Below are 144179 nucleotides of genomic sequence, written 5' to 3' on the forward strand. Positions count from 1 at the left end.
CTCAGTAGAATGATTAATTGGCATGCACAGATGACAGACGATGTTTTCCGAATCAGTAATGCTCAGGTGTGTAGAAACAATGCTGTCATGTAAAAACGGTCATGTAACTCCCTTGCTATACGTAACTGTCACCTTGTTATTAAAGATATAACGGAAAAATAAAGACACCAACCATAGTTACATAATATTTTTTTTTTTTGTACATCTGATGCAAAGAGAGAAAACACCACAACTCATAGCATAAATGTTGGCCAGCAACTTCCTGGCTTTTAGCTGAAGGGGTGCACTTCATGTGCTACATGATCATATCGTCACTACTTTCCCTTTTATTCATGCACTTGACTTATTAACAATCTCAGCACGCATTATTACATTATCTTCACTACAACGCTTTAGCCTATTTATAGACAATAATAATCTGCCAAGCTGCACGCATTTACTCAGTGAGTCAGGATGCCGAAATGATCATATCAGAATGATATATGGAAAGTTTGATAAAAAAAAAAAATGTGTGAGCTTGGGTGTTATATATTTCCCTACACTGGCAGAATTCCAAAGGGTCTACTCACATATGTTATTTACAATTTCGTTTTTATAACATGAATTTATTTATTTATTTATTTTTACTTTGATAAATATTTGAGCCTACAGTATAGGGTTATTCTTCCCCGTGTGATTTTGGTACTCGAGGCATTCATAATAACAAATCTGTTCTCAGATCATCACTTGCATTTCGATGAATTAGGCATGGAAATTAATGAACTTAGAAATGTCAAGCGCTACAGTGAACCATGGAGGCGAACGTTATTTAGAAACTTCCATTTCAAACCAATTTAAAACCACTTCATGGACACCGTATTTACTTGGATTTTAAATAAAACAAAAGTTTAATTTTGGGATGTTTGGCCTCTAAAGTACATGTCGAACAGCATTACTGTACAGTTAAGACATTATTATCGAAACGTTTACACATAGAAATGTAATAATTAGGATTTCTTGAAGACAATTTTTACTTGTATTAATCCCTATATTCACTAAAAAAAAAAAAAAAAAAAAAATTACATTGCGAAACTTTCTAAAGGTCACCTCCAAAATCATCTCATCACCCGTTTCACCTGCAGCATCAGCCACGTACTGCAATGCATTCTGCCTCATGTGCAAACCTGCCCTGACATTAGTTCCTTACCCAGGCTCCTCAATCAATAACTTTTAATAGACTTAGCCCTTGATTGAATACAGATGTCAGTTACACGGAAACTTGGAGGAATGTGTATTAATCACTGAAAAGCTGCCTTTTTCATTATTATTTTTTTTTTTTTTAAGTCTCTGAGCCCTTGGGCGATGGGAAGCTGATTGAGAGGCAGAGCTCAGTTCTAGCTGAGTGAATCCTGAGCTTGTGGACAAGAGCTTTTCATCAGCAATGCTTGAGATTAAAGCATACACTGAAGTATACACTCCTGCATTTAACACGCTAACCAGCATGCTGTAGAACTGACAGCTGTGTTGTGACCTACTGATTCGGTTACATTTGGAGGCAACTATGATATAATAAATTCATTTCGAATATCTCTTTCATCAGAAAGTGAATTGGTCCTAGGTTTGCCCATATATTTCATTGGAGTTTTTAAAATACCTTTGATGAATTCTCCTCTCCATTTCCTTTTAAGCAAAATCCTCCTCCATCTAAAGGGCCATTTAAATACAGAGCATAACACCATGGGGGGGGGGGGGGGGGGGGGGGGATCTAAAAAGATATCTTCCATTATTATCCCTAAGATTCTCCTAGACAGCAGTGAGATCAATTGGAAACATGGAGGATTTCTGCATCGCTGCACTTTTTTCTCATGAGACAAAAGACCCCTGAGATCTCATGTCTCCTATGTGTGTGTGTGTGTGTGTGGCCGTGCAAGTAATATAACTGTATATCATCAACACACTCCATTCTCTGTAATAAGCGCTTTATATTGGGTAATTTGGCTGGCTAGTTACATTGGCTATGTATGATAATGTTAACTATGTGGATATAGCTACATGTGCTAAGACAAACAAATTATCCAAGCATTTGTCAGTGACAGATGTGTAGAGGTTTTAGGTTTAAAGTATGTTGCATCAGGTGGATTTATTCTGCCTATACTTTCTTGCCAATGGTCATAAATTATGGTTACAAATATGGTGGCTATGAGAAAAAGTATACATGACTGAAACAGGTCAATTATTGTATGTCGCAAGTCCCATTTTTGACCACTAGGTGAAATAATAACTGTGTGGAGCTACGATTGCACAAAATCTAGAACAGTGGTCACCAACCATCTTCCTTGAGATTTTCAATGCCTGTGCTATATTCCATAGGAGCCATTATACATGGGGGACCCCCCCCCCCCCACACACACACACACACACATTTCAAAATCTATGTTTTGTCACCCCCACTTTAACCTAATCTCAAATTTTATTTCACACTGTCTGCCTGTCCCTGAGAATTTCTGAGTTGGACAGTCTCCAAATGATGAATCCATCCCGCAACTTTTAGAAACATAATTCAATAAGAAAAGCAAACTTTCACTATAATGAGCGCAGGGGTCAGATTCGAGTAGCTAGGGCTCGCTGAACCGTTTGAGAGCAGAGTACTTTTGAACAAAATATCAAAAGGTTAAACATTAAAAACAAATTTTCACAGCCTTCTTTGCTCATATGTACCAAGGGGGCCAATATTATTATCATTCACTGTAGATGGTCAGGTGGACACGATTATCATTGAAGCTAGTCTTCAGGAAGATATATCTCCAGGAACAGGGTTGTGATCACTGATCTAGAACCTCTAGAAAGGCGAACAAATCAATGGGACATCAGCTCATACTGTATCTGTCAAATAGCATTTAAAAAAAAATCAATCAATTTATAAATCTTTGCTCACTCAAAAGAAATATTTAGTATTTCATCTGAATTTAAAATTTATGGAGTTGTGAGTGAGGACTTTATGAAGATGTGTGAAAATCTGTTAAATGGCTGTTAAAAATTGTTAAAAATCTGTTAAAAATTACTTCCAACTTGACTGGGACTCGTGAACAACTGCCTCGAGACTCGATTTGGACTTGAAGACAGAAGTAATTAGCGTGTGGTAATCTTCGTGTCATTTAAATTGAAAAGCAATCAATTAATCCAAACGGAAGCTGCAGTATTACACAGCTATCAGGGGCTTGCTTGCTGTCCATTTTCAAGAAGTAGAAATGTTTCCATGTCCTTTTCATGTTCTTCCCCCAAGTATTAGCTACCATATGCATATAACATCCAAGTTTACTAAGTTAAATTGCATCTATACATGGGGGTTTTTCTCACCGCTGGCGTTCACTGGAAGGCTTACCTTACTTGAGAACTACAGAAAACTACGGCAACTCAAATATCTCAGAATACACAGCACACATGTGGTGACAGTCTTTGCACTCCAAATGGTATAAATCACCCTCCGAAGGCACTTTGAAGGGCACGTAATCAAGCTGGTCATGCTGTAAGATTGCTTCAAACTGAATTTCCAATAGAAATGCCTTAAAAATTGAGTTCCGAGTGACCATTATTAATAGTCTGAAAGTACTAGTTTTTTGATTGTGTATAAAAATAAAAATGAATGATTTTATGTAAATCCTTGTGTGCTTTTTTAGACAATTTTGAATAAATGAACAAGACATTCTGAAGACGTAATCAGTTTTAAGATTTAGCCTCATACATTGTTAGTTACAGCAATTACTTAACTTGGCTTAGTGGTTAGCACGTGCACCTCACACTTCCAGGGTCGGGGGTTCGATTCCCACCGTAGCCCTGTGTGTGCGGAGTTTGCATGTTCTCCCCGTGCTGCGGGGGTTTCCTCTGCTTACTCCGGTTTCCTCCCCCAGTCCAAAGACGTGCACGGTAGACTGATTGGCGTGTCCAAAGTGTCCGTAGTGTATGAATGGGTATGTGAATGTGTATGTGATTGTGCCCTGTGATGGATTGGCACCCTGTCCAGGGTGTACACCGCCTTGTACCCCTGGGATAGGCTCCAGGTTTCCCCGTGACCCCGAAGACGGATAAGCAGTATAGAATATGGATGGATGGGTGGACTCGAGACTTCACTTTACTTGGACCTCATGGACTTGTGAGCATGTCTGCCCAAGACACATTGTATTTGGGCTGTTACTAACTCACTGTGTATATGATACACCCTTGATATGAAGGGCTTGATAAAAATATTACAGGAGCGCAACCATAGTTGGATATCCTTCTAATTGCAATCAACTTTCATCTTCAGTGTAGCACGCCCATTAAATGTTGAGTTCTCTGACTTGCTCTTACAATCACCATTAATCTCAGTGTTATTTAGTGATTCATTCTTCTAATGAAGCTCACAATATTTAGCAAATCTACTGTGTTTGGGCTGAAGTATCTCTTTAACTAGATTTTGGCAGGCTTCTTAGTTAATCCCTAAGTCAATCCTTTCAGTTATCTGGCATACTATATTGTATGCAGGCTTTTATATCAGCAGTCACTCCTGAATAATGGAAGCTAATTGTTCTTTTCATGATTGTTTGGAGCTTTTGTGTTGCATTCGGGCAGTGATCAGCACTATGAGCTGTACCTCACATCCATTTGAAGTGCTCAGGGGTGTCAGAGAAATTTGGTTCAATTTCAGCCTGCAGTGCTTCTTGGCACTCCCTAAACAAAAATGCCAATATACATCACCCTCTAATACTTTATAAAGCAATGGATGTCATCCATTTCACAGTCAGTGTAGAGACTGGATCTGTGCCTTCCATAAAAATGAACTTCAGGTCGATTTCAATAGTTCAATCGATTCTAATTGCAGATGTCCTCTCTCTCTCTCTCTCTGTCTCTCTCTCTCAGACACAAACACCCACAGCCACACACCCCTACAAAAATACAGCTAGATCGTGCCAGACGTCATGCCAAATCATGAGTTTGAGTTGAAAATTCATAACAATTCAAGGTGCAACCTGTGCAAAATACCAGGAAGGCTAAAAGACAAATCTGTAAATACAGTACTGTGAAAAAGTATTTTCTGTTTTTGTGTATACAGTGAGGGAAATCAGTATTGGATGCATAAACATTTTTTAAAGTAAATAATATTTCCAATGAGGATATTCACATGAAATTTTCACCAGACTTTGGTATTAACTCAAGAAATCAGGAAATATAAAGAATTCAGAACATTAAAGTCCATAAATAAAGTGGAATGACACGGGAAAAAAGTATTGAACATGTTAACTGTAATGTATTTAATACTTAATGGAGAAGCCTTTGTTTGTAACGACGGCTTCAAGACGCTTCCTGTATGAAGAAATGAACGGGCCGCAGTATTCAGGTGTGATTTTTGGCCCGTTCTTCTAAACATATCGTCTTTAACTCTTGTTCAATTGGATTCGAGGCAGGTGATTGATTGAGCCATTCTAACGCCTTGGATATTTTTTTCTCTGAAAGAAATTGAGAGATTTCTTTGCTGTATGCTTTGGATCGTTGTCCTGCTGGAAGTCCACCCACGTCTCATCTTCATCATCCTGGTGGATGGCAGCAGATTCTTCTCAAGAATCCCGCGGTAAAGGGCTCCTTCATCATTCCTTCAATTATATGAAGTCTGCCAGTACCATGCGTTGAAAAACAGCCCCACACCATGATCCTTCCACCTCCACACTTCACTGTTTTTATAGTGTTTTAAGGGTGATGTGCAGTGCCATTTCTTCTCCAAACATGGTGTGTAATATGACAGCCAAAAAGTCCAATTTTGCTCTCGTCTGACCAGACTACACTCTCCCAGTATTTCATAGGCTTGTCCAAATGAGTTGTAGCAAACTTTAAACAAGCTTCGACATGCCTTTTCTTTAGTAATGGAGTCTTGCGGTTGAGCGTGAGCAGTGGAGTGCATTGCCTATTGTTTTCTCTGTGTCAAATGCACCTGCTGCCTCCAAGTGTTTCTGGAGCTCTTTCCGAGTGGTCCTTGGCTCTTAGGCTACTCTTCTGACTATTCTTCTGACTCCCTGGTCAGGAGTCTTGTGAGGAGCTCCTGTGCGTGATGACAGAGTGATGTTGCTTCCACTTGTGGATAATGGCCCCAATGGTGCTTACTGGAGGATTCAGAAGTTTTGAAATACGCCTGTATCCGATTCCATCAATATGTTTTGCAACTATAAGGTTCCGAAGATCTTGGGAGAGCTCTTTGCTTTTACCCATCATGAGATGTTTCTTGTGTGACACCTTGGTAACGAAAAGCCTTTTTAAAGACCATCAATTTACAAACCCAGCTGAGATTAATTTTCACAGAATGCCGGTATAATTACTTACGGATTTCAGCTGTTTCCTTGCCTTACCTTGCCTTGGAGGCAGCTGTTTGGAAGACAGGGGCCCCGTTACATCTGGCGTAAACCAAACACTGATTTCCACAAAAAGAACTCCATACCTACTGTGGTGGTGGAAGTGTGATGTTGTGGGGATGCTTTGCTGCTTCAAATACAGCACTGCACTAATGTGACCTGATGAGAATTTTGTACAAATTCGAACCAGTGAGCACAGTTGCAGTTCTTTTTGATTTGCAAAAACTTCCCTTAACACGATGCATAACCTTAACAGTTTGTATGGTAATCATACCAATTGAGTTTGTATGAAAACAGCAAATAATTACAAATTTTCCGCTGAGACCATGTTGTAAAACACAAACCATTTTTTGCATGCAAAACCCACGAGTCATTTAAAATGACTGGCTGAGTGAAATTGCACTCTTGACATTTTGCTGACTGATGTTCTGTGAAGGTTATAAAGGCCCTACAGCCATTTTGACTTCCCTTGTCCTACTTGGCCTATTTGCTTAGTCAGTCACTAATTCTCTCACAGACCCACACATACACACATTAGAATGCCAGATGTGAAGTCAGAAAGCACTCTCTAGCATCCACCAGCTCCCATTATTTTCATAGGCACACATACAGGGTCAGAGGTTAAGCAAACATTTCTTGCTTGTACGAATGCCATGCTGTAGAAACCGAAAGCTCCACAACCAGGATGTAAACAGAAAGCTACAGGTAGAAACAAATGAAGTAGTTCTTCTGCTTTGAATCCTTTTCATGGTTTATAGCCTGTGAAAATCTGCAACAGTTGTCTTAGCATGTTGGTCTTCATACAGCAGCTGGAATTCACAGCTCCTCACAATGCTGTTTAATTTCCCAGAAAAACAATCTGTTGTGCTAGGACTGGTTGACATTTTAGATGGACAGGCTGTATTATTATTATTATTATTATTATTATTATTATTATTATTATTATTATTACTATTGTCATGGGCTTGGCAGTAGCATGTTTTCTACTATGTGTGGCATGATTCTTTCTCTGCATATTACAGCCATAGGATGACCATTACTAGTTTGGTTACCTGGGGTGCAGGTAGCCTGTTCTGAAGTTCTGAGATTTTTTTGGTACACATCATCACCCCTTCATGTATTTGGAAAAGACACAGGTTAGACTTAGGCTAGTTATTGCGTAACAAGAAGGTCTCCTTGTTATTAATTTGTAAGAATTTACATGAGACAGCTTTCAAATAGTTAGGGTGAAGGAACGTGTTCATAACTTTTCTTCATTCCAATTTCATGCCAATGAAATTGCTCACTGGATATTGATATTTTGCCCAAGAATATGCACTGTCTTTGCCATGAAAATTTTTTTTATTGTTGCAACAAAAGGCATCCACAGGAAAACGACCAAAAATGCTTAAAAAAAAAAAAAATGTGTATACTGTGATTCATTTATGAATGCCCTTGCCTGAAGCTTACAAAGAGAGAACCCCTTTTGATTAAAAAAAAAAATGTGTTTAATCTCAGACCCCAGATGTGTCCTGTCAATGCTGAGATGTTCAATGTTCTCTGTAGCACTTTACAATGCTGCCCAACAACTCTCAGGTATCTATGCAGGAAGCAAGGAGAACCAAATGAGTTCTTCATTAACACCTATCTTATTTCTATGAAATTCTAACTACTACTATTAATTACACAGTAAGTACAATGGATATAACAATTCTACACATGTTTGTTAAAATTGCAGGTTTTTGTGAAATAAAAAAAAAAAAAATGGCTTTCATATCTTTTTCCACCGTTAATGTGCAATAGAAAAGTATACAAATAACATGAAAAATACACAGAACATTTTTTATGGGAAAAAAAAAAAAAAACTTACAATAAACTAGTTGCACAAGTGTACACACCCCTACACTAATACTTTGATGAAGCACCGTTTGATTTTATTACACCAGTCAGTCTTTTGGGGTATGAATTGATCAGTGTGGCACATCTTGAATTGGAAATATTTTCCCACTATATCTTGCAGAAACATTCTAGACCTGTAAAATTGTGAGGGCATCTCTTGTGTACAGCCCTCTTCAGGATTCAGGTCTGGGCTCTGGCTAGGCCAATCAAAAACATTTCTTTGCTTTGGATGTACAACGTGATCCTGCAGTACGCTGCGGTACGTCACTCAGTCAGCGCTGGCGAGACAAGACCGTTAGGTGGCAGTCATGTCACATTCCTTGAGCGAGCAAAGTGATTTCTAAAGCTGTCGTGAACATGACATTACATTACAACGAACTGTTAAACGAATGACCTCATCTTGATTGACAGTATGTTATTTAAAAGCTAAGGCTCTTATATTTGAGCACTGTTTTATTATAGTGTTAATGTTATGTTGACAGCAATTTTATAATTTCATTGAACAGTAACGGAGGCTAGCTGGTAGGTCGCTCAGCGTGATAATGCGGTTCATCATCCCCATCAAACATTATTTAAAATAATTAAGTTCAAATTTTCATCTTTTCATCTTCAGATCACTAGCAGAAACGTGCAGTTTTGCACTAAAATCAGGTGGTATTTGTAGCTATTCATGATTTCCTCCACCTTGATAAAAGCCCCAGTTCTGACTGAAGAAAAGCAGCCCTAAAGCATGACGCTGCCTCCACCATGCTTCACTGTGGGGATGGTGTTCTTTTGTTGATGTGCTTTTTTCGTACCAAACATATCTTTTTGGAATCATGGAATTATTATACATTTTGGAATTGTTCTCATCAGACCATAGCACATCTTGTCACATGGTTTGGGGTGATTTAGTTGGGCTTGGATGTTGTTGTTTTTTTTTGAGAAAGGGTTTTCGTCTAGTCACCCTACCACAGCCCAGATATGTGAAGAATATGAGAGATTGTTGTCACATGCAGAGAGTAATCAGATGTTCCTACAGCTTTTTTTAATGTTCCTGGAGGTGTCTTGGCAGCATCCCCGGTCTCCCATGTCTTTGGAGGGATCTCCTGTTCTTGGTGATCTCATCGTTGTGCGACATTTTCTCCACTTGTTGATGATTGCCTTCACAATGTTCCATCTAATGTTGTGGAAATTCTTTTATACTCTTCTCCTGATCGATTCCTTTCAACAGTGAGACCCTGTAAGCTCTTTGCACACTATGGCTTCAGCAGTCCGTCGAAACTAAAGAAGATGTCAATAAAATTGTACAGCAACAACTGGTCTTTATTTTTAGGTTAATCGGAATGATTTTATTGATAACAATAACAGCTGTGTAATAAGCGCGAAGCGACGGCTAATGCGCAGTCATGAAACTGCTTACCAGTCGGTTGTCCAGTTACCTCTGAGCCTGTGAAAATGGAGGGACAGTGTTAAAAATGGCTGTAATTCTGAAATGTAGATGTAGTATCCAGAGTATTGAAATGCACTTAGGTTTAACTAAGGGAGGTTTGATATAACAGAAATATAGGTTGCTAGAGATGCTCTTTTCCCACTTCTGACACCAGGAAACTGTTAAGTTCTTTGTCCGATACCAGTCCCAGAACCAGAATTCTGGCCCTGCACTGTCTCGTCCGAGCTCGGGAAGAATTCACACCGACACCATCGTTCAGTGAAAGCTTCTTAGTTTAATGATACGGAAAGCGTAGTATACATACACACAGAAATACTGATAAAGTATGAAATAAAGTATAAATGTCAATTAGAACAGGTCACAGATAAAATCAAAACATCTTTTATGTAGGTTGTACATCTTTTACGTCTATTCTACCAGATAATAAGAGAAGAAGAAGAACCAAGAGAGAGAGTGAGGGCGAAAAGCTGGGAGCTTTGAAGCTATGAACACAAAACGATTTAGTTCCGGTACATCATGACACAAACCAGAGACCTTGAGAATTAAGACACAGAGATCATGCCTGAAACTTATCAGTTACAGTATTAAGAGAACAACCATAAATGCTTGGCATGAGACAATTACAAACACTTATTTGGACTGTGCAAACCCATGATATCCTCAGCTAAGGAGGAGTGTAGCAGCTCTGGGATTTGCTGCCACAGGGCAAATAGGAGCTTGAGCAGACAGCAGAACCCCACGGTCTCATTGCAACAGGCTTCTAGTAGAAACTGTGTGTTTCTCTCGGACACAGTTATCAAAGTGGAAGAATGCAATTAAAGGCCAGGCTGAGAAACTCTGCTCCCAGGCGGATGGCAGCACCACTCTTGGTGGAATTCTAATCTATTTTCTGTGAATTTACAAGCAGAGAACAGTATTCCTGTTTACCAGTTTGAGGCTCTCTGCCGTCTTAATTATTCTGGACTTGTCTCTCTTTGTTTTCTGACTGGCTTCATGCATGAATTACCCTAACAAATTTATTTATTTATTTATTTTTACAAATGTAGAATATTAGAATAGAGCAGTTCCTTTTAGAATTACTTGTAAGACAACGGTTTGGGAGTGTACTGTTTTTCTCGGTCAAAAATCTGAATTTGTGTAACCCTCAATTCTGCCCTTTCATGTCTATATCTATCTATCTTAGGCTCTTTATAGGATCTTTAATGAGGTGAGCAGCTGTCGATGTTCATAAAATAGCTCAGACTCATTTACCCTCTACACTGGTTGTTTGAACATTTCACTTCTGATTGGAGATTTAGAGCAACTCCAATTAAGAAAACCTGGTAGAGAATTATTTGTACCATTAGCAATTTGCCCACACCATAACACTGCCTGAACTGGTTTTATCACACGTGCATAAAGTGTGACACCTTCCAGGCTTAAGCAAAAAGGATAACACCATTTATATCGTCCCTGTTAGCTCAGAACAGATTGTTATTGTTTGTTAAGCATGTAAACTGCAGCATAATTCATCTCAACAGATTGCTTATGATATATTGTTATTAATAGTATTATTCCTTATTATTATTATTTAATGCTTAAACATAGGTGTATAAGATAGGAATATTAATCCCGCCTCTAATAACGCTTAGGGAAGCTTTTCTTGATTTTGGAATGTCAGAATGTAATGTTTTTAGACCTTGTTGTAGTCTCATTTGCTTAATGTTTTGACCATTATTGCACGATTCGGTTAATGTAATAAATTAAAAGGGTTATACATTTAAACTGCCTTTGGGTAACAACTTGGAGGACAAATGTGGGTCCAGATTCAATAGTAGCTGAAAATCAATGCACTAGAAATCTCGAGAGCTTGCCTATGGCCAAAATAATTCCGAGCTGAAGACGTGCCCTATTCTGAACGAGTGTTGAAGACATATATAAATGAACTGAGGAGAAAAGAGCATGGCCAAGTAATATTATTTCCCCAAGTTCATTACAGCGCCATTCGTAAATGGCAAATTGGTGTTTATCTCCTCACAGCAGCTGTTTTGCAGTTGTTTCGAGTCATTCAGAAACAGCAGTATTATGTAGCATGCATCCAATCAATGTCATGTATATTTCAGTACGGCGGTATAAATTTTAATAGGAACACCTGTTCCCCTGCTCATTCGTGCAAGTATCTAATCAGCTAATGATGTAGCAGCAGCATAATGCATAGAATCATGCAGGTCAAGAGCTTCAGTAAATATTCACATGAAATAGTGCGATGAGGCCAAATGTGGCGTTAGTGATGTTGACCATGACATGGTTTTGGTGCCCGACAGGCTGGTCTGAGTATTTCAGAAACTGCTGGTCTGCTGTGATTTTCAGACTCAATAGTCTATATAGTTTCCACAGAATGGTGCAAAAAAAAAAATAATGTCCAGCGAACAGCAGTTCTGTCTTGTGTCAAGAGGTCATCCTGATGGTGGTGGCATACATTGGGCAAATTAATGGCAATCAAGCATTGTTTGAATGACACATCTGAGTATTGTTGCTGACCATGTGCATCTCTTAATGGCCACAGCTTCCCCTTCTTATAATGGCTACTTCCAGATTGATAATGTACCGTGTCAAAAAGCAGAGTTTATCACAGATTTTTTGCAGGAACATGACAATAAGTTCAGTCTCACCACGTTTGAATCCAACAGAGCATCATTGGCATGTGCTAGAATGGGAGATTTGCAGCATTGTTTTCTTCCTTTTAAAGTTCCTTCATCTGCTACTTCATTGTGTCCTCGTTAGCTGTCTCTGTGTTGACATTAATTTAGCATCTGGTTTTACTACCATAATGATAATGATTCTGTATTGGTCACATATACATTACAGCACAGTGAATTTCTTTTCTTCACATACCCCAGCATATCAGGAAGTTGGGGTCAGAGCACAGGGTCAGCCATGATACAGCTGCTCCAGCCATGATATTGGAGCAGAGAGGGTTAAGGACCATGCTCAAGAGCCCAACAGTAGCAGCTTGGCAGTGCTGGGGCTTGAACCCCTGACCTTCTGATCAGTAACCCCGAGCCTTAGACGTTAAGCCAAAACCGCCCCATGTCTGTTTTAACATGAATAAATCTAACCTCAACATACATATTTTGTCTCGGACTCTTCAAAAATACCAGCATTTCACCACTATTTCTGCAAGTCTGACTTAACGACATGATGTGTAATAAAAATTCTCATGAATTTGGAAAATTTTCAAAATATTCCAAATATTTCAAGCAGTTCCATCCCATTTGCTGGATGAAGAAGCTTGGTAGCTTTGTATCAGCCCTGGTCTCCAATGCCTTTTATAACTGTGAACTAACCCTGCACTTCTCGATGATGCTTCGATGATGTAAACACAATTTCATTTGAAATTGTGAATAAAAGTACACCGACAAATTGATATGTTCTATACTAAATTAAATGTTCTAACTGGACACAGTGGAGATGGTGGTAGAGAGGAGGATGCTAAAGGTGTCAGTGGTCATGAAGAACCTCTCCCACCCACTCCATAAAACACTACAGGGACAGAGGAGTACACTGACCAACAGATTGCTCCTGGTATGCTGCAGGAAGGAGCGCTTCTGCAGGTCAATTCTCCCAGAAGCCATCAGATTGTATGACTCAGCACTCTAATTTTGTCTTATTATCAATGCATAATTGGATGTCTATGCATTATCTGCACTGGACACAATCTGGCAACCGTAACTACCTCATCGGTGGATAACTCTCTCATTCATGGATAATATAGTATTATTCTCCTGTATAGAACTGCAACACAATATACTGTACTTTGTGCAACTTAGCATAGCTAAAGATACATACTATATAGTTTACTATTTATATCTTTACATTTTATTTTATTTTTCAATATTCTCAATATTTATTTTACTTGATCTTATTTTATCTTTCGTTTATTCTTACTTTATTTCTTATGTGCATTTGTGCATGTCTTTTATGTATGCTGCAGGAATGCTGTAATTTCCCCTCGGGTTCAATCGAGTCTTAGACTTCTGATTATTACCGTGATAAAGAAGTGAGACACTGCTGGAAGTGTTGCTTGGGTCAGTCACTGAGTTATGCAGATCAAGTTTGTCTGGCAAATCATCTGGGTAATAAATTCATGCCTGCTGTCACATCTTGAAATGAGCAAGATCCTCAGGAGGAAGAGATGTAACCAGAAGTAATGTAATTTCATGATTAAGTGCCAGATCAGTTGGTTTCTGGCTGTGCTTAGGATCTCTTCTGGTCTGCCACCTGCTACACCCAGCTTTGGTGGTTGTTTGATTCCAGAGCAGTTCACAATAAATATTGAAATACTTTCAAGCTAACATATTGCACTTTAACTCTTTTTGTTACATAGTCTTGGTTAGATTTGAAATCAAGTATTCTGGGATATAAGGCCAAAACGACGTTGGTCAATGTTCCGCTACGTACAAACTACATACAAAGTGTTTCCCTCACTTTACAGTCCCTTAGTATTGCAGGAATCCTTCATTTGCTTTCATTAAAACGCTATTCAATTAAATGCCATGTGTAATGTAAATGTAATTCAGTTTGCGCATAGCTTAGCTTCTTTCCTTGAGTTCTATGATATATGATATACATATGATATACATATATATCATATATATATATATGTGTGTGTGTGTGATTTATCCTTTTTTTTCCTTTGTAAACAACTTTTCTAATTAAATCTGGCTAATTAATTCACAAGCATTGATTCTTTAATTAATCTACATACCAAGAGAGGCCCATTAGCTTCATTGTATAGCTGTTTCTACCTTGCATGCACTGAACATTAATATTTTACAGCTATTTTTTTCCATTGACTGACATTCTGACATATATACGTGTTTTGTTGTTTTACCGCAACAGATCAGTTTTGTTCTGCTTGTGTTCTTGGGCAGTAGTGGCCCGAAAGTTAAGGCAGTGTGCTAATGAGAAAAAGGTCACGATTTCAAATTCCAGCTTTGACATGCTGTCACTAGCCATGTTTCCATCCAGCTATTTTTTATGCGCATTTTGGAGAAGAAAAAAAAAAAAAACGCAGGATGGAAACGCCAAGATGCGCATAAATTCTAAAAACGTGCATAAAAAACTTCTGCGCTCGATTGAGAAGACATGCGCATAAATTACCATGGAAACACATTTACCGTATAAATTTCCTCGATCTAGAAATACTCCTCAACGAGTGCCTGTAGTATGATTTAGAGCCAATCCTTTCTGTTCACATAATCCCTGTAACCCTCAGCAGGAGCCAAACAGGGATGTGGGTTCTATCCAGAGCTCCATATAATTGTGGTGCATGATGGGTAGTGTACTTGCGTTCAACTATCTCACGCGCCTCAGCCAGGTCAGGTCATTTTAGGTAGTTGCCCATCATGGACCAGGTGGTAGAGCGGGTTGTCCACTAATCGTAACTCCACACTTGCGCAAGATACCGAACCCGGAGTTTCTCCCGATGGCAAGTTAGCGCCTTGCATAGCAGCTCTGCTACCATTGGTGTGTGAGTGTGTGTGTGAATGAGACATAGTGTAAAACGGTTTGGAACTGCTAAGGTTAAGAAAATGCGCCATATAAGTGCAGACCATTTACCATCATGTGTGCACGAATGGCCCGACACACAGAATACACACAACGGTGAACTGTAGTTTTGCTGACCCCAAGAAGACACCATCACCTCCCAGTAATGTCTCGCACGACTGCATTCCCAAAGAGCAGGCTCCCGCCTCCGAACGCAAGATGACATGACCGCGTTTATTGCGTTTTGTCTGTACGCGCTGAGACGCAAGCAATTTATTACAAACCAAAAAGGCCCACAGTGGCTTCTCCTACTGCAGCAAATTCATTTTTCTTTTTGATATTTGGTGTCAGTTTATCAGGAAGTAACGCACTTGTTCCCTTCGACTCACTGGATGGAAACGGTGCTTTATTCGCAAACGTTTTACGCGATATTCCAGTTTTGCACATGAGTTGATTTCACAGCTTTGGATGGAAACATGGCTACTCTTGGTCCCTAGAGAAAGGCCTTTAAGTGTCACCTGCTTCAGAGATGCAGTATTACAGCTGACTCTGCCCTTTCACCCCAAGCTTCTAATCAAGCTCAGGTGTGTGGAGAGAAGCATTCCATAATGCTGCACTTGTTTATGAGAATATAAAGTCTTTCTCTCATTCTTTTTCATTATGCTTGTATGGTGTCCTATGTGTCTGTAACACTCTTTTGGATTTGACTGGATATGAGGAGGCGGAAGGCAGGTTTCAGGCAACTCAAAAGGGGGTTGTTTATTTTTTTCTTATTTTCCGTTGCTTTTCAGTGATTTGCTCTCTAGGAATGTGCGTGCACACAAACACACACACACACACACACACACACACACGTACCAGTTCTGTGATGCTCAGCTCTCTCTCTCTCATGGCTCTTGTCTCTCCTCCTTTTGTCCTTACCACCGCTCACTGAAACACAGAACACACGTTAGCAAAATACCCCACAGGTGTAGGTCCTTACCACTCGCTTACCACCACCCTCTATCCACAAACCGGTGCCCGACCACACCCTCGCCTCCACAATGTTTTTTTTTTTTCTTTACTTTGGGTAGTAAATTTAAGGAATCTAGGTGAGTAAAATACATCGCTTCTCTAAAATCTAGATCTTTACTGCAATCTTTCAATTGCATTTAACATTTGATTTAACAGTCAGGCATTACATATATTAAGTAGAAATAAACATATAAATAAACAAGAATAAACACTGTTAAATGTTGTTTTTGAATGACTACATTATAACAGGCATTACATGTGTGCTTGAGGCTGTTTTTTTAACCCCAAATCCCACCTGCTCATGCAGACACTCTTGACCAGTCCTGCCCATTCCCACATAAAATTTATCCAGTCCCACCTGCTCCTACAATGGACTTGACCAATCTCACCCAGTTCCACAGTAATTATTGTTTGCACCTGCCTGCATTATTTTATAACAAACTTAGTTTGTTCTGTTTGTTAAAATATACAGGGTTCATATCAAATCCAGCTTAACACAATAACACCTTATCCAACCCCATAGGTATCAATTCAACATGGTATTTGGTTTGTATGTCTACATGGTGGATGGATGATATTGATTTTAAAACAAGTAAACAAGAGCTACATCACTGAAACTGAAGTTAACTGCCCTCAGACCATACACAGGAAAAAAAAAATTGATTGAGTTGAAGGTATGGCAGGATAATAGAGAATACATTTTTGAATTACTTGGAACTGAAGGTGTAATTTGAGCTCTGTAGTTTTCTTGGGGTTCTGAGGTGTGATCCAGGTTAATTGAGGCACACAGAAGTGTTAATGGTATTTTCTAGCATCTGGCAGCTTGCAACTCTCATTCAGTCTTCCACTGTCTGTGCCTTCAGGACACATAGAGACAAAGAAACAGGTTCATAAGTCCTTCTTTTCCACATTCAGGATGAATAACAGACGTGAACGTTCCTGGAAAATCAGCTCGTGCAGGATCCCAGAGATAAATTATGTAAAGATAATTAGCATCAACCTATAATTAGCATCAAAATACTGTGTATTTACAAATAAATGACAGTGACTAAATGATGAATAATGAATAAGATCTATTGTGAGGGCCGGAATTGGCTAATTACAGAGGAGTTTGCTAGCATCTGTTGATCTTCTCTAGGAACAGTGGTGGAGCCAGGAATTTTTTGCAGGGGTGGGAAAGCAGTCACTCTAGGGTGGCACACAAATGCCATTATATAAACAAAAAGAAGGCTATTTTAGGTGTCCACACCATCAATAATTAATTGTACTTGTTTGTAAATCGCACAAAAATGAAAATCGTGTCATCATTTACTCACCCTAATATTGTTACAAGCCTGCATGACCTCCTTCCGTGAAACCCAGGTCACCATGGTGACTCTAGACTAACATTCTGCCTAACATCTCATTTCATGTTTTATGAAAGAAAACCATTATGTTCAAAATGTTCAGGTTAACTCATGGTGCTGTTAGAGCCAATAACTACACAGAATCCGAAAGTCAACATCATACTACATTTAATCAGTCAAACCTTTAATATGACTTCTGTTTTCTGAGTAAATGTAATCCGCTCTTTCTCTGCCTCACCCTGCCTGAATGTCACGTAATGCAGGGTGAAGCAGATGCAAGTGCAGATTGAAGTTTACAAAATATCCCGCATGCTAATACAAAGACATGAACTATGGTAACAAGACAAAAGGGTACATGGACTTAAGAACATAACAAGAGCGACCCAAGACAAATCCAAAACGTTCAAACGTTCCACGAGTTCAAAACGTAAACAGGCTAGGGTTCAGGCGATGTACAAACAGCAATAAGGAGGATAACGCAAAAGCATGAAGCAAGAAACAAAATGAGATCAAGAAACGAGCCAACAAACATGGAGGCAGCAAACACAGAAACAAAAAGGCTGTCTAATGCTCAGGTGGCAAAACACTGAAACAATAATGCGCGAAGCACGAAGACACACAGGGGAATTAAATACACCGTATAATCAAGCAGAAACTAGGAACAGGTGAGACAAACATGAACATGAACATGAAGTATACAACCAATGACATGACAGGGGAGGAGACAGGACATGAATGAAAACAAAACACTGATTAACATAAACAAATCATAATACTGTTGAAGCTGCTTACGTATGGCGTGCAGCACTCAGGGGTGCACACACACACCAGTTCTGTGATGCTCATACACCAAACCCTCACCCAAAAAAAAGGGTGCCTACCAAATCTCTCACTCCAGGTGGTGATGGCCTTCTGGGCAAATTGACCACAAAGCCCACAAGGTCCCAAGGCAGGATATAGTAGATAGTTAGAGGAGCAGACATGAGGCTGGGGCAGGCTCGCCAAGGTCTTGAGGGTCGAACAGCCTTAGGCGTGAGGCCTTGTTGTTGGCCTCAGGCATGAGCATGGCATGGGGGACCGTCTTGTCGGTCTCTGGCGTGAGCAGGACTTAGGATGTCACGGCAGCAGCCTTGGGCAGGAGCATGACTTGGGAGGCCACACCATCGGCCTCATGCTGGACTAGGATTTGGGATGCCGTGCCATCTAGTGTGAACAGTCAGCGTCTTGCTGGAGCTGGTCTGTGGAGGCTTACCTGTCGGCCTCTTGCTGGAACTGCACTCTGGAGGCCACCCACTCATGTTTTGATGCATATATAAATTTTAATGCTGCAACGGGTTTTAACTACAGCCAATTAATGGTGGTTAGGAGCTAGGTAGCAGGAAGCTAGGTAGAAATTATATCAATCAATTTTAAACATTGTATCAAATATTTCATGTTTAATATTTAATATATACATAAACACATTAAATTACATAATTTCATGTGTCAATAAACTGAAGCATCCTAGTCGACTAATGTACACCTATCTAGTTTTATAACGACTTGTTCGTACATGAAGCACGGACCCCTCTACTGATTCACAAAAAGTATAACAAAGCGACAAAAAAACGTTAATCTTATATTACCGGTGCTCAAATATTGCTAATAGCCAATCAAGTGCCTCTTTCACACAACGTAATAATTTCATATTCAAAGTTCACCTGAATTAGTTGTCAAGAAGTGAAGCCTACAGTCGTGTAGCATGCATCGCTGTGTCATGGTCAAAAAGAAATCAGTTATCATTAACGGTATTTCTTGAGAAAACAAACAACAATGAGAAAACTAACAATGAAACCGACAATGAAATAGGCAAGAGTCCGAGAGAGTGAGCGGCAGAAGTTCACTGATGAAACAGTTTGCCGACCGTTTCCATGACTAGCATGGATAATGCTAGCTTGATTGTAGGAGAATCTCGTCTCTGGTATTTTGAACATCATGGGTCCACCGCTTACAAAGTTCAATCCCGAGCCATTCGCGCCCTCATAGATACGTAAGGGCTTCCAATAATTAAGGTAATGATAATTCAAAATTGAATCAAGAAAGTTTAGAGGAGAATTTGAGGATAGTATAGTGCTCCATCACCTTAATGAATGTTGGTTGATGGAACAAGACACTGACCCATATCCTACAAGGAGATGATCAACAGAATGGTTTGAGAGAAGAATATTTATGTTTTATAATGACCAAGTCAGAGTCCAGCCTTAACCTATTTTAGATGCTGATCTGAAAAGGATTGTTCATGCAACTGAGCTTCACCCTAGCGCTGCAGGAACATCCTCTTGTCCGTGCAAGTCCTATCAGCCGCATCAGGACCAATGGTGGAGATTATAATACCTAAAAGTGGTTGTACTACTTCTACTAATAAAAAAAAATGTTACGTGTGACGTCAAGGGTTGTGAATTATTATTCAAAGACTTCAATCAAGAGCTCATTGTCTTGTCAGTTTAGACAGAGTGTATTATTATGACCTGATCTTGAATGAAGATCCGTGCACATTTTGTGAGTAATTAATGGTGAAAACCAGGTGATATTGATTGATTCCAAAGGTCAAAACATTTAGAAAAATGAATGCCCTTTTGGCTATTTGTGTTAATGGACAGTTACATCTTTTCTCTTAGAGTGGCCAGAGAGCTATGCTACATAGGGTACAATAAGTCAACATTTCTTTCCATTTATGGTACAGTGACATATTAATTAAGCATGTGCTTCTAACTTTATTGCAGTAGTTTGGGGAAGGCTGGTCTTGTTTCACATAGTGCCTCCATGCATTTAAAAAAAAAAAATTCTCATTTGCAGAGTTTGGTGTAGAAGAACTTGGTTGGACTGCACATAGCCAACTTTGTGACGTGTGACATCTAGCCCAGAATTTTCCACTCCAGACTGCCAGAGGGCGCCATCACCTGAAAATTAAGCTCACTTCTTACGTGGTATGTCCAATTTCCTGTTGGACTTCTACAGTATGTGAAGTATATGAACTTGAACTTCCTTACAATATACCTGTCAAGCTTGTGAGTTCTGTGCCATGTTTTTGCACACAGATTCTGTTAGACCTTGCCTTGCCGTAATTTGATTTTGCCTTTTGCCTTACTTTTCGCCTTAAGGGTGGCTGTGGCTCAGGTGGAAGTGTTCTTGGGCAAGACACTGAACCCCAAGTTGTTCCCGATGGCAAGTTAGCGCCTTTAATGGAAGCTCTCCTACCATTAGTGTGAATGAGACCCAGTGTAAAGTGCTATATACATATTGACCATTACTATTCTGTTTTGATACTTAATCTGCTATTTGGTATTTTGACCCTGCCTGGTAAACCAGCCCTGATTGTAAACTGTTTGGGTATTGTTCGTGTTGTTTGTGATTTTTCTGGTTACAACCCTGCCTGTTTTGACTGTGCTTTGTCCAAATAAAACTTGGATGGATCTCAGAGTCGTACATGAGAACACTGTTAGGTTATTTCTTACCTCCCAGACCATAGACCTTCTTTCCAGGATGCCCAATTTGGCTGGATTGCGAACTCTAGAATGGTTCAAGGTTGTGTCAAGCTTCTTCCCTTTCAAAATTATTGAGGCCACTGTAGTCCTGGGAACACAAAATTGTTTATATCCTTGCCCTGATCTATGCCTTGACACAATTTGATTGTAGAGATCCATAGGCAATTCCTCAGTTGTCCTGACAATGCAGTATAAATTGTGGGCCCTTATAGACCCTGGTGTGTGCCTTTCCATGCTATGTCCTATCAATTCAAACTGCAACACTTGAACTCCAGTTGAGTTACTTATCCAAACACAAAGACAAAATCTGTAAGGCTAACTGGGTACATACACCCGTATGGTAGACTACTACATTTAACCCCATGCTGCTGAAGTAAACCTATGGTAGATTCAAACAAGAATTCTGGTGCAGCTGGAAACATTCTGTACAAAACCATAGCTGAAATGCTGAATATCACTCTCATTCCCCGAACAGCCCACTGAGTGTAAAAGCTCTTGTCGGCACCCTACTAGGAGGAGAGAAAGTAACTAAACATACCACCGCTCTCCAGATGCACACAGTCCTATTCCATGAAGAGACCCTTTTATTCATGATCACCAAATCCTCACACAAGCCTGTTGTCCTTGGCTCCCCATAGTTATCCGCCCATGACCCCATCATCTTTTTGAAGAGAGGTGAGCTATTGTCCTGGAGTGCAACCTGTTTAAACATTGTTTAAAAGGTTGAAAAGTGGAAAGTGAGCTAAAAAAAAAAAAAAAAAAAGACTTCAGTCAGAAGTGACTTCACAGAACACAGTACAGAGATCTGTGGCTTACATGCATTTAATCAAGTATACACAATACACCTGAGCAAACTACACAAATGCTTGGAGTGCGTTCAGATGCATTTTTTTTTTTTTTTTTGGATATCTCTTATTCTAAATGATACCCATTTAATATAACCACACTATATAAAAAGCATAGTTCCATTTCCCATTCTGCACCTCAGCCTAGACATTTGAATGCTCCAGACTACAATTCCTTACCTTACTAAGGACAGTAAAATACCTTCAGAGATTCATGGGCTTTGTGGATTTCTACAGGCAATTCATTGCAGCACCACTCACTTCCTTGCTCAAAAAGGGGTCAAGGAAACTAAAGTGGACCCCAGCTGCAGATCAACCCTTCTCCTACCTCAAGGAGGCATTTACCACTGCCCCATCCTCAACCACCCAGAGCTCACTAAGTAATTCTTCATAGAAGTCAACACCTCAGAAGCAGGAGGTGGGGCTGTGCTGTCAGAGCGATTTGGAGAAAAACCCAAATTTCATCCAGTTGCCTTTTGTCGAGGTAATGATCACCTCAACCAAGAACTGCCTTACTGTTAAATTGGCTTTGGAGGAGTGGCTCCACTGCCTAGAGGGGCCTGAACATCCATTTATTGTCTATACTGACCTTAAGAAATTCCAGTACATCAAGACATCAAAACATTAAACTCTCACTAAGCAAAGTGGGCCCTGATCTTCTTTAGGTTTTCCCTCTCCTACAGGCCTCAGTCAGAGAATAACAAAGCTGATTCATTATCACAGCTCTATCCTGCCCAGACAAACCAATGAAGAATGCATTCTTGCTGTTTCATGGGACATTGACTGAGAAATAGCTCTGTCCCAAAGTCAACATTTCGCATAATCCTGCCCTACTGGGAAGCTGCATGTGCTGTCCCTGCTAAGAGACAAATTGATCACCTAGGCCCACATGTCCCTCTATGGGGGCTCCCAGGAGTTCATAAGATTTATCAGCTCATCAACAACAAGTACTGGTAGCCTAACGTGCTCACCAACATCAATAGGCTCATCTCCTTATTCTCAATGTGTACCCAAGCCAAAGTCCTCAGAACACTGCTTGCCTGTAAACTAATACCACTGCCCATTCCTCAATGACCATCGCTCCACCTAGGCCATTGACTTCGTGACAGATCTTCCCGTGTCACAAGGGATATCATCTATCATACATAATCATCATCTTTGACTGGGTCTCAAACTCTCCACACTTCATTTCCCTACCCAACCTACCATCTGCTTTTGAGACAGCTTAGAACCTCTTCCAGCATGTGTTCGGATATGTCGGTATCCCAGAGGACATTGTAAGTGATGGAAGCACACAGTTTACGTTTATGAACCTTGTCAAGTTTCATGGAGAAACTGGGGGTTTCACTTGAAGTTACCACCCACAGTCCAATGTCCAAGTTGAACAGGCTAACCAGGAAATCAGCAGATTTTTATGGATCTTTTGTGCCACCAACATAACATTCAACAAACATACAATTACAAATAAATACAAAAAAAGATTTTCCAGCCTGGTGAGCATCGATAACTTTTCCTAAGAGGTCCTCATGAATCTCCTTTGACCACGGCATGACATAAACCTGCGTGGTGAAGACCACACTATGATAGTGAAGACTGAAGTTTATTTTCTTGAAACATGCTCTTGGCTCTGCTACTGTATATAAGATATTTAGCGTTGGATCATTTTGCTCAATAAATAAATGCAAATGCTATAAGGTTTTTGACTCATCTGTTTATTTGGGTTCTCTTTAACTTGTTTTAAAGCTGTAGTACGAATGTTTGCCTCTCTATCACCACCTCTGTTTAAAACATGAAATTGCAAATTACTTGCAGAATTATTATTTTAAGGTGCGTTGTGCTTCGGCACTGCTCCTCTGCCAAGTCCGCTTATAACGCGTGACTTTGCACTTCTCTTTTCCTGAAGTCGCTTGAAAAAACAGGTTTTTAGGCTTGTTTTAAAAAAATATATGGTTACATATTATATAATATGTAAAGATAATCTAACAAGCGACTTTGTTTTTGTTTTTTTACATTTATGGTCATTGATTTATTGACACTGTCTGCTCACAGTCTCATAATAATATCAGTGCTGTAATGTATTTCACCCTCCCACAATTATTACAGGTTATGGCAAAAAAACAAGCATAAAATACTTATATGCACTAATAGCAATTTTGGTTTTATCTCCTTTTCCATCTATCCAATCATATTCTGCGTGCAGGTTATCAGAGATGAGTGGGTAGTGTCTGTCCTCCCTATAAGCTTTGTTGCCCTTTGATGATTTTTTATTAAATAAATTCTGTTTTTGTTTTTCAAACTGTGAGTGGTTTCAGTTTAATATGTTTCAGGCTCATTTACATTAAGGCCGTAACAGGCTGTAGGTCTTTTATGTAGGATTTGATGTTGTTATTATCCCTTAATTGCAAACGTGAGACATGCTACCTAAGCTTGGTCATGTGAGTTTGTTTTAGGATTGTTTTTGAAGCCGCAGTGGCTTATTTGTCTCGTGAGAGTTGGCAACACTGAGGTATTCGTATAGGTTGTATATTAGCTGCAATACTTGACAACGGAGGTGGCGGCGAATACGGTTTTCTTGGAGTAGAGGTGAGTTGCTCTCTTTCTCATAGCTAGCAAAAAAATCATAGCAAAACAAACAGACAAAAAAATATATAGGAAACTCGAAAAGTGCGTACTTGTCAACAATGAACCAAAGCTGAGCCAGGGTTGTTATAAAATGTGCACCCCTGCCAATGTTGCCCCATTGCTGCTAAACAACAACATTTTGTTGCCTGTGCAATGGCAATTAAAGAATCTTGTCATGTCTTGTCTTCGGCCAACAATATCTGGGTTGTTATGGAAAGTGTGCCCTTCTAAATGGTGGGCCAATCTTGCCAAAAGAGCCTGGCACTGGGGGTCAGGATTGAGGTGAAAACCCTTGTCGACAGTGGGCCAGGGTTATTAGGAAATTTGTGCCTCTGCCAATGTTGGGCCAATGTTAAGTCACCAGTGTCAGGGTTCTTATGAAAAGTCTGTTATATGTTTACCGGTGCTCAGAATTAAAAAAATTTAAAAAGCCGGTTTAACGTGCCTACTTCTAAGCTCAAATATGTGTACATATGTTTATCTACTCTAAGTTAAAATAACGTCTGTGTCTTCTCCTATGTGCATGCCTGTCACATTTGCCATTCAGTAAGCCGATAAAAGTTGTTTAGAAGGTAAACCATAATTCTGGATCGATAACATCTGTCTAAAGGTTGGCTACACATATACCGAATGCACGCAAATGTGAGCACTGTGTCAGGTTGAATTTGAAGTGAGACTTATTTATTTATTTTTAACCACACGATGTCTACAGGACCTTTGGAAATTTAGCTAGCTCTATTCCCCAAATTTAGTGCGTTATATGAATAAAGTAGTAGCCTAAATTAAACCACTGTGGCACTGATGAGTTCGCATGTAGTATGGAAATTCTATTGCACTGCACCACACTCCCTCGTTAGTCAATCTTTTCTTGTCCCATAAGATTCATACAGTATATGATATTTCACAGTGGCATAAACTGTTTATGTCCCAATTCTTATGTCTATATACTCTCAAACGGATGCCCTGTGAACTTATCTGCCAAGCTTAACAAAAAAAACAAACCTAATTTTTATGGCAGGATAGTGCTCGTGGTAGTTCTCATAAATGTGTGGAAAACTGAACAATATTTAACAACACTGCAATTGAGTAAAAAATTCACTATCACTGTTAATTAGCATAATAAGCACCACGATATGTGCTCTTTTTCTGTAACTGAGGTGCAATAGAGGAAATCTATTGCTATGCGTTGCTAGGGAAGTCTCTCGTCGACTGTAGCTCACCTTAGGCATCCAGGCATAGTTGGCTGTAGAATGTTTTGCCCACCTGCATTAAGTCTCACAGATTTCTATAAGGGATTTCTGGATAATTTATGAACAAGACAAAAAGTTGACTTTTCTGTGATAGGAAATGAGTAGTGAAGTGATGGCACAGATGTTTTGTCCATGGGGAGAGTGGTCTATCGACAATCAGAGCAAAACACAGCCTCCATTTTCATGTATTGATCCTGATGCTCTTGTTCATTTTGATGTTACGTTGTCACACAATTGATTTTGTGTAAGTTTGTGTGATAATACTTTCAGGGCCAACTTGTGTTCAAAAGTACAGTACAGAGCTGTGCAGGAAACACACTGGTTGTTTTTTGTTTGTTTGTTTTGTTTGTTTGTTTTTTTAATGTCTCACTATGAATGTATTGAATATATGAATATATTAAGACCACAAGTTAAGTTTTTCAACATTTATTTTACGACCACAAAATACTTACAATGGATATAACACACCACTGTTAAAATGAAAGGTTTTTGTGACGTTAAAAAAAAAATGTCGGATTTTTTTCCCACCTGTAATGTGAAATTACAAAGTATACAAATAAAGTGACTTTTTTTTTTTTTAGGGAATTTTTATTTATTTATTTTTTAAGCTTACAATAACCAAGTTGCATAATTGTGGACACCCCTAACCTAATACCTTGTTGAAGCACCTTTTGATTTTATTACACCACTCAGTCATTTTGAATAAGAGTCCACCCTTTCTGTCAAATTGTGAGGGCATCTCCTGTACGCTGCCCACTTCTGGTCACCTCACAGATTTTTGGTCTTCAGATTACTAGCTGATGCCTGAATGTTTTGCACTAAAATCGACTCGTAATTTTAGCTATTCATGATTCCCTCCAGATTCAGTTCTGGCTGAAGAAAAGCAGCAATAAAACATGATGCTACCCCCACCATGCTTCACCTTGGGTATGGTGTTCTTCATGGTGATGTGCTTTTTTTTTCTGCTTTTTTTTTTTTGCACAAACATATCTTTTAGAATTATGGAATTATTATACCTTTTGAAATTGTTCTCCTCGGACACATTTTGCCACATGGTTTAGGGTGATTTGGTTAGGCTTGGATGTTTTTGTGAGAACGGGCTTCCGTCTAGGTATCCTACCCCATATCCCAGATATGTGAAGAATATGAGAGATTGTTGTCACATGCAGAGAGTAATCAGTACTTGTAAGATATTCCTGCGGCTCCTTAAATGCTGCCATAGATCTCTTTCTGTCTTGTCTTTTTGTAAATTTTGGAGGCATCTCCTGTTCTTGGTAATGCCACTGTGGTGCTACATTTTCTCCACTTGTTGATTATGGCCTTCACGATGTGCCATCTAATGGTTTGGAAATTCTTTTATACCCCTGTCCTGGTTGATATCTTTCAACAATTGAGACACCATACAGGTTTTGTAAGCTCTTTACAGACAATGCCTTCAGCCGTCAGATGAAACCGAAAAGATCCTATAGAAAATCCTATAGAAACAGCTGATCTTTTTTTTTTTTTTTTGGTGTTAATTAGAATAATTTAATTGATGATAGCTGTATGATAATTACTTTTGAACATGAGATTGAATGTGATTGTTTTATTCTGAACACAACTACATCCCCAATTGTAAAAGGGCGTGTATACTTTCTCCAGCTAAAATGTAATAATTTAGGAGTAGGAGTAAAGCCCTATGAAAATACAGTGCTTCAGTGGTGCTAACAGAATGTAAAGTATGCTGTCAGGTGGTCATTTTTACTGCCTGATTAGCACACTAAATGCTTAAAAGTGAGCCTCTTTACACAGGGTGAAGGGTTACTCAGCTTCTTCCTTTCACTCTGTGAGCACACGCCACATCCTGTCAGCTCTCATACGGCAAACCATTCATAACATGGGCACAAAGAGGGTTGGTCTGTCTTCCCTTAGGCACCAAGGCTTTTTTTTTGCAAGTTGCTGAGATGGCAGTCCAGCTATGTTCCCACTGGACATTCTATCCTCTACATTAATCAGTTGGCAGTGCTTCTAGTATAGGTATGGATATGGGCCTCTAGCCAACTGTGCTACTTATAGAAGCAGCGAATACTCCAGTTTGTTTGTTTTTTTCTTTTTCAATCTAAACTGCATCTACCAACACCGGGGACAGCAATTTTGACACAGTAATGTTAACGTTAATATTTGTTGGGGTGAAATTGGTTGGAAATTTGCACACATATATCATATACCATCTCATTTATGTCCTATTTCTGATTAGTGACCAAGCTGTGCTGTTCCATGCTATACTTAGGAAAAGCAATTTGTCTTGTTCTGCTGAATCCAAACTGTTTTTCCCCCACTTTACTGCTTTATTAAAGAATAATATAATACATTTATAATAGAATTTTGCACAAGGATACTGTACAGATACGAATGCAGTAAAACATGTAAATAATAGTAATAAAATTGAATTCTTATTAAAATAAATCATAGGAACAAGAATAATATGGTCTTCTTCTTGTTTCCGTGTCAGTGGAACCATCGTGGTGGAACGATTAGCCGCTCAGCAATATGATACTGAAGATTGCCCAGGGTGCGCCAGGGGAGGCTCCTTCCGTGCACACACATTCATACACTTTGGAAACGCCAATCTGCCTACCATGTATGTCTTTGGACTGGGGGAGGAAACCGGAGAACCCAGAGGAAACCATCACAGCATGGGGAGAACATGCAAACTCCACACACACAGGGCCACGGTGGGAATCGAACCTTCAACCCTGGAAGTGTGAGTCAAACATGCTAAACAATAAGCCACCGTGCCCCCCTATATTTATATATATATATATATATATGAAGATTTAGTGAGCACAGTAAGTCACATACTAAACGCAGAAGATTTCCATGCCAGAACTCCAAGATGTACACCACTACTGACCCAAAAGCCCAAGAAAAGTCGCTCAAAATCATATAAATAAGCCAAAGAAGATTTGGGATTCTGTTCTGTGGAGCGATAAAACAAAACTTTTGGCACGATGGATCAGCGGTACGTCTGGAGGGAGAAGAATGAAGAAAGAACACTCTGTCCACAGTCAAGCATGGTGGAGGCTCGGTGATGCTCCGGGGCTGCTTTGCATCCTCTGGCACTGGAAACCTGCAGCGTCTGAAACGTGAGATGGATTCATTGAAGTATCGGGAAACCCTAGGAGAAAACGTCATGCCGTCTGTGAGGAAGCTGCAGCTTGGGGTCATTGGACCTTCCAACAGGACAATGATCCCAAGCATACCTCAAATTCCACCAAAGCTTGGTTGTAGAAGAAGTTCTGAAAGATTCTACAGGGCCATCACAGTCACCTGACTTGAACCCCATAGAAAATCTCTGGTGGGATTTGAAGGCGGCGGTTGCAGCACGCAAATCCAAGAATATTAATGAACTGGAGGCCATTGCTTGTGATGAATGGGCTAAGATTCCTCAGGAACGCTGCCAGAATGCTATGCATCTCGTTTGCAGCAGGTCATAACAGCAAAAGGGTGTCTACTAAGTACTAAAGATACTCGCCATGACGGGTTTGAATAGTTTTGAGACTGGAGAAATCATTATAAGTTACATTTTCAGTTGAATTTGGTGAAACCACTTGAAGCATTCAATGTGTTGAACTATTAACAATTGATTTTGCTTGATTTGTTCACTGCAAACAGCTGAAAGTCTGAACATTTTGACAATAAACCTGATTTGCAATGGGGGTTGAATCATTTTGATTGCAACTGTGTGTAATATATATATATATATATATATATATATATATATATATATATATATATATATATATATATATATATATATATATATATACGCACACACACACACACACACACACACACACACACACACACACACATCCGACTCAACTCAGCAGCTAATTGTCAAGAGGATAATCATGGCTGATGCATACATATTTCTGAGGTCTGAGACTAAGAACACTTGATCTATGATCTCTTCAAACTGATTTATTTATCTCATATAGCTATTATTACCATCATCATTAGTTGCAACCTCATTCCTATGTTGAACTGAAGCATCAACATGAAAGAGGTTTCATTTTAATAGTGCCTACAAATATGTGTCAAAACTTCATACTACTCTATTTTTTTCTTACAGCCATTGTTGGTGCTGTTGCACTTGGTTCCACAAAAATCCCAGAACCCTCGACTGTATTCACGTGACTTTAATCCCTATTCCTTATATGCTTACTACATATGATATAATGTCATTTATATCAGAAGGTAAAATGTCACTATGCATCCAATAGAACACTGTGGAAAAGGAGTCCAATGAGTGCGTGTTGGAAATCGTTACACACGTTTTCACTGTTTAGGGTACATCCATTTTTCATCTTTATTTGTAATCAAAAATGTATACATACTCTTAAAGCACACGTGAAAATACTGTATGCCATAAATAATATGTTTGGGGTTTTTTTTTCAGAGACCGTTTTGTACATCAATTTGTGAGTCATTTGGCCAAAAAGTGTAATAACTAATTGTTTCAACAGACTTACATCAGCCAACTAAAAGAAGATTTTTCCTTTAAGTACATAAATGCTAACAAATTATCAAAAAGGGAAATTCAAAGCAGTGATTCCAGATTCGAAATAATTATAAGATGAGTTATAATCATTTGTATGGCTTTCAGAGTTGTTCTATTTGAAGGGTTTCTGTGGGGGGAAATATGAATAAAAACTTGTTAGCCTTTCTGAAGCATCTGCTGCTCCTGATGAGCTTTAGACTTGATGCACTGTGTTGTTGAGGAACGAGGACATGGTTAACTGTAATAAAACCGAAGGTGTACTTGATGTACCCTGAGTATCAGAAAATTAAATGGACGCGCTGATAAATAAGTAGAAACATTAAGAGACTTTTCTATAGCTTAAGAAACAACATTCTATGTATTCATTCAAATATACACATGGCCTCTCTCTCTCACACTTTCTCTCTCTCTCTCTCTCTCTCTCTCGCTCTTTAGCTCTCTCGTAAGCTGAAAACAGAATGAAATCCTTGAGACAGATGCTCCTGTAGGAACAATGAGGCAGCTCTTGTCCTCCAAGAAAGAGTTGTTGCCTAGCAGCCATGTGTGTGTGTGTGTGGGTGTGTGTGCACACGCATGTATTGAGGTGTTTGTGAATATATGGCAAGTAATTGACAAGGGTCTAGGGCAGTGATGTCAGACTCCATTCATGGAAAACCACAAAACTGCTTAATTGCTTAACTGTGTTTAAAGGTGTTGGAATTTGGAGGAATATCAAAAATCTATGTAGAGCTGTGACACATTCTGGACCACAGTTCGACATTGCTTGTCTAAGGAAGCGGGAGCGTGTGTGTGTGAGAGAGAGTCTTTTAATTAAAACTTCTAGGAAACTTGAGACATAAAATTACATTTACATTTATGGCACATTTGGCACATGCTCTTATCCAGAGTGATGTACAGAAGTGCTTTGAAGTTTGTATCAGTTAATACATCTTGCTACTGGTTCACTCACCAACCAATTTATTAAGAACGCACGTACAACTGCACATTCATGCAATTATCCAATCAGCCCATCATGTGACAGCACATTTCAAGCCATAAAATCATGCAGATACAGGTACAAGAGCTTCAGTTAATGTTCACATCAAACATCGTAATGGGGGAACATTCTTAGTCACACAGTGACTATGGCATTGTTGTTGGTGCTAGAACGGCTGGTTTGAGTATTTCAGATGCTGCTGATCTCCTGGGATTTTCACAAACAGGCTATGGAGTTTACACAGAATGGTGCAACAGATGAAAAGCATCCAGTGAGTTCGGCAGGTCAGAAATGCCTTGTTGAGAAAAATCAGAGGAGAATGTCCAGACTGGTTTGATCTGACAGGAAGACTACCGTATCTCAAATAACCACTTTTTGCAACAATGCTGAGCAGATAAGCATCTCACCTGGTCTTCCCATGCTTCAACTGTCCAGTTTCAGTGAGCTTGACAGGAGTAGAACCCGGTAGTCTTCTGCTGTTGTATCCTATTCACTGCATCGTTAGGTAGGAGACTACATGGCTGAAGTGTTCCTGTGTCTTTCTTCTGGAACAGTATTGCAACGTGAAATACATGGTCATTTATTATACTTGCAAAATTATTAACAGTGTATCATTGTAGGGTATTGTTAACCATGTTTTTTTTTGTTTGTTTGTTTGTTTTTTTTACTTTAGACCTAAATAAACACAATCACATAAGACCATATGCCTTCAAGGAGGGGACCCAGACCCACACCCTCCAATCTTTAGATAAAAAAATATAGAATTGTTTCATTTTTGGCATCCACATCATCTTATTTGCAGTTAACAAATGTTTCAAAGAGGGTTCTTTTGAGATTCGTGTGAAACTGAGTGCCACCGCCAGCCGTCGTAAAAATAAATAAATAAATAACATTAAAAAAAACCTCTGAATGGTGTGAAGTGATTCTGTGGGCTAACTGTAACAAGCCCAGTGCTGTACATTCATGTGGCAGTAAATGAAACACCCATTAGATTTGATATTGGGCTAATATATTTCAGCCTGCTTTGGTGACACATCCGTTATACAGTCCCCTCTGAAAGTATTGGAACAGCAAGGCCAATTCTATTCTTTTCGCTATACCTGTACATCGAAGACATTTGGGCTTGAGGTCAAAAGATGAATATGTAAAAGTAGTAATCAAGAAAATTACTCAAGTAAGAGTAAATAGGTAAGTAAGAGTATAAAATGACATTTTATATGTCTACAATCCAACTTAGCCAAAAGCTGTTGGTGGTTTCAGTACCTTGCAAGGTTTTTTACCTATCTAGCTCATGTTAATCCATACATGTTTATAGCTATTTAGCCAAGATGCCCCTTGCACATTATCCTTAGCATGACCTATAGGGTATATTTAACACAACATGCAATTGCTACTAAACATTGACCTGCCATTTTAAGTTTAATACAGAGCTTTCATACTGGTAAAACATCCAAAGATCTGGCTAGCTAATCTCAGTCAGCTAGCTAATGGTTTACCCATGCATGTTTCCGTCATACATGTTGGATATTGAGCTGTGAAATACTGATATCTCCACTGGAGAAGCATGTAAAACTGTTGGATGTAAAGCAGGGAAGCATGTCAAACTGAATATACAAGATAAACTTGGTCAAGGATGCTCATCTGTTTTCTCACTTAACTCAGTTTCTGACTGCCGACTTAGACCCCAATCCCAGGTCTCAAAATTTAATTACTTAAAATTTGCACTTTCTTCCTTTTAATTGGCTCATAGTTTTTCAATAGTATCTAGACCACCAGAGAAAACATGCCCTGCAGAAACAGAACATGATGCCCAGTGTATATTGTATTGAAATATTGCTGCATGAATATACAAATAGTAATTATCACATTAATCACTGCTAATTTATTTTAAATTCAGCAATATTCCACCTAATAGCCTAATGTTATCAATATAAAGTTCGGGCTACGAGATAAGCAATGTCTCCAACTTGGATGCTGTCTCTTCCAACGTTCTGAAAAAGGAAATATACAAGTAATTAGTTAATAGGGTCATATTTATATATTTAATGTTGCCGTTAAACGGCACTTAATAGGCAGTCTCAGTGTATTTACAGCCCAAAACACTTTCGGCTGGTTACATAAAACTATCAGAAGTGGTGCTGGATACTGCTCGTACGCTCAAGCTGATATCATGTGAAAAAGAAACCTCCAACAAACACAACATTAAAGTCAAGGTCTGTATCGTGTGTAACTTAGAAACACCACGGTTTTTGGCAAACTCCACCCTATGTGCACATCCCAGAACTGAGGAGTGCTGAGGTGTGGACAGAGACTTAAGCGCTGTAGTGTAGTTGATCATAGGCATGGTAACGTGTGTCTCAAAACATAATTTAGCCTTATCTAAAGGTTAAAGTTATGTATTTGTCATGTTGAACAACACAGTGGTAAAAACTGAGAATATCAAATGGAACCAGTAGCTCTAGAGTTTGGCCCCATCATCATTGCTGTTAATGAACACTTCAGTTCCCCTACTGCATTCCAGTTCTATAAATGTGTATTGATTCAGAGAAATGGGAATCAAGAGTGCTGGTGATTCATATGCCCCCTCCGCACTTCTCCAGATACTCACCACACACACACACACACCCACACACACACACACACACACACACACACACACTCCTGTCCTGTATTCCCTTTATTCATCTGCAGAAACTGACTTACTTAGTAACCTGGCCGTTGTTTTTAACCATTAGTTGCCTATTGAGTTTTTCACTGTGCAGTAATCACTTTTTCACAAGCTCTTTCTTTTCGCGCTGAGGGTTTAATAAATGTAATAAATCTCAAAATAACCAGCTACCTTTTTAATTATCTGATAAATCTTTACACCTTAGAATGAATTATCTATATGTGTAAAACTTTACAATACTGTTCAATAACTCCTAGGTTAGTAAGCAGGAGCAGGAGCGAATAAGTAGTTCTTCATTAACATCTACCTTATTCCTATTTTAAATTTAAAAAATAATAAAAAAAATGTATACAAACAAATTTGAAAGTACGCTATTGGAGAAATTGTTACTCATTGCTACATTACAGCTTTGTACTTTTGTAGATTGCTGTTGTTGTTTATTTCTCTCTTTAGACCTTGACTGGCAAGTAAAAATACTCCAACCCTGTGCTCCTCTGAGGTGACCTAACTAGCATATAAATACTTACGTTTTAGATACTGAGGTATTGGAATAGGTTGAGGTATATTAGGTGGTAGATCTCCAGGAGGACGGTAAGGTTAGCTATTGTCAGTATGATCAGTACTTAATCAGTAGTTATTTTAAAAGAGAAATTGTTAGCTAGTAGTTGTGCAAGAGAAATATAAGAGTAATTACTGCTTGAATCAGTTCATTACTGCACAGTTAATAATAAACTCCTACCAACATACGTAGTATTTTATAGAAATCAGATAGGTGTTAACAAAGAACTACTTATTCATTCCTGCATAGTTATCTATGAGTTTTTAAACAGTAAACTAAAGTGCTACCACTATCTGATTTAATATGAACTGAAATTCATGGACTGCTGATCGGAGGGTTGATCCCAATCCTAATTCCCATCATATAATTTTTTTTTTTCCTTTTGCCTGAGTAGTTGAATGTTTGACTCTTTTAGCACAGGATTTCATCATTGGCGTAAAGCTATTATACACCCACTGGCAAAAATGATGGAATCACCACACTTAGAGGATGTTCACCTGGGTTTTTTACACATATAACACCAAAAAAAATTGTTTAATAGCTAAACATTGTGGTTTCGTGAAACATACCTCAATCAATTTAAATTAAATTCGTTTCATTAATGGCATATTTTTCTGACGGAAGTGTATGGAGAGGACCAGCCTGCCGCAACTACAAATATCCTCCAAAGACACCCTGAGACGAAGCAGAACCTCTCGCAGAGTGAGTTCAAATGCTAGGACGCAAAGAAAATCCACCTAGCTCATAAGAAAAAGAAATCGCATCCCTTACCCAATGCGACATTCTCTGTTTGGTGGCAGAAATACCTCCAAAACAAACAAACAAACAAGCGATCAGATTTATGCCACTGGTTTGTGTTGTCAAGGTAAATCTGCAATGTTCTCACAGGACAAAGTCTATGCAATCTCCAACTCTCCTACGAATCAAAGGGCGGAGGAGAGAATGACTGCAACACAACAACCTGAGAGTGAAACAAAGCAGAAGCAACATTGGGTAGATAGACTAGCCTTGGTTGCAACAACTCTTTCAACAGACCATGAGCAAAATCTGTACAGGATGGGCTCAGCAACAAAGCCTGTAAATCTCCAATTCTCTCAGGAGACGTCAAGGCCATCTTAAGAGTCTCGGAAGCTGATTCTAGTGGCTCAAATGAGGGCTTGTCAAACCTTCTAAGACATCATCCTGGAATGTGCTCTGCTCAGATGGACAGACACTTGTTCTTTTCCCAGAGAAGAATGTGTCGTGCTAACCTCATCATGGGGCACGAACACGTTCACCTTGCCGATCGATGTATGAGACCACAGACATGTTGTCAGCCCCGATGACAACTTGGCAATCTCGAAGGTCTGGAAAGAAATGGTTCAATCCCAGAAAAGAGTCCAACATCTCGAGTCAATTTATATGTCAAGTGAAATGAGGGCCATTCCAAACTCCATAGGCTGGGCAACTTTCTTAGACCACTTCATGGAGAACGTGGTCTGATGTTGTCCGAAGCACGAGATGTGGCAGAACTGGCAGTGTAAAGTCCTGAGGGCAGTAATAAGAAAGGTAGATATGCTTCAGCAGTCTAACACAATACTCTGTGGTGGAACCTGCCCTCGACTTTAAGACCACTTGGTCAGGTCAAGGCCACGGGGCCTTAGTTTTTTAAATCTAAGCACTTATGGGGGCGCTGGCATGTCATTATGCAAGGTCGAGGTCCCCAGTATTTCTGACCGGGCGCCTGAGCTGCATCATTACCCCTCGCCCCCTCTCGAGGGCGCTAGAGGGAACTGGAGTTGGAATGGCTAGAAGCCGTCGATGACTCTCAAGTTCACCAAGGAATCATCTGCTGAAACTCTGCTGACTGCTGCTTCACAGTATGGTACCTTTTCAACGACAGAATTAACCGCTTCCCCGAACAGGTCTGTCTGGGAAACAGGCGCATCCGGGAGAAAAGTTTTCGACTTTTCTCTGATGTCACTGAGATGCAACCACAGATGCGATCAGACCTACCATAGAGCGACCGCTTGCACAAGCCATATGGTTAGTAGCTCTAAGCACTAAGTCAGTGGCCCGTCGAAGTTCCTTAACCGCCTCAGCGGTTAAACCAGAGCCCTCATCCATCTCCTTTAACACAAATGACTGCTTCCAAGATCTCACTATCTCAAGATGGAGATCTTGGAAAAAGGGGAGCAGAACGATCATCCAATTTAGACTGCTTTTCTGGCTGAGCTGCATTCTTCCATTCCAAATTTAGCTTATTTACAGTACAAGCTTTCAAGCTTGGGCATAGATCTGCATGTGCGAAATCAATGCAGTATGGGGAGAAATCCAGAGTAAAAACTGGCTGCTCCCTTTCAATAGCCTCAAGCTCAACATCGGATCCCCAGGACCCAGGCTCATGCAGTGGCTCAGCAGCTGCAGAACCCAAGTGACGGGGGAAAGCCAAACTGCTTTCCTTCCTCGAAAAGAAAGTAGGCTGTGAGTGAAGCACTTTCATTTTAAAGTTATCACAGTGTATGCAATCAGATAAGCCATTGAGTCAGGTTTCCACATGGCAAAAGCCCACACATTTAACTCACTTATCATGCATGTCCTCACTCGGAATGAAGCGAGAACATGGAGACGCGCAACTGAAAAATGGCATCGTGTTGCACTCCAAGGGAAGAGAATCTGCACTTGATTTGACTCGCTGAAACACGATAAACTGTTCAGAGGGGGGCGCTAGTGCCATCAGCCCATGAATTCACGTGATTCTATACGGGCCTCAGACAATTGTCATATCTGGAGTCTAGTCTAGTGAACCTAAGAAAGGAAGCTGCCCATGATTATATGTTAGTCACTGCCAGTATCCAATTGCATCCTGTACATATATCTGTACAACAACGGGTATCTGTCATCATGTGTTAAGATTTTTAAAAAGCGGCTTACTTAACTTTAGCTATAGACATCAGGCATGACAGGTGTATGAGATGGTTGCTATGTTATGATGATGTAGGGTCCCAGTTCCAAAAAAGTTGGGACGCTGTGTAAAATGTAAATAAAAACAGAATGCAATGGTTTGCAAATCTCATAAACCCATGTTATTCAGAATAGAACATAGAAAACATATCAAATGTTTGAGCTGAGGAAATGTACCGTTTTAAGAAAAAAAAAAAAAGGTCATTTTGAATTTGATGGCAGCAACACGTGTCAAAAAAGTTGGGACGGGGCAACAAAAGGCTGGAAGAGTAAGTGTTACTAAAAAGAAACAGCTGGAGGAACATTTTGCAACTAATTGGGTTCGTTGGTAACAGTTCGGTAACATGATTGGGTATAAAAAAAAGAGTATCTTAGAGTCTCTCAGAAGTAAAAATGGGCAGTGGTTCACCAATTTGTGAAAGAACTGCATCTACAAATTGTGGAACAATTTCAGCATAATGTTCCTCAATGTAAATCTCATCATCTGCAGTACATAATATCATCAAAAGATTCCAAGAATCAGGAGAAATCTCTGTGCACAAGGGACAAGAGTGAAAATCAATATTGCATGCCCTTGAATTTCGGGCCCTCAGGCGGCACTGCATTAAAAACAGGCATGATTGTGTATTGGAATCACTTCATGGGCTCAGAAACACCTCCAGAGCTCATTGTCTGTGAACACAGCTCGCCGTGCCATTCACAAATGCTGGTTAAATCTCTATCATGCAAAGAAGAAGCCATATGTGAACATAATCCAGAAACCCCACCATCTTCTTTGGGCCAAAGCTCATTTAAAATAGACTGAGGCAAAGTGGAAAACTGTTCTGTGGTCAGACGAATCCAAATTTGAAATTATTTTTGGAAACCATGGACACCGCGTCCTCTAAATTAAATAAGACTAAAGAGGAGAGGGACCATCCGGCTTTTCTTTTTTTTTTTTTTTTTTATCAGCGTTCAGTTCAAAAGCCTGCATCTCTGATAGTGCATTAGTGCCTATGGAATGGGCTTCCATCCAGATTCCATCCCATCTTTACTTCTGAGAGACTCTGCCTCTCTAAGATATTCTTTTTATACCCAATTATGTTACTGACCTGTTGCCAATGAATCTAATTAGTTGCAAAATGTTCCTCCAGATGTTTATTTTTAACACTTACTTTTACAGCCTTTTGTTGCTCCGTCCCAACTTTTTTGACACGTGTTGCTGCCATTAAATTTAAGATGTACCTAATTTTTTTTTCTTAAAAAAAGAATTACATTTCCTCAGTTTAAACATTTCATATGTTTTCTATGTTCTGTTGTGAATAACATATGAGTTTATTAGATTTGAAAATCGTTACATTTTTACACAGCATCTCAACTTTTTTTGGAATTGGGGTTGTAAAGTGTTTTTTTTTTTCTTTTTTCTTTTTTCTTTAAGGTGTTTACAAACTAAAATACCCTGAATACAGTATGGTGTAGTCTGGTACAGAAGGACAATATGAACTTATTCTCTAATAATATTCATTAAAATACAAACCTTGTCATTAATACACATATATTTACTAAGCTGTCATTTTGGCAAAAGTATATTTGATGTAGTTGACAAAAATATATTTGATGGAGTATTTAGGTGAATTTCATGTATGAAATCAGAAACACTTTCTTCTTTTTTTTTTCATGACATAATGCATTGGGATTTTGTTTGAGTTTCATACCAGCAGCCAATCAATCACTGTTGATATCCGTTCATGAAACGTTCCTTCATCCATAGCAATGAGGTCAACCTGACCCTTTCCTTAGTTTACTAAAAGGTCCTCACAGCAGGTTTGGGAATAGCTTTTAAGGAAAAACTCTTTTCGGTCTGAACTTGTAGTAGCATTTAAGGGAAGTCTTATAAAAAGAACCTTATCTTAAATTTTATCTTATCTGTGGCCCCTGAATTTGATTGCTGTAGTATCTCTGATTTTATATTTTTCATGTTAGGAAGAAAACCGGAGGACTCGTGTCGGGGAAAGCTTTATCCCACTTTTAACAAAGACTTTTAATTGAGAATTTTGACACGAACTGAACGTGATAGCTTAATTACACAACTCCAACCTCTACCCTTTATAATAGACTGCTAATGGTCCTGGCTTCTTAATGTAATTTGAGTTTTTCACGTTTTTTCTATTTCCTTTGTTGAGTCCTCAATGTCCTCTCTATTTATGTAATCTACTGCTACTACAGTGGTTGAAGTGACGATCTAAAAAAAAATCCCAAACAAACCACCCTTCTCTTACAACCAAAGTGAAAAGTACTCATTGTTGCCTGCTAATGACAATAGAGTCTGTAAAATGCTCCGCCACACACCACCCCCAGACTGTCCTCTTTCCATTCATGCTAGATTACATGGCAGGCAGAACCTATTAGCTTGTTTTATGCAGGTTTGCAGTCGGGTGACACCCCATACTGCACTAGCAACTCTATCTCTGAGCATTTAGCAGCATTCACATCAGACACATACATGAGCGCCATGCTCTATTTCACCATTGGTGCCACATATGGTGTAGTGAGGGAGAAACACAGATGGACAGAAAAGCACATTGGACACTGTGGATGATGGAGAATTTTTCCCTAATTAAGGCACTTTGTTGCACAGCCATCCATGTTCCACAAGCTGCCACCAAAAGGAGAACCAAACAACTGCTTTCCCCTTATTTCTCCCTGAAGCTTCTAGCTGTTTGGCGTACATAGCATAACAATACAGCTCTCATTGAGCAGACAGGGAAAAAAGAGTGAGAAACACAAGTGACAAAAAAGAGTCGTTTGGCTTTTTCTTTCTCTTACTGGAACTTTTTGTCTTGGTAATTTTGTTGGTTAGTCCAGGGTACTCTCCGAGTTGTTTTCATATTGTGGACAACTTTTGGTTATTGTGGGAAACATTGCTGTCTCATTTTTTTTTTATGGAAATTGTTTGTGTGTGTGTGTGTGTGTGTGTGTGTGTGTGTGTGTGTGTGTGTGTGTGTGTGTGTGTTTGGGGGATTGTGAGAGTAAACAAAACATGCCAATGCTTCGAAGGATGTGAACTGGAACGGAGTAATGTTAGTCAATTGCGAATCTGTTTTTAGAGGAGTTAAACCTAACATGGTGAACAAATTATATTATAGAATTCAGGCAGTTTTACTGGGGTTGTCTCATACAGTGTGGCAAGTAATAATCTGGAAAGACCTTTGTAATATCACAGACTAAACCGGGATTGAAAGAGAAGCAAATCAGTAAATGAATCACATGAACATGAATCACATGTAAATGAATCATGTGAATATGAATCACATGTAAATGAATCACATGAATATGAGTCACATGAACATGAATCGCGTGAAAATGAATCACATGTAAATGTATCATATGAAAATGAATAAATGCATTCAAATGTAAATGTGAAAAGAAAAAAAAAAGAGTCGTTTGAGCTTTGTGTGAGGTCATACTCATCTGTTTGTCATCTACAGTATTTGGCTCTGGTGTTTATGCAGCAGAGTAACTTTTTTCAGAGTCAGCCCATAGAACACACAGCTGCATATAGCGATGATATCCATGGTTTAACAGAATTTTTTATTGATTTTTTTGTGTGTGGAGTGAGGCAGGACACTAATGCCTAAAAGTGGTATGAGATGTAATTGACAACTAATTGACTTAATACAGGGCAAGCTATAATTAAAAAACATGAGGAACACTCTGAAAACATTGGGTTGTTCTTTTAAACAAAGCATTGACTTAAACATATTGGGTAGTTCACTTGGGTTATTTGTCTCATTATTGGTTAATTTGTTAATAACCCGACATGTTGGCTTAAATATTCTGCTTTCATGATGGCATTGAAATTTTGATCGTCCATCTTGTTACGAACAGAACTTGCTGATCTGATATCCAGCCTGGTGCTTTCTTTAAAAACAAATTTAGAGATATATCTCCCATGGGTTTGACAGATTTCAGGTATGTAATGTTTGCCTATTTAATAAGATAAGATCAAATAAGATAAGATCATATTAATATTCATAAAATAAATAAACTCATCCAAGTCAGTTACATAAAGCTTTAATGCACATTTATTATGTATTATTATTTTAGTAGCTTATTAGCCCTCTTACTGTTGTGTATACACTGAAATAACCTTGCAGGTGTTATTCAACTAACTAATAATTATAATACTAATAATGTTATAATAAAAATGTTAATGAATGTATTATGAATAACATCTTTTCTCTTAGTAGTAACAGTAAATATACATGAATTATACAATGAACGAGTAATATGTCATTATGTGTCATTAAAATGCTCATAAAGGTGTAGTATTTTAAGTTACAGGTTACTGATAACATGAGACAGGCAAACATCGTAGACAAACAATAAAATGAATACGTTAGTCTTTCTCAAAGCACCAAACAAAAGAGTTGTGCTATTAGTCACCGGTTGAATCAAAGTGAATAATTTGTCATTTGTATTGAGTGTAGCGATAGTATAAATCAGTGGTTTTCAAAGTGGGGGCCGCCAGGGGGCGCCCGGGGGGGCCTCAACAATTAGGTGTGAAAAATAAATTCTCACTCTCAGACAACCACACACACACACACACACACACACACACACACACACACACACACACACACACACACACACACACACACGCAATCAATTCCTAATGTAATGTAATGTAATGTAAAGATGTAAGATGTAATTATTAATTTAAAAAAAAAAGGTGGAGTGGGGATATATGCAGAAGTCTGTATTTTTAATGTGTTTTAAAGACATCTTGCAAAAGTGGGGCATCGATCAAATGTTAATGCCATTTGGGGGGCCTTGCCCTGGAAAAGTTTGGGAACCCCTGGTATAAATGAAACTTTGCGTAGTCTCTGTTAAAATGTATGTATGATTATATTCAGGGTCCACTTCAAGAGAGGTGTAAGGGGACCTTAACACCCAGTTAAAATCCTTTCTGTAAAACTGCCCTCATCTTAGAGAGGTTTAATATTTAAATACCTTCTTAACTAGCTGGAAACATTTTCAGTGTAACAAGATTTTTGGCACCTGCTAAGTTAAGAGGAATAATAATGAATCAATCTTCTCCTTGTGAAATCAGTTTCTCAAACCCTCTGAACACTTTTTCACCGATTGATTGATTGATTGGTTGATTTCTTTATTCTTTCTTTCTTTCGTTCCAGAGATTATGTTCAAGCCACTTACACTGACCTTAGACTGACACGATGAAAGAAAATGACCTGACAACTAATATTTATATTGCAAAAAACTGAATGACGAGTCAATGAGATGATGACTATGTTTACATTCACATCAAATTCCATTCCAGGTCTCCATTCAGGATGCAGCCATATTCCAAATACAATGTTTACATGTAAACAGGCATCAAGATATTCCTGTATGCTTGATTGTTGTAAGTATGTTTAACTTGCCATTCCTAAATACCTAGCCTACAGCTAAGCATCTGGTAGCACCCACAATTCCTTGCAGTTTGAGTAAGCGCGTGTATCTCCTTTCAGTGGGTTTTCTGAATAAGGTGTTTACATGCAACAAATTACCAGTTAAAACATGAAGGGGTGGGAGTCAGAATTTGGTGAGTCACAATATTGTCTTAACGTGAATAGGGCAATCGGATTGTGGCATTTACATGACACAATGCTAATTAGAATATTGCCAAATTCTGATTAATATCTGAATATTGATTAATATTGAATGTTGAATAGGTGTTGTCTGTTCTCGTTGCACTGTTGTCCTCCTGTTATCCTTCTGTAATTCTTATTCTGATATTCTTGATCTCACTGTGGTCTTAGTAGTCCATTGTCTGTGTCTCTGACTTAAATTATTATTCCAACAAAAATGACTCAAGTGGATATAAAAGCCTACAATGACTAGTCAGCATGATCGAATTTGCATTATGCAAATTGGCCTCTGCTGGCTTTAATTAACTATGTAACAAGACCAACTGGGTTATATATTTCCTTAAATGCTAAAGAGTCCCCAAAGTTCTCCACACACACACACGTTGGTTGAAATTATCCTGAGAGCAAGTTAAAAATTCATCAAACTGTCATTAAGACTGAAGGCATGTGGATATTATTACTGTTTGATTAGTTGATTACTCCTGTGCTTCTTTTTCATTGTACTGTATTAGGCTGCTTGTTTTTTTTTTATTTATTTTTTTTATTTTTTTATTTTTTGTAGTGATGGCTCACACAATGTACAAACTGTAACCATAAACAATGCTGTTAACACTCCTGTTTCCGACTTTACCAGATAATTAATTACCTTATTATTACCAATATTTATTAACAACAAACTTTATCCTAACTTTTACAACAGTATGCATAAAAAAAAATACATCTGATATTATTTTAAATGTCGTAAACCTCTTAATATTTGTTCATTAAAAAAGTCCATTCTTGCTTGGAACCTGGGCTGAGACCTGACTGGTGGAGTGATAATGTAGGTACTGGCATCACTTTGCCCTTTTGTTTTTTTTTTGTTTTTTTTTAAGTTGAACTTTTTTAAACTTTTGGAAGCCGTCCACTGTGATGAAAAATGCTGCCATCAGAATGATTTTGTAAGTGTCTTCATTCAACCCTTCTTGCACCTACTTTTCATAAGATTACATGCAAAATGCACTGGTGGTCGAGGATAAAATGCTTCATATGAAAGCACCCTTACTGCTTTTTTTTTTTTTTTTTCCTTTTTCATATTTGTTCAAAAATACTGGGTTGTATTTAACACTTTCTCACAGTACACCGGCATTCAAATTGACTTATTGGGCATTTTTGGTATAAACAAATGAATTACTTTATCACCGCAAGTCTGTTATAAGATGAGTCAGGACACTGTTGGGTTTCTGTGTGTAGAGTTTCATGACTCTTGGGAATGAATCATGGGTATTAGTTCCCTGCTGGGCAAACAATTCACACCTCTCCACATTAACATTGGAACAGAGATCAAACAGAGAGCAAAACTATGCTTTTTTTGTTTTGTTTTGTTTTGTCTTGTTGTTTTTTTTTAGAGTAAAACACAGTAAATAAATGCCACAATCAATTTATAATATTTAAACCTAGTACGCTAGGTTTTAAAAAAAAAAAAAAGAAAGAAATACTTATGAAAAGCTGCAAATTCTTAAAGCCTTGTATGTCTACTTTCACCTGCGCCATTAAGACACAGATGACATTGTGTCATCACAAATAAACTCAATACTGAACGCAGGCATCACCAAAACAGGCTGAAATTCCTTTTTTTGGCCACTGGTATAAAGAGTTTTAAACTCAGTACACTGGGATAGCATGTAAGATCTTGTTTGAAATACATTTTGCTGAGCTGGGAATTCAGGCACGGTATCCTTTGCTGTCGGGCACACTTAAGCACTCTGTGGAATTCTCTCTCTTTAGGGTGCTTAGCCCTGGGTTCATTAACTTACCAAAGACACAGAACATGGTCGCTCTCAGTTACAAATTTCCCATTCAGCCTGAATGAAAACTCCGTCTCCCTGGTCTGCTGTTCATTAGTTCTGTCTCTCTCTCTGTCGCTCTAATCCAACTCTAATCCAAACAGCTCAAAGTCCCTGCTATGCACTTTGTGAGTCTCATCCAATTTGTCGTGGTTTTAGTTTCAAAGACAATTATTTGACGCAAACTTAAAACTACAAATGGTTTTAAAAAAATAAATAAATAAATAAAAAAGGTTGCAAGATAGAAGACCACAAATTACAGCACCCGGATTTCACCAAGCATTGGAACTACAGTTAAAATCACGTGTTGTGGTCAGTTTACAGTCAACTCAAAACTTTTTGGCCATGGACACCATCATGTTTGGTGAAAAACGTGATTCTAGAAAAAGAAAAAGTCGCCACAGGCAATGCAAAAGTTGGTGGTGGATCGCTGTGCGTTGGCACTGTTATGAAAAGTACCATGATATTTTATTTTAAAACCTAGTTGCCTTTGCCAGGAATTTAAGACGTAGCCATAGATGGATAATTCAACAAGATAATGACCCTAAATATACATCTTAATAAACACAGAAATGGCTGTAGGAACAAAATTTGCAAAATATATATTATAGTAAGTAATAAGATAAAAGTGTACAGAATTCACATATATGTTACCTTATAAGTAACTGGATATTTGTTTTATATATTTATTTTTAAGCTGCCGATCATTTTAGAGGAGACTCAGTTGTATTGATTAGGGAAATCCCAAGTGATACATCGCCCACCCTTGTGTTTTTTTGACACTCCTTCGACTGGCTTAAGCTATATTATTCTATTTTTGAAACTCTTAGTATCATGACATTATTCTAGACACTTTGTGCAAAAGTCTTAGAGACGTGTAAGGAAATGCGTACCTAGCAAAGATGCGTTCAAGATAATAAAATGAAATGTTTCTACATATACAAAAATATATATATATATCATATAAATAGGAACACAGTAATAAACTTAAGCAAATCGAAATGAAACCACGTCCGTTCTCTTAGGTACACTGTCATGCGGTGTTGTAAAATGAAGTTTTTCCATGCATCTTTGAGAACCTGCCACAGTTCTTCTAGACACTGACTATCAGAATCATTTTTTATCTGAAAAGTAGTGTATCATAATGACACACAAATATTTCTCTGTATAATATAATTACTTTCTTTTTTTTCTGTCTTTCTTTTTCTTTTTTGTAAAATTGAACATTTGGGAATTTAACATTGAACTTTTTTTCTACGGTCACACTATATATTAAACATATTGTTGTTAATTGTCATTAATAGCACTCGTCATAGTAATTTCCTACGTATGCATTTATCCATTCATCTTCGGTAACGACTTTCTGTGAGGCAGGAATACACTCTGGATGGACGTCGGTCGCGTGATCACGTAAACCTGGGGGCGATTTATCAAAGCCAGTCCACGTAAAGTTCATCTGTGTGCGTTAGTGGGTTTTGGCTGAGAGGGCAGGTGAACAGTAGAGTGACATCGGACAAAGCTACAGATGGTGCACAGTTAGATGTGACTGGAATCTAGTGTACCAAGAGTGTTATAGACTGGAGAAAGGGAAAGCGAGTTCATATTTTAAGGCTGTTCTGTTTATCCACTAGAAGAAAGAGAGACTGAGGGATGATTCTGCGTGTGCTGGAGTGTGACAGAGCCAAGATGGAGAGAGATGAGGACTGTAAGAAGCCAGTGAGTTAGAAGAGAAGTGCAGTCAGTTGTAAAGCAAAATCACCCACAGCCTTTACTGAAGTATGCTGACACAGCACGCACTTTTTTCTGGTCGCTGTGTGTGTGTGTGTGGGTTTGTGTGTGTGTTCCTGTTACTAGAACTTGGATGCATGTACAAATGGGTGACAAATTAAAGGAAAAAATGTTCTCGGTTATGCCCCCCACAGCATAACCGGGAACATACAGGGAAATACCATACAGGGAAGTGCCACTACAATAAATACAAAGTTTATTTCACTAAGCAACTTTTTTTTGTCCTGGTGGGAGTGGTATTGTCCAGTATGATCACACCCCCACCAAACAGACAGGGCACGAGGGCTCACTGAATGGTATAATGAGTGTGAAAATGATGTAAATCATATGCTATGGTCTTCACAGTCACCAACTGAGGGATTATATATAGGAAGAATTGCATTCATGCCTCCAGTACAGCTGCTATAGAGAATTGTAGAATCTATGCCAAGGCACTATACGGTTGTTCTGGTGGCTTGTGGTGGCACAACAGCTTACTACAACACTCAGTGAGCTGATTATGTGAATTTTATGGAAGTTTCTCATTTGGCCTTGAGATAAGACCAAAAACAATGCAACTCCAATGCTGATGATAAATATCAAACCTTTCATTGCTACACAGCAAAAGAAGACTAGCTGAATCTTTTCAGTCATGGAGAACAATTCCTTTAAAAAATAATAATAAATAAATCTGTTTATTCTAACCATTCACGATTTTATCATTATTTTATATCAAGCACTGTTGTTGAAACTTTATCAAGGAAGGCATCATTAAAAACTGCATAATCAACATAATTAGAAATGTAGCAATCAGCCACAGAGCTAATAAGCATAATTGTAATCGTTTATCATCTAAGTGTTTTTCATGCTTACCCCTTCATTTCTATGCATAATTACTTTTCTAATATAAAATCATATCTCTGCATGACAGTGAAAATGACTGACTGTTTTTTGTTTTTTTTTTTGTTGTTTGTTTGGTTTTTTTATCTAAAAGAAGGCCATCAGTCATAATCAGATCTATGCAATGATCACAGGCATGTAATAAAACTCAGACAATGTTTGGAAGCGTTTCTGAATAAATGACTTCTAGCCTAGCTGCCTTCAATTAAATGCAAGATAAACATAAAATGACCTTGTGAACATCAGAGAAGTGTGTAGCTTGCCGCAGCCCACAGTGCCTGTTACAAAGGTGCACTACTGACCCGCAGTATTTAGAGTGAAGTACTGAAGTTCCTGCTGGTTCACTTGGCTGCGATAAAAGATTAATCACACATTATGCCTCTGCATGCAAGCCAGACAGAAGAAGACAGCACAGCATGGGCTTGCTCTTGGTTACGTCTTTGCAGCGATGCAGGAGCACGAATCGCTAGAAATGAGGAAAGGAACAGTAAGAGATGCAGAGACGTAGAGATGAATAATCCAAACTTGGTGGAATGGTCACTGAAACCCCCTTTGGCTTTAGTCAGAAAAGTAATTTCCTCTCTTATTGCACTATTTGTCAGGAAACTGTAGGAGTTGTTATTAAGATACAGCCCAATTAGGCCAACAGCACCGTTTACTATATTGACATTCAAGTGTAGGAACCCACTTATTTAATGACTCGTCTCTGTCTCCAGATGGTTCCTCAATTTTCTGAAGAGATACAGGTAAATGAATGAAGCATGAGCTTTCTAAAACCACATTCACACTTTCTTCCGTTAGAGTTATGCTCCTGTGCACTGTAAAACCAGATAAGTTCATTGAACTCAAAAAATTTGAGGAAAGTAATTACCTCAAAATTTTTTACGTCGATAAATCCATTTCTCTAAGCCAAATACACTTAAATATAACAAGTTTGAGATCGATTTTTGTTATATTTAAGTGTATTTGGCTTAAATAAATTGATTTATCAATGTAAAAATTCTGAGGTAATTAGATTCCTCCAATTTTTTGAGGTAAATGAACCTATCGGCGTGTCCAAAGTGTCCGTAGTGTATGAATGGGTGTGTGAGTGTGTATGTGATTGTGCCCTGAGATGGATTGGCACCCTGTCCAGGGTGTACCCCGCCTTGTGCCCGATGCTCACTGGGATAGGCTCCAGGTTCCCCCGTGACCCTGAAAAGGATAAGCGGTAGAAGATTGATGGATGGATGGATGAACTTATCCAGTTTTACAGTGTATATTGCTTCCTCTGGAAATATGTATAACGGCGCTATCCAAAAGTTAAATTACACCATTAACCATTCTAGCTTGTTCCTTCCTCCTTTCAGAACAGAGGAAATGCCAAATAAACTAAATAAATTAAAAGCTGAAAAAACCGACTTCATGGATACAGTTTTTTTTATTTCTATCGTACCCAATGCAACTTTACCTTCAACTTCTTACCAATGAATATTTCATTATTACTGACTTCTACTCATTAAACATTGCACTATTTTGTCTTAATGTTGTGGAATTTAAAAGGTACTCCATGGTTTTCATGATTTTGAGATTTGGGCGGTTTAGGAAACATACTGTGCGTTATATCCAATAGGAAACTGTATGTCTAATTCCATCAGGTCATTTAGAAGTCAGAGTAATTACTTCGCTTTAATGACAAGTAATTACAAGCAATTCATATCTAATACCAGGCAACTTTGCAAAAATCATTTTGATTATAACGATAAAAATGGAGTCCAAAAGTAAAGAGAGGGGAAGGAGAAAGAATTGGACAGGACAATGCTGACATAATTGCATGCATTTTCTGCTTCTGATTCTTCTAATAGCCTGTGTCTGTTCTTGACAACAAACTCTAATATGGCTAATCTGAAAAGGTTTGTCTACTGATAAAGGGAATGTTATCAGCCAGCAAAATCAGTTCTAGTTTAGAACCAAATTGCTTTATTCTTCTGATGGGAAAAATTGCATCCTAGAAGCTCAGGGTGGCATCATTTCAGCACCATAACTCACACAGTTCAAACTATTTTCATCACTGCTATTTAAAAAAAAAGCGTGAAAAAGTGGTGATTAAGATGTTAACTATTCTTAAGAGTGAAGAATAAATATTTATTGTTGTGAATTTTTGGGCTGACGAAGAAACAAACAATTTCACTGCCATTTGCTACAAAGAACGGACCCAAAGAGGCTCCACTGGAGATCGTAATTGCCAAAACTTCAATTAATACATAGCAGAAGATCAATGTATATATTTTTTTTAAAAATCCATTCATAAATCTTAAATCCATTCGCATTTCCAAATGTGTTATTTATTTAAAGCATTCCTGACTTTATTAGCAAGAATGCCTGTTTGTGTACAAGAATTAGGCTTTGTCAAGGAAGGTATCACTGCAGTAGGGCAATTCCCGTATTACGGATGTGATTTTTGCACTCACGTCGGCTAACAAAATGTCTCACAGTAGAGCCAAGCTTAGGATCAACAAATGAATCTGCATATGATGTTATTTAACCTCTAGAGGACCATGCTGACAAATCTTAAAAGTACATGATATTGATTTAGCAATTATGAATGTTATGAATTTATGGAAGTGACATTTAAAAAAATAAATAAATAAATAAATAAATAAATAAATAAAACCTGTACATGGTTGCTTGGTTTCCTGAATGAGCTCTGGACTTCTACTAGCTCCTCATAAGTGGATAAGAACATCGAATCATGACTGTAATGAGTAAAAACATCTGTTTCTCTTTTTACCACATCGCAACTGACACGGCGGAGTTCCGACTCAAGGGCATCAATGGTAATACTTCATGTTTATGAGATTCTGAAGAACGCTGATGTGCATATTATATTAAATCTCACCATGTGGTTGGAATTAATGCCTGATTCCGAAGGGTCATATTGGAAGAGGTTGTTTTCTGTGGAATTACTGTAGGAACTCTGTTTTCTCTGAGGCTAAACGGTATGAGTGGTGGGTCACTGTAATGTCCCACTGTACCTGTGCTGGCCTTTCTTTGACTCTAGGGCAGTCAGAATACGAGCAGTCAAATCCAAAGCAAATAGTCTCCAAAACAAATAAGTTAACAAAGTGAAATTCCAGTGAAGGCAATGTTCAGAAGATAATCACTTCCTTTCCCCGTGACCGATGGTCGTGATATTAGATAGGAGGATAAAATCTAATATCTATCTTTGGCTCAACAATGATAGCATTCATCAGAGCTCTACTGGGTTCATCCTGTGTTATCTCCAAATTTATGGTTGTGTCATCTGGCCTACTTTGAGGGTGAGTATGTGTGCTTTAGTTTACCTGCTCTTAGTTTCTTTCCAAGGGTATTTTGAGGGGGAATAAGGATGATAGAGTAAGTAATTTACCTTGCTCATTTTCATTACACCCGGGATAGTTAAGTATATGTCATGAGTGCAGAGTGGTATCTTCTTCACAGAGGTCAAATCCATTGGTGTCTGTCATGGTGTTTATTACATCATGTTGAACTAACATGAATAGACAGTTTGTCTATTTATACAGGAAGCGCAAGAAATGTAAGGCACCGAACAGCAATGAATGTGCTGCACTGTAAATATACCGTATTTATATATATATATATATATATATATATATATATATATATATATATATATATATATATATATATACGTTTCATTAGGTATTCAGTCTCATAACTTATACACCTTATATAATTTATTTAGGTTTTTGAAGATTACTCTTAAGGAGTGTATTAAATCAGTCAGAATGATTAAAAGCCTCAAATTTTAACTGAGAAATAATGATTCAACTTCTGAAGTTCTAACATTGGACTTTGGATCTTTGTAATATCAAATGAATAAACAAAACAAGGCAAGGTGTGCATGTGTACGTGTGAACACTGTGACCTGTTCTCAGCCAAGTCAAAAGTTAAACAGGACATTTACATTAATTAATTTAATATACGCGGTTTATCCAAAGCGACTTGCAAATGAGGAAATACAACAAAGCGATGTATCAAGCAGAGAACAATGCAAGTAGTGCTACCGTACAAGATTTTTAACATATAAACAGTAACGTTAGTAGTTAATGAGTGCTGAGATGTATAATCAAAATGAGCTCTGTCTGATGAGATTACAAGTATAAAATGGCTTCAACTCAGCATATATATTTTGTTATAATTTATCAAAGTGCCATGTAGACAACTTTACAAAACTGCTCAAACGCCTCTAGACTCATCGTCACCAAAGTTGACATAAATATTTCCCAGAATCATGTGCTCACATCTTACACCGTTATCTCTCTTTTTCAGCTTCATGAACCCAGGGTACATCTCTGCCTGGAAACTTTACCATAAATATTTATGTGTCATGTTCACATGTGATGAAAAGGTGTAGTTTAAAAACCAAAATTATCTAGATCACCATATAATTCCACACAACATTGGTAGAGTCATTGAGCACATGAGATTTGACTCATTGTGGACAAACCCTCCAGTATACCTTCGCCTTAGTACTGAGTCCGTCGTCTCGGTTCACTGCATTTTAACCAAATAAAAGCTGAAGTGGAACTAGCATCACTGATTTCAGTTCCCTGTTTTTCTGTTACGCTGTTTTACAACAGCTGTACGTTTGATTGTTTCAAGACAATGGAATCTCAGATCAATCTATAATCTATAAACACCAGAGAATGTGGTTAATCCAAATAAACAGGCATGTCATATTTAGACAAGGTCGTGAGCATTTGAAGGAAAGTTCCCCGCAGAATTTCAGATGTGGAAACAGAGGAACATGATGCATTCTCATGGGAGTGTCTTACATAGAAGGCAGTCACCTATATAGAGGAAGCCATGGCTGTGGACATGATGTTCAAGCCATGGTTCCTCTAAACTACTGAAGGTGGAGGGGGGCTGAATTTCTCAGTTCATGAAGTAACTGGGTTATAGATAGGTTCATTACAGGGTTTCGTTCTTTCTTATCAGTCTCCCTGAGTCATTGATTCCATTGGCTGTCTAAGCCCAAGCTGGACTAAAAGGGTCAGCTCATTACTTACCTCAGAGCTGCCTTTACATTTAATTATTTCTCTCTAGAGGCATGACTACTTCACCTACCATTACATCCTTACAGTATACCACATCCAGTGATGGGGTATAAAATATACTATCTGTCGATAGTTCAACAATGAAACTATTAGTGTTGGGCAATGCACTATACATTGTGTGTGTGTATATATATATATATATATATATATATATATATATATATATATATATATATATATATATATATATATATACTATACACGATGCATAATAAGAAAAGGTACAGATGTGTCTACTTTTATTTTCTCCTCCAAAGGCCTATTGAGAAAAAAAAAAGGAAGATAGAGCAAATAACAATGCAATTGTATATCATGGATGTGTCAGTAATATAGGTTGAATAATATCAGTGCAACAATGAAGATTAGGCCTTATCAGGTGTTTCATTGTGTGTAATTACCTGAAACAATTGTCACTGATAGGCAGCATGAATCTATAGTCTTGAGTAGAAACAAATCAGCCCCAGCCTTGCTTCTTCATACCGTTCTATTTATTTTTCTTATGAACCATTTGTGGTTCTGCTACGTTCCAGAAAAGTGCAGAATAATCCACTTTAAGGTATTTGTCAACAGCACATAATCTGATGTTGATGCCAATAAAACCTTATATTGATAGAATTTTATTTTTGAAAGACAGGGTAAACTTAGCCCTGCTACCCCCATTTATTTATACCTGCCGCCTCTGATCACGTCCCATGCAGTTAAAATGCAGTTAAAATACTTCAGGTAAACATCCATCAGGAGAAGAAGAAACATATATAGAGTGAAGGATGAATGAGAGGCAACATCTGAATGATCACCTGGCACTGGCATCTGGGTAGGAAAAGATTATTTCCATTGTAATTGACACGGAGTTGGCCTCGGGTACTCATATATTCAGGTCGGAGACTCACAGATCTCCATTTAGAAGGAATTTATCACTCCCCAAAGCTGAATTACATTTTGTTCAATTTCCCCCTATATTTTTCTCTTTTTTTTAAGCACCATGGGGCATCATCCAGTCCAAATGTGCAGCTGGTTAAAAGATTGATTTCTTAGCTATAGGGGAAATAGGATGCTTGGATGCTTTTAGCATTTTAGAAACTGTGAAAAAGTATTATTTTTTTCTGTTTTTGTGCATATCTCATACTAAATTGTTTCAGAAATCATAAGATGAAACAAAGGCAACCAATACCAGCTGGGCCTGTGTGAAAATGTATTTGCCCCCACAGTTACTAATTCCCAAAGTCTATGAACGTGCATTCATAATGGAGTTCAGCTGGACGAGAGGAGACCAGGCCTGATTACTGCAAACCCTGTTCAATCACATCAACACTTAAATACAACAACATGAAGTTGGTTAAAAGGTCTTACCCAGTAACACACTATGCCAAAGTTGGAAGAAATTCCAGAAACGATGAAGTAGAAAGTGATTTGAAACTCAAGCGATATTGGATAAGGATTATGCAGCAAGACAATGATCCATAGGAGTAAATCCTAGTCCTAGAAGCAAGTGCAAGACTGATCTCCAGTTATTAGGAACGTTTGGTTGCACTTATTGCTCCTAAAGGAGGGACAACCAGATTTTAAGGGGGAAAATCAGTTTTTCACATTGGTGATAGGTGTTGGATAACTTTTTTTTTAGCTTCAATAAAAAAATCAAAGCTAGATTGTGTGTTTACTCAGGTTGCCTTTGTTTCACGTTGTATTTCGTTTGAAGATCTGAAACTATTAGTATGAGATATACACAAAACAGAAGAAATCAGGCAAATACTTTTTCACAGCACTGTGCAGATAGATAGATAGATAGATAGATAGATAGATAGATAGATAGATAGATAGAGAGTAAAACCGGATAGTTCATTTAACTCAAAAAATTTGAAGAAACTAATTACCTCAAAATGTTTAAGTTGATAAATCAATTTCTTTAAGCTAAATACACTTAAATATAACAAACATTTAACTCAAACTTTGTCATTTTAATTTTTTTTTGTTGTTGTTGTTATATTTAAGTGTATTTAGCTTAAAGAAATTGATTTATCAACTTAAACATTTTGAGGTAATTAGTCTCTTCAGTTTTTTTGAGTTAAACGAACTTATCCGGTTTTACAGTGTAGATAGATAGTGAAGCTATCACATGAGGGTGTATCCTACATGCTGCTAGCCTGATGAGCAATGCTTAGGAAAACACATTTACTGAAGCCCCTTATGCATGCTCTACTTTGGGATTACAAATGTTCAGTGGAAAAGAAGCTGCTCACTCAAAATGTGTAAAGTGTAAAAATAAAGAGAGAGGCGAATGATGACAGAACCTCCGTACAGTTGGATTTCCCCACCCTGAAGGAGTTGGACTGCTTTTCCATATAAATCCTGCAAATGAAATCTGTGGAGCGTCTTGTCTGAGAGGCTTGATAAATAATCTGTCTGTAGCCTGGAGCAGCTGCTGTAATTGCAATTCACATTTGCTTCTATTCCTCTGCTCTATGAAATGGGCCAGGCTTGAAATCAAACCTTTCCTCCTCCGTCTTTTTAATTTTTTCTTTCAGCATTCATTACATTTTTATGAAACTAATAAATAATAAACCAAGACAGAAGCCTGTGGGCACCAGCAGAAAACGTTCAACCACTTTAAACTGAAGTAAATGTCACATACAATGACATTCAAAGTTCTATTACAGTCATGTAGAAAAGTTTGTGTACCCCTTGGAATTATCTAGATTTCTGCACAAATAGCTCAGTATGAATGTATACTTAATATTAAACTTATTCAATAAATGGCACGACATTTTGCCGTATCATAACTTGTGTCAGAGTAAATCAAAGTTATGGAAGTGAGCCTTACATTTATTAACTAGTGGTACCTGTTTTACTGGGAATATCCAATTCAGTAGTTACTATGGTTATTTTTTTGTCGATCTCATTTGGAATTTTTTGGAATTTTTTTTTATTATTTTTTTTAGGTTTAAATCATATACAGCCACATCACAGCTATATTCCTTGGTCTAACCCATTGTTATGAATGACTAAGGGAATTTGGCCTATGTGTCACCTCATATTTATACCCCTGTGAAACAGGAAGACATTGTTGAACAATTTCCTGTTCCTAGTCACCCAAGTACTAAAAAAAAAAAAAAAAAAAATATTTAAATTTCAATGTCAAATTGTTTGATATCCGTGAGAGCAGAGAATTTTTCTAACGAAATATCAAAAAAGGTTAAACAAAAAAAGAATCAAAATGATTCAATCCGCATTGCAAATCAGGTTTATTGTCAACATTTACAGACTTTCAGCTGCTTGCGATGAACAAATCAAACAAAAGCAAATGAAATAGTTCAACACAATGAATGCTGCAGGGGTTGAATCATTTTGAAACTGGAGAAATCATTATGTGTTGCATTTTCAGTTGAATTTGGGGAAACCGCTTGAAGCATTCGTTGTGTTGAACTAGTGCAATCGCTCTTGTTTGATTTGTTCATCGCAAGCAGCTGAAAGTCTGTACATTTTGACAATAAACCTCATTTGTAATGGGGGTTGAATAATTTCGATTGCAACTGTATATATAAAACTTAAGTACGATATTTATGTAATTAATTCTGACCTCAAATCCCATTTCGATATATTTACAGCCCAAAACATGAATTTCGGCATGACACATTGTGCTTACATCAAACTGTCAGAAAGTACCACTGGACTTGCTTCAAAACTTCAGAATTGCATGTAACTGAGACATGCCTCTGTTTTCATCATACTCCACCGTGCGTCTAAATCAGCCCCAGTATCTCTTAAGTCCAAAGTTATGACTGAGGTCTCAGTAGCAACGTGTTCAATTTCGATATTAAATCCTCACTAGACACGCATAAATCAACTCTGAATGTGACCCATAAATTAAAGTACACTACAGAGAAATTGTATGCAAATTGCTAAGACAAGTGACAAAAAACCCCCCCAAAAAAACGTACTCTTATTTCGAGAACCATACATCAGGGAGGATTAACAAAATGTCCGCAATTGTGTGTGTGTGTGTGTGTGTGTGTGGGAGGGGGGGATAAATCTAAAGGGATCTAAAGTTTTCTCCTCAGAACTGCAAAATATAATATATTCAGTACTCATAGGGCAATAATGAACTACTAATTATTCCACAGCAATTTTCCTAACCCGCTTTTATTCATCTTTCGTAACACTCTTTATTCTTCTTGATGTAAGGAGAAATGAATGTTCAGTTGTGAGCATTTTACAGTATGTTTCCAGAATGAGCAGAGAAACACTGTTGCATTATAACTAACCCGATTAAGATGCTGCACACAGATGACCTCTAGTCTGGGACCTTGCAGATTTACAGAGAAGGAATAGAGCTCTAATGAATGATTACTGTCCACCTGGTTTGGCTAGCTGTGTTTTATGGGTAGCTGCAAGTGTGTGCATATGTGCAATGGGTATGTGCATATATATTAGTTTCATTTCGATTCATTTAGGAATGTTTGATTGAGATTGTTTGAAAAGGGCATGGCTGTCTATATCTGCCGCACGCAAATTTGCCATTTGCAGTTAAATCCAGGGCACAGTTTGGCCAGTATGGAAAATTTACCTCCATCCTGGGTAAATCACAGGCATTAAACGAGTATTTTATGATTCAGATTACAGCTCTGTTCCTGAATGAGTCATTTCATCATCTCACAGTCAACCTGGTTTTACACCCTCATCTAACTATCTGATTAGTTTTCCTAATTCCAGCTATGAAGGACTCCGTTGCTCATATCTCTCGTCTAAATTAATGGATGAATTAATGGGTGCCTTCAGCTGCTGAGTGTTTATATGTTAAGCACTAATGGTAAGACCTCCATAATCGCCTCTTCTTTGTCTCTCACATTGTATTCTTTTTTCTTTTCTTTTTTTTAAGTGTGTTGGAACACTTTTTATTTCTTTATGTGAACCGAATGCCCTCAGTGGATAAGACCCTCAGTGAACCTACTGATCAGAAGGTTGTGAGTTCAAATCCCAGCACTGCCAAGCTGACACTGCTTAACCCTTGGCGCTTATCCCTCAACTGCTCAGTTGTATTAAAAAAAAAAAATAGATAAATGTAAGTTGCTCTACCAAATAAATGTAAACATTAATTAGCAGCATTAATAATTGTGCCAACGGAACGTCCTCAGAATGATAATAAGGGGTGTGTGTGTGTGTGTGTGTTCTTGAATATCACACACATGCATTTCCGGGTGTGAAGACAGCAGGAGTATGTACTGTATGTAGCTAAGTTTATGAGTGTGATGCCTTTTGAGATGTAAAGGGTTGACAAATTAAATGACGAATTTGCCACTTACTGTGAGTCAGCCTGAATGCCAAGGCCTAAGAGTTATGGGGCATGATCAAAATGTGTGTTCAAGAACTTCTCCAGGATTAGAAATGGATTTTCCTACATTCAATGTCATGAGGACAAATTAGTTTCTCGCATGATATTGAAATATCTGAAAATTTTCCGCTGCCAAACATAAAAGTAATGTGGCTTTGTCCAGAGTTCTCATATCGATAAATAACCACAACACGGCAACATGGCTATTTCTCCTTTTTTTTTTAATCTTCCTCACTAGTAATGAGTGGGATGGTGTACATAAGTCACAAGCCTGTCACAATCCTGGCCCTATATGCCTCCCTCACCTAGATGGGTTTTTGGACACACATCAAGCTCTTAATTAAAAAGCCATTTTAGTTCTGACATTGTGTGTATTTAAAAAGGCCGTCAGTGGAGCGTTTTGCATGATAATTCATTCATCATCTAGTGCAGGCACAGCAATTTATCCACCAGCTTCCAGCGTACTTCCTGCAAATGCATGCAAATGAATAAGCAAGACCTTCCACACCGGCATGCTGAAAATACCACACGATACCAATTGAGGTTAAATGCTCTTGATGTCACGGTTTGACTTCAGAACTAAAATCACCTGACAGTCAACTGAAGGTTTTTTTCCTTAGTCACTTGTAAAACTCAGCCGGCAGCTAGATTGGGCTCATGGACTGTAGATTGTAGCGTAGATTGAAGCAAATAAATAATTCTGACCTTTACTAAACCCCCATGTGGTTCTGATTCAAGGTGAAAAAGAAGACATTTGCAGCTACTTGGAGCAATGGGGTTTGTTTTTTTGTTTTGTTTTTTGTAGCTGTGGATTAAAGGTTAGGACTGGCATGTGTTACTTACCTTGGAAGGCCTTGCTTGGTCTGATTTTTTTTTTTTTTTTTATTATTGTTCTACTGTTAAAATTGGCCCACATAAAAAGGTGGTTCAATACATTAAAAGTTCAGCTAGTCTAGAAATGAATAAATATAGACCGTAAATTGTAAAGTGCCTTTTTTTTGTTGAGGTTTATAGCTCCGTTGTTTCTAACTGCAATGCATAGCTGCAGGACCTGAAGTCTACATGGGATAATATAGTTAAAAAATATATATATATACAGTATGATAAAACCTCATTTCTACCCATGATTTGTGTAGTGTATGGGTGGGTGATATCAATAAGGATTTAACACGTTTCCCTGGACTGAGAAAAGAATCTATTTACTAAAAAAAATAATCACTTACTTACAATGGAAATTCTCTTATAATGGAAATCTAAAGGCCGTTCTTTTTCATGATATTACATCAAAAACATTAGTAGTTAAAGCACTGGTGTGCATAATTCCTCCTTTCAGAGATTTTTTTTTTTTTTTTTTTTTTTCAGAGGGAACAATTTAAAACATAAGTGACCAGAATTATTTTAACTGTATTTTAATTGAGTGTATGAATGCTCAATAAAAATAAATAAATACATAAATAGATAGAGAAATAAATACATACATAAATAAAAAAAAAAGAACCTCTTTGGTAAGACTCGTGTCTGTCTCATCTTTATTGTTAGAGCTTTATTGTTAAAGTGTAACAGTTGTAGTAGTTTTTATGTTATATAGTATTTTATCGATGTTTTTTTTTTTATTGATGATGAATTTGCATTACATGAATGCATGTACTAATTGCATCATGGTGCAGCTATCACTCGCCTCGAGTCTGTGAAAATGACTTGCTTATAGTAAATTCTACTGACGGTACACTTACTGAAAGGACCGATGAAGGTATAATACCAACTAAATGCTCTTTAAGCCTTGTGTGACCCTCACTTTTTGTTCCCAGTGGAGGTCACTGCAGGGTCAAATTGACCTGGGACATAACTGGGGGTTTAAAACCCAACAGACATAAAAGAAATTATATAATTCCAGGTTATACATGGTTTCTTTCTAACTAATAAACAATATTGATTACAAATCATTTTAATATTTCAAATTTAGCTCTCCTGGATCACTTTTAAGAATGAACGTGTCGTTCATTTTGTGTGATCTACAGCAATGAATCGACATCGTAAACACATCTGCAGAATAAATCATTCTTGTAAATCTTGAAGTGAAGTATGGTTTTAATGACTACCGCAAACTATTTTAATTAATACCACGAACTAATGTGTGTCATTCTTACTCTTGTTATATTCATAGTATTTGCTTTAACAAAACAAATGGCAGCTATAAAGAGCAAATAGAAAACACACAAAATAAAATTTGCATCTCTGAATCACATCACTCGGAAATAACATCGGATAAGACAGAACAGTGTGTGTGCGTACTGCGCACCACATAACGATAAAAAAGTCACATTTGTTTAGGCACTGGAAGTGGTGCTTGTCTGGGACATACAGGATCCACCTCTCGCCATGACGGGAGATGCTCAGAACCCTGGGACTTGTTCTCTATTCTGGATATGAGGGTTCACAAGTGCCTTTCCTTGAGTCTTTGACGTGAACTCGTGTTTTAGTTTCATATTTACCACACTGTAAAACCGGATAAGTTCATTTAACTCAAAAAATTTGAGGAAAGTAATTACCTCAGAATTTTTAAGTTGATAAATCAATTTCTTTAAGCCAAATACACACAAATATAACAAGTTTGAGTTCAATTTTTGTTGTTATATTTAAGTGTATTTGGCTTAAAGAAATCGATTTATCAGCTTAAAAATTTTGAGGTAATTACTTTCCTCAAATTTGTTGAGTTAAATGAACTTATCCGGTTTTACAGTGCATGACTTATCTGTTTTCAAGTACTATTTTCAATCATTTTTCTTTTAACTTTTGGGTTAAATTGGTCCAAGGAACTTATAAGGGTGTAGAGGGCCACAGATGTTCAGTTGGAAAAAAAAAATATTTGCTTTATTTTTTTTTTTTCTTTTATTAAAAATGATAAATAAAAGGGGTGACACAAGGGTTCAAATGTCTAGGTTGACTCCTTAATTTCTAGACTCCTCACTGTAATAACTAAATCAATTTTCAGGAGGTGAAATAACAAACTGGAAATGTGCAGGGTTCATGTAATCAGCTTTTGTTCGGGGCGAAATATTGTGTGTCTGAGTTTATCCGCTAGAACCATACCAAACATTTGACTCTCGTTCATTGATTGTTCTATATGGTTTAATCATCGGATTTAGCCATAATACACCGCGGTCCAGTTCTAAACCACAAGCCAAGGGGAACTGAGTTCATCAAAGTCTCAATTAACCTGCAAAAACCTTCTATTTGTGAACGTGTCGATTCATTAAACCAACTTCAAAACGATAAGACACAGATTTTTTGTGGCAGGATGTTAAGCCCTTTGTCTTATTCAAACAATAAGAACCTGAATGCTATCAGAGCTTGTAAGAATGCCCCTGCGATGAGTGCTTTCACAGATACAAACTCAGGATTCTATATGTAACTTTACCCAAGTCTATATTATTGACTCAGGTGGTCATACATTAAAAGACAGTTCTCACTGGACCATGGCTAACCAGTAAACATCACTTCCTTTTCATCCATCTAGACTTTTCACACTCTAGCTATTTGGTGTTCGAGGCATAGAGAAATCAATCCACAGAGTAATGGTGTGTAATTTGTCCCTGGCTTTGACAGGCTTGGGTCAATAACGTCATTGAACCTCCATGCCTCTCTCAGCCTTAGTTTGCTAATGCTAGACACCGCAAAACACTGACTGGTGATCTGGCGTAATGGATGGCGGAATCATGGCTACTGACTCAAAATGAGGCAGGACAGTGTTTATCTAGCTAAACGCCACTGGACTGACTATGACTATTTTAATGTGAGTTACTAGAAGAAGAAAAAATCGCCCTGTAATGTCAGACACTGTGAAAAGGCTGATCAGGTTGTAATATAGAAGAAAACATCACTGTAGCAAGAACCATCAGCAAACACTGCAGTCTTACATTCAGTGTTCTTATAGCTAGCACAGCCTAGAGGTACAATAAGTACAACAATGTACAGTACACAAGCTGGAAATGGCAAAATGGAGAACAGAATGGTGAATAGAATGGGGTGATGGTACTGTTGCTGTCGGTGTGGAGCTTTGAAGGTTCTCCTTGTGTTTGTGCAGGTGTCCTCTGAGTTCTCCAGCCTAGTATTGCCAGCTCTGGCTCTGGACCCACTGTGACCCTGACCAAAATGAAGCAGTTATTTAAAATGAATGTATGAATGTGAAAAGCAACTTTTATTACCAAAACTGACAAAATATCATTTTCATTTTAACGCAGCTTTGCCCGAAACCATCATTCCTACTGTCTCTGTAGGTTTGCTGGTCATATACATGACAAATGCTGTGTAATTTGCTAATGGATTAATCAGAAGTAAAATATCCTTTAAATAACTATTAGCTAGAATTTGACTTGCTGCCTATCCAATTACATTAGTTACTCGAACTGATGCTAATCTAACCTACCATTAGCAAATAAAACAGGATAATTAGATTAGTTAAGTACTGTCAGTTAAAATTGATGTTCTGTCTATAAACCTCAGCAAAATGGGTCTCCAAACATTCTTCGACATGCTTTTTTCAAATTAGATGGAGTTCATGTCTTCTAGGGAAGAAAAGGAGACGCCTCATTTTATATAAGCTTTTGTTTACTCCAGCATGTTGAAATCTTTTACTGAGGTAGGGTCAGCCTCAAGTTCAACACTGCAGTCCATTGGTGTTTTCTTTGAATAGTTAACATGGTAAATAGAAAAGCTGAAACCATTTTGTTCCAAAAAAAAAAAAAAAAAAAAAAAAACACGATATTTATAGTTCTGTCTTCTGTCATTTTACGTCATTTGTACTTTGATTATACAGTGTGTCTTTCAGCTTCAAGTTTCTGCTCCAAATGCATTTTAGGGGGGAAAGTATGTTCATTATACCCATGACTGAGTCTGTAATGTGACTGCTAATGGTGTATTACAGAAACGTCACTGAAGCTGGCTAAAAATTGCAGCCCATTTTAAGCCCATATGTAAGGGGGGTCGGGGGTTGATGGGGGGGTCGCAAGACTGTGAGAGATTAGCTGCATCAGTCTAAAGTGTTTGGCTTGAGAGATTAAACCCCTCATATAAGTGTGCGTTTTTCTTATGAACACGTGTGGTGCTATTGCACTCTTTTTTTAAAAATAATAATAATAATCATTCAAAATAATCCTCTTTAAAACATTTGTTTACCGCAATTTAGACAATATGGATGCCTAAAAATTCAACCTTGAGTAAAATATGGAAATCATTTCAAACTTTGAAAGATAGTGGTAACTTAGCCTTTATAGTCCATTAATAAGAGACCCCTGGCTATTAGCGCTAACTACATTGTGTAGTATGAGATGATCACGATAGATGACAAATTGATGGGATTACTTTTATATTTCTTGGAAATGTAATTAGGTAAGAGTTCAAGTATTGGGTTACTTGGACTTGTAAGTATTCTACTAACACTTAAGCATAAATAGCACCTAAATAATAGAATTATAGAAGAATAGTAACAAAGTACAAGTTGCTTCCCTTACATACCTTTACATACTATTACTATGTTAATTACTATGTTCATTGTATTAGCATAGTCATTAACCTTGCCACTAACCTTATACCATAGCAAACTCTTGAATAATGTCATAGTTATAGAATCAAGAATATAACAGCCATTGATATAATTAGGTACTATAATAAAATGTGTCAATATCATAGTTCCATCAGTAATAAACATGCTTACAATAACATACCATGATAACAATCATAGCAGCATTAAAGTTTAACATACATTCATCACAGTTATATAAAATATCACAGAAAAAATCACAATAGTATCCGAGTAGTTTGATACCCATAAAACCATACTATGTCCTTCTAAAATCATAGAACACTATAGTGCATTTTAATGGATGTGGGTATGGCTGAACATGTAATTAAACACATTAAACCTTTAATCTTTATTTTAGGAATGATATATAATGGCTACACGTTAAGAACAGCAAGTTGCTAACAGTTATTAAGCAAGAAATGATTTTTATTTTGATATTGTATGATGTAGCTCATATTTAATTATAATATGTATGATTAGGGAAAAAGCGTAGTGCCTTGCTACTATTAACCTTAGTCTCAGTGGGACAGTAACGTGTAATGTTACTGGCAGGCCTTGCCCATTTTTATACCACCATAGTGCTGACTGCACGGCAAATCACACGGTTATATTAATACACTCATTTTAATATTTTAATTTTATATATATATAGTAACTTACACAAGCAATTGTATGGTGGATGCTCCACATAAAGTAATTTCTTTAAAAAAAAATGTAATTGTTGATATGGAGAAATTTACTGTCTCTGGGACTTTATAACAATTTAACTTTCCAGACAGGAAAGTCATTGCTCCGATGAGTTCATGATGGAGGGCTGGAACAGGTTCATTAATTAGCTACATTTTCTGATGATGAACATGAGTTCAAGTGATGTTAGGAACTCAAATTTCTTGCGGATATTCAACAACATTAAACAACACAATAAACATATATGCATGACACCACTGGGTGTCTGATCAGAAGGTCAGGGGTTCAAGCCCCAGCACTGCCAAGCTGCCACTGTTGGGCCCTTGAGCAAGGCCCTTAACCCTCTCTGCTCCAGGGGCGCTGTATCATGGCTGACCCTGTACTCTGACCCCAGCTTCCTAACATACTGGGGTATGTGAAGAAAAGAATTTCCCTGTGCATATGTATATGTGATCAATAAAGACTCATTATCATGTCATATAAATAAAATAAAATAAAATAATCATCATCATTGGAAAATTGCTGTTGTATAAGAGAAATTAAACACTTCAGACGATGCTATTATTAGAAAAGAATCCACTCTGGAGCATCACTCATTTCATTCCTTACATCAGTTTATTCAGAAAAAAATCTTACTAAAATGTAAGCTACAGAGGGCGTGTTGATCAAAAAAAAAAAAAAAAAAAGCAAAGCAATGTAGGGCATTAATGCAAAGAATGACTTAAACATGTATTGATACAACTGGTGTAATCTTGGATTTTTTTTTAAAAATTCCACCATCCATTTAATCATTGCACCTCAGCCAATGTAAATAAGATTCATGTATTGATTCAACGCTATCGATATCAAGGAGGTTAATGAATATAGAATTGGATCACGGGTCTTGTTAGAGTTACAAGCTGGTTCACAGCTACAGTATGTGTCACATGTCACAAAACCAGACCGAAAACCAATGCACCAGATTTGATCCTCCTAGCTACTCTATTCGCTAACTTCTGCTCTGCATGTTTCAAAGGTTATATGTAAAAGCCATGTATTTCAGGGTTACACGGTGACACATACCAAGTACTGTAGTAAGAGTGAGAAGTCTGTGGTTTTATTATAAGGTTGGCGTTTGCAGACAGAAAGTCCTGTGAAAGCACATGCTAGCGAGGAAATTCCCCCGGTGCGTTGCGTCACACTTCCTTATTCTCGTCTCACTTTAATAACCATATCAACAAAACAGGTTCATATCATTTCAGGGTGTTAAACCATCACTGCATATTAGTGGTAGATTTTTTAGAAATCGAATCATAGCAGGGATCTTTTCTTTTCTAATCAAACATTTTATCTTCAAGGTCTGGAACACTGGTAAACACGACACTTAGTAGTTGTACTTCCTATTTTTTTTGTAATGTTTTGCATTTAAGTGTAGGGGCTTTATATTTAGACTTCCTGCTGAAGACATATTCAGAAATACACCTTTCTGTTTGATTGTTTCTGCGTGGAGATCAGTTTTAATTATCAGAATAAATCAGAATAAGACTTTGTACCATGGATGGAAACTCATTATCATCACTGTCAGAGGAGGAATCTTCGAAACAGCTTTCTCTCCCTAAAGAGACCAACGAAGAAAGAACATCACTCCGCTCAGGGTAGGTCAAAACTTTGCTTTGCAGTATGTCTTTTTATTTTAATTTGAATTCTAATTCCATAATCATATTTTATACACAAAGTAATTCATTTCCAGTCTTTAAATGATTATTTAGAATCATTTGACGTTAAGAATATTCACGGTAGTGTATTTTACCATCTATTTTTATTATTATTATTATTATTATTATTATTATTTCACTTTATTTCCATAACGTTTTGCTGAAATATAGTTATGATTCAAGTTGACAGGTCAAAGTTATATCTAAAAATGCAATTTTAGCCGAAATTTGATCTTATTTCGTCAGCCACAAAAACTTTTGACGGGTTTTCCCAGATGGTGATATACAGTATAAATAATTTCTGCCAAAACGTATTTATTTCGGGCGCACAGTGGCTTAGTAGTTAGCACGTTTGCCTCACACCTCCAGGGTCTGGGGTTCGAGTCCCTCCATGTGCAATTCATTCTAATCCCCGGTGATCATGGACTGTAAGCTCTAGCACCCACTTAAATCTGAAATCCCCTCTTCTGCTAACTGATAAATTAGTGTATTGTGGGAGTTAGGCGCCTCGGTACAGGAAAACCATTACTGTGCATTACTGTAACTTGTATGCCTCCACATTAGAGCACAGTAATGAAATTGTTCAGTATGAATCTTAACTCACATTGCCTGGTATGACTATTGTGGTATGACTATGTACTGCATGGGATTTTGCTGAAAAGCGCACAATTTTCACACCATCATCAGTTGTAGAATGGGAGAAATTCTTTTTACAGTGCTTATTACAGTGAACATTTTAAAGGCCAGAATTTATGGCACGTATCTCTTCTGTGAGAAGCAAAATCTTCTGCGACAATGTGACATGTGCAGTGCTCGGGCTGAATTACTCAGTAGAGGGTAGGTTTTCTTATATGTTGGGGTTCCCTGTGTACCATGGCACCTTTGTATGTTCTTTGACTTTCTGTAAGTCATATTTCTGCACAACCTGGTATGACACAGTTCAGTTAGCTCTGTAATTGTCCTCTGTTTAATGATAATGAATCAAATCAAATCAAATCAATGTTGGTGTTCAAAGGAAGGTGTCATTTATCTCAGAGGGCACGAATTTGAAATACTGCTGGTGACTTCACATTAAATTGCATAAATGGACGTAAATATGGAATTTAGTTATAAGTCATGAAGCTCATCACTACCTCATTACTGTACTGAAATATTTTCTCCAAGGATCAGGACACTTCAGTTTTCAATTTTGATCATCGTATTTGTCATCATAATATCCCACCATGACACGTTCTTACTCCCACTTGGGTTTATCTTTATGATCAGTTGAGTAATGCAATATTATTCTTAGTAAGATATTCAAGCATTTACATTGAAGGATTATACCAGGATATTCTTAACATACAACTTGCAAACCATTATTTAAATGGTCAAATGATATAATATTACTATTCAGTATCTTAACCATCTCATCATTATGTATTATTACAATTAAATGCCATATTTAGACCTAAATCGGCTTACAAAATACATGACCCTACATTTGTTTAACATCAATGGCATAAGTAAAGCCGAAGTGTTATGGCGACCGAGGCATCTAATATCCATTGAAGCACAAGATTTATAACATATATTGCAATACATAACTGAAAATTGCACTTAGACAATGCACATTGCTGATTATTCTGCAAAGCCCTCGGACATGACGAATTTCCTATGTCAAAAAGCTATTTGCACCTTTACTGCTGATTGTTACAATGCACCGAAACTGGAGACTCCAAACATCTCCTCACAATATCAACAATATAAAAACATGTATATGCGGAAGTGTCTGCTGTACACGTTGCTATGTACGGTGTTACTATAGAAACGATAACGTGTTAGATGGACCATGCTGAGCACTTTCTGACCACTCAGAATCATGAATTCAACATTGCTGTGATGTAAGAGTTGATGATGCTTAGGGTTGATGTTCTTGTTTGTAGACAAGTGGAAGATTTGGTCCAAACAGAGAGACTCATCTCCGGAGAGGAGCAGTTAACATTAATCACAGAAAGCATGACCATCACGTCTGCAGACCAGGAGAAACTTCAGCTCCTTAACAAGAACACAGAGCTTCGCAGACTCAACAAAGAGGTAGACCAATTCAACACCACAACAAACACATACATTGCATTCCATTTTTGCTTACCACTACTGGCCAGCCTTAATTTGCGCACGTCTCTTAATTCACACGTGTACAACAGATTAACATTGATCATTCCAATACGCAAAATCCTGTTTTGAGACCTGACTCGGCGTAAACAGGGAGTCCCGAAAGAAAGGGAACTTTAAGCTTCAGTGTAAAAAAAAAAAAGGACAATAGTGCAAAAATGATAGTGTTTCTTCATTCCAGTTTGAAAAGGAATTCTTTGATTGACTGAGGTATCCTGCAAAGCCATCTGAAATGCTCCTCCCATGCATATATACGGCTGTGAGTGTGAATGTATGCTGCAGCAGGGTTTCAGTGTGCTAAAATTATTCTTTTTTTTATTATTGTGTTGTCTGCCTCCAATCCTTCTTCCATTTTATGGCACCACAAAAGAATAAAATAGGCCTGAGGAGATACAGAGAACAGTTTAGTAGGAGGTCTGAATGAGATTGTGATGCTCACCATTCTGGATTACACTGATTCTTGTGTGTGTGTGTGTGTCACAGCTTATGAAGCTAAATGAGGACTGGGATCATATCTACCGCAGCACAACTGCAGGCCTGCAGCAGCGTGTGACGGCTCTGGAACACGAAAATTCGACCCTCAAGCAACTCAACGGCAGACTCCTGATCAAAGTGGAACATGAACAGGTACAAACTCACAGAGTCCAGTGTCAGCTGTATCCTGATTATGAGCCCCTTGAAATTATACGATTACCTTCACTGTATTAGTGTGTCAAAAAGTTGACTTAACACTATACCTTTCATTAGAGTTATGTGTTACAGTTCACCTGGTTTATAGTGAATTAAAGTCATATTGCTGAGATGTAAAGGGGGTAGCGTAAAATTACCGGCTAATCGTCTTAATCGTCTTCAGTGTCACATTCTGAATAACACAGGTCTACTTATGATAAGTATTTTTACATAACTTATGAACGGCAAACTGCATTCATGTATTTTAGGATTTGAGGAATTTAAGGAATATTACGGATCTTTATACTTGGTTAAATCAGCAATATCAGCAGTCGATTTTTTAAATGAAGTTTTCCAGTTGCTTGACACTGTATGTGAGAAATGTTCCTTAATCCAACTATTCAAATATTAGGCTTATTATGTTTTAACGTATTCAATAATATTTTGCCTATTTTTTTTTTTTTTTTTTTTTTTTGCAGCCATGGAGTTTTTTTTAATTCCTTGAACTTTCCATTAGATAACATTAGATCTGAGTTATAAGATTGTTTATCTTGCCTACTTGTTATCAACTTTGATACTGCAGGTTTTGATTTCCACCACTGTAACTAATGGGGGGAAATCACGGGCACCTGGCCCAGGTTTCCCAGAGCTCACTTTGAGACCCACTTCCCTGAAGTGACATTACAGGTTGATTGCATTAACAAACAAAGAATTAGATCAGTCTATGATTACTGTCTGAGCTGTTCGTTCTTGGCTCAAGACACTATTGGGCTCTACGAGGCTCTGGTCAGAGGTGATTGATGTCACTGCTATGTACAGATTGGGAAACTCTTGAGCATAGTTATATGCTACTGTACAAACATATAAAAACATATATGATTTACTAATACAGTAAGCTCTGAGGCCCGCTCCCTAAAAAAAAATGATGTGCAAATAGGACAGTTTGAATTTCATTAGGTTTTGCCTAGTCCGTAATGTCTTCCTAATTCGGAACAAGTATTTGAGCTTGCACTGCATTTCATAATGCATTACGATGCTAAATTGACAAATGCTGGACAGTTTTGTTTCTGTGAGAAACGTGAATTGTTATAAATATAACTGCGAAGTGTTATGGAGTTTTTTGTTTGTTTTTTATGGCGGAGTGTCAAGGCAGGTGAAGTGCAGACTGCTGATCAGGGTTATTACACTCAGTCCTTCAGTGACTGGAGTGTGTACAGGTTTCCATTCCAGTCAGGCACAGCAACACTTGGTTTCACTAATTAGGTTTCATCTTTGCATTATGAAGTGGATGCATTAGTGAAATCATGTGCTGTAAAGGGTTTGAAACAAATACTTGTAGATATTGCTTGCAAGACTGAGCACCTGCGGTAAACATTACGAGATGTAGGTGCTACAGCTTCTGACTTGTTTATATAATGAAATGGAAATCACCAGCTGCTCAGGAAATATAAATGCCTCTGCTTTTGCATGTCATCAAATTCCATATCCTCTTGCAGTACGTAAATACTGGCACTATGAGACAGTCTACTGTTGCATATGTTCACTGTGATTTAAACCTGTGCTTGTGTGCAGAATAAAAGTGAGTACTATGAACACACGCTGATGCAAGAGCTAAAGAAAAATCAGCATCTTCAAGAGTACATCCGCCTCCTGGAGAGCCGTCTTCACCACAGTGATACCCTGAAAGACTGGGCTTTGGGGACCCAGGTAACCTCTTGTTTGGTAGTTGTGTAATCACATAGGCTTACATTTGTTTTCTGGTTACACGTAGCATGACTCATCACTTTCACATCTTTGCTATTTTCTTCCTTTCTAGAACAAGTCAGCTGTTTTCAGTCCACCAGATACACATGTCCTGGAGCGCAGCCCCAAGACTTCCTCTTCCACTGCCCCTTCTCTGGAGCTCCCTCACAGGACTAGGTCTAGCCGAGCACATTCTGAGATCCACGAGAAGCAGAATGAAGCCATTAAGGAAGTTCAGGACCTTAAGGAGCAGTTGGAAGCCTTGAGGTGCCAGGTGAGCTTTCGCCAGATTGTAATTTGGATATAAAAATTTGTGGACAGATGGGGTTGTGTGAAGGATACGTGTCTGAAAGATCAGATGGAAGTGTGTATATGCTCCCAAATTAAACTGCACCCCAGCCTGCAATGCCCAGCTCAAATATGAGTGGATAGACAGCACCACCCAGTGGATTTGATCATCAGGATCTGTATTCACAGAATCTGGGACCTGCTTTTAGTGCTCCCTTGAATATAATTCAAAAAAAGGAGTCTTAATTTTAAGATTAACATGGCCGTTTTCTTCCAAATTGGTTTCTTCTTAAAATTCTCCTTTTCTCCTATTCTATTCTCCTAGGAGTCTAGTTTTTTCTAGTTTGTTGTTGTTGTTGTTGTTTCTGAGAGCAGCTCAAAGCAGTTTAGCATTAAATGTAGGTCCTAAAGCTACTAAAACTTAGCGGTCGCTTAATTCCGACAATTAAGGGTGCAATCAAGTTCATGTGCTTGATATATTTAATGACGACAAGCTTTAAAAAGGTATTGTGTCCACCAAGGGTGTATTTTAATGGAGCTCTAAGGGCCACCTCTATTAAGTTTGCACAGCTCTTACTCTACTTAGCCACATAAAAAATAAGTAGATAAACCGATAAACTGAAGATTTTAACATCTTTATAGGGTTTACATCAATAGATGCCCTCTAGTCTCCATCTGGTATTAACAATTAAGCATTGCTACTGATGACAACTGAACATCAATACTGGTCTTCACAGTAAAGCCGTACATGTAAACCTATTGCACGTCATATTACAATAAAACATAATAAAATGAAAATGAAAGTATCACTGATTTCATAGTACATGAAAACATCCATGACGTCAAATATATTTTAGATGTTTTCAAACAACAGAGTTATGGTTATACTACGGTGTAGGCTGCTTCATAAGGACTGTGTAAGTCAGTACTAATTAAAAGTACCAATTTTGTCATTATACACATATAGGCTATGCTGGCAATTTGCCCCAAATAGCTTATTTTCAATGTGTGCCTATAGAAAAACTTTCACTGTTAAAATTCTGTGTCGTTTTAAAAAAATATATATATTTTTTTTATTGTAGCTTCAAAATATACACGCTAGCGTTCTATGATAACACTGAAGACTTATCGTGAAACTGCAGCAGGATAGCAATGTATGACAAAAACCGTGCCTGTTTAATAAGGGTTTAACATTTTAACATGATCAGTAAGTTTATTTATCAAACATTGTTGGTATTGTTAGCTATCAAACTTGATTGCTAGCAAGCACACTACTACTATGTGTGCAAGTTACCATGTGCTTGTATTTATTTTTTAAGTGTTTGTCAGTACACAGGACATAAATATAATATCAAGTTAAGGTTTGAGGTATGGTCAAAATAAATAAATAAATAAATAAATAAATAAATAAATAAATAAATTTGAGCCATCGAGATAGCATAATTTCTGTGTAAATGACTTCATGAAGGACACCTACTGTTAACATTCCCTATTATGCACCAGAACTCCAGCACCACCATTATCACCAAATTATCAACAACAACAAAACCCACAAGTGTTGTGTTTTACATGGACAACTTTATTTTACTCAGCTGTTGTATTTTTTAGCTTATATGTATCTGTACATGGATAGCTACATTCCTGATTTACCCGAAGCGTACTTGGTTGCAGACCTCACTAAATGTTTTTTATTTCTTCTTCTTCTTTTTTTTCCAGACTAAAATCTATGAAGCAGATTATAAAATAGAGCACAAGGACCATGAGCGCATGCTCCAAGAGAACAAGAGACTCCGGCGTCGTGAGGGAGAGATGAGGCAGCAGATGGCGCTGTTGCAAGAACAGGTGAGTTGGGGGGCGCAGCTACTTAATTGTGTTGGGGTTTTTTTGTTTGTTTGTTTTTTTTTGGTTTTTTTTAGTTTGGGCTTGTAATGCATTTTCTCAAAGTAATCAGATGAACTGCAGCCATTGTTTACTAAGGTTCCATGACTATTCATTTTTACTAGTCTATTCAACTGGACTGTTCATTTTTACTAGTCAAGCAAAATCACTAGTTAACTCGTTAATACAAAATCTGATTCAAGACTTGGCTGTTTTATGCTATTTTATTAATGTAGACAAATGGTGAAAGAAAAGAAAAAAATGCAAAAAAAAACAAACCAAAAAGGATCATACCTCACTTCAATTAACAGTCATGTACAGGCTACAATTAGGTTTCCAGCTTCAATGCTTTTTTTTTTTTTTTTATCTACTCAATAACGACAGAAATAAGTAAATCAGTGTTCAAAATAATAAATCTGTGTATCATGTTAGACTATTTTAAAGATGAGCCCTTTTTTTACATGCACCATGTGTATGAACTAGTGGCAGACATAGCTTAGCTAAAATCATTGATTGTGAGTCAGTGGCTAAGCAGTATGTGCGATAGCTGGACACATATACATATCACATAGAAACTCAGACTGTTTACATAAGAGAGAAATTGATGGCAACTCCTCAGGAAGAAAGTGACTTAGCTATATAACATTAGCTCACTAGGTTCTCAATGTAGATTTCTGGCAAGCTAGGTAGGTTTGTTAAAGGTTAGCAATATAAATGAGGCGTGTTAGCTAACTAGCAAGCTAAAGCTAAAGTTTCTAATTCTTAATCTTAGCAAGCCAACTTCACTGATATGATAGCTAGCTAATTAGCTAAAGTGAAAGACAGCTCATCAGACTAATAATTCCTATTAATTGCCTGTAAGACTACACAAACAGAAGTGCACATTTTAAAAAGTTTATTATATTACACAAACCATAGCACAGTTATTCCTTGTGAGTGGGGTCTTTTTCTTTCTTTCTTTCTTTCTTTCTTTTAAAAAAATTGCTGCAAATTACAGCCTGCTAATATTCTACTGAACATTCAGAATGCAAAATACAAAAACTATTATTTATAACTATATATTTTTTTAGCTGTTCCAGTAACAAGCTTCTAGCAGTAGGGGGTAGTGCAGCACTTTCTTCCATCCAAATCTGCATAGGTGTTATCAGGTGAACGTACCATGTAGACGCATTTACTGACTGTAAACCATTTACGTTAACCCACTGACTGTAACGGACACCCATATTACCACCACTGAACAAATGTTATTAAGGTATGAGTAGTGGAATATTCTGAGCACAGCAGTGTTACTAACATGATAGTGCTATGTTAGCGGGCTACACTGGTATGAGTGAGCAACAGCATTGATGGGGTTCCTACTGACACCCCAATCATTGTTTGTGTCAAAATCATCATAAATGATGATCTAAACAGGATCCTTGTGTTATGCTTCCATCCAGCTGAAGGTGTATGAGGATGACTTCCATAAGGAGCGTTCGGATAAGCAGCTCCTGCAGCGGCTTCTGATGAAGAAAGCTCCAGCGGGGCAGGAGCCAGCACTAATCCACCGCTGTAATAATGACCAGGAGAGACCAAGAGGCGAGAGGAGAAAGATAAGAGAGGAACACAGACCACCTTTCACGTGTCCAAAACACTGTGAGAACCGTGACCGCCTGGAGTACCCCTGAGATACACACAGGTCCAGCTCTAAATGTATCTAAGGCTACATGCTAAAATTGTTTCTATTTTTTTATATAACTGTTATTATGTATTTATCAGAGTCTATATCAGTTTGTTTGTTTTTTTTTCATAGGCCTAAACTCATACACATACACACGCATATATGTTCACAGGTTCAGCAAAGAAGTATTGTGATTGTATCTACAGCTAGAGTACACACTTATAATATAATTTTAAGAAATAATATTAAGATTTAGAAATGTATTTATCTGAAGCTTTATATTTAGTTTTTTTATGACTTTTCTCACGCGTAAATGTTCCATTTCGCTCTTTTCTTTCTCATAAGAAGAATGGAATAAATCCAATTTTTGATTTAAAAAAAAATGTCAGTTTAATTGTATTCTTTTTTTTACTTGCCATAAAGTACAATCCTGGTTATAACAATATACTAAGATGGGTGTTATGACATACAAACGCTGCAGTATGTACCATTATGAGAAAATCTGAAATGACTACATCATATTTTATACTTCTTTAAATGTGTTTGCATGTGTTGTGATACATGCAGTGTGTTGTATTATGTATGTATATTAATGTATATTACCATCATTTCTTTTATCGAGTTGTTTAAGTCTATAAATAACCTTGCACTTTCCTAAAATACTCATTTGGTATATAATAAATACCACTGGCTCATTTCATTAAAAAATAATAATAATAATTTTAAAAAATACCATGATATACTGTAAGATTACACTGAGTTGAGCAGATTATTACTCGATACTGTAATTTTGGTTGTGAGTTGTAGCATTCTGGGTTTTTTTTGTTTGTTTGTTTTGGTTTGGGTTTTTTTTTATAGTTACTGGGCGCGCGGTGGCTTAGTGGCTAGCACATTTGCCTCGTCAATCCAGTGGCTTAGTGGTTAGCACATTCTCACCTCCACCCTGTGTGCTCAGAGTTTGCATGCTTTTGGCATGCTTTGGGAATTTTCTCTGGCTAGTCCAGTTTCCTCTCCCAGTCCTACAAATATGTGTTGTGAATGAGTGTGTGAGTGTGTGTAATTGTGCCCTGTGATGGGTCGGCACCATCCAGGGTGTCCTGAGTCCCCTGGGATAGGTTCCAGGCTCACCCATGACTCTGTGTAGGATAAGCGGTCCAGAAAATGGATGGATGGGTAACAGTTACTTTGTGCATAAAATACAAAAGTACATATGAACGTATGTTAAATAATTATGGACTGAAATAGATTGCCATTATCAATATATTTTTGCAAGGGCACAAATACATTATTGATATAATTCATTTGTTATATACGAATAATCTCATCTAGTGAAGCCAAACACATAATATAATCTTTCACTGACTTGGAAAACACTTGGCATGAGGTCATACACTGCATGAAACAACGCAATGATCACCTGTGAAATAATCTGTGAATGCTTACTCAAGCAGCCTACTAAAAAATGTAAAAGTGTCACGTATATTTTAACACAAGAGGAAGCAAGTTAACTTTTTTCAACATAACTCACACGAAAGGTCACTGAGCTATTACTGAAAAAGAAGAACAAATAGAATAAAGTTCCTTGTTTTCCAGCTTTGCTTCTGACTAACACCACTAACGATTCTCTTTTCTAAAACTTGCGTCCTTGTGCAAATAATTAAAAAAATTCGACACATTACATCGTTCTTTCTCAGAAGGGTGTTGAGATCATACGTATAATGTGTATACACTTTAGGTTGGTCAAAAATGCAGACTGTAAAATGGAAATCCAAGCAAGGAACTGTCAATTCATCAATAAAATTACTTCAACTCCAGGGATTGTTCTTTATATCATTATTCCTTTATTTATCGATCAACTGAGCACTGATACACTGAAAACTATCATTACAATATTAATACCATTTTTGCCTTTGTAATACAGTATCAGTAATGACTTGGGTACATTTTATTAATTTTTTTAAAAAGCACTGTTTTTAATGGTTTAATGTGATATTTTGAAGAATAGCCTTTATAAGATACAGTACATGGAGGTATGGTAACTTACATTATGGCTAAATGACGTTTTAAGCCATCGTCATATAAAACATGTTATCATAGAAAAAGCAGAATTACGAACACTTTTAGATATTTAATTTTTTTTTTTTTAATTCCATTAGACGTGCTATTTTCCAAAAATTCTCAAAAATAAAATGCTATGTCTTTCACAAAAGACACCATTTAATTTACTACAATTATTTATTTTTTTTCACAATTAAAAGTCCATTAGAACTTTATTTTCATAATACGCGGCATTGTGAGACCGTAAAGATGTTGGTGTGCTTCCGATGCACATACCGTAATCATAAGTCAATCAGCAAGAGAACATTCGTCACTTCTTTGTTGTTGCTGTAATTTCACATCAACTATTATGGCCAACATGAGCTTGGCATCTTGATTCACAAGCCCTTATGTCCATTGTGTGATGTGTCATAAGAACAGTGGCATTATGCTGTATGAGTAAAGTGTTCGCAAGAAATTCAACACCCTTGACTAACTCCAGTTTAACAGGTATACAGCCACACGGAATATGCCGGGGAACTGAGAAATTCCAAAACGTGGCAGGATTAATCGCATTAGTATGTTTCCTGAACAGCCAAGAACCTCAGTGGAATAAGGTGCTTCAAATAAAATATAAATAAATAAAATAACAAAAAAAATGATTTATTTTATGTGTCTTGGACAATCAAAAATAATTGCTGTTAATATTATTATTATTAGCATTATTAGTAGTAGTAATAGTAGCAGTAGCACAGTATGTTTAATAAACAGCTAAGTACCTCAATGGTAATAACATAAATATATATATAAGATAATGAATGCCTATGAATGAATGCCTTAAATAAATAAATAAATAAAAGAAATGAATGATAATCTATTTTACATGTCTTGGGCAATCACATTATTCTTATTAATATTATTATCATTATTAGTCGTAGTAATAGTGGCAGTAGTAGAAGTAGTAGTAGTGTTATTGTTGTTGTTGTTGTTATTGTTGTTCACCCACAGGTTTACATTATTATCAATTACGTTGCAAATCGTACTGAAGTCTGCGTTTTCATCTGTAATCTTTTTTAGATTTGAATATAGATTTGGATAACATTTACCTGCCTGTAGATGGCATCACAGAACACCTGTCTGTTCTACCTCTCAAGGCTTGTTTGTTTTGTTTTTGTATAGATGCTATGTGCATACCTTTGTGCACTGTGAACGCTGAACTGTTCTTTCTATACAAAAGTATCCCGTAACAGGAAATGCCCTTGAAAGTCCTTTAACGTTCTCACTTCCCTGAGATTTCCCACCATGTGACTCCACCTCAAACGTCAATTGAAAACCTAATTCATATACGACAAGCCCTCCATTACCAAGCAAGGTTAAAAATAGACTGCAATTTATGGCATGTAGTCAAAACTGCTATAATTTCGTAGTTCAGGAAATTCCTGATGCAGTCACGGTGTATATAAGAATGATCATTACTGCAGTTGGCAGCAAGTTTCAGCTGAGACATCAACCAGTCTTACACCGAGCAGGTAGTAAGAGCTTTGCTTTCTAAATCTTACATCTATGGTGATGGGATTGAATATGTAATACTGTTTATTCTGTTTTATCTCCACTGCATTGTTGTGGAGATAAATAGAATAAATTACTTTCATTTATTTTCTCTTTTTTTTTTCTTTTTTTTTTTTTTTTTGTCTTTCTTTTTATGACCAAAATTAATCTTTGTCACCTAACTTTGGTTATAAAATAATGAACATCCAGACACAGTCATTTAGTGTTATGTATTCATTCACGAGCATGAGATAGCTCCAATTATAAATTGGTATAGCGGTATTTGGGGGAACTATTTTATCTCTCGGGTAACACAGTGCTATGGATTGTCCCAGTGTTTAAGAGATCAGTGTTTTAAGGTAGTTTTCCCATTAAGCTGCTCAGAAGGCACAGGCTTTGGCTACCATGGACCTCTGTACTGCTCCATAAACAGCCAAGAATAAATTTGCTCTTAAAGAGGGGTGGGTTCAGTGAAGCAAATGGGACTATTAAGAGCTGCGACTCTTTCTCTCTCTCTCTCTCTCTCTCTCTCTCTCTCTCTCTCTCTCTCTCTCTCTCTCTCTCTCTCTCTCTCTCACACACACACACACACACACATACAAACACAGCCTCATGTATGCTTTCTCTCGCTCCTTTATCTCTCTCCAGAGGCCTACACAGAATAAAAGCAGACTTTTTTTTGTCATTGACGCAGACATATCTACTGCAATCTTCAGGCCACTGAGGAACAGAAAGAAAGCAAGACAACCATAGAGACACGTGGAAACCCCCGAACGACAGAAGAACTTCTCCATCATCTACATTACAGTCATGGGAATCGACAGAGCAGAAGTTAAGACTCTGTATGAGAAGCAGGGCTATGTGACCAGCATTCCTATCCTCAGCCCTGAGGAGCTGCAGCAGGCCAGAGATGCCTTCGCTGAGCTGGAGAGAAAGTTTGGTGAGACCATAATTGTACTTCAGTGGATAAACAATAATGATAATAATAATGATTACATGTAAGGCAAATGAGTGATCCTGTTGTCTGCCTGTTATTTGTATCTAATAGCACGCAGTAACTATGCAAACTAAGCAGGAACTAATTTGTTGAAGAAACTCATGTCCATATATTCAAATCCCAATGAGAATACAGGGTCTCACAAAGACATTGAATGTCTTGGTCTCTACAGTACATTGTTTCCATTGTTACATACTTTTTTTTTTCTTTTTTTTTTTTTTTTTTAATATATCTGGTCAACTTATCATTCCAGGTGAGGATTACACCTCCTACAGCCTGCACAATGTGCATATGAAGTATGACTGGGTAATGGCACTAATTAAACACCCTAGAGTTCTTGATGTGATCACTGCAGTCCTGGGTAATGATGTTCTCCTGCTGGACTCACGCTTTATCTGCAAATACCCAGTCTCAAAAGAAATCAAAACTCAAGCAGGCAATGACATCATTGCACACAACCCAGAGAAGAAGGAGTCTGATCAAGAAAATGAGCCAGGTCTTCCATACGTGGCCTGGCATCAGGATATGAAGTAGGTGATTTCACATGCTAGAGTAGAATTACATGCTGGAAAATAAAGTTTGGAGCCATATTCTATTTCCATGTCTAATATAAATGATCATAGGTACTGGGGACTTGATGGAGGGCCAGTTGTCTCGGTCTGGCTTGCTTTGGATGACTCTCAGGAAGAAAACGGTGCCCTACAGGTCATTCCAGGTACAGTAATACCCCCCAAGACATTAATACACATATCTGTTCCTTTTTTAAATCTCGCTACACATTCTGAATGTACTGGGAGCAACAACCTTGAGCTCTATCTAGGCCAATGCAGAAATGTCCTTTTAATGATGTTTTTGTACCTTCTGTACGCCTTAAAAAATAAAAGCTCCTTTTAGTCTGGCCAAAACAAAAAAGTTGCCAGATAAATCCCACCATAGAATATGTATGAATTCCAAGCTTTGTTCATTTTCTAACAGGAACTCACTGCTCTGGCCTTTTGCCCCATCGCCAAGCGAAGCGCCAAGGCAACATGCTGACTGTTAATCAAGAAATCCCAGAAGAGCTGGTTGAGAAAGACAAGGCCTTGCTCTGCCCACTTCTCGCAGGGCAAATGTCTGTAAGTATACACTTGTATGGATTCTGCTGTATTCCTTTTATAGTACAGAGATCATATACAGCAATATAAAAGATATATTGTTAACTATAGGCACAGTCTTAACAAGGATACGTTGAAGGATAATACCTTATATAGATTCAATTCGGTACGTACTTGTATATCAAGGTTGAATTTCAAGATATCAAGATGTTTCTCCGATATTGTCATCTATAGATCCATGATGGACTCTTGGTGCATGCTAGTGACCCCAACACATCAGGAAAGAGGCGTTGTGGCTTTGTGATCCGCTATGTTCCTACTGCAGCTTATCCAATTCAGGTGAGAATTCCAGCAAACTAATGTTCAATACATATTCTTCAATCGAATTAATTAATGGAGTTTGGTGACATCCTCTTTGCACTCTTGACAGGATCCTGAACGGCCAAGGAGTTTCCATGCCACATCAGTGGTTAGTGGGCATGACAAGTATAACCACTTCTCAAGCCAGAAACCAGAACTGTGATTTAACTGTGATTGAAATGCTTTGATTGGGTGTAGCATGCAACTGTCTGTACTGCATATCTGAAAGATCTGAAAATACCTGTCAATGTAAAACTCTCTACCTTCTCCTAATTTTATTGATCATATCAATTAATTATTCATTACAAAAGAGTTGGTCATTCATGTACTGTTTGGTTTGATTCCTTTGTCTTACTTGAAATTCACTTCACTGCTTAAAGAACTGTGCATTTTGTTTTCTATGAATGAAAAATAAATAAATGTTGTACCACATCGCAAATTGCTACCGGATTTCTTCATTTTTAATCATATGTGTAAATAATAAATGGTTTAAAAAATAATCATTTCTACTGAAATATTGAGACTTTTTGTGCGCGGGTTTTGCATGTTCTCTTATACAGTAAATGGATGGATGGAAGGATAGATGTTGAGGCTCACTAATACAAATGTTTTCACTAACATATATAGTTATATAATAATAATAATGTATTAAATTTACTGTTGTGTACTGTCTAAGTGCACTACATGTATCACTTTTAATTAAAACCACATGGCGATGCAATTGGAGTTTAACTTTAAAACACAGTGAATATCAAATGAACTGCTATGCTGTCAATGACCATTCCAAGCCAGAATATGTTTAACATAACTGATGTACTTCATGATACTTTAATTCTTTCCTCAATATTCTTCCAGTCACTTGTGTGCATACTGATTCATTGTGTATCGAGTGGTTATTTATACGTAGGACTTATACTTAGGACATACACTACATGGCCAAAAATACACCATGTGTGGATTTTCCCCAAACTGTTGGAAGCAAAGTTGAAAAGTTAGAAGCACACAACGGTATAGAATGTTGTGTGCTGTAGCTTTTCAACTTACCTTCACTGGGACTAAGGGCCCAGACTTGTTCCAGCATGAAAATATCCCTGTGCATTAAGTATGGTCCATGTAGACATGGTTTGTCTAGGTTGGAATGGAAGAATTAGAGTGTCCTGCACCTATACCCCGCTGAACACCTTTGTGATTAATTGGAGTTTATAACACAGCATTGTTATTGAAATGATTGAATCTCACTGGTCAGAAGGTGTTGATAACTTAAGTACCTTTATTATCCCATGAAGATAGCTCTGACAGTACTGCCAGCTGTACTTCAAATTAAATGTCTATATTAATGGATTTGGTGCCCTGCGATGGATTGGCACCCTGTCCAGGATGTACCCCGCCTCGTGCCCGATGCTTCCTGGGATAGGCTCCAGGTTTCCTGTGACCCTGAAAAGGATCAGCGGTATAGAAGATGGATGGACAGATGGATGGAATAATGGATTTGTTCTAATGCTAATAATTTCTATAGTAACAGCTTATTCACAGAGATTTAGAACGGACAATTTTTTTGAACCAAGAAAAATGTATTATCATTGATATGGTGATGCTTTCTGTAAGTAAAGGTTTACGTAACATTTATTGAAAGAGTCTCGAGTGTACGTGAGAGCGTCTTCAGGGCAGAGAACATTATGCTTTGTTTCTCAGGTACATGACCTATTTCTCTTTTTTTTCCCTCTCCTTACTAATTGTACCTTATTTAGGTAGAGCCAAAAAAAAGAGGCTAGTGAGAGAACAAGTGCTTATTGCTAACTATATAATTAACTTTTCTAACGGACCTTCCAGCACATTAAACGTAACTATAAATGGCTAAAGGAAAACATTCATTAATATATTTTAAAACAAATGAAGTAATTATCATCAAGTCTCTGAGGAATAAGAGTAATAAAACACTTTGGAATGTAGAGTAATGGATCGCAGCATCCGGTGATTGATTATTTAGAACAGCACGCCCCATCGTGTTTTCATTTTTCATAACAAAGTACTTATGGTTGGAATAGAATTCTATTCCTACATTTCTATGTCCTACATTTTTATCTTACATTGACTTAGTAAATGATTGATTTGTGGTCGAATACAAATATTATGCAATAAGAAGTGGAAAAGTACAATGATATCACACAAAACAGACTTTATTGATATGAATTATCACAAAATCTTTTACATGCAGATATCCAAAATGTAAGCACTGCACTCAGTGATTATTGCTCGAAATCATTTTCCAGTGAATAAAAAAAACACAAAAATTAATACCATCTTCAATGTTGAATTAGAGATTTTTGAATAACCAGATCAGGCAAGTTTAAGAACCTCTGTTACCATGACCCCCAATCCGTCGAAAACCTCATGTAATGGGGCGCTGCACATAAAGGCGCAAGTGGTCACTAGTTTATTTTTCTTATCCACATGCACTTCTCCTACACTCTTATTAACATGCTTAGAGCCCATCTCCACCATGGTCTTAGCTGTACCAGCGTACGGCCATCTGCAAAGGTAATGGAAAGAGAGAACATCAGTATCGCAGATAGATTTATGTCGGTCTAAATGTCAATTATGAAATGTAGATCATGCTTACTTCTCGCACTCTGTGTCATGGCCGACAGTAAGTTCACAGCCGGGAATAGCCTTTGCTGCAAGTACTGGAGAAATGCAGCACATACCCAGAGGCTTTCCTGCCTGGTGGAAGCTCTTAATGACCTTCTCGACCAGAGGCTTCACTGAGAACTCCTTGCCCTTGGTGGCCCAGTCACTGAGATTCTTAGCTGCTCCAAAGCCTCCTAAACAGAACAGTTAAAGGCAACCATGAACTAATTTTCAGTTAGAGCCTTTATAAATTGTCTTTCCTGACACTAATTAAGTATATTTAGGACTGGTATGGCTTGGTGAAAGACGATTCTTCCCATTCACATAAAAAGAGGCTAGTGTAATACTACTAAAATGCTTAATGTTTTTTTTAGTTCTTTAGGCTAATGAACTGACCTGGAATGATGACAGCATCGTGATTAGCTACGTCTAACTTGTCCAGGTCAGTGATGTCTCCTCGAGCAATGCGTGCACTTTCCTGCATCACATTGCGCTTGTCAGACACAGGTTTTCCTTCGCAGTGGTTCACGACGTGCATCATCTCTGCATTAGGGGCAAACATCTGGACCTAGAAAGAAGACTTATTCAACACCCTTACAAAATGGCTCAAATTTTAAAACTCGGCTAAGTTTGGGCTTGATGTACATATTATGGCTAATATAAAACTCACAGTACCTAGTCGAGTAACTCGCCAAGGATTGGAAGTCATACTCTGCACTTGGAAATCAATACATAATATGCTTTGTGTGTGGGTGTCAATCCTGCATTACCTTGGCACCAGCCCGACTAAGGTGTACCAGTATGGCAGAAGCCTCGTGGATCTCAGTTCCATCATAGACTCCACAGCCAGCAAGGATCACTGCTACACGCTTTGCCATCGCACCTAAGAAACACATCGAAGCTGGAAATTGAGGTCATCTGTTGCGCGTATTATCCAAAAAATGAAGGAAATCATTTGCTGCTGCAGTTTCTCATAGTAACATAGTGCAAATGTCCTACTTATGTGCTAAAACAAAGCCATCTGCATGAAGCACAGAATAAACAAAGTGATGAGATGAGCCATAAAGGTAAACAACAGGTATCTATGACACTGTATTAAATATTCAGGTAGACCTGGAAGCCCTTGGGAGCTTTTTCCAGGTAGACAATAATCACCTCCAGTCTCCAGGAAGGTAATACACACGAGAAGAGGCACGCTATAGAGAAGTACAGAAAAGCTGGGCAGGATTACAAACCTTCATCAGGTTATCCAGGAATAAAAGTGTCCTCTCTGACATATTAAACCCTTCTTGAGAGCATGCTGGAGTCTCTCTAAAGTCTCTCTATTTCTGTCATTGTTATATTTACTTGAAATATGACTCACCTTGTGAAAAAGAAATGAAGTTGAAGGTCGCACCCACGCTTCCAGTGTCTCAGTAACCACGATTACGCGTAGACGCGCTCGAACCTTTATATAGGTTCAGGGTTGAAAGCCCCGCCCACAGCGCGATTTGGACACGCCTCTTTCTGGGTTTCCAGGAAGTAAAAAAAATAAACGTTTACTCAGTGACATAATGCTGAGTCAAGCCCTTCGGTACTTGCACAGTTGATGTAGTGTTCTATGTTCTGAAGCAGACCGTAAACTAAAGTAAACTAAAATCCTTTGCTTAAAGCCTGCTCTTCCTTGTTCCTGGGTTTCACATGCTAAAAATTAATGGAACACATAAAACAAGTCAAAAGTCAGATAATAGCATATAATTACAGTGTAATATCTCGCCCTACTGCTTTTTTTTTTAACTGATTAATCTTTTTATGTTTTGAATAAACATTTAAAGAGCAAAGGGGTTTATTAAAATAATCATTCATTCATTCATTCTCAGTCAGAAAGTCCCAAGGGAAGCGTCCAGGATACGATTTATTCACATTTTAAATAATAATAATAATAATAATAATAATAATAATAATAATAATAAATTTTTAAATAATAAATTAAAAAGCAGGGGTTTCTATCTAACTTTAAGAACACGCAGTTATGGTACTTCAGGAAATTCCCCTATTGTCTAAGCCAAGAAGGCAGGTTAGAGGTGTGACGTCACTCCGCAGGACGTTTATAAGGTGCAGCGCGCGCGGAGATGAGCAGCTCCTGTAGCCATGGCAGAACCTCCATCTGAGTCCGCATCACTGCACTACTCCATCGGTATTTTGGGCATATCTGGTGGTATGTTGAACTTTTTTTTTTCATACCTCAATCATTCAAAAGCAGTGTTTTGTACTGGCTAAATATGGAGGCAATTGTTTTTTATATTGGTTTTTATGTGCGTCAGAAGTTTTCGTTTATTCAGTGTATTTTCCTCCAAACGACTAATAGGCCTACAAATATCATTTAATCCGAATTTACTTGTTTAACCTTGTTTATAAAGACTGATGCATTCATATGTTTGTGACTGTAAATGTTTTGTCAGTCATTAAATCGTTTCATTAAACTATATAATTATTGCCAGTAGAGGGCACAATTCATTAAAAAAATATCTATATAATAGTTATGTATGAGTTTTTAAATCCAAATAGATGTTGGCTTGTTTATCTCTCTCTCTCTCTCTCTCTCTCTCTCTCTCTCTCTCTCTCTCTCTCTCTCTCTCTCTTAGAAGCTTTCATTGATTAATGATTTACACAGTGATCTCCATCAACTTCCCAATTCTAACATAATTACTGAACGTATAAAGTAATACAAAAAAAAAGCAAAAGGAGACATCTGATCAATCACCAATTATATTATTATTATTTTTAATCAAGGTTCTTTGCTGCTTCTGGTGAACTACTATGCCAGCACTCCGGAAAAGGCCTTAATTCCTGCTACAGCGCTGGGGGTTGAGCTGATCATTATCGCCGCCCTGGTGGTCTATGCAGGTGGGTGTATGACGCTACATATTACAATCCCTTATGTTTTATTGATGTACAATTAAGATATATTAAGATCAAACCTTCAGAATAATCAGGATAACGGTACATGATATTATGAAAAAGAATTGATATATTTTTGTATCTAATATTGTTGTTTTTAAAAGGACCATAAAAGAGCTTTATCTCATATTGTAACATATTTTTACATAATGCACAGATTATACGTTGAATAAATTGCACTAGAGGTGAACAGGGTAATTAAGAAAATACAGATCAGTCTTTGCCAGTTGATTGCTGATATTATTACAAGGCGTTTGTTTGTGTTTTTTTTTTTTTTTTTTGGGGGGGGGGGTTGCATTGGAAACAAATAAGGTTTTGTCTTATTAAATATGCAAAAATTTGCATACTTAAGAAAGCCAAAAATGAAGTATTTTGATATTGTTATAAAATATTTATTTCACTTTGAAAACGCTCTCAAGAGAAAGACTTTTGCAGAGACATTTTGTTATTTCTTTATTGTTTAGTTAACAATTTTAATCAATATAAAATTTAACACAAAATCCATCAATAATAAACATTTTGGGAAATTCCTCTGTAATATCTTTTATACCACATCTGCCTTTCTGAGTTCTAAACAGCACTTTTCCTGTCTTGTGTTTTAGGATTGTGTCGGAGTTTGTCCCACAGCTTTCTCTATACCACACTGTGTCTGACCGTGTCAGCTCTGTGGTGTGGCTCGGGGCTTGTCCATATACTCACAGGGGAGGGTATAATCAGTGAAGGAAATGAGCTTAGAAATGCCATGGTACCAGGGCTTGCTGCTTTTACTTTGGCATTGCTTATCATTAGTTTAGTGGCTGTTCTGCATAAGAATGTCCTCCTCTGCTTTATTTCCCTCACCATATGTTTGGCATGTGCACATGAAATTGCTGGTCTGGTGAATGTAAACTTTGGCCAGTCAGCCACCGCTGCCTGTTACCTCTTGGTCTGTTTTGTCTGTACCTACTTTGGCAGCGGGCGTCTGCTTTTCTACATCTCACATGGTAAGATTAACCTACCAGGGACAGGTCTGCTGAATAAAAACAGTCAGCACTCAGCACAGGGTCAAGAATATAACAACATCATCGCTGTGGGTTTGGTAATGAACTTGTTGTCAGCTAGTGTGCTAGCTTGTCCACTGCTTGGTGTGGTCCCTAGGCTTTTCTCTGGCCATGTCCCATGGCTTTGGACAGCTGGTGTCTTCCAGCTAGGTGTGTCTGTCCTCTCCTACAGAGCCATGGACACATTGGCAGCAACTTTCTATGGCTTCACAGCTATATTAAAGTTTTCTGAAGGGTATAGTGCGCTAGTGAGGGACGTAACAAACCAAGTGCCCTATTCCCCAGTACCTTTCCCCACTGTTTTTGCAGTGCTCTTTTTTGTCCTGGCTTTGTTTAGCTGCACCAGAAGTTTAGTTGATGGCCTGTACCTGCTCTTCTTTGTGGCTTACGCTATATCAATTGCTGCACAACCCAGAGGCTTTTTTCAGGGAGGCACACAAGGTGTGCAAGCAGCTATATTTGTGGCATCTGCCCTCATGCTTCTGGTAATTCTCTATAACCAGGTTTCTCCAAAGAAGATACCCACAGGTGAAAGTGTCCTCAAGAATCTTCTGGCTCGTAGCAACAAATTTACACTACGGACTCAGGACAAAGACCTGCATGCTCCCTATTTAGGTTACTCCAAATTTGCAGATGCTGAGGTGTTGGGCCATGGTTGTAGTGTGCTGGCAGCTTTTGCCATCACTGCTAGTGTGACTAATCAGGACCCCTTGGGAATTCTGATTTTGCCATGGGCTGTGGTTTCAGGTGGTGTCCTGCAGGTACTTTGTGGCTCAGTTGCCTTTGCTCGAGGTAAGACCCTCGAAAGCACTGCCTTCATATTCTATGGCATCATGTGGACAGTGTGGGGCCTGACACGTTTTGGTGGTCTCTCTGGTGATGTCCGTGGGTTCCACTTGGCAGTAGGAATCATCAGTTTCATGGTTTTTAATGTACTTGTGGCTGTTGGAGCCTTATTCCTGAATATAGCATGGTTTGTCTATGCAGTTACCTTTGAGCTCATTCTCATTAGTTTCCTGTTGGATGCTTTAGGAGCGCTACCCTATGGCTATGACATTGGTGTGACCATCATCTTTGGTCTGGTTAGCTTCTACTTTTTCTTGGCCAATATACTGAACTGCACCTTTGAGAGTCTGCAACTTCCCTTTGGTGGTCCTCTGATCAAGCTGAAAGGATTTGGTGGAGGAAGGGACAGCTGTCCACACCTTTCATCCAGGAAGGTCTCATCGGTGAAACAGATTGCAGGTGAGACGCTCATCTTTAAACCAGGAATTCAGATGAAATCAGGGTGCATGGTTCATTGTAAAGACATTTTATATGTATTTATAGACATCATGAAGAATGGAGGAATATGCGGAGTGCCCACCGACACCGTGTATGTGCTTGTGGCAGCTTGCAATCGACCGGAGGCGGTTGAGAAAGCTTATAAGTAAGGTCCAAATACATTATTGCAATGCGTATACCAGAAAATTATTGAATTCTCTCATTTGTTTCGTTAGAAGTTATTGATTAATTTTCTGTAGCAGTATGGATCACATGTAGGTCATGTCATCCTCCAGCTTCAATTTAGATGATAGGTTCATATTGAAGAGTTGATCCATGGCAGGACCTTGATTTTGTGGTCAGTATACCATCTTTGTGTTGATTTTGGTGTATGTTTTTTTATCATTGTCCTGCTGGAAGATCCAACCACGAATCTTTAATCTTTCTGGCAGAGGTAGTCAGGTTTTCATTTAATATCTGTTGATATTTGTCCATGATGCCATGTATCCTAACAAAATGTCCAGGTCCTCTGGCAGAAAAACAGACCCAAAACATTAAACATCCACCTCCATATTTAACCGTGGGCATGAGATACTTTTCCATATGGCTACCTCTCTGTGTACCAAAACCACCTCTGGTGTTTATTACCAAAAAGCTCAATTTTGGTTTCATCTGACCATCGAACCCGATCCCATTTGAAGTTCCAGTAGAGTCTGCAAACTGAAGACGCTCGAGTTTGTTTTTAGATGAGAGTAGAGGATTTTTTCTTGAAATCTTTCCAAACAGCTTGTGGTGATGTCGGTGACTTCACATTGCAGCTTTGGAGACTTTCTGACCCCAAGACACGACTAACTTCTGCAGTTCTCCAGCTGTGATCCTTGGAGATTTTTTGGCCACTCGAACCGTTCTCACAGTGCGGTGAGACGATATAGACACACGTCCAATTCCAGCTCGATTCATAACATTTCCAGTTGACTGGAACTTCTTAATCATTGCCCAGATGGTGGAAATGGGCATTTTCAATGCTTTTTTTTTTCAAAGCACAACAACCTTTTGCCACACAGTTGTGACATTTCTGCCAACCTTTCGCCAATAATTGTACCACACCTATATTTTAACAAATATTGTTTATTATTATTATTATTATTATTATTATTATTATTGTAAATAACCTGTGTTGTTTGCAATTGTTGGATATCCATGATATCCAATTTTCTGAACAGAAGATCAAAACAATGAAGACAATTTTTCACAGCCTTTTTTGCTCATATTTACCAAGGGTGCCAATATTATTGGAGGGCGCTGTAACTATACATGGTTAAAAAGCACAAAGTGACTTTCATGAATAAATTTAAATCGCAATCATTCACAAAATTGCTGTGACAGAACAGGAATAAAACATATCAGGATTTGCTGTTTTCTGAAAATAATCATTTCAGTGTGGTAACATTAACGCTGCTTCATGTCAGTCCACATCACACCACACTATAACACAACAAAACGCCACAGAGGGTTTCATTCCTTATTTACATTATATAAATAATCTTAATGTGAATTGGAGTAATCTGTAACAGTGATGAAAGAGACAACTTTATGCAAATTTCAGATATTCTCGAACTTTTAATCATATTTATTTATTTACGTAGGGTGAAGAAACAGGCACAAGAGCGTCCGATGTCATTATGGCTCTCATCTATTAAACAATTGGAACCAGTCAAACAACAGATCAATCCACTTCTCTGGGACTTTATGGAGGTGGCTTGGCCATCATCAATCAGCTTGGTCATTCCTAGAGGTTGGTTACTTTACATTCATACGTACTAAACAGTTGTCAATACACTTTATCACAAAATAAGACTCTTTGTCCATATTCACACATGGGCCAACATGCAATGTTTCCCTTTTCCTTAGCCCCATGGATGGAATTCTTTGGTTTACATGATTCATCAAAATATATTGGCACACCACAAAGCATAGCCATCAGAAACCCAGATTGCACTGTTGTTAATCACCTAATTAGCCTGGTAGGTCATTCTATTATTTCAATATTTGATGTTCCTTTAGCTGTTTTGTTCTAATTATATGTTCTTATTATAATTCTACGTTCCTCCGTACCGTATATATAACATCTCTTATACGGTGGAAGTTCAGTGCCTGAACAATGCAGTCACTTGTGCTGGATCATTTTAAATGATTCAATAATGAGATTAGTTTCAAATTGAGACTATTTTGCTTGATGTCTTAAATAAATATAATAATCTTTTGCCGTTTCTTCATAGGTGGGCCCTATTGCTGTTACATCAGCAAATCCGACAGGTGAAGCAGACACGACCCATCATAACCAGGTGTACGCGAAGTTAGGTGACAAGGTACGTCTAAGTCGTATAGAGACGAGTGCGTGCTCATAAATTTAATTACATTGAACGTCATATATACTGGATATAAATGAGGAATGCTATTTCTGTGCATAGGTTGATGGCGTGTTATGTGATGGGCCTTCACCAGAGAATATTGCCTCCACTGTCGTGGACTGCACGAAAATCGAGAGTGGCCAAATTGGCTTTTTCCGAGTCGGCCTTATTCCTAAGTCTAAGGTAAGATTGATTAACTTCTAGATATTGTAATATGTACTACTTTCCGTGGTAAGACACATTATTATTCTGTGATCTTTTCTAGGTCCTGCAGCTATTCGAGGAAATTCAGAAAAGACATCAGCATGGCTTCTTGAACGAAGGCTTTACAGCAGACATTACTGATGCTCAATGAGATAGCACAGAATATCAAACAGGTTCTGAAACAGATTTGGGTTTTCGTCAGCCGACCCCCGTAGCCCCGTTGAGTACACTAGACCTCAGCCAACATTGCAACAAGGATGATGAAGATGAATCATAGAGCTCTGTGTATTGACAGCTTTAAACATGTAAATAATAAGACTGTATATTTATATAGGTAATGAAATGACAATAAAAGAATCCAGCCAGCAATACATATTCATAATATGAAACAGAATGAACAAAATTCACTCAACATTGTATTACAGTGCTGTATATTGTATATTTATAGAGATGTATAACTAGAAATGCAAATGAGTCATGCAACAGTACAAAATATTTTCCTGTATATAGACAGTGCACTTAAGGGAATTACATTAGTCACCAAACACAAGTCCCAGTGGATGATTCATGAAGGACTGTATTTTCAGTATTTAATTTATTCCTATTGCACCTTGTACCTAATATTTATATTTATGTATGCTACTAATAAATTGCAAATGCATTTTGTAGTAGATGTAAAGTAGGTATAAATTAAATGTATTCTAACAGACACTGTTATGGTCACTGTGTAATGATGAGTCTTTGTTGGTCACATATACATATGCACAGTGAAAGACTTTTCTTTGCATACCCCAGCATGTCAAGAATCTGGGGTCAGAGCGTAGGGTCAGCCATGATGCAGCAAAGTAAGTTAAGAGTTGCTCAAGGGCCCAACAGTGGCAGCTTGGCAGTGCTTGAGCTTGAACCCTCAACCTTCCGATCAGTCACCCAGAGCCTTAACCACTTAGTACTTTACAAAGTAGTACTTTTAAAGTATTCCAATATATTACAGTATTATAAAGTTTTATCTGGGTGAAGATTCTGGGTGAAGTGCTGTTTTGAGGTATGGGACATCAAAGTTTTGACATTCCAGCTAGCAAAACTACAACAATAAACTATACAGATCTTGACATTTACATTTACAGGTCAATAAAGTCTACTTTATGATTACTTAACTTACATTATGCAAATATTAACACTTTAAGTGGATTTGCACACTGGCCAAAGAAGATAATAATAAATAATAATAATTGTATGCTGTTATTATTATTCTGTACGATGCTGAAGTTCTTCCTAAAAGATATTCTACACTTTAAACAGTGGAAATGATTAAACGAAACGATTTTATGACCGATTTTTTTTTTATTTGCTGGCGAGGTGGTGCAGTGGGTAGTGTTGTCGCTTAACAGCTCCAGGATAACTGGTTTGGTACTGGTGCCTGTGTGGATTTTCTCATATTCTTCCTGTGTCCGTGTGGGTTTCCGCTGGGTTCTCCAGTTTCTTCCCACTGCTGAAAAACATGCCAATAGGTGGACTGGCTCAAATAAATTGCCCTTCGGTGTTACTGATTGTGTAAATGAGTGTGTACATGGTGCCCTGTGATGGACTCCGGACTCACCACATACCTGATAAAGATAACACAGTTACTGGAAGTGAGTGAGTGAATCTTTATAAATAAAAGAGCATTTAAAAAAAAATTGACTTAATTAAACTTTAAACTTTACAGTGTTCAGTTGGGTGTATTACAAATGAACAGTGTCATAAACAGAGCTGTGGTGTTGTTTGTCCTGTGGAAAAAGAGCAGTAAGTGACTTCTGAGTTGTAGTCCATTTCTGCCTTTATCACATGAGAAACAAGACCACAGCTCTGTTTATGCCGCTGTTCATTTTTAAAACACCGAACTGAACACTGTACTTCCATGTTTGGATAAAATCTAATCCCACATACCAACTGTATACCTCTACCAACATGATAGATCAGACTGGCTCTCCAAATCTGGCCCTCGAGGTCCACTGTCCTGCAGAGTTTACCTCCAATCTCAAACTCATCATTTTTTTTTTTTACAGCAGAATGCTACAATAGAGGACTTATTTCTGTCAAAATTTCAGGTTCATACCTGGTCTTCCACCAGAGACCAGAGACTTAAAAGAATTAAGACTGAGACTCGAATCCTTCCCATTATAATTTAAACCTAAATGTAAAACTGTGAGCGGTCTTGAGCACTACTTCTAAGCCTAATGAACAAGAATTTGCTAAATATTTATGTATGTACATGTATCTTGTGATGTACTCTAGAGATCAGTTTTTGTTCCAAAGAGGTAAGCCCATCCGTGGTTTCCGTAAACTACTGTATAAACAAAATTTGTTGTGGGCCATGACACAAAGATGGCAATAGTAGTAAAATCATTTTTGAAAAAACTGATGATTTTGAACTGCCAATGCATAGATGTAATCACGCAAAAAAATAAATATATAAATAGGAAACTAAAAACTGTTGAGCAAACTGCATTGGGCCAGTTGATTTAGAATGACCATAAGTTAAGTACACTATATGGCCAAAGTACGCATGTGGACCATCACACCCATATTCACCCATTTCAAAACCATGGGCATTAATAAAGAGTTGGTGCCCCTTTACTTTTATAAGAACATTATTGAAGCCAAGCACTGATATTGGGTGCAAAGGCATGGTCCATATTTTGCATTCCAATTCATCCCAAAAGTATTCAGTCGAGTTGAGTCAGGGCTTGGCGCATTTGAATTCTGCCACATCGAGCTTGGCAAACTACGTGTTTATGGAAGCGTTGTGTGTAGACCCATTGTTCCGATGAAACAGGTTTTGGTAGTAATACCGCATTCAAAGATATTCTCGATACAGTTTAGGGAAAGCCCACATATGGGTGTGATGGTGGAGTGTCCACATACTTTTGACCATATTGTTTAAATAATTTAAGTAAATTGAACTATGTTAACTCAAATGTTTTCAACTTAAACGGTTTAAGCTGTATAGTGTACTTAGAAATTTAAAACATTTAACAATATTAAAATACTTTAGAACGTATAGTACAAGTTTCTGTGGAAGCAGACGAACAAGTTTTACGAGCCTGCTAGCTGATCTTCAGTCCCAGTCACATGTGAAACTTCAGTTTATTAAGCACATTACATGTAATATCATGCCAGAACCATATACTGTAATACTGAGGGCACAATATGATTTCTACAGTCTGTGTAGGTTTGTAATGTTTTGCATGGACACATCCATAACAAAGATCTTTAAAACTGGATTTGGTAAAAGTAAAATATGGGGTCTCCCAAAACAATATCATGATGCTGTGCTTCTTTTAAGCTTTCTGTACTTGTGACTCACTTTCTGCTGCTGTGGATGGTCCTACATGGATACGCTAATGATTTGCGATTCCCAAAAGCTGCTTATACATAAGTATGACCCTACTTCGTGGATAACCTCACCTGGATAATATACTACCTAAGAGCTGCTGTTGTAATCATAAAGACTGCCTTGTGCTTATCCCAGCATGCTTATTCATGATAAGCTTATACTGGGCATCATTTGAACATGGACCTTTTGCCTTTACTTGTCTACTTCTGTATTCTGGAATGATTTATAATCTCATTATCCAGGGTCGACCAGTATTCCCTTTTAAATCTGGTTTCTTTTTGCTTATGGTTCCTTTTGTTCCTCGTGTCATCTCAGGGAGTTTTTTCTTACCCCTGTAACCTATGGGGTGGTCATTAGGGACCTAAATCTACATCTGGATTTTGTAAAGTGGATTTGTGATAATAGCTATTGTTAAAAGCAGTATATAATAAAATTGAAATGAATTAACATCACCGGACCTGCCTGATCCGTTTCGGGTGTCCTACCTCTGGATGGAGCTCTCATCTACTCCAATCCCAGATTGCTGGGACTACGGCTGCTTCTAAGGCCAAACAGACTTCATATAAAACAATAATTAACTTTTTCACACTATCTGTTGTTACCCAGATGAGGACGGGTTCCCTTCTGAGTCTGGTTCCTCTCAGGGTTTCTTCCTCTTAAAACATCTTAGGGAGTTTTTCCTCACCACCGTCGCCACCGACTCGCTCAATTGGGATAAATTCACACAATATCTGTATACCGTGTTTATATATTTCTGTAAAGCTGCTTTGAGACAATGTCTGTTGTAAAAAAGCGCTATACAAATAAAATGGAATTGAATTGAATACCCAGATAACACTGATAAAAATATACTTCTCCGTGAAAGAACACGCCTCTCACTGTTGCTGGAAATAAATGAATGGAAAAAATGAATCGAACGTGAGTCGCATTCATAAAGCTTGACTTTCCTTCTGCGTAAAAACCTCTCCTTGCTGTTTTCAGGAAACATTTACGAAAATAGTGATATCACTTGAATTCTATGAACGCTCAACTCTGCACAGCAAATTCCCCAGTGCTGAATTGCCACCTAGAGTGCTGAATTAACTCTTTCAGTGTTCATTTATGTCCAACTGGACGTGAATAAACACCGTAGGTGTTAATTCAACACTGTGCATTTTAAAGGGTGATTATGGCATAAAATTCCCCCAAAATTCTGATTTCTGACCAAATGTTAGATATGTTTAAAGCAGCCATCAAATAATTTTATATCACATCTAAGCACTTTATACCACATCTTAATAAAGCCTTATATTCATCCAAGCTACTCAGTTAAAACAGGGTGTGAATCAGCAACAAGTAAGAATAAAAGTTGTAGAAGCATTGGTAGTATAATAATAATGACGACAAAAAAAAAAAAAATCAATTACCTCTATAAATAATAATACAAATATGTGATTAAGGGAATTATAATGTATTTATTATTAAACATTATAATTCTTTACAATTATTATGTTTAATGATTCTTAAATGTGAAATGTTATCATTATTTTAATGATGTTAAATTAATAAAATCAGGTTGTCAGGTTTTACCTGCACCATCAGAAGTATATCATTAACCCAACTTCACCCAGCACTCAGAGGGAGTTTATTATTACAGCGATTTATATTCTCTGACAACATAAAGGCTACTTAAATTGAATGAAATGATTGGTGCATTATGTGTGTAATACGTCTGGAAAATATTAAGATGCTTAGTGAACAAAGATTGCTGTTTATTCTAGGCTTCCGGCACACATTTCCAAAGATTGGATAACTGTAAATAACGAGAGCAGGTCTTGACTTGAATTTTAGCATTACTTCCTTCATTGTCATTGTTTTTGTGCTTGTTTATTCAGTTCTCCGTCGCACGTCATCACGGTTTGTTCTGAAATGTAAGTTCTACTAGAGTAGTACTTTCGAGATGATAAGAGATAAAAAGGTTTTAATACAGGCGACAAGCGAGTGCTGCCTCGGTGAAATGAAATACAGTCACGTGTTTTAGTTCAACAGATCAAATTTTCTATGTGATTTCCCCATTTGTGGCACACAAATTCAATGGCTATGAAATTTGAGGTGTAAAAAGCAATTTAAAAAAAACAACGCAAAAAGTAAGGAAGGATTATCGTACGCAGATGAAATCGCACACATACTACATAAATCCAAATGTCTGACACAAATAGGTTTGGCGTGTTACAAATGATTGCCTTAAAGTAACTTTTGCCATTTGATTTCCTTTTTTTTTCATGCCATTTTCAAGACCTGTGACCAATGTCAACAGACTCAATGAGTATATTAATAATTAATTGTTTTCAAGTAAAGTTTTTTTTGAAAGCCCTTGACTTTCAGGAAAGTCCCCTGTGAGCCCACAGTGAGAAAATTCTACTACTGGCATTTTTTTAATTTCATGGATGATTTAACAACATCCTCTATTTGCAGTTATTAACTAGCTAACAATGTTTCCTTAGTTACTGCAATAGACACTTAAGGGATATCATGGTTTGTTTAGTAAGATAAAGGAAGAAATGTTTAACAGTGGTCTTATTTTTTGCTTTGTTCACTCGGGTCACATCCAGGACAGTGACACTAATCCATGGGTAAAAAGGAAGTGCAAGCATTGTTAGCTTACTTTACAACACTGAGTCACAGAACCCATAGTGCTTTTTATAGTAAATAGATCGCCATTCAAGTTTAAAGGAATAGGAAATGCAGCTTCTCGGAATTGCATGTCTGCACTGCCTAGCCCCAGTGAAGTTGCTGGAATACTGTAAAAAAAAAAAAAAAAAATTGTGCTGCATTTCCTCAAACATTTGTGGAAACTATTTGCGTGATCTTTTTAAATCATTTGAACTACACCCAATGTTGTTTGACTCACTTGACTTTCCATGTTTCCAACTCAGATGTTTTAAGTAATGCCAACTCAATGTATTCAATTTTCAGACCATAGTTTTAAGTTAAGTATGCATTATTTATCTTGTTTTAAGTGATATTCACTTTTTTTTTTCTAGTAATTCACTATATATTTTTTTAAGTCGGTAATACCTATTTTCCAGTTGCATTCAATCTACAGTATGTTTGACAGGCTCTTTTTTCGATTTATTTATTTATTTATTTATTTATTTTTTTTAAAAAATAACATTTTCTCATGAAGTAGGGTCGCAAAACAAATGTAAAACATGCATCCATTTTACCGTGTTTCGAATGTAACTGTATCATTTAAAACAGAATCCAATTCGGATGTATTTTGCCACCATTATCATGAACAGGTCAAATTGTTATCAAAATTACTCAACCCCCATTGAAAATCAGGTTTATTGTCAAAATGTACAGACTTGGAAACTCAGCATTGTGAAAATCAGTGTTCCGAAGTGTGAAATTTACGATTAGCTGCTGCTTTTGAAATAATTGCAAAGACTTGCCTGCAGGGAGAGTCAAATGCCCTTTTTTAGGTAACAGAATCTACAGTGTTTTGTTTTCGGTCATATTTTTTATGGAATTCAGGTCTTTGTTTCCAGGAGACTTTGTTGTCGTTGCTGGGTGTCTCTATGCAATGAGTTTCACATCACTGGAAACTCCAAGGTGTTCTACAATAATAGATACAGACTGCATACTTCTAGGGGTGATGCTGGATGTTTTCAACAGCTTAAGCATATTTTCTCCTGTTACCTTTCAGTTACTAACATGGTCAGACTTATCTTGTATATTTGTAGATGCTACTCTCGTGATAATTAAGGTATTGAAAATATTATTTCCAGTGTGACCCCTGAAAACATGCAGATTGTATCTACAGTGCTGCTTGAAACTTTGTGAACCCTTTAGAATTTCCTATATTTCTGCATAAATATGACCTAAACCATCATCAGGTTTTCAAGTCCTAAAAGTAGACAACAAGATTAGCAGTTCATTTGAAGGTGAAATTAGAGTCAGGTGTTTTCAATCAACAGGATGACAATCAGGTGTGAGTGAGCACATTGTTTTATTTAAAGAACAGGGATCTATCCAAGTCTGATCTTCACAACACATCTTTGTGGAAGTGTATCATGGATTTCTGAGGACCTCAGAAAAAGAGTTGTTGAGGCTCATCAGGCTGGAAAAGGTTACAAAACCATATCTAAAGAGTCTGGAATCCAGCAATCCACAGTCACACACATTGTGTACAAAGGGAGGAAATTCAGGACTGGTCAACCAACAAAGATCACTCCAAGAGCAAGCATTCTCCAAGCCAGAATGCAATTGGAAAAATGTTTTGTGGACAGATGAGGCCAAAATAGAACTTTTTGGTTTAATTGAGAAGTGTTATGTTTGGAGAAAGGAAAACGCTGAATTCCAGCATAAGAACCTTATACCATGGTGGTGGTAGTATCATGGTTTGGGGCTGTTTTGCTGCATTTGGGCCAGGACTACTTACCAACATTGACGGAAGAATTAATTCTAAAGTACACCATCGAATTCTAAAGGAAAATGTCAGAATATATGTTCATGAACTGAATCTCAAGAGAAAGTGGGTCATGCAGCCAGACAACAGCCCTAAGCACACAAGTCGTTCTACAAAAGAATGGTTAAAGAAGAATAAAGTTAATGTCAAATGTCAAAATCCAATAGAAATGTTGTGGAAGAACCTGAAGCAAGCAGTTCATGTGAGGAAACCCACCATCATCCCAGAGCTGAAGCTGTTCTGTACTGCGGAACGGGCTAAAATTCCTCCAAGCCGATGTACAGGACTAATCAATACATACTGGAAATGTTTAGTTGCAGTTATTGAAAAAGTTCACATACATTTGCCATTTCCCTCAATAAGTAAACGACCAAGAATAACATGTTTGTTTCATTTGTTGAATTTGTTTCTCGTTGTCTACTTTTAGGGCTTGCGTGAAAATCCTATTATGTTTTAGGTCATATTCATATAGAAATGTAGAAAATTCTAAAGGTTTCACAAACTTTTAAGCAGCGCTGTATTATTGTAGAACAGCTTGGAGTTTCCAGTTGTGAAGCTCATCACATAAACACACCCTGGAACTGCACCCTGGAACAACATAAGACAAAGAATGACCTTGTCAGTAACCGAAAGGTAACACCCTAATGGGACTGTAGAGAAGATTTAGATTTCTAGTGAACAAATAGTTTTTACTTAATTATTTCAATTAGATTCGGTATCTTAACTACCTGTGTGTGGGTGTATGGGTGTGGATGAGAATTGGCCAAACTGTGTCTGTGTGTGGCTGTGTAATAGTCATTACACACCCATATCATTCTTATCATGCTATTGAGACTAATGGGCAACCGATATACTGTATCGCCAAGACCGATATATCAGCCGATAATTGGCATTTTTTAATTATCAGCATTGGCCGATAATTCTGGCTGAAAAACACCCAACTCAGATGTGAAGCAAGTGTCTGGCAGACAGTAAAATGTCCAGTCATTGTTCACTTTTTAACATGATATTATGTAATGTTACACATAACACCAGTCCGGCATGCTATAAAGTCTTATTCAAACAGTACAGTGGAAGCGAACAAGCTCACGGTGTGCTCCTGCAGTAAACAAATTCAAACAAACAAAATATTTTACCTCACAAACTCCGCGACTGGTTCTTCGTCAGACATGTGCGTTGTCCTTGGTAACTTTTAAACAAGGTGCAATTTTCCCGCAGACTCGAAATCATGTGCTCCCCGAATGAAAGCTGGGTCATGTGACCTGGATGAGAACTGAACATCGTATGAGACATAATGCGAGACAGTATGTTTGAATTTGCTGCATTTAATTGTCCACGATTAATGTAATGTCATGTTTGTGTACCTTTTCATGAGATCTGGTCTTTGTTATGCTAAGCTAAATGTTCCAAATTAAGCATGTAACGGTAAACAATATACGCCTTTTGTGATTTGGGCTTGTATTAATTTTTACACAGAGACAGACAAGAAAAACACAATAGACATAATTCTTTATTATTCAAATAATATCCTATACTTCGACTTAAGAAAGTAAAACAACCTGTTACTGGCTCAAGTAAATACTGTATATGAGATTTATGAGTAACATTGTATTGTAGATAAAATACACGGCATTACACATACTATTTTTGGTTTCTATTAATGACTATTGGTCGGATTTGTTCATTCAATTAATTAGAAATGCAATCTATAATCTGCTACTGGATTAAAGCAGCACCAGTTACAGTATATATGTGATTGGAAAATGAAATTATACATAAGTTTTTAATTAAAATGTATTTTCTTTTTTTTTTATTCTGTTTGATGGCTGGCACAGACAGCAAGACACAAGGAAAAGCTGCACTAAAACCTGTTTATTTTTATTTGTACAAATTTCTGAAGTGAATGTTTTTAAGGTCTTCAGAGAATATTACATAAATATCATGCACAATAGATGTTAATTTAGTTTCACCAATTTTTTGTATCTCTCATTTACTGTAATTAAATTCGTGTTATATTAGCCTCATATCGGTCACAATACGTTCTAGCATTGGCCATTAAAAACCCATTATGGTCGACTACTAATTGAGACCAAATTTTTTATTTTAGACTCCTATCTAATACCACAACCAGCTGTCATGGCACATGATTATTGATTCTGTCAGTACTTTCACCTAGAGGTTTACTCTAAAAACACCATAAAAACACCAACTTGTTTATGAATTAAATCACACGTCCTATTCACATTTACTCATTTTTACGATACCAAATTTGGAGAATGCTTGTGGACACCTGACTATCACACTCTTGTGTGTTTCATCCCTAAGCTGTTACCACAAAGCTAGAAGCCCACAACTGTCTAAAATGTCTTTGTATGCCCCAACATTAGAATTTCCCTTCAGTGGAGTTGAAAAGCCCAAACCAATATCAGTGCCTGACCTCACTAATGCTCTTGTGGTGAATGGGCACAGTAATTCCCCACAGTAGCACTCCAAAATCTAGTGGAAAGCCCTCCCAGAAGAGTGGAGAAGAGTGGAGGTCATTATACAACATTATAACATTATAAAAACCCTTTTTTTTTTTTAATGGTTCAGCAAGGACATATGGGTGTGATGGTCAGGTGTCTGCATTTAGTGGCCATATAGTGTACTTGGGCTGGTGGCAAAGTGTCTTGCAATCAGTATGTATGTATGCAATGTATGCAAACTTTTTATTATTATTTATTTATTTATTTATTTATTTTATTCTTGTTTATTTTTATTTTATTTTTATTTATTTTTTTTGCCAGTTTTCTTGAAGCAGCAGGTCATAATGATGTTTCATTGTTAGATGTTTTAACTCACAAAAAAAGTAGTTGATTTCAAAATATTTTATAGTTAAAATATGATGTTCTTTTTTAGTGCTTTGTGTATGAATATCTTAATTGCCTTTTTGTATTATCATATCCCATGGTTAAAAGAAATTGGTCAAATAACAAATGACTACTACTACTACTACTACTACTACTAATAATAATAATAATAATAATAATAATAATAATAATAATAATAATAATAATAAAGAAGCTTTATTTATGCTTTATTTCTCACACTCCAGGGCACCAATCAGAAAAAAATAATAATGTTGTATATAATTTATTGTCTATGTCATTCTATACAATGATGCTAGAAAAAAAACAATACTGTTATAGCATATTTATATTTTAATATTTACAAGACAACAATAAGAAAGCAGTAATTATATATGTGTATATGTATATATATATATATATATATATATATATATATATATATATATATATATATATATATATATGAGAGAGAGAGAGAGAGAGAGAGAGAGAGAGAGAGAGAGAGAGAGAGAGAGAGAGAGAGAGAGAGAGAGAGAGAGAAAGCTAGAATTCAGCCAGCACTGCTGAGCATGTTTATCCCACAATGTCAAAAAATAAATAAATAATAATAATAAAAAAAATCATCATAGTTTCTCTTATAAGAATAATTTGCCAATAATATACTGGAAACTGCAGCTGTCGAACTTTTTGCCGTTTTTTACAGGATTTTTACAGTGTAGTTTAATTAACTTTTTTTTTTTTTTTTTTTTTACATGTTTTAATGTGTAGCTTCATTTCTTATAACATGCTGTTCTTCACCCGCTCAAAAATCTGCTGCACCTTTGCCGCAGGGACACAACCTTCACGCAGAATATTTATGGTACCTGGAAACCAAATTGTACTAGTTAGCACACTGAAAAGGAAAACTTACAAACATCATTTGCATTTGGTGAATTCAGTTTGAGATTACCTTCGTCAATTTTCAGGCAACTGATCACTGTTGACCCTACCAGCTCATTGGAATGCCCATCACACAGTACTCCTTGGATCTTGTGTCCAAGGCGGCTGTCAGACAATCAAAAGTGGTTCTGTTATGCCTTGATATCAGTGCCATCAATCACTGCAAAAACATTTGCTTGCTTGCTTTTTACAGGAGACAAGGAAGTAAGGTTCACTTCAGTGTCACTGTGTTTTACAAAATTCCTAAATAGTAACAAAGTTAGCAAGGAAACCATCTATTAGAGTCGCCACACTATGTATAAAATGGATGAATCAATAAGTAAAAGGTATCAAATTTGGCTACAAACAGGTTAAATGTGATTTTTTTTTTTGGACATTTTTTGCGTATATTGCCATTTTATCGTGTACAAAAGACAGTAATGAAAATGCAGCTTACTTAATAATCATGTCATGATGTGTGCTGTCAGGTTCACCACTAGGGTTTGCAGATGTGATAGCCAAAGGCCCCGTAATGTCACACAGGTGGGCAGTGACAGTGTGGTCAGGGACACGGATCATTATGCTGTCCTTGGTCCCCACATGATCATACGCAGCCCCCACACCTTGAGAAACAATAATTTCACACTCAATAAACCTGCGATAAAAACAAGAAAGTTTGATAACATATTCCAATGCTGTTCTCTTACCAAGTTTTAGGAGCCAGTCTCCTTTTGGTACAATACAGCTTATGCCTCCGGGATAGACATTACTCATGAACTCCCAAAGCAAAGGACTAAATGGTGGTTTGGTTGCAGCAAGCTGCTCCAGGCTAGAGATGCAGACACAGATGGGCTTCTCTGCAGGACGGTCCTGTGGAGCATAGTTTAATGCAGTGATGTCCAGTATTCAATTTTCTCAAATATTTCAGTACATTGTGTGTATATAAATTAAGAATCCCTCAGTACTCACTTTAATATTGTAGATTTTTTCTATAGCACTTGGATTCTTGCAAGAAGCAGCCAGAGCATAGACGGTATCTGTTGGAATACCACATACTCCATTGTTTTCCAGCAATTTGGCAATCTGCAGGAGCCCACTGGTCCCACGAGAGGATGGAGTTGGACATGGAGCTGTAGCAGCAGCTTTTTTCTTCTTATAATTATTCTAAGAAGAAAGAAGGAGAGGAAATAACCCATTCATTTTTAATCACTCGTAACAACTTGCTATGTTCTATACTGATGGAAGTTAAAAATACCTTTATGAGTGCAGGTCCAACTGGTATTATGGTCTTGGAGAATATTCCATTAACAAGTGATGCCAGAGTCCCATATAAGCAAATTATGGCAAATATTGAGAGCATAGCAACTGGAAAAAAATATTGAAACAATAATAGTCATATTTAGTCATATTTAAAAGTCGATGAGATGCATTGTCTGCTTTGAAACAAACTTTACCTTCCAATTGGTATGGTAGTCTATCAAGAGTAGAAAGAAGAAGGCACACTACTATGACCTCCATGATGATGGTTAATGCCAGTAAAACAAGATTGCCATAAGCAGCTGCAAATGAGCAAAAAATTTGATAAAACTGTAACGTAGCATACTCTTGTAAATACCCACTCGTGTAAATTACCCAGTACTAATACTCACCAACTAGTATAAGGAAAGCATTAATCACCAAGAATGCTATTGCTCCTGCCGCAAATCCATTTGCTGTTGAAAACTGCAGCTGATTTCCTGTAAATAAACCATCCAATATTATACTATTAATATTAGCCTATTCCATTTTATTTAAGATTGTATGTAAATCATATCAAATGTTATGAATTCAACAATTACAATATAACATTAACATACCTGTGAGTCTGAACCAGGTCCAGGTGGCCCAAAAGGCCAAATAGAAGGATGGGATAACCGATCCAAACCTCTGCCCTCCTTGAACCTGTAATCGGCTTACGTAACCCTGGATGATGGCCCCTGGGATGAGCACCCATGGTACTGTCAGGTCCAGAAAACTCTTTTGGGGCTGGCTGTTCTGAATGGCTGAGAGAGCTGCCACTCCATTGGCGAGGTAAAACAGAGCATCAGGCAGTTGGGTACCCATTCCTTGGTGTTGCTCCTTTTGAGACTTCCTTAGACAACCAAGGCCATTCTGCAGTCTGTCAGTTGAGATAGGCTGGGGTCCAACTGGAATTAGTGACTTCTCAGCAATGGTGTTAATTAGACGTGCGAAGGTGCCGTATAACGAGACAGCAGTGAAGATAGAGCAAGCCACTCCATAAAAGATGTAGTAACCATCAAGAGGAATCTGGGAGATTGTTGAGATAGTCAGCAGGAAGAAGACACCATTGTGGACCAACTCCAGCATGTCCATGTTCAGACTGGCGACACAGATGACTAGAGCCGCTGCTAGGAAAAACCAGTTACCCACCATTGCTTGCCTTGCTGTAGCTGCTTCACTCCTTGTAGTCAATACAGATATCACATACTCTTCCCAGGTCTTGACAAGCCAGAAGGTGCAGTGCAGACCAAATTTGGTGGCATGGTAGCAATCTTGGCGCAAATAAGCATAATAACTAGAGAGGAGCTGGGCAGCAGAGTTGATGGATATCCAGATTGCAGATACTGTGATTGATGGGAAGTACCCAAAGGCATAGAAGGCAAATATGAATGGTGATACTGTATCACAGAAGAAGCCTAAGGCCATGGGTTCAGCATATTTGGTGTTCTTCTTTTTCTCCTGACCTAAACTCTTGGAGCTACTGGCATTGGTTGTCCCAAGAAGCAGCACATTAAAGAGAGGGTTACCAAAACCCTTGAGTACGTAGCGTTGGGCCACTCCTTTGATGAGAAGTGCTGCTGATCCATATATGGCAAAGAGCAAGATGAGAAGCTCTAGCACTCCTGATACCACAAGAGCCCAGCCAGCCACTAGCCCCACAGCTTCAAAAACCAGTGTCAGGGTGATGGACCCAAACACAAAGGGCATAATATAATTAACTGTGGCTGAGCAGAATGCCAACAGTAAGGAGAGCAAGATATAGGGCACCAGCCCAGCTATGGCTGACTCCTTGATGTATGTCTCATTGACTGAAGCATTTAAGTAAAGGTCCCCCAGTGTACTATTATTCATGGTGCTGTTTATGTTGTGCTGATTTGCTCCTAGAAATATTCTCGTTGCACCATAACTTCCCCACAGTGCTGCATAGCCAATGAAAGAAGTGCCACTAAGATGATCATATTTACGGAAGGACAGCAAACCAGCAATCATTTGGCACACTCCACCAATTAAAATCAGATGAACCCCTAAACAGGTGCACAAAATGAAAACAAAAGGATATCAGCTACTTTATGTCTATGGAAAGGTTTTCGTGATCAGTTTTTATTATGAACTTGTTGTAGACATGTGACTCCTACTATTTATGTTTCATAGCACAGCAGATAAACACGTATGATACCATCATTATTGTTTATTTTATTCACATTACGTTGTACGGTATCACACAATTGATAATAATGCAGACAATTTCATTCAACAATCATTTACATTTTAAATCATTAAACTATTAAATTAGGATGACAGTGTTTCAGTCCTAAAACTACTGAATGTCTGGGCTACAACTGGAATTGTTGTAAAGTTTAGGAGTGGATATATAAATAAAACCCAGAAAATAACAAGACCTGCAAGGATGTTCTCTACTCCAAACGCTGGAATACCAGTTCTGGCACCGTGGAAGTTCTGCAGAAGTACTAAGAATGCGCTTATGCCATTGGCCAAAAAGCCAAGCACACCAGGCTCACTGTAGAAGCTGGCAGGAAACCCGCTCGCTGATGCCATTAGATCTGTTAACTTTAAATGATAAGGAAATGGTCAGATTTCAAGTATTTCAGCATGACACTGAATATCCATGTCAATACTCATTTAATCTGATTCAGGTAATATTCAGGTAGTCTCACATTTTCATCAGCTGGTTGTTTATTTAACAAAATTATTTACGTTAAAGTATTCTATGCATTAATGTATAGTAAGCAAATGTAATATACAGGTTCTGCACATAATCGAATGGTTAAATAACATATTAACATATACATGACATGTCTTGAATTTCCATTTTTGGTACAACTTAGATTTATAAATGAAATTGAGCTCATTAATCATTTGGCCAGGATAGGATGGCCTCTAATATACATGTATCATAAAAAATGATGCATTCCTTTTCTGTCTCTAACTCTCCGCAACCCTGCTCCACCCAAAGCGTGTCAAACGTGTCAGTCATAGGCTATCCACAGAACTATTTACTTTCCTCTGCTCTGAGCTTACACTAGTGCTCTATTCAGCAGCCAGTTGAGAGGAACCAATAGCAGCTCTCAAGCAGAGCAGAGATAGTGATACTGACCCTGTAGCTCCACACAGAGGCAGAGTATAATGTTGCTTCTCTTTTAAAACTCTGATTTCTTCTCTATGGACCGACAATGTTACAGGTCTGATGAAGAGCTCAAGCTCCACAGATTCACCTGATGGAGATCACCGTGGACCCAAATGGGCCTCTTGGTAAGACCGATTTAATTTTCTTAGAGGTTAAGAGACAATATTGATGATAATCGATTTATACATGCCGTACTACACTGATGTCTAATGAGATATAGGACATTATGAAATCATACAAAGCATATTAAAACTTCACTCACCTGCTGATGCCCTGTAGTATCGGCACTATTGGATAACTGTGGAAGGATGTGTTTTGTTTATAAGAAACATGCTTAAGTGTAGTAGGAGGAGCTTCAAGTCTCCCAACCAATCTCTTGTCTCTTCTTGAAGGATGACATCATTGATCAAATACTACGACAATAAACTTCCTGCTCAGATAATGGGAAATCCCACCCATGTTGCTAAAAAAAGGTTTTGGAAGTTCCGGTATTGTATACTTTGAGTGTCATGCTATATAAAGACTCACCTCAGCAGCAAGAACATCAGCTGTGAAGACCACATTGTTACATCCTGTGCAGAGACAGAACTAGTGTGCTTCTATTTGACTTACACAGAAATACCAAGATACAATATGCTTCCCACAATACAGGTAATTTAACTTTGTGTTTTTTCAGAATGTCAGTGTTAATTAATGGACGACGAAGTTGCTGTGCAAAAGTGTCAAATGGTCTTGTTACCAAAACATATTCTGTAGTAGCCTCATTTCTTCTTTTGTTGCTTCTTTAATCTATTTTTAAGTGGAAAACTAATGTAGTGGTTTAACTTTACTCATGATGCTATGAGCCCTAACTGTCTATATAATAGCACTTTTATCATCTCTTGCAAAACAAATGTACATATTCTCATGGAGAATACATGGCATGCATTATTAGCTGTTATATGTGATTACTTGACTGTCTAGTAATTTAAATAGATTAAATCTTTAGAATTGGGATTTTCTTTGAGGTGAATCAGCTTTACTAAACCAGTAACACTTGGTGGAAAAAAAAAAAAAGAAAAAAAAAAAATGGCACATGTCTTGTGTTAATGTTAATACACTTATATTCTATGGACCTGATTTCTTACATTATCTAGAGAGCAATCAGACCAGTGTCCACCCTGTCTGCAGTCAGAAGACTCCATAACTCTGCACTAGATGGTGAGCCAGCTCTAATACACATTGCATACATTTTTATATCGGTCACGTTGGACAACAGCAGAAAAACAGCAATGAGAGCAGAAATGTCTCATCCATTCCACCTGTGTTTTCAGTCATGGAACAGCCTGCCCCTGAGGAGACTGTAACCAGTAACTTTAGCCGATTCATCCAGAGCGTGCAGCCAAGTCATCTGTCACCAGTCGTACTCCAGAGAAGCAAACGCATGGTGCTGGACAGCATTGGTGTAGGGCTGCTGGGTAGCACCACTGAAGTGTTTGACCTGGCACTCCAGCACTGCCAGGTAATGGCCCAAAAAAACAGCAATATGTTGAGTATAAATGTGTAAAGGAGTACAAATGAGTATAAATATATGTATTATGTCTGCCATAACATATGCTAGCTTCCAAAAGTAGGTTTAATTAAATGGTCAGGTACACTTATATATTTTCTATATTATATAGTGCATGATAATCCTTTTAACCATCACCAATCAGCACAGAGTTAACACCAAATGCTGACCCTTGAGCAATGTCCTGAGTATACATCATCCCTTCCACCCCATTTGACTTTAATATGTATGTGCTTCGTCTAGACTCTCAAGCTTTTGTAACCTTCCAAACCCAAACCCACATTTGTACAGGAACAGTGCTATATTCAGTGTTTACATAAAGTCTGTCCACAGACTATTTTGTCTCAGTCCAGTGTGTGTAGCAGCAAGCAGTCAAGTGACCCTTCTTTTCCCTTTCCCCTAAAGCATGTGTACGCTCCCGATGACATCAGCTTTGTCTACGGGCGCAGTGGGACCAAACTTTCTCCAACCCTGGCTGCGTTAGTCAACGGAGTAGCAGTAAGTATTTTTATTTATACTGTGTGGCATACATATAAACAAGGACTGTCTTTTCCAGTGAAATAGTTTCATTTTCGTATGAATGCATGATTTGTGATGCTGGATCTCCAGGATGTGAGAAACACTGAATCGTAGTGTTTTATGTTACTTTCATTTTCACTACTTATGTCATTCAGACAGTAATGAGTAATTGTGGAAAACAAGCACAGCATGTTGACTGAAACAGGTGGGGTCTGAAATGAAGGACTGAATGAACATCAGTGTTGTTAAAAGAATCTGTCCCCAATAGCATCACTGCTAGTTTACCCCTGGAAATATTACAGTGTGGGTGTTGTATTTGCCATTTCAAAGTCAGACATGCTATGGAAATGTTTTTAATCCTCACTCATATTTTCCAGTGGTCAATTAATCCACTCGTGTTATTGTAAGACTAGGGTAGATGGCAAAGAGCTACATCCTGGCCTTTATAATGGAGTTGACATATCTCTAAACTGTGTCTAGAAGACACACACGAGTTCGTCTTGCATTGCCATGGATAAGTCAAAACAATCACCCACTAGTCACCAAATAATTAAAGCAACGCACCAGCCATTGTTAATTAGCTGGTCTTCCTCAGGTTCATTCTATGGACTTTGACGATACCTGGCACCCTGCAACTCATCCCTCTGGGGCAGTGCTACCTGCTCTCCTTGCTATTTGTGACATGTTCCCCAACAACAGCAAGCCAAGCGGTCTGGACCTCCTGATGGCCTTCAACATCGGCATTGAGGTCCAAGGTCGCCTGATGAGATTTTCCAAGGAGGCTCACAACATTCCCAAGAGGTGAGAATTGTCACTATAGCACACACAGTTCTCTATACAACACCATAAAACAAGGGTGGGCGACCATAATAACAGAATACCTCAAGCGTTTTAATATAGTGCCAAAATGAGTAATAATACTAGTAAGTGCAGGAATATTTTGGGGACAGCCTCAACAAAACTGCCACTGTGCTTAATAACATGGGTATTCTCTAAGCCTTTACTCAGGTGGGAGTGGTTGCACTAACTGGATTTACATTGAGAGGGGGTTGCGATGAACTCATTCAGACAGGTGTTAATATAAAATGCTGTTTTGTTCGGTTTATATCCATATTGCCCTATCACTGATGTTTTTACTGCCAGAGTGGAATGAAATGACTAATAATTTGTCATTTCCCTTAAATGTTCTTTAAAAAGAACACTTGTGCAATTTAACTGCGGTTAACAGCTCGTAGGACCGTTATTAAAGGAAATAGAGCATCAGAAAAATTCATTTAAAAATACTGTCGTTGTTTTTAAAACGGCTTCAGAGCATCCTTATAATTTTTTTTTTTTACCAACCTAATCTCATAAGAAATTTGTATGAATTATATATATAATATACAATATATTATATATATATAATATTTATTTATTAATTTAAACGAATGCATCTAAAGCATGAATTTGATGTGCTTTTTGATTTCTTTTCCAAGGTTCCACCCCCCTAGTGTTGTTGGGACACTGGGCAGTGCTGCTGCCTGTGCCCGGCTCCTTTGCCTCAACCATTCTCAGTGCAGCCATGCCTTAGCCATTGCTGCTTCCTTAGCAGGGGCCCCAATGGCCAATGCTGCCACTCAGTCCAAGCCTTTGCACATTGGCAATGCCTCTCGTCAAGGCCTTGAAGCCGCCCTGCTGGCCTCTCGTGGACTGGAGGCAAGTTCCCTGATCCTGGATGCAGTGCCTGGGATAGCTGGCTTCAGTGCTTTTTATGAAGACTACACCCCAAGTCCAATGGTGTCCACTGAAGAGGCGGAGCACACGTTCCTTCTGGAGACACAAGACATTGCCTTCAAGAGGTTTCCAGCCCATTTGGGCATGCACTGGGTCGCTGATGCTGCTGCCCATGTCCACAAGGCTTTGCTGGCTCTTTCTGGAGGAATCATCTCCCCAAGCTCAGTGCAGGAAATCCTCCTACGGGTGCCGTGCTCTAAATATATCAATCGGCCATTCCCAGAGTCAGAGCACCAGGCACGTCACTCCTTCCAGTTCAATGCTTGCACAGCACTGCTTGACGGCCAGGTAACAGTGCACTCCTTCCAGCCTGAAGCACTACTGAGGCCAGAGCTTCATGCCCTGCTCTCCCGTGTCCGAGTAGAGCACCCCCAGGACAACCCAGCCAACTTTAACAGCATGTATGGTGAGGTGCAGGTCACTTTGGTAAATGGCATTGTGTTACGAGGCCATTGTGACACCTTCTATGGCCACTGGAGGAAGCCGCTGAGTGATGAGAGCCTGCAGGAAAAATTCCGCAACAACGCCAGTGTAGTGCTGCCACCTGAGAGGGTAGATGGTATCGTAGAAGCTGTGGAGGGGTTGGAATTTCTGTCTGACTGCAAACCACTGCTGGCTCAGCTGCAGTGAACAGTTTATTTATGTTAGCCTCAAGCAATTACTGTATTTACGAATGAATGACACTCATTTAGAAGTAAAATGTATGACTCTTTGTGCTTTATTTGTCTAAGTATGGTTTATTTGCAGAACCTATTTGTTTTCTTTTTTAATAATTTGTTGTCTATGAAATGACAGTGTAGCTGTTTTTCTGAAACAGGAGCCCTGAGACATACAGTGCTGTACTTTACTGAGAAGGGAAATAAATTGTAGATATCTATATTTGTAAACTCTAATACATACAACTCTGTTTGGGAGCGCTCTCTTTATCCTTCGTATGCATTTGTTATTGTGATATTATTTTAGTTGTTTGCAATATGACAACATACATATGAATAAAATGAAATATTTAAATCCACCTCTGTTATTCATTACATTTCATTACTGGGCGATGTGATAATTAAGTAAGAATGTTTTATGAGTAAATGAACATTTTAAAACATTAAAAAAAAAAAAAAAACTATTATTATTGTATGCCCCATAAAATCTCCTAATAAAATCCTTATAATGGACTGAAGAAAAAACAAAATATAAGTAACATTTTAAAATATTGAATTCCTAGCTTCTGTCCTCGCCACAAGCACACAATAATCACGATGATGCAATTCAATTCTTACTTCTACGTTCTCCCACAATCACAACAACAGACACAAACATTCCATGACATAATGTGCAATTAATTTAGCTTCATTTTACCTTAATCTATTAATATAGTTCAAACTATGACCATGTCTATATATATATATATATATATATATATATATATATATATATATATATATATATATATATATATATATATATGCACAAAAAACAGCAATATGTTGAGTATAAATGTGTAAAGGAGTACAAATGAGTATAAATATATGTATTATGTCTGCCATGCTAGCTTCCAAAAGTAGGTTTAATTAAATAGTCAGATACACTTATAAATTTTATATATTATATAGTCTATGATAATCCTTTTAACCATCACCAATCAGCACAGAGTTAACACCAAATGCTGACCCTTGAGCAATGTCCTGAGTATACATCATCCCTTCCACCCCATATGACTTTAATAAGTATGTGCTTCGTCTAGACCAGAGATGCCCAGACTAGGGCCCGCGGGTTGGCCCATGGTCACTTTTGATTTGGCCCGCCATGCCATATGTGAGAAGGGGGGAGGGGGTCTGGAGGGGAGAGGTAAAAAAATATAAAATTGATGCTGATCTTCGTTTCTACTTCAACATAACATGTTATTTATTTATTTTTGAGCTACAAAAAAATGTCAATTGAAATGAAATGTAGAGAATATAAGTGAATTTGAATTTTATTTAATGTACATGAGGACTTCAAGGCCTGCGTGCTTTGCGACAGTCAACAAATAGGTAATGATGGAGAGATCCGGAGAGGCATGCCTGATGAAAGAGAAGGTACCTGAGTATGATGCTGTTCTCAGCAACCCTATCCAGGAGTTCGACAGTCGCTTTGAGGACTTCAGACACAATGCTACTGACTTTGAGTACTGGCTTTGCTCAACCCTTCACCATCAGTGTGAACACAGTCACTGATGATCTTCAGATGGAACTAATTGAGCTTCAGTGTGATTCAGAACTCAAACACAAGTTCAGGTCCCTTCCCGTGACAGACTTGTACAAATGTGTCCCAGCAAACAGGTACCCACAGATGTGCAAACAGGCACAAGTGACGCTGTCTCTGTTTGGCAGTACCTACCTCTGTGAGCAGACTTTCAGTCTGATGAACTTGAACAAGTGTAAACTGAGAAGCAAGCTAACTGACTCTCACCTACATAATATCCTGACTTTGTCAGTAAATCAGCTGCAGCCCAATTCGGAAAAACTTTTTAAAAATAAGGACCAGCGTCATGTCTCTCAATAGAGGTCACTGATATTGCAGGCATGTGGCTGTATTGCTTATAGCTTGAATAGTTGTATTAGGCATTGAACATGTTGTACTATAAATGGGATTGTTTCTACGTTTTCATTATACTGTAAGTTCCATTAAACTATAAAACTCTGAAAATAAAACTGCATTAGTTAAGCAGACTACAGACTCATGTTTTCCATTTATTTATTTATTTGTAAATATTATGAAATCATAAATAAGGAGAACCATGCCAACTCTCATTTTAATACAATACAGTTTGGTATAATGCAACGTTTACTTTCGGTTTGATTTTTGGCCCTTCATAGGAAAAAAGTTTGGGCACCTCTGGTCTAGAATCTCAAACTTTTGTAACCTTCCAAACCCAAACCCACATTTGTACAGGAACAGTGCTATATTCAATGTTTACATAAAGCCTGTCCACAGACTATTTTGTCTCAGTCCAGTGTGTGTAGCAACAAGCAGTCAAGTGACCCTTCTTTTCCCTTTCCCCCTAAAGCATGTGGGACCAAACTTTCCCCAACCCTGGCTGCCTTAGTCAACGGAGTAGCAGTAAGTATTTTTATTTATACTGTGTGGCATAAATATAAACAAGGACTGTCTTTTCCGGTGAAATAGTTTCATTTTCGTATGAATGAATGCTTTGTGATGCTGGATCTCCAGGATGTGAGAAACACTGAATCGTAGTGTTTTATGTTACTTTCATTTTCACTACTTATGTCACTCAGACAGTAATGAGTAATTGTGGAAAACAAACACAGCATGTTTACTGAAACAGGTGGGGTCTGAAACGAAGCACGAGTTCGTCTTGCATTGCCATGGATGAATCAAAACAATCACCCACTAGTCACCAAATAATTAAAGCAACGCACCAGCCTCAGGTTCATTCTATGGACTTTGACGATACCTGGCGTCCTGCAACTCATCCCTCTGGGGCAGTGCTACCTGCTCTCCTTGCTATTTGTGACATGTTCCCCAATATATATATATATATATATATATATATATATATATATATATATATATATATATATATATATATATATATATATACACACATATCTATACAGTCTATTAAATTATATTCTATGTCTATGGAGTATATTAAATATTTTATATGGCACAGTATTAACGCGATGTGTTAAAGGTTTGGTTTCTAAGGCCATATTTGTTCTTCAAGACACATCCTTGCAAATATTTTCCTTTAGAAAACGAGGTTAGAGCAGTGACTAAAGACGAGAACGAAATGTTCCAGGATGGTCAATCTGACTCACTGATTTATCACTATTTAGGATATGGGTGTAATGAGTTATGTTTTGGAAGGGAAACACAAAAATCAGTATCTGTTCAGTGTTGACTAAGGGATAGTTTGTGGAAATGGAGAGGTGACACCCTCCTGACATGTATACAAATGTATTTACACCAACACACCCACACACACACACACACAAAGCAAGAGTTATGGGCCTTCCACTGATATACACTCGTGAAAAAATAAGTAAACTCCATGGAAATTGTTGGTTTTTTTGACATACAGTGCTTTGATTTCTGCTGGTTTTGTATATATCTAATACTAAATAGTTGTAGACTGATAACAAAATACACCATCTAATGAAGGCCACCTGAGTAAACACACAACAGTTTTGTTTTTTTATTGAAGCAAAAAAAAAAAAAACATGCCACCAATGTGGAAAACTAATTGCCCCCTTAAACTGAAAATCTGATTGTGCCACCATTATCAGAAACGACTGCAACCAAACGCTTCCGATAACTGGAGATCGGTCTTAGAAGCACACACTTTGACACCAAGAGTTGCAAGATCCTGTGATGAAGTTTTGCAGTTCTTAGAGACTTCTTTTTTGCATCGGACGTTCTCTTGGGCTGAATTTGCTGGGACGTCCAGTCCTGAACAAATTAGCAGTCATTTGTAGATTGTTTTCCTTACAGTGGAATGATGTATTTTTTTAATAATTTGGAGATCTTTTTAAATCCCTTACCAGGCTCATAGGCACTCGCGACCTTTTTTCTGAAGGTCTTACAGAACACTTTAGATCTTGGCATGATGACACCACACTCCTCAATAACAAAGGGAACACCGGATCCTAGATATGAGAGGGGTATAAATAACACCTGCACTCCCTAAGCAGGTTCTCATCACTAGCACCCAATCCTGAGCACCTGTTTCTGATTTTATGGATTTGAAAGTGTGATAAACATAGGGGGTTTTGCTCATTTAAAATGTGAAAATGACTACAAAATGTATATTTTATGTGTCATTTGATAGTGCGTATTACCATTATTAATAGGCGCCGCTGTTTCAACAAGGATCAAATGTCCAAATATGTCAAAAAAGCCAACAATTTCCATGGGGTGTACTTATTTTTTCACATGATGTAATTATTTATGCAACTAATTGCTAACACTGTGCTGCACCTAAATTTAATTTTGAAAAAAGCACTTTGCTTCAAGCTTCAGTACATGCAGGATGTTTTTCTTTAATGAAAATGTAATGTAATGCAAATCGTCTAAGACTTCCATTTGTCTTTGGTTTGTGGATTTTATCTTCTGATGCGTGTCTGCTCTCTTTTTTTGTTTGTTTGTTCGCTAGCATGCTAACACAGGCTAGCTTGTGTCTAAGGGGTGTTTTTGTGTGCTTTTTTGTCCTTTATTGACTTCAATCTCACTAACGGTGGGTCAGAGTGAGGCAGTCGAGCCTATCCGCCTTTATTTTGGGTTTCGTTCACAGATTTGTGTCTTTTTTTTTTGCTAGCTAGCTGGATAGGCAGCTAGGGATGCATCATGTGAAGGTGTGTGTTTGTTGTTTCTCTGTTCTGTGTACATTTTAAACCATGTTATACCAACCAAGTTAGTCAGTTAACAAACACAATACAGTTTAGTTTGTTCAGTTTGCTTTATTGATTTATAAAGCACATTTAAAACAACAGGTGTTGAAACCAAAGTGCTGTACAAGAAATATAAAACTGAATTAAAAACAAATGAAAAGAATAAACAAAAACCAAAGAAAAGACCAATGAAGAATTTCCACCCTCAATTAAAACATAAAGAATACAAATAAGTCTTCAAAGAGGATTAAAACACAGAAACATAAGGGGAAGAACTAATGTTGAGAGGAAGACTATTCCAAAGAATAGGAGCAGCCACCGAGAAAGCCCAGTCATCTTTAACGTGAAACGTGAAGTTCTATTGTACCATAACACACCTACAGCAATAAGGAGGAGACGATACTTACTTCCTCTTCTGACTACATCCTAGACTCTACTTGTTTATGACAGAACTCCAAATAAAAACAAAAACAAATGATCATTTCATTTTACTTCTAGAAACATGAGAAAGAAAAGAGAACCTGCAGATGCAGAAGTTTTCGAGGTGGTACAGTACCCTCCACTAATATTGGTTGTGTCTCGGTGTCAGAAAGTCTCCAAAACGACCATCCGAAATCACTTACATCAGGACAAGTTGTTTGCAATTGTTTACTATCCATGAGAGCAGAGTATTTTTGTGAATTCTTTTATTTTTTTTTAACAAAAGATCAAAAGGTTAAACGATAAAGACAATTGTCACAGCTTTCTTTGCTCATATTTACCAAGGGTGCCAATATTAGTGGAGGGCGCTTTATATTTAAAGAAGGACGTAAGAATCTGGATCTAGTAGACTTTCTGTATTCTGATGACTATGTCTATTTGTGTGTGAAATACGGAGATGATGTGATAACACAATAAACTGGTAACTAATGAATACAGTGACTCAGATTAACAATCGCCCATGGAAAGCAATACTGGCAATGTAAACAAAACCTCCATGCAGCACATAGACCTGGTGTACAAAGATAATATGGTTTCTAAAATAGACGCATTATAGAATGAAATAGAAGTCCCAGACTTCTTACAAAATGCGGTATCAAATATAAAGCACATAAACACTAAAACGTGGCAGGAGCACTGGAAATACACGTCTTTCTAGTAAAATCCCTGCTTACTCAGCTGACTGATATCTGTACCGAAACACCCACTTATAAGATGCCCACTTTTACCTTCAATTATACAACAATGAATACCTAAGATGCGTACGATAGATTAATAATTCTCATGTAATGAGCTCTGGCACTCAGTCAAAAGAAATACAATTTTTTATATATATATATATATATATATATATATATATATATATATATATATATATATATATATATATATATATATATACACATGGCTTTATAAACTTTTCTGAAACAGTAAATGTTTCTGAAAACAAACCAATCTCCATCGCTTTAATTAATTATTCATGTCTATATGATATCTTACATTTGTGGCGCATGCGCTGTCAGTTATACCTTTAAGGATTTTCTGGCTTTAGTCGCAGCCTGATTCTCTTCTTTCGCAGACCCAAAGGGCTTTGATTGGAAACACAGTTTTGGTGAATGTCGAATTACTAATTTATCGCCAGAGAGTGAAGCTAATGTAGACAAAATACGAGGTTCTTCTAACTCAGCTTACACAGGAAGTACAGGGATACACAAATACAGAAAAACACCTGCTGTGCAGTAAAACATAGACGTCTTCTAGCTCTGTACACACTTAGAATATAACTTGATTAAAAAATGTCCTATGGTTTTAGCTTATGCTTCTAAACACTGATTATACATATAGATTATGCTTGTTAGCTAATATTGATTATTAGATTATGCTTCTAAGTAATTGTTGATTATACATATTTATTGTACTTTATTAACATATCCAGATGTTAATTAAACATAGTGATTACACTTGATCAACATATTCTGTACCGGAAAAAGGATCGAATACATATACATTCAGAAGTTTGACTCTTTTTTTTTAATGTGTAACTAATTTTGCAAACTATATTGACTGTTTCCTCACACTTCAGTACTATGGGATATTCTGTGTCGATTTGTGACATAAAATGACAAGCAACATTTTTTTTTATTATTAAATCATGGAAAAAATTGTACTTTTCCATGATATTAACATTTTTTGAGATGCAGCTGTATACTAACTTATCTCGCAGGTGTTCCATAACATTGAGTGTAATTATAAATGGTTAAAAAGCATGATGAGTTATAAATTAATAAATTAAAAATGCTCATTGTTGGCAAGTTGCTGTGGTATAAGAGGAATAAAACACTTCCATTCAAACTAAACTTCCATTATGATTTACAATAATAGATCATACACTTACATGTGTTTAAAATGGGAAGCAATGACTATATGTAACATCTTATTTCTGGTTTAACTGATATCTAAAGACTCAAACTGTTATCGAGTGGATGGGTCGTGGTGGAAACGGTCAATATAGTTTGCAAAATTAGTTACAAATGAAAAAAAGTCAAACTTGTGAATGTATATGTATTCAATCCTTTTTGCTGTCAAAGCCCTTAGTTCTAGTTACCATCAGAAGAATCCCTTACCTGTGTAACTGGTAAATATTAGCTTCACGTGAATGAGATGAAGCGTTCTTTTGAACTCTACGTCATCACTCTGTATTCATACTGACGTAACATTTCACTCTTTGTTCGTGTTTCACAAATAATTAAGTGACGAAAGTCATGTGTAAAGATGTCTGAAAGACACGAACTCACTCAAGGCTAAAGTATGGGAAAACATTCTGCTCAGGAAAAGGCTTAAGTCATACAGATATGGTTGTCGTTTGTGTAAGAAATGGACAATATTGTTATTTGTATGAGCACACTTGGGTAATATGTTCATTCCGCTGTACTGCTACGACTGATCATTCAGAAGAAAGAAAACACAAAGGATTTTTTGACCGAGTACCAGAACTTATTATGAGAATTATTCAACTATCGTACGCATCTTAGGTATTCATTGTTGTATAATTGAAGGTAAAAGTGGGCATCTTATGAGTGGGTGTTTCGGTACAGATACCAGGTCAGGTGAGTAAGCTGGAATTTTACTAGAAAGACGAGTATTTCCAGTGCTCCTGACACATTTTAGTGCATATGTGCCTTATATTTGATACCGCATTTTGTTGCTGGTTTAGTGTTCCTTGCTCTAACTGATATAAGTGCAAACGGCTTTTCTATTTATAGATATAAAGTAGTTCTTAAGTTTACTCAGGTGCTACTGATCTTTTACTAAAAGGAAATGCTTGGTTGAGTAGTTCTGATGAAAAGCCCCATTACACAGTTTTTCTCAAAAGGAACCTTTTAGCAGTTAACATCACTTATTATTAAAAGCACATCAGATCATTGTCCCTTCTGGTAACCCAAGGATTTGATGAGGAAGTCAATAATAACCTAGAGTGAAGTCTTTTGTCATGTTTAATTAGGTTCCGTGAAAGAATACACGGGTTTTATGAAGTAGAAATGCAAACTTTTTCCCCATTAGAGTGACTATAATAGATATATTGAGTAGCTGTAATAGATATATTGAGTAGCTATAGTAGATATATTGAGTAGCTATAATAGATATATTGAATAGCTGTAATAGATATATTGAGTAGCTATAATAGATATATTGAGTAGCTGTAATAGATATATTGAGTAGCTATAGTAGATATATTGAGTAGCTATAATAGATATATTGAATAGCTGTAATAGATATATTGAGTAGCTATAATAGATATATTGAGTAGCTGTAATATATATATATATATTGAGTAGCTATAATAGATATATTGAGTAGCTGTAATAGATATATTGAGTAGCTGTAATAGATATATTGAGTAGCTATAATAGATATATTGAGTAGCTGTAATAGATATATTGAGTAGCTGTAATAGATATATTGAGTAGCTATAGTAGATATATTGAGTAGCTATAATAGATATATTGAGTAGCTGTAATAGATATATTGAGTAGCTATAATAGATATATTGAGTAGCTGTAATATATATATATATATTGAGTAGCTATAATAGATATATTGAGTAGCTGTAATAGATATATTGAGTAGCTGTAATAGATATATTGAGTAGCTATAATAGATATATTGAGTAGCTGTAATAGATATATTGAGTAGCTGTAATAGATATATTGAGTAGCTATAGTAGATATATTGAGTAGCTATAATAGATATATTGAGTAGCTGTAATAGATATATTGAGTAGCTATAATAGATATATTGAGTAGCTATAATAGATATATTGAGTAGCTGTAATAGATATATTGAGTAGCTATAATAGATATATTGAGTAGCTGTAATAGATATATTGAGTAGCTGTAATAGATATATTGAGTAGCTATAGTAGATATATTGAGTAGCTATAATAGATATATTGAGTAGCTGTAATAGATATATTGAGTAGCTATAATAGATATATTGAGTAGCTGTAATAGATATATTGAGTAGCTATAATAGATATATTGAGTAGCTATAATAGATATATTGAGTAGCTGTAATAGATATATTGAGTAGCTGTAATAGATATATTGAGTAGCTATAATTGTCCAGCTATAGACCAATATCAAATCTCCCCTTCATCTCTAAGATTTTAGAAAAAGTTGTAGCAAAGCAGTTATGCTCGTACTTAGATAGGAATAACATTCATGAAATGTATCAGTCAGGATTTAGACCTCATCATAGCACAGAGACAGCGTTAGTTAAAGTAGTAAATGACCTTCTACTGACTTACGATCAGGGTTGTGTCTCGCTGCTTGTGTTACTCGACCTTAGTGCAGCTTTTGATACTATAGATCACACTATTCTACTTGATAGATTAGAAAATGTTGTTGGTATTAAGGGAACAGTCCTGTCCTGGCTCAGGTCTTATCTGACCGATCGTTATCAGTTTGTAGATGTAAATGGTGAATTCTCCATGCGTACTGAGGTTACTTTTGGAGTTCCACAAGGTTCTGTTTTAGGCCCACTGCTTTTTACTTTATATATGCTACCCCTAGGTCAAATTATTCGTAAACATGGAATTAGCTTCCACTGTTATGCTGACGATACACAGTTGTATGTTTCAGCGAAGCCAGAGGACAGACAGAAGCTTAGTAAAGTTGAGGATTGTGTAAAGGACATTAGACATTGGATGTTAATTAACTTCCTTCTACTTAATTCTGATAAAACAGAAATACTTTTATTAGGCCCACGTGTAGCTAGAAGTATTCTTTCTGATCACATGGTTACTCTGGATGGTCTTTCTGTTTCATCATGTGCAGCAGTTAAAAACCTTGGAGTGATTATTGACTCCAGCCTATCATTTGATGCTCATGTAGATAATATTACTAGGATAGTCTTCTTTCATCTCAGAAATATTTCTAAAATAAGAAACATATTGTCACTACATGATGCGGAAATACTAGTTCATGCATTCGTCACCTCTAGATTAGATTACTGTAATGCCTTACTGTCTGGATGTTCCAGTAGGAATATAAATAAGCTCCAATTAGTCCAGAATGCAGCTGCTAGAGTCCTAACTAGAACTAGAAGATACGACCATATCACACCGATATTATCAATACTGCATTGGCTCCCAGTAAAATCTCGCATTAATTATAAAATACTTTTATTAACCTATAAAGCACTAAATGGTCTCGCGCCACAATATCTAAGCGACCTTTTGGTTTTATATGATCCGCCACGCCTACTTAGATCAAAAGATGCAGGCTATCTGACGGTACCTCGAATAGTGAAGGCTACAGCAGGGGGAAGAGCTTTCTCTTATAGAGCCCCACAGTTACGGAACAGTCTTCCTATTAGTGTTCGGGACTCAGACACAGTCTCAGTGTTTAAGTCTAGGCTAAAAACGTATTTGTTTACTCAAGCCTACCCTGACTAGATTCTGTTCTACTACTTCGCAGTCATAATTATATTTTTTCTCCCTCTCTCCTTTCGCCGAGCCCCACACGAATTTATGGAGATACTAGAGATCCAGATCCTTTCTGCCTCTGGATGGAGCTCAAATCTTCTCTAATTCCAGACTGCTGGGACTACGGCTGCTCTTAACGCCATACAGACTTCATATAAATCCATAATGAACTCTTTCACAATATCTGTTGTTACCCAGATGAGGACGGGTTCCCTTCTGAGTCGGGTTCCTCTCAAGGTTTCTTCCTCTTAAAACATCTTAGGGAGTTTTTCCTTGCCACCGTCGCCACTCAGTGGCTTGCTCAGTTGGGATAAATTTGCACCTTTAATATCTGTATACCATGTTGATATTTCTGTAAAGCTGCTTTGAGACAATGTCTATTGTAAAAAGCGCTATACAAATACAATTGAACTGAATTGAATTGAATATATTGAGTAGCTATAGTAGATATATTGAGTAGCTATAATAGATATATTGAGTAGCTATAGTAGATATATTGAGTAGCTATAATAGATATATTGAGTAGCTATAGTAGATATATTGAGTAGCTGTAATAGATATATTGAGTAGCTGTAATAGATATATTGAGTAGCTGTAATAGATATATTGAGTAGCTGTAATAGATATATTGAGTAGCTGTAATAGATATATTGAGTAGCTATAGTAGATATATTGAGTAGCTATAATAGATATATTGAGTAGCTATAGTAGATATATTGAGTAGCTGTAATAGATATATTGAGTAGCTGTAATAGATATATTGAGTAGCTATAGTAGATATATTGAGTAGCTATAATAGATATATTGAGTAGCTATAGTAGATATATTGAGTAGCTGTAATAGATATATTGAGTAGCTGTAATAGATATATTGAGTAGCTGTAATAGATATATTGAGTAGCTATAGTAGATATATTGAGTAGCTGTAATAGATATATTGAGTAGCTGTAATAGATATATTGAGTAGCTGTAATAGATATATTGAGTAGCTGTAATAGATATATTGAGTAGCTATAGTAGATATATTGAGTAGCTATAATAGATATATTGAGTAGCTATAGTAGATATATTGAGTAGCTATAATAGATATATTGAGTAGCTGTAATAGATATATTGAGTAGCTGTAATAGATATATTGAGTAGCTGTAATAGATATATTGAGTAGCTGTAATAGATATATTGAGTAGCTATAGTAGATATATTGAGTAGCTATAATAGATATATTGAGTAGCTATAATAGATATATTGAGTAGCTGTAATAGATATATTGAGTAGCTATAGTAGATATATTGAGTAGCTATAATAGATATATTGAGTAGCTGTAATAGATATATTGAATAGCTGTAATAGATATATTGTACAAGCTGTTTATGCTCAGTTTGCATTTCTAATTCATAAAACCTGGGTATTCTTTCACGGAACCTAATTAAACATTACAAAAGACTTCACTGTAGGTTTTTAATGACTTCCTTATCAAATCCTTGGGTTACCAGAAGGAACTCAAGAAATTTGATCATAAGGAATCTGATGTGCTTTTAATAGTAAATGATGTTATTTGCTGAAAAGGTTCCTTTTGAGAAATCTGTGCAATGGGGCTTTTCATGTTATCTGCTTTTTTAGCAGATAACATCATTTACTATTAAAAGCGCATCCTTGTTCCTTATAATAACCCGAGGATTTGATAAGAAAGTCAATAAAAACGTACAATGAAGTCTTTTGTAATGTTTAATTGGGTTCTATAAAATAATACCCAGGTTTTATGAATTAGAAATGCAAACTTTTTTTTTTTTTTTTTGGTACCTAGAATTAAATTAGTGCTTTGACAGCAAAAATGAATGAATACATATACATTCAGAAGTTTACCTTTTTTTTTTTATGTGTGTAACTAATTTTGTAAACTACATTAGTCATTGTCATGTTTCTGAATGATCAATCTTTGCAGTACAGCTACCCAAGTGTGCTCAAAATGCCCACACAGCCCACAAGGTCCTGAGACAGGTATTGTTCAACGATTTGCTGGATCCTTGAGGAGCCGAGAAGCAGACATGAGGCTGGGGCAGGTTCTCTTGAGTCGTTAGGCAGGAACGAGGCTTGGGAAGCTGTGTCGTCAGCTTCAAGCATGAGCAGAACTTGGTAGGCCTTTTCGGTGGCCTCAGATGTGAGATGAGTTTGGGGGGGGTCATCCCATCTGCCTCAGGCATGAGCGGAGCTTGTTTGGCCGTGTCGTCAGCCTCAGGTGTAAGCATAGCTCGGTTGGTCATGTCGTCAGCCTCGGACGTGAGCATAGCTTCTTGGCCGTGTCTTCACATTCAGACAGGAACATGGCATGGGAGGGAGTGCTGTCGCAATCAGACAGGAACACTGCATGTGAGGCATGGTCATCGCCCTCCAACTGGAACATGGGATGGGAGGCAGGGTCGTCGCCCTCACACAGGTGCAAAGCTTGGGAGGCATTGCCGTCGCCCTCCGACTGGAACACGGCTTGGGAGGTTGTCTCGTCTGCCTCAGACAGGAACATGGCTTGGAACGCCATCTCGTCAGCCTCTTGACTGGAACTTGGCATGGTTGGTCGCCTTTTTGACCTCTGGCAAGAACCTAGCTGGATAGACCACTTTATAGTTCTCACACTGGGGCTCAGGAGATGAGGTTGCCACGTTGACCCTGGAGCTCGGCAGGTGAGACCACCTCGTGGGTCTCATGCTGGAGCTCTGGAGTTGAGATTGCCACATTGACCTCCAAGCTGGAGCTCTGCAGGGGAGACCACTTTGTGGGTCTCAGGCTGGAGCTAGGGCAAGAGTTTGGGGAAGGCCCACATATGCTTTGATGGTCAAATTTTTTTTAACCATATAGTGTATTTATCACTCACTGACAAGAATCTGGATGTTTAGTCACAAATAAAAATGTGTCAATGTATAAAATATATCAAATAAACGCAATAACCATGCCTTGTGTTGAAATACATAAAGGTAAGCCATGATCAAGAGGATGGCATTTTATTTCGTCTCAAAATCGATCATAGAAATAGTAAAACTAACTCTTTTTTCTAAAATTATACTATTATTGCCTAATATGGTGTCTGGCTTCAATGTTCTGATCTCTCCCATACCCACTATGTCAACATTAAAAAACGACTGAGAAAAAGACCCCATAAAATCCTGAAATATGTGAAATGAAACTTGTAATGAAAATGTAATGCTAGGACTGGGGTTGACGTGGAAGGGAAAGTAAATGATGAACTGTTTAACATTACGTGCCTGGTACAAGGAAAAATGACCTACAGATAATAAGTAACGTGACATGATGACTAACACACAAATCTCCACATTTTTCATGAATGACGTCAGCAAAGTGCACAATACACAAAGAACCTGGAAGTTGCTGCATAAGCAGATATTTCAACAGTTCTGAACTATTCTTAGAAGAAATAATATGTGTTATAATCTCTTATTTGCATGGTGCCATGGACACTTTTCCCCCAGCTCATAGATCATTTACATTGTTCTGGAAAAAGTTTAATTCTGTAGGGTTCCCTATAGACTGTAACAACCCTAATCTTTACAAGTAGATTAGATTACACTATTTCCTTGTTTCTATTCGCTATTTAACGAAACTAAAGATTATTTCCTTGTAAAACATGGGAACGCTGCCTAAATTGACAGCACTGTAAAAGGTAACAGGAGTTTACAACAGTCCACTGAAAGGCCGAAATCTTGCAAATATGAATCTTTGGTTTTTGTAAACTCTAACAAAAACCAAATCCTACTTGGTTTTTGTTAGAGTTTATTTAACACGTGTATGACTGCACAGTATGGAGATTTTACTTTGATGGTAGTCCATCCATCCATTTTCTATACCGCTTATCCTTTTCAGGGTCACGGGGAAACCTGGAGCCTATCCCAGGGAGCATCGGGGACAAGGCGGGGTATGCCAATCCATCGCAGGGCACAATCACACACCCATTCATACACTACGGACATGCCAATCATGCATGTCTTTGGACTGGGGGAGGAAACCCCCACAGAACCCTCAGAAAACATGCAAACTCCGCACACACAGGGCCACGGTGGGAATTAAACCCCCGACCCTAGTGTGAGGCGAACGTGCTAACCACTAAGCCACCGTGCACTGATGATAGTCCATTTTCTAAGGGCTGATACCATTTTAGTTCTCTGTAAATGCATGAATTAGACATCTCATAGACATCTCTCAATGGCTAAGGAAGATGCATCAGAATTTCAAAATCAACTAGAGCTGGTAAAAATAACCTGTGCTTCCTACCTGCTACCCCTGTGCATTTATAAACATTAACATCACCGTTTTGTTCATCTTAATGTTAATCTGTCACAATAAGTTTTGTTGAATTTTGACAGTCTTCTCCTCGTCTTCTTTCCCAGTACAAAAGAAACCAACATTCCTTACATGAAGACTTGAGAAACTGTTCTGTGTGTGCTGTTCTTTCTTCTCCACATGAGCACAGGGCAGGATGTAGCTCTGGGCACCGGGGTGTGTTTGAGGGAGACATAAGGGTATGACAACGTGAGACTTGCCATCCTGGACAAACTTCCTGCACTTGTTTGAGAGCATACCACAGAATACAAACCCTGGAGCCTCTCCCACACACACAAACACACATGACTGTAAAAATGATTGCTATTGAACCCATCTGGAGTTTCCATTGCACACAGTGATGATGAATGAAACAAAACAAAGCAGAAGTTCTATTTCAACACACTCCCAAAAAAGAAACAGGGTGGTTTGTGTTGCCGTAATTGATAGATTTAATAAGCCTGATTAATAGCATTCACTTCTTTCTTTCTCATGTCTCATTTCACCAGGAAACGTTTCGCTTGCATCATTTTTGCACTGCACGTGTAAAAATGACTTGTTTGTTTATATGATATTCTTATTGCACTAGTTGAAATAAAAGTAAAGTTGCTGTGTGAACCAGAGAGTCTTTATTCCTTTGTTCATGTGACTTTTTGTTGCACTGAACCTTCTTTTATAATCTAAACCTTTCTTTTACCATTATAATGAAAGCTGTGCCATATACCGTAGTATAATGTGATTGGGATTTGGCAGCACTTAAGAAACAAACAGCTCTCCTGTCAGGTTGAAATAGTTTTCCAATCGTTGTGTAATTCTCACATCCTCTCGACCTGTCCTGGTCGATGCCAATAGAGAATGGGACAAGGGCGCACGGTGGTTTAGCGGTTAGCACGTTCGCCTCACACCTCCAGGGTCCGGGGGTTTCCTCCCCCAGTCCAAAGACATGCATGGTAGGCTGATTGGCGTGTATGAATGGGTGTGTAAGTGTGTATGTGATTGTGCCCCGCGATGGATTGGCACCCTGTCCAGGGTGTACCCCACCTTGTGCCCGATGCTCCCTGGGATAGTCTCCAGGCTCCCCAAGACCCTGAAAAGGAGTAAGCAGTTGAAGATGGATGGATGGAGAGAATGAGACAGACATGAGAGGAAGTCTTTCTAAAAATGTTTCTTATTATATAACAGTAATTCCCAACATTTTGTGGTATCCATGCACCAACATGCGACGGGCTACTGTATGGTGACTACACCGGTAACGAATCAAAAATATTTCCTTAAAATAGCCTGATCTCCGAAAAGAGCCAAGAGCTTAATTTATAAACACATTTAAAGAATGAATTCATGAAATCTTTCTACTAAAATGTGTGAACTTGAGGGGAAACTAATTGTGTCTTCTCAGCACTGATAAACATGTCAGAACTGATGGGTTTGGTTATCACACCTATGCTACAGGTGCAAGCCGTATGATTAGTATTGAAAAAACACTGCAGGATTTCTTTAACATCGTTTTATTTTATATATATATATATATATATATATATATATATATATATATATATATATATATATATATATATACCAAAACCTTAACAATTTTTTATTTGTACTGTACTTTTTCAGTATAATTATAAATGTTTAAAATGATGACATCCTGTAATCAACCAAACATTGGGTTCGTGCTGTTATTTGAAAATATTTTCCTATAACATTATGCCCTGTCATGTTTCTTTCTTACTTAGATAGCATCTTACTCATACTCAAGGTCATTTCGTAATTCAACCTATAGACAGGAATGTTAAGTGTTTTTCAAAATGGTGATTGTCTGACATGAGTGATGGTTCGGAATGTAGTGGGCATGGACTTGACAAGTGACGCATGCAGAAAGTCAACAGGACATTGCTACAGAGTCGCCACTCAATCAATCACCAGGGTCATAATAGACTGTCTGGTGGGGCAAGCTGTATGATTAGTGTTGAAAAAACACTGCAGGATTTCTTTAACATCGTTTAATGTAAAAAAAAAAAAAAAAATGTATACATACAGTGAGGGAAAGAAGTATTTGATCCCCTGCTGATTTTGTACGTTTGCCCACTGACAAAGAAATGATCAGTCTATAATTTTAATGGTAGTTGTATTTGAACAGTGAGAGACAGAACAACAACAAGAAAATCCAGAAAAACGCATGTCAAAAATGTTATAAATTGATTTGCATTTTGAGGGAAATAAGTATTTGACCCCCTCTCAATCAGAAAGATTTCTGGCTCCCAGGTGTCTTTTATACAGGTAACGAGCTGAGATTAGGAGCACACTCTTAAAGGGAGTTCTCCTAATCTCAGCTTGTATAAAAGACACCTGTCCACAGAAGCAATCAATCAATCAGATTCCAAACTCTCCACCATGGCCAAGACCAAAGAGCTCTCCAAGGATGTCAGGGACAAGATTGTAGACCTACACAAGTCTGGAATGGGCTACAAGACCATTGCCAAGCAGCTTGGTGAGAAGGTGACAACAGTTGGTGCGATTATTCGCAAATGGAAGAAACACAAAAGAACTGTCAATCTCCCTCGGCCTGGGGCTCCATGCAAGGTCTCACCTCGTGGAGTTGCATTGATCATGAGAACAGTGAGGAATCAGCCCAGAACTACATGGGAGGATCTTGTTAATGATCTCAAGGCAGCTGGGACCATAGTCACCAAGAAAACAATTGGTAACACACTACGCCGTGAAGGACTGAAATCCTGCAGCGCGCGCAAGGTCCGCTGCTCAAGAAAGCACATATACATGCCCGTCTGAAGTTTGCCAATGAACATCTGAATGATTCAGAGGACAACTGGGTGAAAGTGTTGTGGTCAGATGAGACCAAAATGGAGCTCTTTGGCATCAACTCAACTTGCCGTGTTTGGAGGAGGAGGAATGCTGCCTATGACCCCTGGAACACCATCCTCACCGTCAAACATGGAGGTGGAAACATTATGCTTTAGGGTTTTTTTTCTGCTAAGGGGACAGGACAACTTCACCGCATCAAAGGGACGATGGACGGGGCCATGTACCATCAAATCTTGGGTGAAAACCTCCTTCCCTCAGACAGGGCACTGAAAATGGGTCGTGGATGGGTATTCCAGCATGACAATGACCCAAAACACACGGCCAAGGCAACAAAGGAGTGGCTCAAGAAGAAGCACATTAAGGTCCTGGAGTGACCTAGCCAGTCTCCAGACCTAAATCCCATACAAAATTTGTGGAGAGAGCTGAAGGTTCGAGTTGCCAAACGTCAGCCTCGAAACCTTAATGACTTGGAGAAGATCTGCAAAGAGGAGTGGGACAAAATCCCTCCTGAGATGTGTGCAAACGTACAAAATCAGCAGGGGATCAAATACTTTTTTCCCTCACTGTACATTATATATATATATATATATATATATATATATATATATATATATATATATATATATATATACACACCACAGCACCATTGAATTCTCAATAAATATCTGATTAATGTTCTACAACAGCAGCTCAAGTAAAAGTTCAATCTCTAATTCAAATCACAAGTTCATATCAATGCGCCCGTTCTAATACGTAATAATTGAGGAGCAATTCCATGCTGTACGCCAGGCTCTCCACAGAATCTAAGCCTAATTATAAACGAATATAAAAAGTTAGTGAAGACAGTAAAATGTCCAGCATGTCAACCTTGATACTCTCTGGTCTGGTTTTTGGTACGAAGATATTTATTTAACATTCTCCAGTGACAATGACATTTGTAACTGTCAGTCATGTTTCTGACACGGAAAATTCATCGAAACAGAGGACAATAAGCATTTTCCAGTTTCTCAGTAACACAGTAAGCTCTATTTCTGTCTTAACGTCAAGTGGGAAAGAAAAAAAAAGACTGGTGAGGGAACTGTTTGTAATAAAAGTGATAACAGGAATTATTTTGTCTTGCAGACGTCCTACAAATATTAAATGTACTCTGTTGTAAATGTACGGTATTTATTTTACAGCAAATACTGTTGTATGATGTTACTGGATTGTACAGTAAACGACTGGGTATTTAGAACTGTGCATTGGTTTACAGTAAAATACCAGAAAATGAAATGTATAGTGGGATATCTCGTGCTTTAGGTGGGAGTGAGAATGGTAAATAAATAAATAGCATCTTACTCATACTCAAGGTCATTTCGTAATTCAACCTATAGACAGGAATGTTAAGTGTTTTTCAAAATGGTGATTGTCTGACATGAGTGACGGTTCGGAATGTAGTGGGCATGGACTTGACAAGTGACGCATGCAGAACGTCAACAGGACATTGCTACAGAGTCGCCACTCAATCAATCACCAGGGTCATAATAGACTGTCTGGGGGCGGGTGGGATCTTTAGACTGCATTAGTAGAGCAACACCTGAGAAAAAATGTGGACGCTGTAACAAGTAGTGTAGGGGGATCAGTTGTAGCTGGAGATCTTTATCAGGTTGTTGTCAATGTCTCGGAGGTTTGCTGTATAATTGACTAAAGAAATATATATTTAATGATTATTACCAGAACGTAAATTCTCAAACACACCTTTTATTTTATCGCATTGTGTACAGGGCGATTAATATTACATCTACCAAGAATGTACGGTACATTTTCACAAGTTTTACAGCATCACAAGTTTCAACATTCTTTTGGGTGATTTTGGTCCAGAATTAGACTGCTGTTGTTCAAGTCTTAGTTATTGTAGTTGGAGACTTCAATCAGGTTGTGGTCAGGGTCTCGGAAGTACAAGGATTTGATGGAGCCTACCGCTCCCGTCCTCTCGACTGGCCCTTCCTCAATCTTCACGCCACATTCCTGTCGACAGACGAGGAAGAAAAACGACAACAATTAGGAAATCAACATTGCATGGTCTTCTGTAGTCTGAAAGACTGGACTGTTCTGAATTAGATGCACCTTCAGATGGGCAGCGACTGTTTCCAGCGGGGTCCTCGTGATGAGACAAAGATCTGCTGAGCCCGGCACAGGATTATTGGCTTTCGGCTCAAACTCTTTCCCAACCTCGTGCAGGTTGAATTTCTGCTCTCCAAAGCTCAGAGCCTTACGGTTTCCCTACGATGTAGAGCAAAGTAAAGCTATAGTGTAGGATAAAGCTGATCAATACATTACATTCATATTGCAACAACAATTACAAATAATTCGTGGTGTGAATTCCTTTAGACCGTAGATTGATAGATCTAGAGACAGACAGATAGAATTGAGATGTTACTCTGTTAGTGTAATCTACGTTAAGACTCGTCCACTGCTTTATGTCAAGAAGCAACACTATTAATAAAAGTTCTGCGTGTAGTTGAGTGGAAGCGCGTTATCAGTACAATGCTGCCACCGTGTGGTAGGTTTTATATTACAAGTACGTAATATTTCTATCACTAATAGAAGAAACCACTGATACCTGCGTTGTGAATGGGCTACAAGTGGTCTAAGTCTACCTTAAATGTAACTACACTCATTCCCAGGACTGAGGAGTAGAAATCCGTGCTTCTCTTCACATCCCGAACCGTCAGCACGAGATGATCCAGATGGCTGATCTGAACCGGACACGAGCTTTTCAGGCGAGCTCGAACTGCTCCACTCAACACAGCCGACTTTATAAGACCAGAGTGACAAACAAACAAACAAACAAACAAACAAAACAAAACGTTCAGCGTCAAAATAAACACACATATACTGCCATGTGCACTCCATTTTTAGTCAACGGTCAATCACGTGTATTACTTTATCTTCTTCTACTTTTCGCGTGCGGTGTTATTGGAGTATTTACGGTACAAGGAAATTCGCCTACTGACCTAGCACGCCAGGCTTGTTAAATTAACAATGCTGTTTACGTATTATTCTTTGAATTGTTCATGAAATATAACTGATATAGACAGCTAACGTCGAATAATCTTATGGCGTCTTTAAAAACCTACTTTTAAAACCTACTTTAAAAGCGCACTTTTTAAAATATATATATATATATATATATATATACGGAAGTATGTAATGACTCTACTGTAAGTTCATAATAAAGTAATGAACAGGGCGCTACATTACCGATGTGTAGATTCCCTGACGAAACAATCCACAGACTCGGAAAGCCATGACACCACGGAATAATCAGACTTTAACCTTTTTGGTGATTTTTATGTCGCTGCTTTTTAACAGCTTACCAGACTGGAGAAGCTCAATAACCCGAGTACAGTTTCAAAGCTATTACGTTTTACCGTAATAACTGAAATTTCTCACCTGTTAGTGTACCAGACATTTACTGTATATCATACACCGATCAGCCATAACATCGATTATCTCTTTAAAATGGCACCTGTCGATGGGTTGGATGTATTAGGCAGCAAGAGAATAGTTCTTTCTTGAAGTTGATGTGTTGGAAGCAGGAAAAATGGGCAAGCGTACAGGGATCTGAGAGACTTTGACAAGGCCCAGGTTGTGATGGTTAGACGACCGGGTCGGAGCATCTCCAAAACAATAGGTCTTGTGGGATGTTCCAAGTATGCAGTGGTTAGTACATATGAAAAGAGGTCCGAGGAAGGAAACCCGGTGACCTGGTGACAGGGTCATGGACACTCGTTGACTCACAGTGTGTGGGGAACGAAGGTTAGACCGTCTTGTCCGACCCCACAGAAGAGCTACTGTAGGACAGATTGCTGAAAACGATCGCGCTGGATATGATAGAAAGGTGTCAGAACACAGCGCGTCGTAGGTTGGGGCTGCGTATGGGACCGCAGACAGAGCCCATGCTCTCTGGGTATGTTGACCCCTGTCCATCACCGAAAGCACCTAAAATGGGTACGCGGTCATCAGAACGGGTCGTGGCCTTAGCAAAAGTGTATTAAGTTGCTGAGAAAACCCGTTTGGACAACAGAATATTTGTTTGTGTTTGGATGGACCTACTGTCAGTCATTTTATAGACACTCTATGGGCCACTATAGATCCTGGGGGCGGAGCTTCATGAACATGGGTGAGAATCATTCAAATGTGGAAGCCACCATACTGTTAGAGATCTTTAAAAATAATAATAATAATAATAATAATAATAATAATTTCCCAGTCTGTTCAAATGCATACTGGGTCTGGAAATGCTCAATATCCACATATTCATTCAAATGATAAAATAAAAAAAAATTCAAATTCACCATTTTGTACAGAAATCGTATCCCACATGACCAGTGAATGCTTGAATCTGATTGGTCAAGTGTCCGTTAGCTTTTGACGTCACATGATGTCAAATGCACGTCATGCGACACCGTTAGCTTTAGCAGAAAACCCAGAGTCAACAAAAATGAATTTCTTCCGTTTACGGTTTACGTCAGCATTACATTTTAGGCCCAACAAGACCTCAGACCTCCAAGTCCTCTAAGGCATGGGAGCATTTTACGTTAAATGCCGTGAAGAAGAATGTAACCTGCAAACTTTATAAAGTGGAGCTTGTGTAGCACGGAAGCATGACAGTGATGCACGAGCACAAACTTACATTTATATCCAAAATGTTCCTCTGTGTGCAAGAGGCTGGCGAAATTGGTGCGAGTTGCTCAAAAGGTTCAGTTTAAATCAAGGTTATCATCATTATATGCTGTATTTGTGCGCTTGCAGTATCAATACAGGTGCATCTCAAAAAATTTGAATATCGTGGAAAAGTTCATTTTTTCCCCGTAATTTAATTCAAAAAGTGGAACTTTCATAGATTCTATATTCATTACACAAAGTGAAATATTTTAGGCCTTTTTTTTTGTTTGTTTTAGTCTCGATGATTACGGCTTACAGCTCACGGAAATCAAAAATCCAGCATATCAAAATATTCGAATAAAGAATTTATAATACAGAAATGTCAACCTGTCGACCTCTAATCAGCAAATTAACTCGAAACACCTGTGAAGGTTTCCTGAGTCTTTAATCTCTCGGTCTGGTTCAGTACACGCGACCACAATCACGGGGAAGATGAACGTCAATGTTGTATTTCATTTGGAAATCAAGGTCCCAGAGTCTGGAGGACGAGTGGAGACGAACAGAATCCAAGCTGCTTGAAGTCCAGTGTGAAGTTTCCACAGTCAGTGATGATTTGGGTTGCCATGTCATCTGCTGGTGTTGGTCCAGTGTGTTTTCTCAAGTCGAGAGTCGATGCAGCGTCTACCAGGAGATTTTAGAGAAGTTCATGCTTCCATCTGCTGACGAGCTTTATGGAGATGCTGATTTCCTTTTCCAGCAGGACTCGACACCTCCCACAGTGCCAAAACTACTAGTAACTGGTTTACTGTCCGTGGTGTTACTGTGCTTGATCGTCCAGCCGACTCGCCTGACCCGAACCCCATAGAGAATCTACGAGAGACACCAGAACCGACAATACAGACGAGCTGAAGTCCACTATCAAAGCAACCTGGGCTTCCAGAACACCTCAGCAGTGCCACACGCTGATCGCCTCCATGCCACGCCGCACTGATACAGTAATTCCTGCAAAAGGATTAAAACCCAGACCGAGTATCGGCGCATAAATTAACACACTTTTCATCAGGTCGACATTTCTGTATTATAAATTCTTTATTCGAATATTTTGAGATACTGGATTTTTGATTTCTGTAAACTGTAATCAAGATTTATAAAAAAAATAAATAAATTTAAAAAAAGGCTTGGAAGATTTCTCTTGTGTAATGAATCTACAATATATGAAAGTTCCACTTTTTGCATTAAATTACAGAAAAAAATGAACTTTTCCATGATATTACATTTTTTTGAGCTGCACCTGCACTGTTTATTATAACAGGAACGTCATCCAATTAATCGCTAAAATAACTGGCCAATGAATCGATTATGAAAACAATCGTTAGTTGCAGCACTAGTGTAAATACTGATTTTCCTCATACTCGTGCACGTCACGTGCCAATCACACTTAAATTACCAGGTGTGCACAGAGCACAGCTGATTTGCAGCTCACACAGCAGAAGTGACTCTCAGGGGTAGAAGCGGAAGCTATTTTGACTCACGTCTACGCCAATAAAACTAAACATTATTTAACATCTTTACCCTCGAAATCGAGAGCCGAATGACAGAAAAGTCTAATTACATGTGGAATTAACTGAAGTGAAAAGAAAATATTTTGACAACAATCGGCTGAACCCAGGTGATCACGGACACCAAGCACATCACAAAGACGTAGTTTTGTTTTTAATTTAAAGCAAACTGTATTGGTGACCGTCAGCCAGGAATCCATCTCACCCTCCCCAGTGATGTGTTAGCAAAGCGGGAAACGTCGTAGGAAGCACGACGACGGCACATTGGAGCTCGAGACACACTAGACGTAGCTAGATCTAATGAAGTTTCACACAGCATTAAAGAAGATGCACTGGAAAACGTCCCATTATGCGTAACTATAAATAAATAAGAAGTAAAAAAAAAAAAAAAAGGGAATCATTGGAAAACTGCTATGGAATAAGAGATACAAATGACATGCTGGTATTGTAATTCAATCATCTTGAGGGTGGGAGCAGTACCCCTCCTCTGCATCGGGTCACATCCCACCATCCCATCGGTACTGTCCTATAAAGGCACGACCCATCCCGAATTATTCCTCACTTCCTTCACTGTCTATTAACTCAAACACTTCAAGATCTGTGTAGCCTGAAGACAGAATAATTTCAGCTTATTTTACAACCACTGTGTGCTGTGATGCAAACATTTATGCAAATGTTTGCAGCAGTACATTTACCACACGAGCACCAGAAAAAAAAACTAGCCTGAAAAAGTAAACACACCCTGTATAGCCAGTTATAGTTCTGTTTCATTAACGACTATTAAATATTATAATATCCACCTTAAGCAATGAGTAAACATCCATGAATATGTTTACAAGGGTTAAAAAGAGCTCTCTCGAGTCATCACATTATATAGGGACTATGTTGGCATCGAATTCGCTGTTAAAAGGTCCAGGTGGTCTCAGTTTTTGTTTTGTTTTTTTTAAACAATATAAAAATGAAAATGTATAAATAAATAAATAAATAAATGAATGAATACAAACACATGATGTCCACTGTAATAGCCACAGGGTCTGAATGGTTTACTAATAAAGTTCAACAGTACGTGACTGACTCAGTCACCAGAAAGCAGGTTCACAAACACGGTGCATTGCTTACATTCTCTCAAATGAATCCGATGAATAAAATGTCTCCATCTGAAGCACTCGTTCGTATGTAACTACCCAAATTCACTCCGAATAAAAATAGGATAGTGCAGCTAGTTTGTTACGGTTCACATTCTATATAAATAATTAGGCCTTTGTGGTTTCACATTATATATTTTATACACACTCGTACACACGACGCGGCTCGAAGGAACCCGTCGCCGCCGAATCTCGGCGGAGAATGCGAAGAAGAAAGAAAGAAAGAAAGAAAAAAAAAATGCTGTGGAGAGAACAGGTGCACAAAACTTCCACTCAAAGAACTAAGTAATGAATACAACAGCCAACATTAAGCCGAAACCCTGACAAAACAACTTTAGGAACATCTATTATTAGTTAAAGCCTATAAAACACGTTTTCTTGCTTGATTTAAGATAGAAACGCACACCTACGCACGCCGTTTCCTGAAGTTCAGAAGCCCGTACCATGACTCATTCGGGTTAATAATAGAGCAAACCGAACAGAAGGTGAGAGAACGCGAGAAAATACTGACAATGTGCAGAATTCATTTCATAAAAAGTCCAAAGAGTCCCACATTCAAATTTATTAAATGTCACCAGCACAGTTTCGGAAAAAAACGGCCCAAGGTATGAAGCACTCTGGGTTTAATTAGCACAACACACTGGTATAGGGCGACTTTATTTTTAATGTGGTCAGTTTGTCAGCAAACTTAGTGGGTTAGCCATATATGTGACTAACAAAATATTTTAACTGAAGCCTATACATGCTTAAAAAAAAACAAAAAAAAAAAACAAAACTTTAAAAAAAACTTAAACAAAAAAAAAAAAAAAAAAAAAAAGTAACAACGCCACCCCACTGACTAAAATGCAACTTGCATTTATAAAACATTCTGAACTATATCTGGGCTGCATTAAACGACATCTGAGGCTGCATGCCAATAGTGCAAAAAAAAAAAAGAAAAGAAAAGAAAAAAAAAAGATGAAATCCTGCTGTGACCAGTCAGAGAGAATACTTGGGAAGGGGCTCCACTTTAGAAGAATTAAGACGACTTTATGATATTATTATTGTTTTTTTTTTTTGTCGTTTTTTTTTTTTGTCGTTTTTTTTTTTGTCTGTCCGTCTTTACTCATTCTTCAGTACTCTTCAACCGGAAACTTTATTTACCAAATACATTAAAAACCTACTATTGTATAATATGAAGAAAGAACCTTCAGTGTTTCAGTTCGGCACAACAGAGTAGTGCTATTGCAATAAACAGATGTAAAGAAACCTTGTTTCCAGGAGATAACTCTTCAATATAAACTTCAATCCTCACGGTCTGTATCAAGTTTATACAGCTCAAATTCTTCTTTTGTAAAATATTGCACTAGCGTTTGTGTGTAGGGAAGTCTTTTAACTCGTTCGGAAATATGAAGTCACTTGAACGACCACTGAATCTGAAAATCCTTGGGAGTAAATACAGCATGATGGCTCGATTATAAGGCTCGAAACTCACCTTTGAACTTCCCCCCCCCACACAACAATACTGAGGAACACTCCTTCTTAACCTCAAAAGAAAAAATTATTATTTTTTAAATAATCAATGAGAGATATTCCAGACACAGATTCAATTAAGGCTGAAATGGATTTTTAAGAACTCCCAATGACGATATATTAGACTAGGCTGAATTGATGTACGAGGAAACACGGTCCTTAGCTTAAGTAACAGGTTCTTGTTGGCCAAACTGAAAACTCACATAGATCATTTAATAGCATTGAATCTTTTTACACTTGTGTATACTGGGAAAAAAAATTTGTAAAAAATTTAAAAAAAAACAAAAAAAAACGTTGCTTATTAACGTTTGCTGAGAACCTAAAATGGAGTCCAAATTGCAATTACAATGGATCGAAGCAATTCTTTAGATAATCCAAAAGCAATAAATTGTACATAAATATATCTTTCGACTATCAGAATGCCTGATTTCCATCTAATCAAATTGCACCCAGTCTAAACGTATAAGCACAAATGATTAGTTAATTCTTAAATCACAAGGTAGCACTGTAATCAAACATATTTTGGATAAATAACATTTACTATTTCGATGGAACCTTCAGGAGATGAAAGTCTGGATTGGAGCATAAGTGAAGTGTCTCTGTAAATGTACTCTACAATCTGTTGCTCTAGTATAGTTTGGGTTTGCGTGTCTGCAAGACACGATTCGTTACAAGGTACCAAATGTTATAGTAAGGCGAAAGAATAGCATGACGTATGATAGGAGTCTAGACAACACTCTCTCTGTTGGCAGAAACGAGGACTGCCCTGCGACAGATGGGGCAAGTTGAATTCTCTGAAAGCCAACGGTCAATACAATGCACGTGGTACTCGTGCGAGCAGGGAAGTTTACGAAGCTTGTTGCCTTCAGCATACTCTGTAATGCAGACGCTACAGGTCTTGAGTGCATCACTCTCACCGAAATTGCGCATGGAGAGGTTATCGATTTGCTCTTTGGTGAGGCCCCTGGGCTGATCATCATCGTCGTCGTTGAGCAAGAAGAAATGTGCAAGTCGCAGAAAGGGCAAAGAGCCGGACTCCTCTAGACTGATAGGAGCTCGTTGCCTTGCTCTGCTCTCTCTTAGAGCTGCACCACTATCTTCCCGCTCTTCAGTCTGTGCTTCTGAGCCACTCTGATTTGAGCCTCCTGCCCCAGGTGATGGCTCAGTCACAGTAGAGGGACTTCCAGCATCTGGATTTCCCAGAGCATCGGCTAGATCCGCCGCGGGGTTGGAGCCACGGCTCGAGTCCGTGGAGTCCGAGTCAGAGTCCATGAAGTAGCTGAGTTCGCCAAAGCCAGTCATGATCTGCCGGATCATGGACTGCAGAGCCATGGAAGTGGCCTCGCCAAGCCCAGCATCGGAGATCCTCCTGATGGGAATACGGATAGTACTGACGTACGTCCTCACACCGGCCCGCTCAGAACGTGAAAAGGTCCTGCGAAAGCCTCCACGCTCCGTTTCATACAAGAAAGTGTTGTTGGAGGTCTGTGATCGAGAGCGGGTACGGTTGGCGATGCTGTCTCTCTCGCGGTACTCGCCCGGTCGCACCCTACGAACCTGCAAGTCCAGCATTATTGTTGGAGGACGTCGGGCTGAAGCGCCTCCTTCCCCTGAAGGTGTTTCGGTTTCCTGGTGGGGCTGAGGTGCTGGTTGGGGCTCTGTGGCTGCTATAGTTTCCTCGCTTTCTAACTGTATATTCTGCCGAGAAAGAACGTGTAGTCGTGTCCTGGAGCTGCCGTCCACCTGAACGTCTGGGACAGGTTCAGAAGGACTTCGAGAAGGTAGTCCATGGCGAGCCTGCGGAAGCCCGTCTAACTGGTCCAGGCTGAGGGCTAAATGACTCCTAGCTGTTCGCGCCCTGGTTCTGCGCTGTTCCGGGCTGGGGCTACGAGCTCTAATCTGGCCTCGACTTGGCCGCTCTACTTGAGGCAGACTTGGAGAAGTTGGGAGCGGATTTTGTGGGCTTGTCGGCCTGGTTACAGCTGGGCTATTAGGTGCAGGAAGCTCTGGTTCGACTATAACAGCCATCTCTTCCACCACTGGCTCTTCAACCACCTCTGCCGCCTCCATGGGTGTCTCGGGTTCCGATACAGAGCCATCAGCACGGCTTTGGTCTGCGTCTAGTCGCTCTGCCTCAGTCTGTGTTTGCTGCTCAGCGATGCTGCGATTGATATTGATCTCCAAGCTGAAGCGGAAGTCTCCACTACTTGGATTGGTTCGGCTCACTGCACGCCATGACTGGTTGCCCCGGTGCCCGCTCCTTGTTGTGTTGCCGGTTTGACGCACCGTGTTGAGCCAGTCAAGAAGGGTGTCGCCATTGGATGCTTCTTCTGTACCCTCTGCCTCTGAAACTGAAGAAAACCACATTTTACAGACATGCTGTGATCCGATTCTCCAAGACGTTTTGAAAGAGCACATAACATTACGTGACCTAATAATTTATATTTGAATCGGAGGGTAAACAACCACACGTACCTCTGGGTTCCCCCCTACTGACTTCAGGAATGTTGCTGCTGCTGCTGCTGCTGCTACTACTACTACTACTGTGTGGCTGCTCAGGGCCGTCCCTAATCTGATGAAGGCGATTCAACAAGTCTTCCTCAGTAATTTCACCTGATAAAAAAAATAAAAAACAATACGTTTAAGGTTAAAACAAGCATCTCTCTTTATATGTTTGTTAGTCTGTCTAACAGACACACGTACACCCGTACGGCTGTTGAAGGACAGATAAGATGGCTGCCGAAGTCCGTCAGCATCTCTTTATGACTTATTGTCATTTGAGAACAAAGACAATTGAAAGTAAGTAGAGAAATAAATAAACGTCAGCAGGAATATCGATTACTTTATTTAGAAATTACTGGCATGTAATGACATCAATAAGTAGCTAAACACTGGATACACAATGTAAAAAGAAAACGGTGTAAAATGCTGCATATCCGACTTTCACGCTCCTGATGATCACAACTAGTCCGTTTTAAACGGAGGAAAATGAGCAAGAGTAGTGTATATTAAAATCAAAAGACAACTATACAGTGAAAGAAAATAAACGCAAGCAAGAAAGAAGAGACATTAAATTGGCCATGACGGACTGTTCTACCTTCCTGTAGAGTGAATACATTTTCAAAAAGAGTGCTTAATTGTAAAATATTCATTTCTTAAAGCAATAACAACGAAAAATTCCCCAGAGAAGAATGATTTAAGGATTTATAAGGTCCTGTGCGATGTATAATACTCCTGACTAAGCACTATTGACGCGGTATTAATGCGCATTTAGTGCACATGACGTGTCCTGCACTTTGTTTGTACAACGAAATCTTCAATCCTGGAGAAAAGGAGAACAGAAGGCTAACCTTCGAGATTTAAAAATGACTCAAATGTCCACTTGTAATGAGAAGGAAAAATATAGATCATAAACAAATATCAGTGTGATGCTTTGGTCAAAACATGTGAATGACGCATTACGCAAAGTGTGTATCAAGGCCGAATCGACCGGTTGTCTTTTATTTTGCATTGCTGATTTGGTATAGAGATAAGAACACATTGCCACAAATAATACTTTAACCAGACGTTAATATTGCTGGCTTACTAGTAACACTGTGAGAACACAGTGTGCTCAACAACCTATTATTATTAAAGCTTATATATATATATATATATATATATATATATATATATATATATATATATATATATATATATATATATATATATATATATATATATATATATACACACGCACACACATAGATACGTACAGGTCCTTTCCAACCAAGTCAAAGAATTGTTTGGGAAAATCATGATCTCAATTCTAAGCCAAACACTTAGTGTTTTAGTAAGAATCATGCAGCCCTGATTTCCTGTGACCTTCTAAAAACATTTCTGAGGCTCATCAGCGAATATAAACCAAGTGCGTCTCTTTACACTGGGAGACCAGGCCTAATTCTGTCCGTTCATTATTTTCAGATATCCTGTCGCACTAAACCCATAGGAAACTGAAAGGGGCATAAGGCGTTCCCAAGGTTCAGGTGTCTATTCAAGCCGTTTATTGGAATGTTTCCGTTTGACAAGAACCAAAAGCATGCAGAACCAACAGAGAAGTATCAAAAGGTGTCCGATACGTGTCCGATATTTATCTACCCTACGCTCGGCTGAAGTCGGACCGGTCGAGGCGAAGTCGGATATGCAGAATTTCACCGTGAATGTTTGTTCTCTCCAACATAAAAACACAAGGCGTATGTTCGGTTTATAACTGCTGCTCAAAGAAACTTGTGAACCAGGAACAGGACATTACTGAAAACCACCAGACTTACCAGGACAAGAATTGTCCATTCAATGCCATCTCCTGGCAGGGGTCTCGGCTAAAGGACGCTCCAAAATAACATTCCTTTCCACTGTCCTGGGACAGAAATGAATTGGACGTCTTCAGAGGGCCGCAGAATTGTGCGGTGGTTTTGTTTTGAGCACAAATAAAATTCAAAAGCATGATGATACAAATAAAATGAAATAAAAACACAAGCACTCAGCTACACACAATCAGAACTACTTCGCTTTCCTTTTTTGGTGTGAAATAACTTTTCAGGACGCTCTTATGAGTGAAATACCATACACAAACCGAATATGTATTGATAAACTAACGCATAGCCGTCGTCGTCGTCGTCGTCCCACCCCGCTGTCCCCAAAAGAAAAACAAGTAATCGATTTGCACGCTTAAGTGCACGATTATCCAGGATGACTGCCGTACAGCGTCACCCTTAAATTTTCTGCGTTACCAGATTGTACACTGTCAGATGTAAGTGCATCGGCCGTACCCACACTATCCATCGTTCTCCTGCCTACAAAGATTTTAAGTTAACCCCGAGGAAATGGGAAAAGTCGATGTGAAATACAACGTGCATGTAGGCGGACCGAACAGCAACGGATTAAGCTTGCACAGGATACCTCGTGTGTTAAGGTGCCCCCATAACCAAGAAACTTACCTCTCATAAGGATTAAAAACATAAAAGGTCACAAACAGAAACACACGAACAGTCGGTAGTGACGAACACCAAAGTTACCTGGTGTGCCGAGAAGATTGTTGTCTCTCATCAGCCTGTAGTCCTCCTCGCTCAGATTGTTAACAAACTGGTAGAAGGCCTCCTCTCTGCGAAGGCGGTCCTGCTGCTGCCTGCGTTGCGAATCGGTCTGTTCGCTACTGCCTTGATCTGCATTATCCGAGCCCTCCATTGCAGTCAAACCCAGAAAGAACGTTATCAGCACCACCTGGACGGAAGGACACACCTCAGCAAATGCGTTCAGAATAAATACAGCAAAGGGCAAACATTTTTATTTTATTTTTTATTTCCCCAGAATTAACACCGAACAAAACATTTCCAGCTCGAGATTGCCAAACAACTGCAATACTTTCAAGGCTGTACAGCCTGTAGAGGAGTCCAAACGATTTCAAAATCCTGAGGCGGACAGGGCTGACCTCTTCTGTATTTCAGAGGTAAAAACACATCATACACATTTCCATTTCTGGCATTCACATCAGATTATTTGCTGTTAGAGAGAACAGTTTGGACTCCCAAGCGCAAGACCACCACCGATGATCATAAGAACAATGAGAGGTGCAGCAACAACAACAACAATAATAATAATAATAATAATAATAATAATAATAATAATAGCTACCAGTTTGACCAGCTCAAGCCTGACTTCTGGGGTACAGCCTGTCTTTTTAAACGGGTTAATGCGTGTATTATGTGCTGACCTTTGTTTACATTTTTTTTTAATTGAATGAATGAATGAATAAATAAATAAATAAGGGTCCTGACAAAGGAAATGGAAACAAAATGGCATCATGAAGGAGGCCAAATAACCGAGACAACTAGCTGAACCTAACACATCTTGAACTACACCATCCAGTCAGACAGATGATCCAACCAGTTAAAGCCTGGCTAAACAGCTAGCGAGCAGATTTTTTTTTAACGATTAAAAATAATAATAATAATAATAATAATATATTTTTTTTTAAATCCCAAATTTACACAACTAACAAGACCTTT

At 37.9% G+C, this 144179-nt stretch overlaps 8 protein-coding genes across 11 annotated transcripts in view; 4 read left to right on the forward strand and 4 right to left on the reverse strand.

Moving 5' to 3' along the window:
- The first annotated feature begins 65495 nt into the window (after window positions 1-65495).
- On the forward strand, window positions 65496-76201 carry si:ch211-153b23.7 (uncharacterized). The gene is made up of 7 exons (XM_017475266.3): window positions 65496-65935; window positions 67921-68071; window positions 68633-68776; window positions 70391-70525; window positions 70635-70835; window positions 72566-72691; window positions 74167-76201. The coding sequence occupies exons 1-7, from the start codon at window positions 65835-65837 to the stop codon at window positions 74392-74394; spliced, it is 1086 nt and encodes a 361-aa protein (XP_017330755.2). The 5' UTR covers window positions 65496-65834; the 3' UTR covers window positions 74395-76201.
- A 1595-nt stretch (window positions 76202-77796) lies between these two features.
- Window positions 77797-80862, forward strand: zgc:174917 (uncharacterized protein LOC565650 homolog). 3 transcript variants are annotated; one of them, XM_017473395.3, is made up of 7 exons: window positions 77797-77953; window positions 78667-78912; window positions 79223-79499; window positions 79593-79684; window positions 79945-80084; window positions 80298-80402; window positions 80494-80862. In XM_017473395.3, the coding sequence occupies exons 2-7, from the start codon at window positions 78783-78785 to the stop codon at window positions 80584-80586; spliced, it is 837 nt and encodes a 278-aa protein (XP_017328884.1). In that variant the 5' UTR covers window positions 77797-77953; window positions 78667-78782; the 3' UTR covers window positions 80587-80862. The 3 variants fall into 3 exon arrangements, with proteins under 3 accessions (XP_017328884.1, XP_017328885.1, XP_017328882.1); XM_017473396.3 differs by having other exon boundaries at window positions 77834-77953; window positions 78689-78912; XM_017473393.3 differs by having other exon boundaries at window positions 77841-77953; window positions 78621-78912.
- Window positions 80863-82584: 1722 nt separating this feature from the next.
- si:ch211-153b23.5 (uncharacterized protein LOC321177 homolog) lies at window positions 82585-84521 on the reverse strand. The gene is made up of 5 exons (XM_017473382.3): window positions 84415-84521; window positions 83822-83934; window positions 83448-83619; window positions 83044-83245; window positions 82585-82953 (listed from the first exon to the last, which is right to left on the reverse strand). Exons 2-5 carry the CDS (start codon window positions 83927-83929, stop codon window positions 82761-82763), a joined length of 675 nt encoding a protein of 224 aa, XP_017328871.2. The 5' UTR covers window positions 83930-83934; window positions 84415-84521; the 3' UTR covers window positions 82585-82760.
- A 626-nt stretch (window positions 84522-85147) lies between these two features.
- Window positions 85148-91620, forward strand: si:ch211-153b23.4 (Grp1_Fun34_YaaH and SUA5 domain-containing protein). The gene is made up of 9 exons (XM_017475215.3): window positions 85148-85248; window positions 85824-85937; window positions 86594-88276; window positions 88361-88460; window positions 89941-90089; window positions 90206-90318; window positions 90574-90663; window positions 90766-90888; window positions 90971-91620. The coding sequence occupies exons 1-9, from the start codon at window positions 85182-85184 to the stop codon at window positions 91058-91060; spliced, it is 2529 nt and encodes an 842-aa protein (XP_017330704.1). The 5' UTR covers window positions 85148-85181; the 3' UTR covers window positions 91061-91620.
- A 10164-nt stretch (window positions 91621-101784) lies between these two features.
- Window positions 101785-107266, reverse strand: si:ch211-153b23.3 (uncharacterized). The gene is made up of 11 exons (XM_017475233.3): window positions 107191-107266; window positions 106183-106351; window positions 104359-105807; window positions 104152-104238; window positions 103957-104061; window positions 103758-103867; window positions 103472-103666; window positions 103210-103372; window positions 102960-103125; window positions 102534-102628; window positions 101785-102447 (listed from the first exon to the last, which is right to left on the reverse strand). Exons 2-11 carry the CDS (start codon window positions 106337-106339, stop codon window positions 102362-102364), a joined length of 2613 nt encoding a protein of 870 aa, XP_017330722.1. The 5' UTR covers window positions 106340-106351; window positions 107191-107266; the 3' UTR covers window positions 101785-102361.
- A 120-nt stretch (window positions 107267-107386) lies between these two features.
- irg1l (immunoresponsive gene 1, like) lies at window positions 107387-111784 on the forward strand. The gene is made up of 6 exons (XM_017475234.3): window positions 107387-107579; window positions 108065-108128; window positions 108242-108429; window positions 108883-108975; window positions 109592-109797; window positions 110472-111784. The coding sequence occupies exons 1-6, from the start codon at window positions 107562-107564 to the stop codon at window positions 111397-111399; spliced, it is 1497 nt and encodes a 498-aa protein (XP_017330723.1). The 5' UTR covers window positions 107387-107561; the 3' UTR covers window positions 111400-111784.
- A 19205-nt stretch (window positions 111785-130989) lies between these two features.
- On the reverse strand, window positions 130990-132680 carry glod5 (glyoxalase domain containing 5). The gene is made up of 4 exons (XM_017475263.3): window positions 132513-132680; window positions 131909-132064; window positions 131376-131531; window positions 130990-131276 (listed from the first exon to the last, which is right to left on the reverse strand). Exons 1-4 carry the CDS (start codon window positions 132558-132560, stop codon window positions 131154-131156), a joined length of 483 nt encoding a protein of 160 aa, XP_017330752.1. The 5' UTR covers window positions 132561-132680; the 3' UTR covers window positions 130990-131153.
- Window positions 132681-137269: 4589 nt separating this feature from the next.
- The window catches only part of rlim (ring finger protein, LIM domain interacting), a 7676-nt gene continuing 766 nt past the window's right edge, over window positions 137270-144179 (reverse strand). For both annotated transcript variants that reach the window (XM_017475035.3, XM_053682171.1), the window contains exons 2-4: window positions 143190-143394; window positions 140611-140748; window positions 137270-140486 (exon numbers count right to left, since the gene is read on the reverse strand). In XM_017475035.3, coding sequence (XP_017330524.1) covers window positions 138862-140486; window positions 140611-140748; window positions 143190-143358 — 1932 coding nt within the window. In that variant the 5' untranslated portion in view covers window positions 143359-143394 and the 3' untranslated portion in view covers window positions 137270-138861. The remainder of the gene's footprint in view (window positions 140487-140610; window positions 140749-143189; window positions 143395-144179) is intronic.

Source organism: Ictalurus punctatus, chromosome 8, assembly GCF_001660625.3.
Source record: "Ictalurus punctatus breed USDA103 chromosome 8, Coco_2.0, whole genome shotgun sequence".
Lineage (NCBI taxonomy): Eukaryota > Metazoa > Chordata > Actinopteri > Siluriformes > Ictaluridae > Ictalurus > Ictalurus punctatus.

Coding starts and splice junctions, on each gene's coding strand:
- si:ch211-153b23.3 (XM_017475233.3), bottom strand. CDS start 106,339: ATGGCATCAGCGAGCGGGTTTCCTGCCAGCTTCTACAGTGAGCCTGGT. Junction 103,868..103,956: donor ACTACCATACCAATTGGAAG/GTAAAGTTTGTT, acceptor ATTTTTTTCCAG/TTGCTATGCTCTCAATATTT. Junction 102,629..102,959: donor CATCATGACATGATTATTAA/GTAAGCTGCATT, acceptor ATTGTCTGACAG/CCGCCTTGGACACAAGATCC.
- si:ch211-153b23.7 (XM_017475266.3), top strand. CDS start 65,835: ATGGATGGAAACTCATTATCATCACTGTCAGAGGAGGAATCTTCGAAA. Junction 68,072..68,632: donor TTCGCAGACTCAACAAAGAG/GTAGACCAATTC, acceptor TGTGTGTCACAG/CTTATGAAGCTAAATGAGGA. Junction 72,692..74,166: donor TGGCGCTGTTGCAAGAACAG/GTGAGTTGGGGG, acceptor GCTTCCATCCAG/CTGAAGGTGTATGAGGATGA.
- irg1l (XM_017475234.3), top strand. Junction 108,129..108,241: donor CCATAACTCTGCACTAGATG/GTGAGCCAGCTC, acceptor CTGTGTTTTCAG/TCATGGAACAGCCTGCCCCT. Junction 108,976..109,591: donor CGTTAGTCAACGGAGTAGCA/GTAAGTATTTTT, acceptor GGTCTTCCTCAG/GTTCATTCTATGGACTTTGA.
- zgc:174917 (XM_017473395.3), top strand. CDS start 78,783: ATGGGAATCGACAGAGCAGAAGTTAAGACTCTGTATGAGAAGCAGGGC. Junction 79,500..79,592: donor GCCTGGCATCAGGATATGAA/GTAGGTGATTTC, acceptor AAATGATCATAG/GTACTGGGGACTTGATGGAG. Junction 79,685..79,944: donor TGCCCTACAGGTCATTCCAG/GTACAGTAATAC, acceptor ATTTTCTAACAG/GAACTCACTGCTCTGGCCTT.
- si:ch211-153b23.5 (XM_017473382.3), bottom strand. CDS start 83,929: ATGGCAAAGCGTGTAGCAGTGATCCTTGCTGGCTGTGGAGTCTATGAT. Junction 83,620..83,821: donor TTAGTCGGGCTGGTGCCAAG/GTAATGCAGGAT, acceptor TCTTCTTTCTAG/GTCCAGATGTTTGCCCCTAA. Junction 82,954..83,043: donor CATGACACAGAGTGCGAGAA/GTAAGCATGATC, acceptor TTACCTTTGCAG/ATGGCCGTACGCTGGTACAG.
- si:ch211-153b23.4 (XM_017475215.3), top strand. CDS start 85,182: ATGGCAGAACCTCCATCTGAGTCCGCATCACTGCACTACTCCATCGGT. Junction 88,461..89,940: donor GCGGTTGAGAAAGCTTATAA/GTAAGGTCCAAA, acceptor TTATTTACGTAG/GGTGAAGAAACAGGCACAAG. Junction 90,319..90,573: donor TTAATCACCTAATTAGCCTG/GTAGGTCATTCT, acceptor GTTTCTTCATAG/GTGGGCCCTATTGCTGTTAC.
- glod5 (XM_017475263.3), bottom strand. CDS start 132,560: ATGGCTTTCCGAGTCTGTGGATTGTTTCGTCAGGGAATCTACACATCG. Junction 132,065..132,512: donor GTCAGGGAATCTACACATCG/GTAATGTAGCGC, acceptor GGTCTTATAAAG/TCGGCTGTGTTGAGTGGAGC. Junction 131,532..131,908: donor TGAGTGTAGTTACATTTAAG/GTAGACTTAGAC, acceptor TCTACATCGTAG/GGAAACCGTAAGGCTCTGAG.